At 38.3% G+C, this 144,179-nt stretch overlaps 8 protein-coding genes across 10 annotated transcripts; 5 read left to right on the forward strand and 3 right to left on the reverse strand.

Moving 5' to 3' along the window:
• Window positions 1-654: 654 nt before the first annotated feature.
• Window positions 655-12,686, forward strand: LOC121946877 (dysbindin-like). Its single transcript, XM_042491684.1, has 4 exons — window positions 655-1,050; window positions 9,890-10,039; window positions 10,118-10,267; window positions 11,756-12,686. Exons 1-4 carry the CDS (start codon window positions 1,008-1,010, stop codon window positions 11,779-11,781), a joined length of 369 nt encoding a protein of 122 aa, XP_042347618.1. The 5' UTR covers window positions 655-1,007; the 3' UTR covers window positions 11,782-12,686.
• Window positions 12,687-20,926: 8,240 nt separating this feature from the next.
• cdh26.1 (cadherin 26, tandem duplicate 1) lies at window positions 20,927-33,605 on the forward strand. Its single transcript, XM_042491685.1, has 19 exons — window positions 20,927-21,000; window positions 23,403-23,462; window positions 23,559-23,651; window positions 23,763-23,918; window positions 24,013-24,160; window positions 24,972-25,138; window positions 25,240-25,368; window positions 25,459-25,644; window positions 25,779-26,053; window positions 26,856-27,001; window positions 27,142-27,372; window positions 27,476-27,697; window positions 28,426-28,550; window positions 29,373-29,447; window positions 30,204-30,269; window positions 30,515-30,589; window positions 31,499-31,537; window positions 31,710-31,781; window positions 33,387-33,605. Exons 1-19 carry the CDS (start codon window positions 20,959-20,961, stop codon window positions 33,603-33,605), a joined length of 2,526 nt encoding a protein of 841 aa, XP_042347619.1. The 5' UTR covers window positions 20,927-20,958.
• Window positions 33,606-36,940: 3,335 nt separating this feature from the next.
• Window positions 36,941-43,838, forward strand: LOC121946464 (cadherin-like protein 26). Its single transcript, XM_042491027.1, has 16 exons — window positions 36,941-36,976; window positions 37,958-38,191; window positions 38,293-38,439; window positions 38,577-38,721; window positions 38,820-38,989; window positions 39,099-39,230; window positions 39,318-39,500; window positions 41,100-41,416; window positions 41,529-41,671; window positions 41,758-41,982; window positions 42,084-42,302; window positions 42,530-42,648; window positions 42,740-42,832; window positions 42,942-43,004; window positions 43,365-43,445; window positions 43,572-43,838. The coding sequence occupies exons 1-16, from the start codon at window positions 36,941-36,943 to the stop codon at window positions 43,836-43,838; spliced, it is 2,574 nt and encodes an 857-aa protein (XP_042346961.1).
• A 5,956-nt stretch (window positions 43,839-49,794) lies between these two features.
• On the forward strand, window positions 49,795-62,891 carry LOC121946869 (cadherin-like protein 26). The gene is made up of 20 exons (XM_042491672.1): window positions 49,795-49,972; window positions 51,485-51,648; window positions 54,153-54,320; window positions 55,444-55,563; window positions 55,667-55,813; window positions 56,036-56,180; window positions 56,280-56,449; window positions 56,569-56,700; window positions 56,799-56,981; window positions 57,348-57,658; window positions 57,766-57,908; window positions 58,000-58,224; window positions 58,345-58,572; window positions 58,692-58,810; window positions 58,974-59,057; window positions 59,142-59,225; window positions 59,809-59,865; window positions 60,064-60,123; window positions 60,225-60,305; window positions 60,960-62,891. Exons 3-20 carry the CDS (start codon window positions 54,285-54,287, stop codon window positions 61,185-61,187), a joined length of 2,553 nt encoding a protein of 850 aa, XP_042347606.1. The 5' UTR covers window positions 49,795-49,972; window positions 51,485-51,648; window positions 54,153-54,284; the 3' UTR covers window positions 61,188-62,891.
• A 3,705-nt stretch (window positions 62,892-66,596) lies between these two features.
• On the reverse strand, window positions 66,597-70,863 carry mtg2 (mitochondrial ribosome-associated GTPase 2). Its single transcript, XM_042491677.1, has 6 exons — window positions 70,366-70,863; window positions 68,993-69,140; window positions 68,765-68,880; window positions 68,443-68,661; window positions 68,215-68,353; window positions 66,597-67,121 (listed from the first exon to the last, which is right to left on the reverse strand). The coding sequence occupies exons 1-6, from the start codon at window positions 70,621-70,623 to the stop codon at window positions 66,727-66,729; spliced, it is 1,275 nt and encodes a 424-aa protein (XP_042347611.1). The 5' UTR covers window positions 70,624-70,863; the 3' UTR covers window positions 66,597-66,726.
• A 2,784-nt stretch (window positions 70,864-73,647) lies between these two features.
• LOC121946874 (calcium-responsive transactivator-like) lies at window positions 73,648-83,424 on the reverse strand. Of its 2 annotated transcripts, XM_042491679.1 has the most exons (11): window positions 83,301-83,424; window positions 82,429-82,505; window positions 82,255-82,339; window positions 81,186-81,318; window positions 80,511-80,765; window positions 79,287-79,451; window positions 76,085-76,186; window positions 75,465-75,557; window positions 75,213-75,332; window positions 75,002-75,129; window positions 73,648-74,221 (listed from the first exon to the last, which is right to left on the reverse strand). In XM_042491679.1, the coding sequence occupies exons 1-11, from the start codon at window positions 83,367-83,369 to the stop codon at window positions 74,195-74,197; spliced, it is 1,254 nt and encodes a 417-aa protein (XP_042347613.1). In that variant the 5' UTR covers window positions 83,370-83,424; the 3' UTR covers window positions 73,648-74,194. The 2 variants fall into 2 exon arrangements, with proteins under 2 accessions (XP_042347613.1, XP_042347614.1); XM_042491680.1 differs by lacking the exon at window positions 76,085-76,186.
• A 1,919-nt stretch (window positions 83,425-85,343) lies between these two features.
• On the reverse strand, window positions 85,344-88,775 carry LOC121946875 (protein LSM14 homolog B-like). The gene is made up of 8 exons (XM_042491681.1): window positions 87,760-88,775; window positions 87,453-87,616; window positions 87,238-87,367; window positions 86,920-87,114; window positions 86,660-86,746; window positions 86,397-86,558; window positions 85,909-86,038; window positions 85,344-85,815 (listed from the first exon to the last, which is right to left on the reverse strand). Exons 1-8 carry the CDS (start codon window positions 87,878-87,880, stop codon window positions 85,659-85,661), a joined length of 1,146 nt encoding a protein of 381 aa, XP_042347615.1. The 5' UTR covers window positions 87,881-88,775; the 3' UTR covers window positions 85,344-85,658.
• Window positions 88,776-89,685: 910 nt separating this feature from the next.
• LOC121946867 (transcription initiation factor TFIID subunit 4-like) lies at window positions 89,686-106,980 on the forward strand. 2 transcript variants are annotated; one of them, XM_042491669.1, is made up of 16 exons: window positions 89,686-89,953; window positions 90,117-90,875; window positions 92,902-93,056; window positions 94,835-94,954; window positions 96,927-97,067; window positions 97,231-97,353; window positions 97,534-97,623; window positions 99,291-99,518; window positions 99,640-99,775; window positions 100,086-100,197; window positions 102,943-103,112; window positions 103,202-103,332; window positions 103,438-103,563; window positions 103,808-103,864; window positions 105,106-105,225; window positions 105,343-106,980. In XM_042491669.1, the coding sequence occupies exons 1-16, from the start codon at window positions 89,686-89,688 to the stop codon at window positions 105,508-105,510; spliced, it is 2,904 nt and encodes a 967-aa protein (XP_042347603.1). In that variant the 3' UTR covers window positions 105,511-106,980. The 2 variants fall into 2 exon arrangements, with proteins under 2 accessions (XP_042347603.1, XP_042347604.1); XM_042491670.1 differs by having other exon boundaries at window positions 89,833-89,953; window positions 100,089-100,197.
• Window positions 106,981-144,179: the final 37,199 nt, after the last annotated feature.

Consider the following 144,179-nt stretch of genomic DNA (forward strand, 5'->3'; position numbering starts at 1 on the left):
GCAAATTAGTGTGATTTTTTTTTTCCTTTTCAAAAACATGACAGTGAGCATCTTGGTAGGAAACGTTTCACACATTTCAAGACAAGTAGATTTAGAATCTGCCGAGAAAAGTATTAATGGAGCATTACGTAAATCGTGCAGTTGAACACCTAATTAGAAAATGGTAGAATTAAAAAGGAAAGTTAAACACATAATTGAATAAATACATAAAACAAACGTCGACAATCAATCAACAAAATATGAGATGATGTAACACATCATTACATAACATTACATAGATTTTCTTGCATGTAACCTTGAGTCAAATATTAGTTTTTTCATGCTGAGAGAGACCAAGGTGATTATTAATATGCAGTGCCTCTTCTATTATCACAGTTCACTTATAAAGCTTTCATACTACAACAAAGTGAATAATAAATAAAAAAATTGTTAAGCATAGCACTGCTGGCTGAGACGGGAGGGGGTTAATCCTGGTATATTCCTCAGTATTATGTAAAAAGCCTGTACACTTCCTGATCCTGTTGACCCCCTTGTTGTCACCAGTTGGTACAGGCCACAATGCCGTAGCCCACTATCACTCTCCCCTCCGTCCCTAAGCTGCACAGCTCCCTACAACCCTACTGAGCCTGTCTGACAGAGAGAGCAAGACCGCGCGTGTGTGTGAGACGCAGAGAGGCAGCCGAGATGAGGGTGTGAAGCAGTGAGAGGGAAAACCTCGAAAGAAGGCGATCAGAAAGGGGGGCGGGGGAGACGGGGGAGACAGCGAACACAGTAAAAAGGCAGAGCAGAGTAGAAGAAGAAAGAGAAGAGAAGGGGGGAGGGAGATAAGTGTAACTGTGAATCTTTGACAGTCTTGGTGCCAAAGTGAAGAGATGCAATGACTAGATGACCAGCCACTACACACACCAGCATCCTGTCCTGGAGGCTTGACAGGAGGGGGGAAGAGAAAAATCCACACACACTCAAAGGCAAAACGCTCTCTTCAACAGTCCCACATCCACTGGATCATGTCGTCGACGGGGTCAACCAACCACAACAAGCGCCTGGCATGTAAGTAACTAACAGAGGATAAGTAAACAGAAATGGAGCTGAAGACTTGCACTACTGTACAGTAATATTCCAACTTACAGAGATTTTACCCTGCTTTACTGTTGTATTTAACACTTTGTACGCTCTTTTTTTAGTCTTTGTTATACTTGTTATACTTTGTTATATTTGTTATACAGTGCAATCCCTTAGGACATGTTTGCATATCCTGGTAAAGGAAAGCTTTATTATAAAATTGTTCAAAAGGACTAATTCCCCGCAATGGGTTTAGCTCTACATCTACTAACAACACAGTTTACGATAAATATTTACTTTGGCATTAATTAGTTCTTTAATATGAAAAGAGGTCAGTATTAGCCATACTTTATGTTAAACACAGTGTGTATATCGGTCTGTATAGCTGTTACATAATTTTCTCATAATTTGGTATTTTACTGATAACCATGCCTTGTTAGCTCATTATATTATTACTGATGCTCAGTTTATCTTTTTACATCTTGGTCCAGCATTGAACTAAGCTTTATAAGCAGAATCTAACTGTTCAAAGTACTATTAAAAGCCTTCTCTTTTTAACTAAATTAGCCTGACAGCCTTGTTGGTGGTGCACTGTTGATGCCGATGGGGTGTAATCACAGTGAAGCGTAACAACTACTTCTTAGAGTCCCACTAAGCTACAGGAAGCAGGTCTTTATATAGAAACAGGGAAGACAGGCTAACTGCTACCTGCTTGCCAGAGAGATCTTGCTCTCTAACCGAACCTCACATGAGCGGTTTCCTCTCAGTGTCAAGAGAATGATCTGGTATTTTCCCTTTCTACTTTCTGTGTCAGTGTTTGTTAATGTGTGCAGACTCATGGCAGAGCTCTGTGGAGACTACTGAAAGCCCCTGTTATGACTGGCCTAAATCGAGAGCACGGCTGGAGGTCATCCTTGCATTTAGCCCCGAGTGAAGTGCCTTAATGGCTTTGGGAATGGGAATGGGAGGTCGGCCTGGGAATACACAATCTGATCAGACACTTACGGAGCAGGTGGTCAGACAAGGTTCAAGACATAATCACAGCACTGGGATCTGAGGAACCTGAAGACGAGAGTGAAGTATTGATGGAGACTTGGTTTAGATGATGCCTTCATGTAGAGTATTTGGTGGTGGAGCTTCTTTAAACCAATTGCCAGAACGAATGTTGGCATTGTGCATTTCTGCAAACCAGATATATAACATGCCTTTGTGTTCTGACAAAGCTGTAGTTAACTTTCGTTATGTTTAAGCATAAAAACCACTTGGTTATGGTGAGGGAAAATATAAGTTTTTGGTTTAAAATACCTGGTTTTGTCCATTCATTAAGATGTGGAAGTAGAGCACTTTAAAAACATTGATATGATATGTATAAAATGTACAAATGTAACATGGTTTGCAGAAATGTACAAACATTTACTTCTAGCCTGGGCTGGCTTCATGCAGTATGATGTAGTGCCACGATGATGACTGTTGCGGTGGAGGAGGTGGTATCATAAATGAGCAGTCTGGATACACTTTCTACTACATGGCAGTGTGTTTATGGATACGTGTGTGAGGGCGGCGAGGGGAGTGGGGATGCATGGCGGGGGAGGTTGCTGTTGTGGTGCAGTGATCTCACTCATAAATGATTTATGCTTGATGGACTGCTGTGGCCACGAGGCCAGCAGAGGAGAACGGCTGGGTAAATAATAGCAGTAATACCTAAAGATGATGTGGCTGTATATTGCTGAGAGCCGGAGACACCATTGTCGGCCCCCGGGGGGAATCAGGAGCTGCAGGAGAAGAGGGGTGGAGTTTGAGATGGATTGGCTGTCAAATGTAACTGGCCATGCAGTGCAACTGCTTTACTACTGTAGCTCTCGTACACACAAACACCCAGTCTGCCTGTTCACTGAAAACAGAAAGATGATCATGGGATTTCTTTCAAGTTGCCACAGGGGGACTGAATGCTTCACCATGTGACTCTATGGTTCAATAGCAGCATTTGTTCACTTCTCCCTGTGCAGTTCCCAGGACTCTTAATGTATGACTGCACCATTAGAATGACACAGAGTGGCTAATGACGCATGCCTTCAGAGCTCAATGTTTTCATCAAAGAAAAGATGCCGATAAGGTTGCGAGAAACAAATGCACATTGCACACTGGGGCAAAATAAAACAACCTGAGAGGCCGATGTGTGATTTGTTATATTTGAAAGGGGAATATAAAGATTAGCAGTGTGATTATTGGGAGCAGAGCAGTGAGAGTGGCAAAAGGATCAGACCGTGGAAGAATAATCAGACGGATGAAAAAAATCATGTGCTTCAGCTCAACTGTCACCTCTGGCCCTGGGCCACCCACACCCACACCCCACCCCCTCTGAAACACTACACACACCTCTGCATCTTGTCGTAGATTCCTAGACATAAAGAACTGGTGATTTAAACGACAGCTATGCAAGAGTGAAAACATCTGAAGGAGAAAAAGAATCTGGATGGTTGAGAAAGAGGATAAAGAAACAAGAAAAAGGGCCTTTCTTGCTGTTCTAAAGCTAGAGAAATTCTTTCTATTCAGTGTGTGTTTGCCTCGACACACAACAAAATGCATGCTGCCGCTGCACCCTTGTTTTCATCAGTATGAGACTTAGCTGAGGCAAGCAGACCCACTAAAGCTCTTTGCCTCAAATCACTGACACTACAGCTACTTTATACCGGGAATAATGCACAGTAGGCTCAGATTGCATAACACAGCTTTCTACTTTCTTTCACTAACTTCTTTCTTCCTTCCTTCCTTTCCTACAGACTCAGCCAACTCAGACATCCTACATGCGTTCACACACAACCCAGGCTGGGTAATCATGCACTACAATGCAGTAGGAGTCCAGTGTTGTTGGGTGTGCAGTTGAAGGATTGTATCAACATTATGTAACAGTAAGCCCTAGGTAATTATGGTTCAGTGTGGGCTGAGATGAAGCAGGGATTTCTGGGTAGGGGGCATAGGTCCTGTGACAGATCACAAGTGTTATGGAATTTCAGAGGGTAGCGCTTATAATACTGTAAAGCTTAACTCGCTTAGTGGCCTAAAAGATTTGACTTTCTATATCAGGCCAGAGTGAAGGCTTGTTTCTAACATTATTTCCAAATAATGGCGTGAGATGGTGAAAGAGCTATAGAGTTCAGTATGAACTGTGTTACACTGCATCTCAGAAATTAGCATGTAAAACAGGTTAACATGGCTTTGCCTTTTCAGCCTCTTCTGCTCTCTCAGTGGCATCTGAAAAATGAGTCAGCTATTGGAATTTTTCTGAAATGTGCCGCTTGTATTTCCCAATTTCTTGGAAGTACTCAGCTAGCAGGGAGCATTCCCACAACATTGGCTAATGTTACCTATATGCTGCAATAATGCTTTAAAGAAAACATTTTAATCCAATGTTCAAAGAGCATTTTAAAGATGTTTATCATTTCAAATAATGCTCCTTTCAAATAATGTTCACATTACGTTTTAACTGGAACTTTCTGAGGATGTTTTGGTGCTGTTGAAAGGTGACAGATCATAGAATGCTCTTTTATAAACAGTCCCACAATGTTGCATGAGAGCAAAGAAAGAACATTTTCAAAGCAACATTCAAAAAAATGCTATTGAGGACTGAGATTACAGAGCTTTTTAGATGGAAATGCAATGTAATGTGCTATATTAACAATTAAAAATATAATAAAAATTATGTTTATAGAGAATGTTGCCGAACTTAAAGAAGAGCGTTCTAGGAACGTAAAGAAAACCTCCTACTGAAAATGTTACTGAAACATTCAGTGGTTGCATTTTACCATTCTCAGAATGTTTTTAGAACCAAAATTTGCCAGCTGGGTAGACTTTATATTTAAGGAGTCAGTGAGTAACATGCATGCACACCATATGCTTCAGTCTGTCTGAGGCTGAAGGTACCCTAACATTAGCCTTTTGTACAATGAAATTGACAGTTTGCTAAACCCTGGTGTCTTTTTTGTAGGTTTTGCAACCAAAAAACAGCCCAATTGCCAAAATACAATGTTGGCATTATAATTTTCTGCAAACCAAGGAGGTTCCATTTGTATGTTTTATATGTATGATGGAGTTCAGATTACATGTACATATACTGAGTTACTTATTGTAGGGAGAAGGGGACGGTGGACGGCATGACACCTAGGCAAGAGGACTATAAAGCCAGAGATATCAGCAGGCCGCTACTAGAGACAAAATTAGTGTTTTTTATCCAGAGTTCAGACCAAATCCAACTTTGTTTATAAAAAAGCAGATGAGTTTAATGGGAGATTAGAACATGTTCAGCTGTATTTGTAGCGACCAAGCTGAGTTTTTTAACAACATTTTGGGGCAGTCCAGCCATGTTCAAAAGCACTTGTTTTTTAATGAGAGTTCATCACATGTCTGACGCTATGGTAAAACATCACAATCTCATTAGGGGAGGATGTGCAGGTTCAACACAGAAGCCTTCAGTTTTGTACTGCAGGCTCTGACTTTTGAGGAGTTATAGCCCCTGAACTGAGGCTGTACCTGTACTTCCTGGAGCCTGATATGAAGTAGTGAGAGTTACAACACTGCTACTGTGTCCTGGGGGCAGTCATCAACAGAATAAGTTTGAGATGTAAGACACTGCCGGGGTCACTTTCTGCACAGAGCAGTCATACTAAATTATTAATTCTGCAGGTTTCTTTTCAAATAATATTGTTTTTACTGTCCTTCAGTGGTTGTAGCAAAGCCATGGTGTGTTTTAGTGTAGTGTCAGCAGTCACAGATATACAAAAAATTTGGTAAATCAGTGTGGAAACAGAAAATGTGAAGCTTCCTCTCCTCTCCTTTTTTCCCCTCCTGATTTTTTTTATTTACTCTTTTATAAGCTTTGTCTGTTAATATCCTGAGGCCAACACTTCCCTAACAAAGCAACAGTCAGCCATCACAGCTGTGCTGTTTTCCTTGACCCACCTACAGTAAATCTTTTCCATGTGAACTGTATTGCATAGTCTAGATAAGGGTAGAGCAGCAGCTGAAAAACTGAATGGGTTGCGTCGTTTAACACCGTTTCATCAGAATTTGCGCTTGCACAAACTTGTCTTGAATTTACTGTAAGTCAGGGTTCATGCCCACTGTTATTCATTATGCAACGATTGCTCATTTCCTGACGATGGGTTCTTTTTTCCCTCTTGCTTGCCTGTGAGAGACTTGAACTTCTATATGATTGAAAGTGGCAAAAATACTTGATGAGCCAAGCAGCTACAAATGGATCACTGGTGGTTAATAACCCCTGTCAAAAGCAAGGGATTCCCCCTTGGAGGCTATGAACACCATCTGGGTCCTATGCAGAGCAACGGTAGTAATATAACCTTATCCAATTTGCATGGAGACCTCCTACATGTCTTCCACAGCAGGGTGCTGGAAAACTCGGGTTATTTGAATGAGTCAGCCTTTTACATACATGTTTTTTTTCTCCCACGCTGGGGCAGACAGATGGAGACATACAGCTGAGCTTGTGCGTGGGATGGGCATGTCCACTGGCAACTTCAGTAGCAAAATTTGATTTCGAAAGGAGACAAAGACACAGAGAGATAGAGAAATGGAGTCAGAGAGAAAGAGTGTCCCATAAAGCCAGGAGGCACAGTTGAGGTTTACGTAAGCTGTGTAGTTTCATCATCGTCATCCTCATCATCAGAGACCTCATCATTGCTGTAACAGCCTGTAGTAACTGGTTTGTCTCATGCGGCCCACTGCCTCCACACAGTAACTGCTTAATGATCATAGACACTGGCAGGTGGGTGCTGTGGCATGGTAGGGGGTTTTGGCAGGTTGGCATGTTGAGGCCAAGTGTCTCCCTAAAAAAAATATGTCTCTTGAATATGATGACATACACTGATCAGAAATGCCATGCAAGAAAATGGTCACCCATTCACTGTTGTGCTGTCTTGCTGGACTGATGGGACACGGCCAGGGCAGTGGAGACAGTGTCATGTATAACACCTGCCAACGTAATAACAGTCCGCAAACATAAGAAACCACAAACATAATACAGATATGTAGTTTTTAATGTAATTATCCCAAAGCATAATAATAATAATAACAAAAATAATCTTTTTGAACAAGACTGAATTGGTTGCTTGTCTCAAAAATTTTAATGCAAAGTGGGATTGCAATAAGTTGTCATTTTAGATATTAGATACAGAAAAATCCTCCAATATAGCTCAGGTCTGACAAATACCAGTACCCACCCACATTAAGATACATCTCAGCATGTTCCATTTAATCAACTTTCTCCAGTTAGATATACATCACGTTATTTACATTCATGTCTGGACACTTGTTTATATTTAACAACAGTGTACGCTTTATTTATTTGACTGTGTTCCCAGTTAGTTCACCAGCTGAGCTTAAAGCCTGCAGAGTGGTCTCTTGCCTCCAATGACAGAATAAAAGGCTGTTACTAGTGCATGGTAGTGGACACACGCCCCTCCAGGGCCGCGGCAGAGTGACTGACAGATTGAAAGTTGTAAATCTTCAGAGAGGATGCTGTCTGAAGAGTGTGGCTGGGTTACATGCTTGTTTTCAAACAGGACAAAGGTAACACTCAAAAGATCTGTAGACAAAATACATTGGATGTTGTCACTGTGCATGCTGGCTCCATCTGCTGCCATCATGTAAACATGTTAGTCATGGAAGCTTGATACGCATGTTAAACAGTGGGTGACAAAATAAGCATAAACCGAATGCATGCAAACACGAGCATGAATGCATAAGCGCACACTCATACAGTTATGTGAACATGCACGCACTGTGTTCATAAACACACACACACATATACACACAAACGAAACACTGGTGACATGAGTCAAAGTGTCAGCTCATGGAGCCCAGTGGGAGAAGGCACAGTGTGTACGGAGGAGGATGCAGCACGGTTACACAACCACAGCTGGTCAGCATGGCAGAGGTCAATGCTAGAGGTAGACCTAAGGACAGATGCTCTCTTGTTTTTTATAACATGTCTGTAGCATCATGCATTAAAATAAAATGTGCCAGTAATGTCACATGCTGCAAGCAAGGGGATGTTCAGAGACTTGCAACGGATGACTCTTACTTTTCTGTTCCCTTTCTGCCTGTCTGCAACCACCAAGGAAAGATTATCTACCTGCCTCTCACTCAAATAGTATTTGAGTAAGAGACATGCTGATAGCACACACATTACAAACTAATGCCAGCACCCTGAAGGCCAATCAGAAGCCACTCTTTCAGAACACCCATTGCTTTGGCACACTGTGAACCAGAGATACTAAAAGTTGTAGTTAGATGCATCTCCACATACATGCATGCATGTGTTGCAGAAACGATAACTTCAATATAGTTTCAGTTGATATTTATGCAGATAACAGGCAGCTAATGTAATGCCATCAGTACAATTCCTCATATGCTGAACTAATTTTCAGACTGCGTGCATGTTTGATCATGACCACTAGAGGTCAGACTAATTTTATGAGAGAAATAACAAATTTTGAGATGAACAGTATAAAAAAACTTCTTGTATATAAACTCAACAAAAGCGCTTATCTGATTGTACAAATAAATCTGTCAACTCCTTTTCTTTCTGATGATCGATGAGGTTTGGCAAAAATAAAGTAAAAGCCAGTAGCTTATGATGTGAGATGGCTTGTTAGACATGCCATAAATCTACATTAGCATCACAAGATTCTTGAGATACTGTACCTGTGGTTGAGAAACCAAACCCACTGGCAGTTCTGGTTACAGCTTTCCTGGCACATTCTGTGAAATGTCACTAGTTAAAGTCATAGATTTTCTTTTTCAAGCCTTTTTATGCACCATATGGCTTTATTGATACTGGACAGTAGAGAGATTACAGATAGACAGGGAATAACATGCAACGCAGGGCTGTAATCACCTATTTAACATGAAGGAGGACAGGAGGGGATGCAGCCAGGGGAACCATTTTAAACGTACACCTTCTGTGACAAAACCATGTAAAATAATGGACATGGCTACTGTCATGTCACTCATTTGTTTGTGGTCTCCTGTTTTGAGACCTCGAGTTTGGCATTTCGGCAGTGACCATCTTTTTTTTTTTCTTTTCTCTTTTTTTTAAGCCATAAGACAATAGATTTTGAGGAGAGGGTGGAGGATAGAGGTGTGGATCTGACTCAGTCTGTGGTCATGCCACACAGCACGCCAAACAAACAACCTCACTCAAAGCAGCCCTGCCCTCTATGCACAATGATAAGCCCTTAAAAATCTAAACCGGCAAGTTTTATAACCTCATGTAGTAGGCAACTACTATTACATTTGTGGGAAATTTATGAACTTGAGGAATTATTACATTAAAAGCTGCAAATTTGCTTTCATGATATACTATACTATGACTTTTTAATGATTTTTTATGGCATACCATGACAACATTGACATATTTTATAACATGTTAATGATATATTATAGTTTGACTTTTTTGTGACATTTTGATGATTTTTTTTATGACTTTCTTTGGATATACTGACACCTCAAAAAAACTATTACAAATGACACCACATAGCCTATGTACCATTCATATTATATTCTATTTTTCCACTTTTTAACACACTGGAAAGTAAGGAAATAAAGACAGTAAAGTATTTGACATTGATAGCTTCTGCTGATTACTTTGTTAATGATTATTCTGGACAGCGTCTAATATGTCTTTTGTAACATAGCACTTGTATTTGCCTTCTTTGCCAATATTGAATTTTGAGACAATAATGCATAAAAAGACAAATGAAATTAATGTTTTTTATGTGATTTTTTTTGTCTGTCTGGTATGGGTGCTCAGCTGAGACAGACATATCTCAACGGATGTTGGACAATGATTCTGCGCAGCACCTGAAGTTAAAAGAGAGACAGCGCTTTTTTGAAGAGGTCTACCACCATGACGTGGACAACTACTTGCCTTCTGCTCACCTGCAGGTCGACTGCAGGAAACGTAAGTGTTGAGATTCAAATTCTATATCACTTTGATATAAACAGTGTTTATTTATGCTGTATCTGCCTGTATGTGCAGCCCCCATGGGAAGTATCTCCTCTATGGAGGTGAACGTGGACGTCCTGGAGCAGATGGACCTGATGGACATCTCTGACCAGGAGGCCCTCGATGTGTTCCTCAACTCAGGCTCAGGAGCAGAAGAGGGCGCACTGGCATCTCCGCTACCAGGTGCACAGATGGCCTCTGAAAATCAACCAAATCACTCTTTACTTTCCTAAAGTTAACAATGTAATCAACTTTTAAAGGTAGATTTTACAAAAGCAGGAAACTTACATGTCAAAAAATAACCACAACCAAGAATTTCAAAATTTCTGACTAATTTTCACTTCATAGATGAAAAATGTTTTGTCTTTGGAACCAAACAAGGTTGTACATATTATTACTGGAACAGTTTGTTTCTATTTTATTTAAAATTTTGTGCTTTATTGTAACAGTAGGTATGATTAATTTGGAATTTTATGTGTACGTAAGCGTAAACTTTTTTTAAGTGGCTTTTATGGGGAAAAACTTCCTCATTTAAAAATGATGATAAAGAAAAGGTTCTTTAGAGACCAGCCTCTTTAATATTTAGAACATGCATATTTGTGAATTTTCATAGAAATACATACAGGGCAGCACAGCAAAATCTACTTGAAAAAATAATAAAATAAGACACACAAACTAAATTAAAAAAGTATAAAGTAACAGTCATTGGTTGTCTGGAAATATTTAAATACTAATACTACATTTATATCCTACTTTATTATTTAGTTGTGTCATTTGTCATAGAAATGTTCCATTTTGCCAAGTGCTTTTTAAATGTATTACCTTTGTTGCTTTAAAGGTGTGTCAGCTTTTCCACAACAAAAATGTCTTGGAAAATTTCCAGCCATTGTTTTGGAGAGCTTACATGAAGCCACTCTCTGGTAACGGCTTTCTTACTTGCTGCAAGTAAAACTTTAGTAAAGTTGATGTCTTTCTCTGATCACAGCACCTTAAATGTTTCTAAGATACACCACAAGTAAGATACAGTATTTGGGATTTCATCTCCCAAAATATTTGTCATAAATACATTAACAGTTTCCTAAATATAGCCTACTTTTTTTTTTTTTTTTACAATTGTACCACAAGCTGCCTCACATGTATGCTAAAACAGTTTATGGGAGCATGTTCATGCATCGTTTTATTACCGTCTAATTTGATTTCACCATATGTCAGGAGGGTGTTAAGTTTCTGTGATGTGCAGTTGTGGTTTTGACCATTCAGCACCAACATTTTTTTTTAACTGAAAACAGTTGTTTGTTTTTTTCCATCACAGGTAGATGAGTCATTTGTAGTTTTCAAAACTCTAAATTATTAATTAATTAATTAATTAATTAATTAATTAATTAATTATTATTAATACCTAAGAGTCAGCAGCAAAACAACATTGCAAACTTTAATGAGGGGAGCCTGCACCTTCTCAGCAGTCTCTACAATTAATTTCAGCTTTAATTGTCTTTCCATGCAGTGATTATTTTATTATTACCAATGAATGTAGTTAGGGTGAGCCACCCCTATGAATTTCACAGGAATATTATCTGAGAACCATCTGGTGATGAAGGTGTGGTGCACGGCGCTGAAAGCACTGACAGATCAGACACAGGCATGTTCTAACCAAACAGCGTCTGTTCACAGAGGGTGAGGAAGAGGAAAGAGGATGAGGAGGATGAAGAGGCTGAGGTTGTCTACAGGGACCGCGCACCTTTGAAACGGCAAGACGAAGTTCAGCGCGTCTCAAAGTCTCGCATGTCATCTACATCATCGGGTTCCAGTGAAACCAGCGGGGGTGGAGCTGACACACCCGTGATCCAGTCAGATGATGAAGAGGTCCACGCCGACACTCTGCTGCTGACCTCTGTTCCCCACACCAGGGATGAAGAGACAGAGGAGGAAGACGAGGAGGAAAGATGCCTTGCAAGTAAATCGCCATAAAGACTGAATTTCAATCTCTGTAGAGAAACACTGACAGTATAAAAATAGAGTCTGAGATATGTCTTTTCTCTCGACATTTGCAACCCCCCCCCCCCAGCATGGTTGACCTAGCTATGATTTTCTGCGTCTTTTGAATGTTTCCCTGAGATCATTGGATTTTTCTTGACAACTTAAAATCTATTTTTCCTCGTAAGTAACACTCTTATTTAATCCTCTGTTGAAACTCTTAGCAGTGGTGTCTGAAGTGTCTTTACATTTATATGCAAATAATATGATTCAATCCAGTTCTTATGGCACCAACACCTTGGGCCAGATGCATAAAAAGTACACACAAAAACCATGCGTACACCTTTTCACACGCATAAAGGGGTATTTATAAAGGAACAATGTGTAATAAAAATTGTTCAAAACAGGCATACAGACACTTTTAGCTGAGATAGCTGTGGGTGATATGATAAGGCTGAAATTAAATATTAGTGAGACAGATAGCATTGTTTAAGGTTGTTAGACACTTTGCTGATTGTGCCATTATTTTGCAGGCTGCAGGTCGTTCTGTAAAATGTCAATTGAAGGTGCATTTGTGAAATTAATTTTAAATTATACGAGTGACAAATTTAATCACTATTTAATTGCTTTTTTCTCCCATTTTGTAAACATTTTATTTTATCCTGTGAAGCACTTTATACAGTCTTTTTCAACATGAACACTAAATCATTGATTTTCCTACAGTTTTTAATAATAATGACTAAGATTTTGCAATGATGATGGTTTGCCAGAACATTAGTGGTTTGGTTGCTAAAATTTGCTACAATGACACTGTTGGAGAACTTTGCCCATGTTTCGGTAACATTGCACTTGATGTACCGTATCCTTATCGTCAGATCTAACAAGTGGTGGAGTGAGCACAAGTATTGATATGCAAACGGTTGTTCAGGAGTGTTTCAGCATCCTTTTTTTGGCTCACTGTGGGTGTGGCAATGAGGCCAATGGACATGCACCCACCACCACAATAATCGAGATTTATACAGCTGAATCAGGCCTATTCACTGTGTAATAAATCTGCTGCAAAAATGCATAGGCAATTTCTTCCTATGTGCATATATACAGTTGTAGTCGTGAATGTACTCTGTGTTTTATGCATCTGGCTCCTAAACTTAGATTACAGTAGATAGCATTCCCTGTCATTGGAGTTACCAGACCTCAGAGTGAGAATTAAAATGTTAAGGCTTCAGACTGACAGCTCTGTGACTGCATGGATTAAGGTGTGATGTGACTAGACTGAGTTCAAAGAAGAAATGATGCAGTTTAAACATAAACCTTTCACATCATCATGAATCTATTGCCATGTGCATGCGCAAACTATGGAACTGTGTTTGTAAATGCATGCCATTTTGTTCTTGTTAGTGACTACCTTATGTGTTTTCAATTATGTACCAACAGAGCGTTGCGTTACTGAAACTATGCAGGTGATGCCTCCTCCACAATTGGGAGTTTGAACTTGTGGTGGGAGAATGATTCAGTTCACAAAGAGTCGTTTGTATCTGCACTGTGTGTGTGTGTGTGTGTGTGTGTGTGTGTGTGTGTGTGTGTGTGTGTGTGTGTGTGCGCGCGCAAAGGTGTATGTGTGAAGGTGTAGGTGGTAATTAAGACAATTAAACAGGTATTCCTCTGGTTGAACCGAAAGCTACTTTCAAAACAACCTTTTTACAGTGTTAATCATGACGTGTCTCTCTCCCCCATTTGAAGATCTTGCTATAAACTCAATAAAAATTGAGGTTGAAACTGCTGAAATTACTGTATGTTTGCCTGTATTGGGTTTTTCTCCACCTTCTTCAGCAGAAATCTAAAGGGATGGCTCTAATCTTTTGAGGGAAACATGCAAGTGGCCAGAGAAAACACAGTGGTATTTATGCAGTCGTCATGACGTAGATGATTGGGATCAATTCTAACATATCAGGAATTAAGGTTCTTCTGAGAAGTAAGGAATGTGTTTGTGTTACTAAATTTGCTGGCACTGGTACATCTCAGGTATTTATGGTCAACTTACAGGCACTAAGACTTCACTATAAATGGGTAGCTCTTTACTTGAGGTAGACATAGAGTCTCAAACTAACTGTGGAGGATGCATAATCCTAAAATACATACTAACTCTGGTCTACTGCTGCCTAAATCAGTAAGTTTGGTTGTATTATTGAGTGACTTTGGTGAATCCCAGCTAACCCTTTTAAAAACCAAAGGCACACAGTAACACAAACAAACTAACTGATATAAGCACTAGTAGACCAGCAGCTGCGTCCAATGTCTGGCTTTAAAGAGAGATACAGTGGCTTCAGTTGCAAATCCGAAATAGCTGTCTGATGGAAAGGTAGCAGAGAAAATATTTTAAACAATAGGTCTCTATACTGTGTACTGAAGGCTAGCTCATCATGTTTTTGCTTGCTGTAGTCTTTCCTTCTGTTCATACTGTACAATAAGAGGGAATACCAGATGACAATTGCTTTTAAAGAAAGCCATGAAAAGACTTTAAAACTTTGAAATCACTTTAGGAAGGCATCACTTCAGAGCCAGTGTGAACAGGAGGGATGATTACAGCAAGCCAAACCTGTTTCTATATTTTTACGTGATCCATAACCTTTAAAAGTTTTCACCCTGAAAAGGTGACAGGTAAACTCTGTATCACAAATATCAAGAGAGGTACATCAATGCCCAACATTGTGCTCACTGGTATGATAGTGTGCAAGAGAGATTAGAATTTTCCCACAAGGTAAATCTTGTGTAATTTTCACGGCAATTTAAAGCACTCACTTATACTGTCATACATCTATTGTTTTTCTCCCCTCTATGCATTAAGCTTTCTGGTTTTTCTAGTTTTACAAGTTTACCTGTAGTTTACACTCACTTGTCCCAACTCCACTTTCTTTGATGGTATTGCATTCTTTGGCTTGTTCATGTGCCCTCTATTATGGCAAAGCTAGTGTTGAGCTGTTTGTCTGTACTGTCAAGCTACAAGACGCTGCACTGCATCCCACTTGGTTTGCTTTTGATGTTCACTCTGACACAGTGTTTGTCTTTATTTCCTTCTTGGCAAAGAGCTTGCACATAGTCTCTTTGCAGACCAGTGAGTGATGATCTTATACTTAACATGCCTCTGTGTGCTGGGCAGGACTAAACTCAACAGAAATGTTCTATAAGCCACCTTTATCCATTGGCCTTCAACTCCGGAGAGCACTGTGTCTCATAAATGCCTCCTACTGCAACAACATCTGACAACACAGAGATATGTACTGTAATTTATCAACATGAAATCTACTTAGCTCTTCATGTGGCATGCCTACAGGCAGTCAAAAACACAATAGGCTTTGGTGACTGTTGATATGTTATGTGCCTCAGGCCAAATTATTTTTTTACAAAATATATTAAGACAGGCAAGACAAGCCAAATCGACATCAAAGAACTAGACTGTTGAAAGTAGTGCAACTAGAAAGTTGCACCAGAACACACCACAACACAACCACACACAACACACACTACAGCCAATTAGCATATTTTTGCATCTGCATGAGAGGAAATAACCCTCCATACAAGCAGATGGCAGATTATATTCATCATTCAAAAAGGGAAGCTGGAAGATAGACAGGACACTTATGATGCTAGCTGGACAGTTAGCAAATAAACAACACAACCAAATACATATCAGGATCCTCTCATGCACTGTTTGTACATTTTCCAACAAGTAGTTATACACCAAAATTCATGCAAATCCCAGGTAATAATGAGCCTTAAATTTATGCATAACCCATGTATTTACAAAGGCTGCAGTCACATGACAAATGTGCTGATTGGGAGTAAAGAAGGAAGCAGTCCTGAGCAGGAAGTAGATTGAGGAGATGGTTAGGTCAAAAAACATAGGACTTTTCCTAGAAGACGTGTTCAGAACCATGTAAACACACTACCTTTACTTGCCTATACTCACCTTCCTTAAGTTTACATAAATTACGTAACTTTACGTTAAGAGTGTAACATCAATCATGCCACACTAAATCACAGGATATTATACAAAGTGTTCTGTGCAGTTGGTAGGCTATCATATGAACTGTTATGTGATGATACACTGAAAATATATACCATGTGCTAGCGAACAATAACACAAACAATTTACATTTCTGATCTCTTTGTTCCTTATTCTACTTCTTGACCACTCTGATCCTCGAACCTTGGCCTTTTCTTCATCCCCCGCTCCAATTGCAAAACAAATGGTGATCGTGAATTTGCTGTTTTAGCCTCTACCTTCTGGAACAATCTTTCCCAGCCCATCAGATTTGCTGGATCCTTGGACTGTTTAAAGCATCTACTAAAAACCCAACTAACTTCATGTGTTATGTTTTTATTTGTTTGTTTTGGTCCTGTGTGTCCCTCAACGTAATGTGTTCTTTGTTGTAATTTATTGGAACTTGATTAATTAGTTAGTTCAATGGCTAAAAAATCATTTTACCAAATGTAACCCCTGGGTAAATCCCTGGAGTGTAAATGTTTAATTTAAGCAGATATGTCAATATCAATAAAATTGCTATTGCAAAAATAATGTGTGCTTCCCTTTATGAGTAATCTGGTTTGTTTTGGTTTTGAGCGTTCATCCCGACTTCCGTATATAATACATCCATGCCGTGCTCGTGTAGATTTTTATTTGCCTCTGATTGGTCCATACAGACTGACATCACGTTTCGGAAATTGTGATTGGTTAATCATCATTAATAGGCGGGGCAAAGATGGAAAACATGTCGGAGTAGGACAGACGAGATTCAACTGCCTTACCCTTGTGTATTTCTCGTTTTATGTATCAACTAGCGTTCAAAAGCGAGTCAGTTTACTACCTTGTGGTAGTTAAACTTCTTCATAAGAAGTTTGTCATTCAGCTAGAAGTTTACTTGCCGCAAAGTGCGTCTGCGAGCAACTGTTATCTTTGTAGGAAATTCTGCTGCTAGCATAGCTGTTAGCACCTTGCTAACGACCTGGTCGCGCTGGATGGATGGATAATGACCCGCCAGGTCACCAGTGACCGGGAAAACACGGGTGCACCTCTGGCTTGGAGGGAAATCTGCTGCTGTACTTCAACATGGTAACTGGGACGGTTAGTGGACTCACACATTGCCTGCGGAGTTTGGAGACTCTTGAACTGTGAGCGTCCCACTGACGCTTGGCCCCGGTAAGTGAAGGCGACATACAGGCGGCTTTGTTTACGCAAACTTCAGTCCACAGCTGCAGTCAGGCTGCAAGTGGGGTTCTTTATTTTGGTTATTGCCGGTGTTGTGTCAAAAGGTAATCGTCTGCCAGAAACTGATTGCCGTCCGCGGGAGTGCACGCAGACTGTCAAAGCTTTAAATACTCATAACTTTATGGCTGCTGTAAGAGCATAGGTATGTCTTTGGGAAACTTTAATGTTTCTTGAGACCCAATTTTCACGTGTTTTGCAAATTATAGTTTGATCAGGCATGACATTTTTGCAAATATAGACAATATTGCTGTTACTGTTGTTTGTGTGTGTTTAATATGTCTAAAATCTTGTTTACATTTGAAAAGTAGTCTATTATACTTTATGGATTGGCAATGTAAAAACTGCATTATGTTACCTGCTCTGTGGCCGAGATTATAACCACTCCAGTTCTTTTTACCCCCTTTTACCCTGTTAGATAACGCTTCCACCTTGCAATAATACCACTTACAATTTATTGTGGTATATGTGTGTGTGTGTGTGTGTGTGTGTGTGTGTGTGTGTGTGTGTGGTTTGCAGAAAGTTAGGATGCCAACAATTTCTCCTGGCGAATAGGCTGAGAGTCAACAATAGTTAATAGGTGACATTGAGGACATAATCTGCTCGATTAAAAAAACTCTGTTATGACTTAAATCCTTAAAACAGCAAAGAAACTCCACAAGCTTGAGTAAATAAAAAACAATAATGCTATAAGCACCAATATAACTGGTTTCCACCCCTTCATTTGTGTCACCAGACCAAACCCTGCCCTTGATTACTCTTTTCCCACAATCCTTTTTGTAGACAATGAAGTCTTAAGTCAAAAAAATATCATGAAGAATGGACAGACCTGGACTGTTTCAGGCAGCAGTATCAGTTTCAGATTGTGCAGTGTGCCCGAAAGTGTGTTTGGTCTGTATTAATTAAACACAAATGTAATTTATCTGAAACTAAGGGTGCATCACAAACAGACTGTCTTTATTCTAGCAGTAAATATATCACCTTAACAGACCATAAAAATTTTTGTCTCCGGGCTTAACAACCCCAGTCGTTAGTGCCATTTAATTGCATGACAAAACAAAAGAATCACGAGGTGACTTGAGGTTAAATTCAATACGGAGCAGCTCTACCCGCTTATTTTTCTGCCAAGAGTTTTACTACTTCTCACAAAAGTTGCCAAAACAAATTAATTTAATTATTTTATTATATTTTCCCACTGTTGGTGTCATTTCACACTGACTAGCAGAGATTATTTTTAGAACTAGAGCATCTTTTTCTGCTGAATTCAAATTAAAATATAAGTTAGGGATTTTTAGTTTTTAAGATCATAATATAGTCATTTATTTATGAATGCCTTTATATAAATATAAGGAGGTGGGCTGTAATGAGAATAAGAGTAACTTCAAGTGTACCTGTTGAAGTATGCTGTGTTTCTGAAAAGAAGAATGAGTCACACCGATCTATGAGGGTTGTGCATCTGCTCCTATGCTCACATGAATTTCCCCCGGGGAATACTGTTTCTCAGTGTAGACTGACTACAAGATGCCTCAGGTGGAAACAGAAACCCGATTCTGTCCATGAGTCCTACTTGTCTGCTGCCTAACAGCACACGACACACTGTGACTCTTTGTGGTTACGGGAAATAAAGGACCAAGGAAGACATGGTGCTTTCTGCATGGCACATTTGAACTTGGTGATATGAAACACAGTTCTGAAATTAATTTATAGCATTTCTATTAAAAATTAATCTTCCTTTGAGGTTTTGGAGACAGCAAAATAACCAGGCCCTCAATCACATGCTGCATGTCCAAGTCTTTACTCAGACATCACACCATTCTTAGCGAAAAGCTTCTATAGCATGCTCAAAATAAAATCTAGAAACAACAAAAATACCCTCTCACTATCATATGGAATATGCTGGATATCTTTGTAGTTTTATCAGCCTGAAAAAAGACAAGAAAGCAAAAAAAAAAGCTCGGAAGAAGTAAAGAAAAAGTTCTTTTGTCAGATCATAACTTTGCTTAAAACTGCCTTTAGATCTGATGAACTTTAACAGCATTTATTGTGGCCAATTAACTTTTAAGCATTTAGCTCATATTTTACTTTAATTTCTTCTTATTAAAAACATGTTTTATTAGACATGCAGCACATAAAAATGCAGTGAGCACACAATGACATGATTCTGTTTTGCAATGGAAAATATGGAGTTAATTAAAGACTTTTAAATATGTAGTCTGTTTAGAAAATGTTGAGAAAATAATTCACTAATAGTGAGTAAAAGTCAATGAAATTTATAGAAAATAAATCCTTGACACTGAAACAAGTCATACGTATCTAAATTATGTGGAGACATAAGCATTTTTGTTTTGCTCTTTTGTATTTATTTTATTATTTAATTTATAATGCACAATGTGGTCTGAGTTTTTCCTTCTTTACTCTATTGAATTAATCCATCACTAACCACTTTCATTTTTCAGCTAAGGTTCAGGATTTTCAATTAGATCAAGCTGTTGAAATATTACAGATAGTCTAAACTAACTGCAGGTGGACTATCCAAATGAAGTTTTATATATATAAAAAAAGACATTATATTAACAAGAGGAACAAAAAACTATGTAAGAATATAGTATAGTATAGTATAGTATAGTATAGTAGTCTGCTATACTATACTATAGTATTGTATTGTATTGTATTGTATTGTGCGTTCACTAAAGTTCAGCGTATAGTGTAGTTTATTGTAGTATAGTATAACAACATATATCAGTCCAACAGAGAGACAGTGTAAAGGGATAGTAGTGTGTACCACTGGAAATTGTGTGTGTGAGTGTTGGTGATTTTTCAGTAGTAAACACTTGACTAGTACCTCCTGCAGCTTTGTGCTATGATCTCTGCCAGTCGCATGCTCGCATTGAAAGATTAAGACATTACTTAAAGGGAGTGGCTCCAAACTCTGTCAAGAAATGTTGCCTTTGGCAAACTGGACACAGTCATGTCTTAATTACCTCTTATGTTGTTTAATCCTTTGACAAGTATTGTGTCATTTTGACAGCACAATAGAAAATCACACACAACTCTAAAGGGGAATGGCATCTATATGCAGTGTGTGAGTGAAGTATGCATAAGGACAGAATGTACTGCAATTTATGACTGACAGCTGGTCACTGACTATGAGTTTGATGTATACTGTACTGGGTTCAAAATGTTCTCTCAGTCATTTTATTTAAAACTTAAAGGACCAATGAAAATGAGCAACATTTGCATGTGATGTAGACCACACATGAATAAAACATGGTAACATGAGCTACAGAGCTGGAGGGGTGTACACCTGAGCCCAGCGCGGACAGAAAGCCCAATAAAAGTCTGCACTGTTGTAACAACTTCAACACTCCCGCACAAAATACATTTGGATAAAGAAAAGAATACATGGGTTATTATATACAGAGCACAGCATCTGCTGTTCTTGTTCTACATACATTTGTAAGTTCAAGCACGGCAATTAACATATCGCATTGCATATATCTGCGTGCATGAACAAACAGCTCTTTGTCAACTGTAAAGTCAGCCAACCTGCTGCCTGCAGGCATTGTGGGCTGTCTTCAGTGCGCTTTTATTCAGGCTGACTTTGACTCTTTTGGAGCACTCCCAAAGTGAATATAACATGGAGTGGACCAAGATGGGGACCTTTTTCCTACTTTTATTGGTAGGCATGAAATTCTATAATTATCTTCATTTATTATAAGGCTGTTTAACAAACTAAAGATGTGGTTAACAGTGAGAAACATAGTAAATGTTTGTTTACTCTGAGCAGAAAATGATTGTTTTAAGAGTTATGTTGCTTGTGATGAATGTCTTTATGTATATATATATCTTTATCTTATAGCTGCAGCTTTTCTATCGATGAATAAGTCTGCAGGTGAATGCAGATGAAGTCAATGAGCAAAACCAGTTTTCAGCATTATATAATGTAAACACAGGTTGTGGGTGCAGTAACATTAGTTCTCCCTGTTATTAAGCGAGGTGCAGCATAGATCTCAAACTCTGTGGTGTTATGATTTACTTTCCACAGTGGTCCCACCTTTTCAGTTATGCTGTAACTGGAGAGCATCTTTATTTTCCTAAAAAAATGTCCTTAAGAACATGACCAGTAGTTTAGTTAGTTACACTGGGATATAGCAGCACTTTTAACGCATTTATTTTCTCCTTGTGCCAAGTTTATTTTATTTAAGAAGAAGGGACAATACACATTCAGTGTTTCCTCTAGGATTTTTTTCAGCAGCGGGGGCAGGCTCTCCGGGGAGCCGTGGCGGCGTAAACAAATGACGCTTTTTAAAGGCTGAATGTAAAAATAAAAAATAATAACAAAAATTCAACAATAAAATAATAAAAACAATAAATAATAATTTCTTGATGGGGCTGTAATCAGTGGCAAAGTTTGCACCCGGGCTCAGAACAATGGATTTTTCTTGGTTTTTTGTAGAACAGCTCTAAGGCTCTGTTGTACGGAAATACCACCAAGAGGCCCGTTAATGCTCAGCAGCATACATGCTGCAAGGTGATCCCCCTGCAGCCTGTTTCTCAAGTCAGTCTTCACCTACAAATAGAAACAATAATTTTTATTTATTTTTTTCAACCCATTTAGGGTCCCAGCCTGATAGCCTGTGTTTCCCTTTATGTTTTTCTCCTCTCCTCTCATCTCTCTCTCCTGCACCATCACTTTGCTCTCCTGCTCCTTCACTCGGCACTCCCCCTCCTGTACTCTGCTCTCCTTCACTTTGTTCCACTGCTCCTCCCTGTCTGTTACTTGTCTTATAGATTACATAAAACATTAACGTTAGATAATTTACACTCACGTCACATTTGATTACAAATGTGAACATAATTTTTTACCTAACCATCATAATTTGAGTCAGTAAAAAGGCTAATGATACCTGACTAGCGCCATCCTCATCAGGTGTCTTTCTCTTCTTTGAAAAATATTTGAACAAGCTCATCTGAAAATGCAGTCAGCAGTTACATCATGGCGTGTATATCGCTTAATGCTATTAATTAGTTTACTCACGTTAGCGACACTGAGTTGAGTTGGCACCGGGCCCATTTAACTTAAGCTAGTAACCTTAGCTGGCCATTAATATTTTGCAAATGTTTATTTAACTAATAAAATCTATTATAAGTTTTCTTAAGCTAATAAGTCTACCTTTTCTCCGGTAAGTTGCACACTATTTTCAAGCCGACACTCCTCTGACTCTCCGACCTGATGCCTGGATGCGAGTAGCTAATTAACGTCGGCACCAGTTAGTTCTGTTGGGGGGTGGGAGGGGGCGGTGGTATCTACCCCAAAGAGTAGATACGGAGCAAGACAGTTGACATCTGCCTCAGCACTCGCGACACCCAATGCAGTGCAGGACTGTGCTGTTGATGCGGCGGTGGTGTATTTGCAATTTAAAAAAAAAAAAAAAACGACATTTGAAGGAGCGGCGGGTAGGATTTAGGAGTGGCGGGCCGCCACGGGCCGCCACTGACATTATTTGACATAGTTACGTAAGTCAGTCAAGTCAATGTGCTAGATTTAGCCATACAGACTAATATTAACCTGCAGTTCCTGAAATATACCATGACCTTTAGGTGTGCAGGTGCCACACGATGTTATTTTACACCTATTCAAATGCTTGGTCGCAGATCAAAGTCAGAAGGGGAAAGTTTTGTTTTATGATGACTATACGTCTGACTTGCTGACATTCTTAGGTTTTTGAACAGTTCAAATATGTCAAAAGCAAACTGCTTTTAGTCTAAATTACAGGCAATGAGATGTTTGCTGGAATTTTTTTCCAGCTCCCTTGGACACAGGATCAGTTTGTGTAGACAATTGATAAATGGACAAATCAGTGTTTGTTATCTCAGGAGTAAAATACAGTGAGGGAGAAGGAGACAGGCAGACAGACAGTGAGACCACAGTAATTAGTTTAACACTAAAATAGCAGTGAATAATTAATGACATGAGGCATATGTGAGATTAGATTAATCTCACATATTAATCTCAGTTAAATCCATTTCAAAGTTCTGTTGTGTGACTAACAAATTACATAATCCCTGTTGATGTTGCAGCTTGCATTGACAGCCCTGGCAGAGTGTCATCGGGGCTACTACAGCAGGCGTGACAAGCGGGTAACTGCTTCGTGTTTGGAAACTCCTGTCAAAATGTTTTGCCTCTAGAAGAACTTTTGACAACTGTGTGTTTAATCAACATTCTGGTCTCAACAGGAGGCTTTGGTGCGCTCCAAAAGAAGGTGGGTTTTGTCGACGATTGAAATACAGGAGGAAGACACAGGGCCATTTCCAAAACAAATTTCGCAGGTGAAGACATCATTTTGTCAGTGAGATTACCAATCAGTGTGGCCGCCTGATATCCCGGCCGGGCCAAACATGCAAACAATAACTGCTCGATGGTTTGTATCGTGACACTAGATGTTCAATGACCAGACTCACCATGAGGGGGAAAAGTACCGCATAAGTGGAATGGGTGTGACTGAGCCACCGCTGGGAGTGTTCGAGATCAATGAGAATAACGGAGTCGTCTATGCTCTTAGACCTGTCGACAGAGAGCAACATAATCTCTTCAACGTGAGCTCATACTGGATCCCTCTGATAATAAATACATTTTTTTGTGGATTTTTAACCATTAAAAAATTATTTTACCTTGTTTCTCTACCCACAGATCAAGTTTGATATCTTGAGCAAACAGTCGGGCAAAGTAATAGACAAGGAACTGGCTTTTATTGTAGAAGTACTGGACATCAATGACAATGCGCCGCAGTTTGAGGTCACTCAAATGGAAGCCGATGTGATGGAAAATATGCAAGACGGTGAGTTTACAGTCACAGGAATGACTCATAGAGTATGAATGTTTTCAGCCTGCAGTCGCCAAGTATCAAATACCAAATGAAGAAGCAGTGAGTTCTGAAAGGTTTTTCTGAAAGTCTGACAGGTAAAACAGAGACATGCTTAAGTAATCTGGGAAAACAGATGACAGATTGTTGTGCAATTATCGATCAAAACTGTGCATTTAGTGCTCTTAAAAAAATGGGGAAAAACAGGATACTCAAGAAAGAAAATTTGTCAGAGGCAAGATTAAGGGAGTTAAGAATAGCTAATTCCAGGAGGGAGTATTCAGATCCCTTATTTGAGACAAAGTACTAATACTACACTATGAAAACACTTACTAACCGCTAACCCCAGCATATTTACATTTTCGTTTTATACTGATGTTCATTCATATGCTATGTCCCTTTTAAATAAACTTTAAATAAATAAAATAAAAAGTCCTGCATTGAAAATGCTACTTAAGTAAGTATAATCAGGGACATGTACTTAAAGTACTAAATTTTAAAGTATTGATTGGAGACAAAAGCAAACAAAACATCCAAAAAACTTAATATTTTTATAAATAAATTAGAAAATAACCAAATGTGTATTAAAAAATCGCTGAGAATTAATTCCGTCAATCATCCATTTGATTAACTAACCGTTGTAATGCAACAAAATAGGAAAAATGCCAGTGGGGGTGAATACTGTTGCAGGCAGTGTAGGTTGTGTCTTTCATCTTTTGTTTATCTCTTACCCATTTACTTCCTACTTTTCTATAATACTTTCAATCTTTCTTCCTTCTTAAATCAGACTTGCCAGTGCACCTGCTGGTCAAGGACATTGATCAGTGGGACACACCCAACGCTGAAGTCACCATCAGCGTGCTTTCACAGAATCCCAAAACTCCAACGATTACATTGAAGCAGATCAACAACAGAATAGCCAAACTCACTGTTGACGGATGTTTTGACTATGATGTAAGAATCAGTGACTTATTGTACCTACATCACCTGCATGCACATGTCATACACATATTGACTGGTTGATACAATATCTGACTTATAACTTTATGTTTCAGAAAATAAAGAAGTATGAAGTCGTTGTTGGAGCAAGTGATCATGGAACGCCGTCCCTCTCCTCCACTGCCGTAGTTACTCTCAATATTGTTGACTCAAACAGTCATCAGCCAACGTTCAAGGCTAAGGAGGCACATAACTTTTGTCACTATCGTTGCTAATGAACTTGCTTTTTAGAGTGATGTGACAATGTTAAAGATGAAACTGTTCTGCCTGTCCAGTACCACGGTGAGGTGATGGAAGCAACCACCAAGAGCGATGTTTTGAGGATTGCAGTAGATGACAAAGACACTCCTAACACTCCTGGCTGGCGTGCTAAATACTACTTCATTAAAGGGAATGAGGGAGAAAACTACAAAATTGAAACTGACCCTAAAACCAATGAGGGTATTCTGAGTGTCATCAAGGTAATTCTGTTTTTCTCACACAAATAAAATCTATTTATTCAATCATTTTGAGTCAAGCTAAAAGTCCGACTAAATTTTTCATCATGAACAACAGCTGCACCATTACTGAGCCTAAACTTGTGTGTTACTTCCAGGGCAAAGATTATGAGAAGACAACTAATACTACTCTGCAGATTGGAGTGAAGAATGAGGAGGACATTTTTTATTGCAAAAATAAAGCAGCTGGGGGCACGGACCAACCTCCACCTGAACATACAGTCAACATCATAATGAAAGTGATTGACATCAATGACCCCCCACAGTTTGACATAGACAAATCTGACGTGTACCAGCAAGAAGAGGAGGCACCCGGAAAGTTGCTTTTCACTCCCAAGGTGACAGATGTCGACTCTGTTGTATCCAAAATCAGGTTGGTTTCTACATACTGATTTTTCAGGTAATAGTCAATATCAGCATTTGAGAGTTTGAAACAGTCTTTTAACAATATATTATCTGTGTTTTTAAAATAAATGCATCCCATAATTAGAGCTGTCCCCTGAAGGTTGAATATTTTAATAATCTGTTGCAGACCCCACAGTCGACTGAGATTCTCTAAGTCAATCGACGTCATCAAAAATTTAATCGGATGAGTAATATAACAATTGATCCCCGGTGCGGTTGTCATGAATGTTGAAATTCACTTAAGAGACCAAAAAAGTAATTTACACCAGGCTATAAACCTCTCTGCTTCTGCTGTAAAGTAAGGCATTTTACGATGCGGGTTGTATCGTGGGAGGTGAAGGTACAGAGAGCTAGCGGGGGTTTAATCACTTTTGGAGCCACCCCCAAGTGGTCAGTAAAGGACTGCAGTGTTTGGCACTTCCCCACTTTGCTTCATTTTTAAGCCCTAGAGTTTGCCACTTGTTCTAAACATATCTGTGGCTTTTCCATACTGTCAGTTTAGTATTGGCCAGTAGATATCTATATCCCAATATTGATACATCTGCACATACCTAACTGCCGACACACTGGCTTGGCCTTCATTGCCAATATAACATCAAACCCCTTATTGGAAATTACTCGAGAAATAACCTGACATACTATATACAATAAAACTTGCAGTTACATAGTATCTCTACCATTTTGATTGTACCTCACAACAAATCCACACATTTGTTTTCCAGAAGCTGCAATTCACTGCATTCACTCAATATGTTTTCCCTTGTGATCAGGTATGTGCTGCTCAAGGATCCAGCTGACTGGGTGAAGGTTGATGAGAAAACGGGCAAAGTCACAACAACTAAGAAGATGGACAGAGAGTCACCCTTTGTTGATGAAAGTAACATTTACACAGTCATCGTCGGAGCCATAGATGATGGTATGAAGGAGACACTATATAGGCCTACTCTAATAAAACACAAGCTTGATAATGTGCTCCAAGTAAATATCTACCTTAATGTAGTCTAGAATATGACAGTGTTGGGTATTTTTGTTTTTTGTTTTTGCCTTGGCACCAAGGTGAGCCTCCAGCCACAGGAACAGCCACTGTTCTGATCCACCTCAGAGATATCAATGACAACATGCCTAGGCTGGTTAACAAAAGCATCATTTTATGTGGAAACAAGGGTAACAAGGTCATGGTGCCTGCAACAGATGCAGATGCCCGTCCTTACAGCGGGCCCTTCGCCTTCTCCCTGGGAAGTGATGACAAAACACTGTCAGAGCGATGGAAACTAGAACCTGCCTTTGGTTAGTATATATTGGCTTATGTAAACCGTCCATATAAAAACAAAAAAACAAAATTGTTGAAATCTAAAAGCCACTACACACCTCTGCTTCCATCCTTCACCAGGTGAGGAATGTGGGCTTGTTAGTCGGAAGACACTTGCGTACGGTAACTATTCAGTTCCACTGGAGATTCAGGATCAACAGGGCGTGAGTGGACATGGTGCTGTGGAAGTGATGGTGTGTGACTGTCAAAATGGAGATGTTTGCCGCAACAAAGAGCCTGCCACTGCCAGGCTTGGACAAGCGGCCATAGGGCTGTTCTTTCTAGGACTTCTGCTATTTTTGTGTGAGTATAATCAGTGGCATTATAAACAAAACCATTGCGTTCATGTACAATAAGCCTGCAGTGACCCTTTTTGGTAGTAAGCAAGTTACAAAATTAACAAATAAAACTGGTCAAGATTGTTAGCTGACACTAATTCAGATCAGTCATTTTACTCATCAAGAGGTGAGGATTTATTTAAAAAACAATCAAATAGCTTTATGTTCCATCACAAGATTTTTTTTGTGACAGTTGCTTGATTTCCTTCAGATCAAAAAAAAATTATGTTGCATGATATTGTCTCTAATGGTTGAACAAAATTTGTGGATTGGAGTTGTGCAAGCAGTAGATCTCATAAATTAACTAATAATATGTTTCTGCTTTTTAGAGAGCACTTTTTAAAACATGTTGGAAACTGCTTGTGCTGGTCTTGATCCTGTATTGATATATACCTACACTCCTGCGATGACATATTGAGCATAATGAGGAAAAAATAGCAAATTAAGTAACCTAGCAGTTTGTTAAAATGTTGATACTGAAATTATCAGCAAAATGTTCATTTTGTGTAATGTTAATGCAATTTATTACTATACAAATTGTATTTCTCTGAGACAGGGTTGTTAACTGTCCACACCCAGCTTTGCCTTACAGGTTAAATTAGGCCTCCATTGCCTGTTGCAATTAAGTGCCAGTTTGAGAACAGACTGTACATGCCGCGCTTTTAATGGTGTTATTCTGATGTGTGTCTGCAGTGCTGCTACTCGTCTTCCTGTGTCAGTGTGGAAAAAAGGACTTCAAACATATTCCCATATTGCAGGATGAAGGCAACCAGACCCTCATCAAGTACAACCAAGAAGGAGGGGGCTCAGAGTGCAAGGTGTGTTTGGAGTGTTTGCAAGGTGTAGATAAGAGGTAAAGGCCAAAATATGCGGAGCATGGACGTGGTGTGGCATTTCCATTTTTATTGATTGAACCTGCTATACTGACTACACAAGCAGCATTTTCCTCAGTGGGCACCTTTTGATTCAAAGGTATTTTTACACAGCTGGTCTATTTTTATTTATATCTACACAAAGCCCTCCAACCGGTAAAAACAATAGAATGTATATAAAGATGGATTATACGACAGCTCCCACAAAGTGAAGCTTGTACATCTTGATTGCCCCCCTGATGGATGGCTGCAGTACAGGCTAGAGTTCTCAATTTCATAACAAGCCTGCGGGGTTTGGGGTGAAAACATGTGCTTACTGGACAGGTGAAATTAAAAGTTATTTTAAAAAATAAAATAAAGTAAATATGAAAACTTGAGCACTCTCCCCTTAATTTGCATTTGTTTCTCATTTATTTAAAATGTAAATCCAACATATAATATCAGCATATGTTATAGATATTGATTGAAATTAAGAGATGACTTAAGTTTTCTTAAGTTGAAAGTTTTCTCCAAAAACAGCTGCATTATCACTTGGCAAAACTCACACTGGGAAGCTGGCACACAATCAAACGTTACAAAGGGGGTGGAGTCTGTGTAGCAAGTAAAGGAAACCGGCTCCCCCCGGCACCTACACAATGTGATGCGTCCGTGCCTAAAGTATGTCAGCCAAAAACCAGTGACAGTATAATGTATTACTCTGCCGATCACACCCTTTTTGGGTATGCAGTGGTCCTACTCATTTATTCTTTTTTCTCTCCTCTCTGCCAGATGGAGCCCACTCTGCTCCTGACACCTACAAACGGTGTGAATGTGACAGATGGCATAAAAACGGGCACCATGAAGGTACTCCTCCTCTCTCCCCTCAGCCTCTCATTCCTCTTTTCTTGGATGACTTTTTTTACAGACCGCCATATGTGTATTAGTGTGGGCGAAATGTCATGGCATGTCAAAAGTTTAGAGTCTAAAAGGCCTTAGAACAGAAGCCAAAGAGGTTACATAAAGAAAACAGTCACAGTTTTAGAAAATGTGGCATCTAGCTCTTCTGAAAAGTGGATCACAGTTATAATCTAGTAACTCTCCTTCTCTGTAACTGGGGCGTTGACAGAAGGAAAGGCATGTGATGCAAGTCTGTCATTAAAATGTATGTTGTAAATATAGTAAAAATTACAGGGTTTGTGCAGCATTGTGCAACAAGTATTTACAGGTTGGCCTTTAAAAGTAGCATGACAGAATACAAAGAAACATCTAGGATTTCCTGAAAGACCTGCAAAGAGGGACTATTTGAGCTATTCTGGACATATCACATTAGCTGCATTTAAATTGTGAGGCACTACACCAGCTTCTGGGTGTAAGATAAATATCGGTGGTACACCAGCAGACTTATAAATATAAGGACAGTTATTCAGAAGTATTGTATAGAATTGATGCACCTGGAAGTTGTATTTTCTAAGGGTTTAGTTTCCCTTTTCAAACATTTGTTATAATGCTTTTTTCATATGCTACAAACAAAAATAGAAAGCCATTTCCTTTCCTCTGCTTGTAAGGTTACTTCTTTAATTTGCTGTGCTCAGTTCAATCATTATTATTATAATTAACTAGATGTCTCAGACGGCTCCGGCGATGGCCCAGTATATGGAAGCGTACGACAGCTCAGGGTTGACCATGGTGAGTAACAGCTCTTTAAATAGCCTCCTTTGTGTGTTTGTAATTTTACAAGATAAATAATTACAGTGATTTAGAGTTAATTTCTACAGCAGCAGGATTTGTTGAAATGATGATTTACAAACAATAAATTACAGTGTTCAGTGGTGTGTGCAGATGTGGCTTAAAAACCTGTAGCTGGTAATAGGCAAGACCTGTGTCTGTCCTCTTCTTGACCCTGATTAACCTTTACTGTGTGTCCACTGCAGATGAACTCCATGACCTCAATGGGAATGCAGCGTCAAAGAGACACTTTGAGGAGTCAGGGCGGAGGGCAAGCCATGGTGAGTAACTGCGGTCGTGATTAAAATACCCGACCTTTTGGGTGTGTGTTTCCTGTCATGGCTCTGATAGATATGTTTTGTGTGTTGTCTGCACAGTCTCCATAAATCCACAAGGTGGGGCTACAACCTGTAGTGGCGCATGAGCAGTGGCTTTTTTTTACAGCCTGTGTTTCAGAGACACACATAGTATTAGCAATTCTGTTTATTTCTATCTCATGTGTTTGTATATGTCCTTAACACCAATACAGAAAGACAGATACAAAACTATGTTTTGGAACATCTTTACAAATTTCTTCTTTATAATATTCCAGATTTAATAATTGTCAATTTATATGTATTTTTAATAAATAAAATATTATTTTCTTGTACATAAAAAATGCAGCAGAAATTTAAACTGTAGTTTTAAATATAACAGACACGTTCTGTTGAATTTTATTGTGCTATACTGAGAAGTATATCACAATAAAATTCATCATCAAAAATCATATTTTCTGTCTAACATGTAGTGCTATTTATCAATCTAGATTGTTTTGTCTGTCTTCTCTTCAATATAATCGAACTAGATGGCATTCGACTTTACCAAAGTACCAAAAAAAAAATTTTAAAAAATGAGTAGATGCGTGCTTTCTTCTGCACAGTAATATGGTTGGTAGATGTTGTTTGGTAAAAAAGGTAACAGTTCCTATTTTATTCCTATTCTCCCTCTGTTTTTATGATTTGGGGGTGAACTATGCATTTAAGTCTGCCTTTACTTATATAAATCCATTGAATCTTAATCTTACTTTAAAAAAAACAACTTTCAAGAATGCTTTTTTCTGAGTGCTGTCTGGTTCCAGTTTCAGAAAATACACAAAAATATTGAGGTCAAGTGAGGTTAAAGACTGAGTCTGTTTATTTTATTAATTTCAGTACTCTGCATGGACAACAAGCAGATCCAACACCTACCAGGTAAGCATGCCATTCACTGAATTGGCGTGTTTTAAAAAGCAGTAAAAATATAAACCTCTTTCACAGCACTGTATGCATTTTTTTATGCTTATACAGTATGTTAATTAAGCAGTCCACACATGTGCATTATGTTTTAGCTGTAAGAGCTCACAACTGTTCTCTCTGTGAACAGGGAAACTCGTCACAATGCGGCCGCTCCTACAGCCTACGATCGAGTCATAACATCTCAGATCACATCAACAGGGTGAGTGAGTTTGTCAAATATCAACATGGGCAAGTTTCCTAAGACACTGAACCCCAAATAACATCACGATGGACAGACCAGCATGTTGCATTTGTTTGTGTGAATAAGAGGCAAATCAAAAAGTGTTTGGGGTTAAGCGTAGTCATTTGTGTTGTAATGAATAGGATCAAATTTACTTTGAGTAATGCTCGTGTGCATGTCATGGGTAAAACTGTAAGGTTGGTTTTTTTTTAAGTAATAATGAATGAAGTATTTTAAGGGCAACTCGGTTTATTTATCCTTTTATTACTTTTTTATATTATTATGTAGATTTATAGTAATATATATATATATCCTTTGAGTTGGATCATTTGTAACAATATTTATATATAATATGGTAAACTTTATTTATAGAGCACTTTTCTTACCAGGGATGCAGCTCAAAGGGCTAAAAGAAGTGTAACAGAAAAAACATGAATAAACCATCATAAGACATGTGGTGAGAAACAGATATAAGATATAAAAGTCAAAGTAAAAAGTACAGAGACTGTTAAAACTGTGCAAATAGCAGAATTTGAATAAATAATAAATACAAGAGTTACGTTAACTAAAAGTCAGACTAAATAAATAGGTTTTCAGTTGGAAGTGTTCCATAGTTTTGGAGCACAAAAGCTGCACTGCTTGTTTTGTTGCACGTATGATTGTGTGTATTTAAAAACCCAGCAGTAGAGGATCTAAGGCCTCATGAAAGATTAGAAAACGAGAGAGTCTGCAGTGTGGGCCGGTTTGGTTAAAGTACATATATTCTAGTAGAAAATGTATATTTTCCCAAGCCCCTCTAAAAACCTTTCACAACGTGACCTGACGCAGTTTTCTGTATAATGTCACTGCTACATATCAACCCATAAAAACCCATGTACTGCTGTGGAGGCCTCATTACTTTGGTTAAAAAAATTAACACAGTTACACAAATAAACAAAACAAAATCAAGGCAGCAATCTCCACGTGCTGTTTGACAAAATTACAGTTCCTGTCAGTGGAGTCTGGTAGCTTTTAAAAGGGCAATATAAGAGCTTCACTTTCAGTTGGAAAGAGCTTTCTGATGGCAAGGTAAAGTGATGAAATAATTTCAATATAGCACAACTAATATTGATTTTTTAAAAACTTGATCCTTTTTTAGGTGGCTAAAATACATTTTGCTGCTGCCCTGATCCACAGCCACCAGACTCCTTTGACGAAAACAGCAATACCCCCAAAGAAGACATTGCATAGTGTCATAGCACTCAAAGGGTGGATCCGTCTGCATTATTTTCTGTCATTCAAATAGTAACTCAGCTGTTAGCAAGAATCAGTGACGTAGGTCACCCCCCCCCCCCCCCCCCACACACACACACGCACGCACACACATGACTGGGGAGGTGAGGGAGGTGAGGGCGCATCAACACTGTCACTGCTTCTTACTAACAGCTGAGTTGCTATTTGAATAACACAGAAAAGAATGCAGACGGATCCACCCTTTGAGTGCTATGACACTATGCATCCTAAATGTCTTCTTTAAGTATTTTAATATGATAGGTTTTTGACAAAGTGACCCAGAAATCTTTTTATGACTCCCCAATCCCACAGAGACTGCACGTGATTGAAGCAAACCATGTAGACCACCCAGTGTACGTGCCCTACGAGTATGGCTACGAGGGACAGGGCAGCAAATGTCAGTCACTTGATAAGTTGTCACTCAGCAACCTGGGAGATGATATGATGTTCCTGAATGACCTGGGGCCAAAGTTCAAGACTTTGGGAACCATCTGTCATCAGACAGTTAAGGAAAAAAACATACAGCTTTGAAAAACACAGCTGGACTTTTTGTATAAGGCAAGTTGCTCTTTGCTTCAAGTATGAGATTGTGATTATGGAATGATCTTTATGGATCTTTGAAGAAAAGATACTTGTGCATTTTGTACTTAAACATCTCACACATTTAAAACACAATCTTGTATACCGGTGGCAATCCACGAAACAAGGATTATGTTTCTAGAAGCTGAACTTTGTTTGCTTAGAGGTTGAATTAATGCACTGCACAAAAGGTCATGCACTGGTGATTTAGTAATGCTTTGTTTTGACAGTGACTGGGTGTGTTCGCTTGTTGTTTTTTTTACTTTGTTACTTAATGAGTGATTGCTTTCCTGTCTTAGTTCTATTAGCATCACATGCTTTTTAACTGTGGAGGTTTTGTGTGGGCAGTATTACTTTTTTACGTTTTAAACTGTGAGTTATCTGTGGGGACTGGAATATTTCAAAAGTATATAAAAAGTTTTCTATCTGCCGATTACACTCAGAAGAGAACCCTTTTGTAGATGATTTCCAATAAGGGACAGCAGAGATCTGACTGGTTTATATTAGTGTTGTTCAGCATTAGACAGTGCTACTGCCACTGAACCACTGTAAATGTTTGTCCTGTATTTAATGATCTGGTAATACTTTGGAGTGGAACTGTGTGTTGCAACAATATTCATTACTTGCTTTGTTTTATTGTGTGCATTTCTGCATGTGCTGTCTTAAAAGTACAGTGTGTAGAATATAGGGGGTATATTGGCAGAAATTATGTAATAAGTATGTATTTTTGTGTATAATTACTTGAAAATAAGAATCAATGTATTTTTGGTATCATAGAATAAGTTTTTAATGTCCAAATAGGGAGCAGGTCTTTGTCTATGGAGTTTACCATGTTGCACTGTCATGTTTCTATAGTAGTTCAGAGCGGACAAACCCAAGTATGGGCTCTACAGGCCATTCATGTTTTTGTGTCAGCCACCAAAATTATCGGCCCCTCTGAGATGAGCACTGATAAACACTGATTTTCAAGCATGAAACTACGTTATTCTGTGTTTCTCCCTGTTAAAATAATCAGGTTTGTTTGTTTGAGACAAGACTCTGCAGATCATTTGGTCATAATAAAATTCTACCTTAAAACATACTGTAAAAGTGTAAGACCATGTATGACAAACTTTGCACTTGCACACTAGGTAAAGAGGTTGTCATCTCCCACACAGGGTGATATTCAATTACAGTTCTTATCTCTGTTTTTTTTTTTTGAGAAGTGAGCTCATCAAGGCTGCTGGTAAATGTTTTCAGGTCAGCCTGTGCTTCAGGAAGATATCCCACAGTGTGTTGAATGATGCAGGCTTGACGTGGAAATGATACATGCTCCTGTTTAGAGCTCCTCCTAAGCAAAGTGATTAATGTGCTGTATCATACTCTCACTTTTTGCTGGGGTAGAAATAAAAGGAAGCTCAGTTGTATCAAAATGTGAATTATTTTCACACTCCAAACACAGTAAATGTTTGCTGGCTCAGGTGCCAGATCTTATCTCAGAGTATTTATGTCCACACATTAAAGAAGTATCTCACATTAGGCTGTGCCAATTCCACTGTCCTCAGGCAGTCAAATCTGCTATCTTAATTTATAACATATCTCTTAAGACATGATACCAACAAACTGAACTGCAGTTTGATACACATGTTCTGCTGTGAAATGCTTACATGGTATGTTGTAATGCCAATTAAGTAAATGGAGCTCATAGAATGAAGGCCAGTGTACGTTTGTCTTTAACATGAATGGCCCTGTCTTTGTTGTCACTCATCATATTTTCAGTGCTATCACCACGAGCACACACAGCACATTATCCGTTTTAAAATGCAGCAGATACACAATGAATGAGATTATGCCGATGGACTGGAAATAAGAAATATATGTAAGCACCAAAGCACATAATTAGCACCAATGAACACCAAAAAAACCCCAAAAGAGCATGAAATACTTGAAAATAAAAAACAGAATAAAATGTTATCAAATTCCCCGTCACAGAAACAAATTAGAGCTTCTCTCTGTCTTATAAAGAAAGTGATGTGCCAAACTGCATTAAAATGCATGCAATAATGTATATTTTTAACAGATAAAGCCGATTTGGTCTCCTGGTCTCTTCTACTACTACATACAGCAAACCAAATGCAGTAAAAAAAAAAGGACAGCTAGAATACCTTCCTACATGTAACACATAATGGATGTATGAAAAAGAAAAAAAACAATCCCCTCATTAAAACTTGCTAACTGTGTTAAAACTGCCCAGAAGTGATTTCTGTGTGACTAATCTTTATTTGCATTTTAAGAGGAAGTAAAAAGTGAAAATGAACATTCATCAGGTGTTGCAATTCAGCCAGTTCGGCTTATTCCAGAAAACTGATGATTAGTGAAGTTTACTGGTTAAAATGAGGTTTCGGTAGATCTTAGAGCATGACAGCAATGGTTCTTGACGTAACACGATTAATTACGATATTTTCCATGGAATACAGACTCGCTATCTTTCTCACACTCTCTCCCTCACTCTCTCTCTCACACACACACACACACACACACACACACACACACACACAATGTAGTCAACATGGTGGTGTAACTTTAAAACATTGAGGCTCATCACAAACTCTGACATAGCTTGGAGATTTGTTGGAAAAAAAATCTACAGGCAGTATACATGACATTAAACTATAGTTACGTCGTATCTCTAATTCTAGTCTATTTTCCATTTTTTTCCTCATTCCCTGGTTGAACTTACAGTGTATACAGCTGCTCGCCATTGTCCATCATATCTTAAACCTAAAGCAAATACAAATGCTTTCATGTGTTTTTAATGTGTTTTTGCTTTACATTTGTGCTTTTATTCATGCTTGCTTATACATGAATCAGGAGTTCACTACTAATGTACCACTATAACTACTAATATGGTTTTGTTTGTGTTTGCATAATTTTGAATCACGTTGTAATTTTGTTAGGGAAGGAGCTATTTAAGTAAAAATAATGATCATTATTACATTCTGGAACTAACAGTAAAATGAGAAACTATTACTGTGACAAAAAAATGTTACAAATCAAATATATATTAATGCATGTTTACACACATACATACATAGAAAGAGAATTTGTACACACCCATAGTGGCTCTGAAGTTTTTTAACACAATCTTTATGTGACATCATTTATTACGACACTTGCCCTCCCACTCAGCTATACTTAAGCCAGAACCTGCATTGGGATTCAGTTGAACTTCTATTCAGTTGCATCCAAGGCATACTGTTATCAGCTAATGGACCAACTTCTATAGTAACTCAAGATCTGGATATACAATGGAGATAGTACACCTCCGTCTTCTCCTGATTCTGGTAAGAATTTATTAATATTATATTGGTAGTAGATTTGACCAGTATTTAAGCATTTTCTTCTTACTTTATGCTTACTTCTGCCTTAGATTTCAACATAATTCATTGTTTTACATATTTTTTTCTTCCAGCTGATTCTAAAAATGAAACAGACAGATTGTATCTGTAAACAATATCAAGCCATTTTCACTTCCAACTTGTCAAATACTGCTGCTTTGTCAGTAGGCGTTTTACACTGATGCACAGTCACCATTTGCAGCGATATGAGATGCACAGTCTGGCATCTACCATAGTATGAAGAGAAAGAAATTCCATGTAAGGCAGGCAGGAGTGGAGATGGGTCAAACAAACTGTGGACTGTTTGTGTCCTGTGTGAAACCAAAAGTCAATGGAGTCATTTTAACAACAACATAGTGTGCTAGTATGTGTGGCACACTACACAAGTAACACATCTTACATGATGTGTACCACGTGATGTTACATTATGTAAGTGACAATCATACTTATTTTAAGCCAAGTCATGATGTTTTTGTTTAAACCTAACAATAGACTTTTGTTGCCTAAACTTAAGGAATTAAACCTAAAAACTATGTGTGTTATGTACATTTTAAGTTCATTTTGAATAAGACTATATGCATGTAACAAGAAGAAACAGTGCATTCACTGTGAAAACTGAAGTGTATTCTGAAAAGACACTATGTGTGTAATGAGCATAAATTGAAAGGCTGTCCATGGACAAGTCAAAACTGATACAGAAAGAGTTGGGATGAGAACATGTTGCTATTATGGATAACGTATAGCTCTGGTCCCTTTAACCTGCATAGTAGTGTTCTTAAAGAGGTGGGAGTGACTTTTTTTAACATGTTCACAGTTTTTATTAGAAATGTTTTAGTCTTTGTAACCAGTAGTTATCAAAAAATACAAAAACATTGCAAATGTAGGCTACTTATCCAATGAAAGTAATGTAACGTAATTTTTCTGCAGTGTGTGGGAGTCCACAGGTCATCTTCAGATGTTGTGGTGCAGCAGGGGTCATCTTCAGATATTTTGGTACAGCAAACGTCATCTTCAGAAACTGTCAAACAGCACAGTTCATCTTCGGAATCTGTGAAGCAGCAGAGTTCATCTAAAGATATTGTGGTGCAGCAAAACACAAATGGTGTTACCTTCAATATTGATGAAGGCTATAAAGGAACATTCCCATACATACTGGGCACAGTGAGTACCTACCAGGAATCACAATGCATGGAAATTAATGTACATATGATGATGCAAGATCATCACAATATTCTCTTCTGTTGTGTTTTGACTCCCTACAGATCGACATTAGAAAGAAATTTCCCTTTTTCAAAATCAGTGGTCAAGGTATTAATTTAGAGCCAAAAGACATCTTATCAATCAACCAATCCACAGGGGAGGTTTCTGTTCACGGCCCAGTCGACTATGAGCAATACAGAGTTTTAAAGGTTTGAAGGAATTTAATAAAACTGCATTATTAAAGCTTGTTTGTTTGTGTGTGTGTGTGTGTGTGAGAGAGAACGCTTAGAGTGTAAAGCACAGTGGAGGGTTTTATTATTTCCTAATTGTTACTTTTGTATTACAGGTAACGTATCAAGCATGTGAAAAAGAAACGTATGAAGTCGACACGCAGCTGGACGTTCAGATAATGATCATCGACGCAAATGACAACCCTCCAAAGTTTGACAAAATCTTCTACGAGATCAGCATTGCAGAGTCAACAGTGCAAGGTAACTCTCTCAAAATTAATCTCGTTATCTTTACTGCTACTATTATTAAATGTTATTATAAAATAAAACACAAAACTCCTCTCCTCTGATACTGACAGGAACTACACTGGTTACCTTTACGGCACATGATGATGATGTCACGGAGAACAATAAATTATTTGATTTTAAAATAGTCTCAGTCATTCCTCAAACATCCGAGATGGAGTTCTACTTAACTCAGGTTTCTCAAACTGGAACCATTTCATTTAAAGGCTGCCTGGACTATGAGGTAAGAGAACCCATTGCTTGATTGCATTTTATTTATTTTTTAAAATAATTAAAATATGTTGGATATTATAATATTTTTTGGAAAGTGACTGTTCTTTTTCACCAATCAGAAAGCAGAGAAATACACCATTATAGTGGAGGCCAAAGACCGTGGAGAAAAAACGCAGCTCTCCAGCACCGCCACTGTCGTAATCAACATAAAAAATGGAAATAACCACCTTCCGCAAATCACTGGACAAACCGTGAGCAATGACTTTAAATAACCACGAGGTATACAATGACTATAATAATGTCTTTTCATAATACGTTTAATTTATTTCTTATACCAGGGTCCAGGGAGGGTGAAAGAAAGGATGGAAAATGTTCTTGTTTCACGTCTGCAAGTTACGGACAATGACAGAAAATTTACAGCAGCCTGGAGAGCAAAATATCAAATCCAAGGCGACCTGAACAACAACTTCAGAATCACTACTGATAATAAGACAAATGAGGGACTACTCTATGTGAAAAAGGTACTTTGTTTGTGTTCATACATGTATTGATTAGTTCCTCCACGGCTGTTTTTGTGACTGTTTTGACTGCGAAAAAAATTGTAGTGCTGGGGGGTCGTCCCCATGAACTGCTCTTCTCCTGCTCTCCCTGTCTGGTTAGCACAAACTAATACAGCTGCAGACTATTATATCTTATCTTCTTTGTTTGTATGTGTCCCTTTTTTATCACTCTGTGTCCCTTCTTTAAATTCTGATGTTTTTGTGGGTCCGCAGCAGCACAGACGGAAGTCCTCTGAAGTTCTTCCTTTTTGTAGCAGCTGATTGAGAAGTTTGAGCTGTGCTGTCGATCTGGTCAAACTTGCTCAGATCGATGAATGTGATGTGCAGCAGCTGCAAAGAGCTAACTTTTAGTCCCAGCGTAAAAAATGGATAAGTTTTACTTTAACTGCGCCTGGCGTTCTAATGCCCATAGTATGCTCTGCACTCTAGCAGTACTCCTAATTAACAGTCCAGCTCCAAACATATAGAATCAATACATGGCAACAGATATTTTAACAGTGGCAGCTTGCCATGAATAAATACATTTTTTGAGAAACCCTGTCGTATGATGAGAAAGGGGCAAAGAGAGGGTGAGTGAATCAAGACCCTGTGCACAGCTCTACAATAAAACATGTTTTTTTCCATTTGGTATAATCCTGTTAAGCTATCGTTCAATAATTATTTGGGAAAAATCCATGAAACATTGACACCACCACAAGCTCTTTAAAACCTTCTGGTATCTACAAAATACCTTCAGAGAAAAAAACAGCCAATACAACAAGCACTATGGTACAGCACATTCGATCATTACTATGGATTCCAGGTGCTTTGCCTACAGATTGCCATCTACCAGTGTATGATGGACTCTGGCTGATGAAGAGTCCTGTGATGTTTGATGTGATGTTAAATCAGATTTTAATACTTTAATTCTTAATACGTAGAATTGTTCAGATACGGGTATCGTAAGTGTCTAAAATACTGGACTTGGTATTGGCAAGTATGCATGTCCATACACCAGTTGAAACAGTGTAACTAATTTATAATCTTTAGGGTAGTTTAAACACCTGGATAAAAGGTCAGTTTTCCCAGAATTCCATGTGCCTTTGGCTCTCTCTAACAATAGCCTACACAGAAAGTTGTGCTCTGCGGACACTGGTAGCTACTGTTTTAGAGTGACAAAGAATTGACTTCCATGACATTAAGTTTCATTTGCACTACTGTTCCACACGGTTACAATACTGTTTAAAAAATGTAAATGTCTTTTAATTTATTATATTATTGCTGAAGTTTGTTTTTTATCCCATTGTATTATTTCATGACTGACTAACAATCATTCTCTGTATGTAATTGTTACAAAGGCTTTGACCTGAGCCATGCCATACAACAATAACAATTATCTCATATCCATACAGGGTTAGAAGTATACCATTAGACTTTTTTTTTAACACAGTTGCATTGAATTGGTACTTGGTTTTGTTCGATATACAAGTTCAGATATCAGAATCTGTATCAAGAAGGAAAAAAAACGGCATCAGAACATCTCCACTTCAAACTAACATTTAATCTTTATTTCTTTTACAGCGTCTGGATTATATAGACGGTCCAAAGAGGAACTTGACTATCAGTGTGGAGAATGAGATGCCATTTCACTCGTGCAGGGTGGTGCGTCGCAGCACCACCGGGCTTTGGGAAGTAATCACTGTTATTGAAGAGACTCAGACAGAGGTAAAACGTCGAACCACCCTCCAAGTGATAGTGATTGTGGAGGATGTAAATGAGCGTCCATACTTTGAAAAACCTTACAAACAAATTAAGGTGGTGGAGAATGTGAAGGTGGGCCAGTATCTGTGGACATTTACAGCTAAGGATCCTGACATCACCAGTGGCACCATAATTGTGTAAGTCAATAAGACACTCGCTACACATCACAGAACAACAATATTCTTCATTAGTATGTCGATGGAGAACTTGAAAATGTGTAACACCACGCACATACTATGTGTGTTTCAGATACAGAAAAGGAGACGAGCCAGCTGGTTGGGTTACAGTGGACTCTAAGACTGGAATAATAACCACAACGAAGATCATAGACCGAGAGTCATCCTTTGTGCAAAATAATATCTATACGCTCACAATATATGCTATTGACAATGGTATGACCTACATGAGTATTTATACGCTGTTATTAATCATAATTTCCTTATCACACAACTTAATATGCACGTGTTTTGGTCACCAGGTCGACCACCAATGACAGGCACGGCAACCCTGACCATCTATATTACTGATGAGAATGACAATGCTCCATCCCTGCTCGTAACAAAAATCTACATGTGCGAACTTGATAGACCATCTCTGGCCAACATCACAGCTGTGGACCCAGACGAAGACCCTAACAGTGGACCTTTCACCTTCATGCTCCAGGGAAATCAGAAGGGCAAGTGGAGGCTTGAGTCTACGCATGGTGAGCTTTAGTTCTTTCATCTCCTTCAAACAGAACCAAGACTGTGTGCAAATAATATCACCACTATAAAAAATCACAGTATGTCACAATGAATCTTACAGGGTACTCGGTTTACCTGGTGAAAGAGAGCACAGTTCATTCTGGACATTATGATCTGCTGTTGGAAGTGTCCGACCGTCAGGGCAAGAGTGCTGTACGCACCCTGTCTGTAACGGTGTGTGACTGTGTAGACCCAGCAAAGCCATACTGTCCTGAAGCTACGAGTGTAGTTGGAGGAGGAGCACTTGGGGTCATATTTTTCAGCATTCTACTGCTTGCAGGTAGGATGCATGTCCAAAAACCTTTGAATTGTGGATACTTTTTAGGTGATATGTTCCAAAGAAAACAAACAACAACTTTCAGTTGAACACTCTGCTCCATTAAGGATGTAAAATAACAGAGTTTTACATTTTGGTCATTAGCCTCTCCTCTGATAAAAGATAAATGGCCTCATTTAGGACAGAAAACTGAATGATTTGATTTGTGTCTTTGTGTCTTTGTGTCTCAGGTCTACTACTTATGGCTTTTCTGATGTCATGCAAAAAAGGGACCAGGCCTATACAGATCCCAGATTCAGGACAAAATCTGATGACATCTAACATTGAAAGACAGGGAACTGACTGCAAAGTAAATAACTTTTATTCTAAAATTACATGTTCTTGAATATTAGGTGATTGATCTCATCTGACTCTTAAGATTGTATTCAAACTTTCAACAGGTGGCTTTCGAGCTACTAGACAAAGGAAGCATTCAAAATGAGAAACAAATCCAAAAAATATCTCAAGTTCCACAGGTTGGGCAAGCAGACCAAGTAAGTGCTGAAAATGTGCATTAACTTATTAACAATCTTATAAAACACACTTTTCTCTGTCATTCCATGCATCATAAAAAATACAGACTAATCTCTTTTTTTTTCCCAGGTTGAAGAGCATGTTATAACCCACTCTGAAATCCTTAAACAGCAAAAAGACTGTTTAGATCTGGTACAGTAATTATATCCTAGATTTTTTTTCATTGTCAACAAATCCCACGAAAAGACCAAAACCAGCAATGAACTGATCCTACTGATATGATACTGCTATGACTTATCTACCAACTTTCTCAGTTGGTCACAACGGCTCATGATTTGGTTGCACTCTTTTTTTTTTTTTTTTAAATCGTTTCAGTTAATATCCATTAGCAAAAAATAAAAATGCAATCTACTCTACTATGAACCCTTTTCCTGTGAAATTTTATATTATTTATTTATTTTTTAATATCCATAGAAATTAACTGTGACATTTTATGTCGTTATTTAAACAACTGAAATCACAAAAATATCTAATCTGCTTCTGATTTCCCAGACTTGGGGTGGACACAGTAAATTTTCTGAAGATCAAGTGACTGGTGTAAGACGCACAATGCTGCTTGAACAACTAAATGAGGTAATGATAATTTTGATATCAATTTTGATAACAATTTGATAAATCCTCCACAGTGAGGGCAATTTTGTATACGTATTTTCTCAAAATTAATTCTCCTCTTCTTTTTCCTTCCGCTGTATGCTGTAGAAGCTGTACACACTTGAGGCACCAGAAGAGGAGCTGGGTGATTATGCTCCTCATGTGTATGCTGAGGAGGGAGACTCAGAGACCAACTATCAGCTTGATGCCATCTCCATCCATGAAACTCCCTTTGACCCAGACTTGGACCTGGATTGGAAGTTCAGTACTCTGGCTTCAATCTGCATGCCAAGTGAAAGCACTGCCTACAGTACAATAAGACATGAGAAAGCGACTCTAATCCAAAATGTACACGCCGTCGTTATTAAAGAGTAATCCCCAAAACCACCACTTTTCAGTCATCAAAAGCAATCTTTATAACTATTTAATAGTGTTGTAGACTGATTCAGGTCCAATGCTTGACATTTGAGTGCAAAGTATTAAAATGCTTGACTAGTTTTGATGTGCAGGGGAAATATTTACTCTTTCCTCTCTAATGCAAGCACTGATTGTGGTGGACAGGGAATTAGCTAAAACTGATACTGATTTTTTGCAACATTCAGACCATCAACTTTAAAGCAGCCTTTCACAAGCTGCTTTAAAAATGAAGTAAACTGGTTTGATTTCTTTAGAAACATGGGGAAAAAAGTTTCAAGAAATTATTGAAAGGTGACCAGAAATTGCCTAAAAATTACTTTAAAAGGGGGGTGGAGGGTTATTAGAAAATTATCAAAAACTGATGAAAAATGTCATGAAAACCATATTTATAATTATTACAATTATATACTGTACATACATTTTTAACACTTTTTTGGGTGTCATTTTCTTTGTTTTTGTTTTTGTTTGCTATCTCTTGTAAATATGTACCTATCTGGCAAATTTTTAATTTTTAGGGCCATGTCTTGTTAAGTTGCTTATTACCTTCATTTTTGTTGTTGTTGTTGTTGTTTTGTTTTTTAAAGGAAATCAAAAAATTCCTCAGGTTTCAAAGACTTGAAGCATAGCAACAAAACACTATTTGCAGTGCAAAGATCCAGATTTGTTTTCCTCATATAGCTAAGGCATCACCTGCTTAACCCTCCCTCTGACTGGCTAGCTTTCGTTGGACTGGTTTGGTTTAGGAGCGAAATCAGTGTCTTAGGGTACGCTAATCAGAGGCTGAGTAAGGCAGAGCAGGGCAGGCCATGCTATTGCAATTTTTTGGGGAAAAAAAACAACTCATCTCTAATTTTGCCCCCGGGTTAACAATATTAGCCCTGTTAGCATTGTTACCATTGTTGGCACTGTTTATTGAGTTAGCACTGTTAGCTGCTAGCCGCTAGCTCCATGTTGGAAACCACGTGTAGACAATCCTGCCCCAGATTCTGAATCATAGATACACTCTGCATGTCACACATGCTCCTTTAAAGTCTCGAGAGAATAAACTGTGTTTGTCAAACTCGCAGGAAAAATGGCTCTAACAACTGGAATTCTTGAACTAAATAGGAAATACAGTGAGCATCTCTGTTGTAAAACTGAAGACAAACTGAATGTAAGGTTAGGACAGTGTCCTAAGGATGACTAGAGACTCTAATCTCTAGAGGTAACTCATGCTCACACAGAAATAGATGAATATCAAAGTTAATTGAAATTGGATTAATTTTATCTGTAATAGTTACATAAAAATAAAAAAGAAAGAAAGATGACTGCCTCTCACATTTATCTTCAGCTACATTTAGTGCGTTCAGCCTTTGAATGTATGCCTTTTTCTAATTAATTTATTCAGTTCTTTGCTTGTCAGATTATTAATGTGATCACTGTGCCCAAATTGTAAAATTAATGCAGTTACAAAGCAAACAAATCACAAGGCTTCAATATATATTGTCTTGTTTGCAATTATGCTTTTGCACATGTTCAGGCACTGAAATCAACACTTTTGTACAGTTTTAGACATGAAAAGTAACTCAGAGTCACTACAAATTGAACAAATGACAGTGATTGTTTTTTTTAAAATATTTATCAGGCCCTAATTACTCATAGTAGCTAAGAGAAATTAAAAATGCATACCAAACAAAATCTCAGGTCTTAGGAAAACGTATTTTGCATTAAGTCTTTCATGCACTGTTTTAGCTTTTGCTATAGTTACATAGTACAGTACAAGCCTGTCATATATTCACTGTGAGTCTTAGTCAGGCTTTTAACAATATTTTTAGTGGAGAGAATCCAAACCACATCTTCTGTGTGAAAGTCCAAAATATGCAAGTGGGTCGATGTATAAAGCACTCCAAGGAGGCATGATAATTACCGATGGCAACATAAATACAAATCAACAACTGAAAGCCTGCCAGGCTGGGTTTCTGTTTGTTGACTGTAGATGTGTTGTGACTTTGTGTGTCCTGTGGGTGTGCACACGTATGTGGTCAGATCTCAGATGTGATATCTGAAACAATTTAGTGTTGTGCAAAAATTAACTAAAAATGCATTTATACACACACAGCCATGTACTGTCAACATTTCAAAATATACACCCCCGTAAACATATGTCTACCTTTATGTCCGATGCCATTAATTACTCAAACATTAGGCCTAACTTTTTCAAAGTATAACTCAAACTACTTCAGCCTGTTTCCTGTCAAATACTGACTCTTTGTGGTACTACAATCATAATGACACAAGCTGTATCTGTGATCCATGTACCATTTAACTAAATAGTTTTGAGTTTTAATAAGGTAAATGCAGATATATTTTTAAATGGGACTGACATTTGCCTTATTGATTAACAAACCAGGAACTGTTGCATGGAGAGTGGATATGTTTTACATGCTTTGCTCATTGCTATATTTTTTTGTGTGATTTCTTGAGACTCAGATGTATTGTGTCTCTGGAGAAATCATCAAAATGTTGATTAAATAACTCAATGCACTCTTTACACCAGACAAGATAGTGTGTGATTTTTTACAGACAGGACACAATTTTTATTACACACACATAAAGACAGTGATTGCATTGAAACATGACTAATAGACATTTCCAAGTTTGTAACAGATGAGGCCAGAAGCTGTGGGGTGTGTGCATTCAAAGATCCCTAAGCTCCACCTGGTTAACCCACTGACACACAAAGGTGGCGTAAACCCTTTGCTCCATAAATAGTTGCTGCACCAGTAACACACTGGAGGCTGCGGTGGAGGTGGGAAGACCAACATATATTAATTTAACATAGCTTTAAGAGCTCTTAATACTTCTCTCTGAAAACAGGGGGGCTCATTAAAATACAGCTGCTCTTATAGCCTACTACATCTCAGATTGCATCAAACATCCACATGTTGAAGTGTCCTCCCACTGATCCCCAAATTGCTTCCAATGGTCAGACAAGCACATTGCATCTGTTTGTGTGAATGAGGGCAAACTGAAGAGCACTTTGGATAAAAGGTTTATATAAAATGTAGCCATTTACCAAACCGACAGGCCACCATTGTGCTGTAATGAAGGGAGTCACATTGTAATGCTCCTATACATAACATGGACGAACCTATAAAGTTGTTTGCATTTGCTTTAAGCAATGGCAAAGGTAGTTAAGAAGCAGCTTAATTATTGTTCACTTTGCAATGTGGGAGAAGATATGATTTTCTAGAGTGACCCGGGGCCAAAGTTCAAGACCTTGGGAGCCATCTGTCACCAGACAGTTAAGAGGAAAAAAATAAATAGCTTTAAAAAGCACAGCTGGACTGCAATTTTTATATCTTTGCTCTAAGTTTGTGAATGTAATTGTGGATTAATTTTTGAAGAAAAGATAAACAACACTGGTCGAATTTTATACACTTTAAGCCTGACATTGTATATTGGTGTTCATCCACAGAACAAGGATTATAATTATAGAGGCTGTACTTTGCTTGCTCAAAGATGGAGTTAATGCACTGCAAAAATCGTCATGCCCTGTTGATTTTCCAGTGTTTCACTCAGACAGTGACTGGGTGTGGTTGGCTTGTTTCTTTTACTTAACTCCTTCATGAGTGATTGCTGTCATGTCTCTGTGCTTACCTCTTGAGGTTTTGTCTGGGTTGTATTATTTTCTGTGTTTTAAACTATAAGTTTATCTGTGGAAACAGGAATATTTCAAAAGTATAATAGATGTTTTATTTCTGCCAATTATCCTCACATGAGTACCATTTTGTTGAAGATCCCTGATATGGACCAGCAGAAATCTGATTAGTTTAATCAGTATTGCTCAACAGTAGTTAGACAGTGGTATTGTCACTGCAGCACTGTAAATGTTTGTAGTCTATTGTTAATGATCTGCTCATATAGTGATGTGGAATTAACACTGTGAGTTGCAACAGTCTTCATTCTTTGTTTTGTTTTCATGTGTGCATTTTTTTTTTTTGCATCTGCTGTCTTAAATGTATTCTTTCCAAAACAGTGATGGAAAGAAGTTTTGATGTGTCCACTAAAAGATATGCATTTGTATGAAATATCTTTACTTTGAGAGGGAGAAAAACAAGCACCTATTTATCGCAACAATCGTAATAAAATTATACTAATCAAAACACTGTTACAGTCTTAAGACCGTGTATGCTGTCATACACTGTTAACTGTTAATAGTTTTTTTGCACAATTTTTTGCAACTTGCACCCTGGGTAAAAAGGTTGTTACTGAGGGAGTGGTGGCAGCAGAAATGTTAGGGAGCTTGTGAGAAGGGTGTAGAGTTGAGGCAAGTTCACTGTTTTCTCACTGTGCATATGATTCAAGTGGTAATCCTACCTAACATAGTGTAGTGTACTTGAGTCAATATCTTAACACAGTGTTTTAAAGGAATGACAGCAACTGCTAACAGTGTTGGTATTGTATAAAAATCATGCCCACATGATGGTTGTTCATGATCGACTCCCTGTGTACTGCCAAAAAACAATTGCATGTCTTAGTGATGTCATAAATTTATTTTGGGTTTTGTGATCCCTCAATAAGCTGCTGCTGAAAGTTACCTTGTATGCCTTGCAGAACTTCTTCCTCAGCTTTTTTATTAAGGCATGTACTAAGTAGAGATGCCGGTTGTAGTTAAGGTGTGGCACTATGAATCTAATAACCTCATTTGATCTGCACGCATGACCCAGATTGGGGTGAATATACAGCATGAATTTTTTTTCCAGCAAGGCAGAAAAAAACACAAAAACATGAAATGTTAACACACTTAAAGCACAATGAGACAATTAAAGGCTTTGAAAACACTGGTACTTCAGGCTTCAGCAGCAAATAGGAAATATATAACAACAAAACATATACAGACTGATGAGCAGCAATGGACACAAGGGAGCATCAAAGAAATTTAAAGTAACTCACTGTTTAAGAAATCATACCACAGATGGACTGACAACAAAGTACAGACTTAACTGAGCATTTATGTAGGACAAAAATCCAGTGGGAATTGGAAATGGCAACCTGCAATAATTAGGTGTACAAAAAAAAATCAGCAAAACAATTTACCTGTCTCCTCTCTGTGTCAGATACTTATGCATTGAGGCGCCCATTAACAACACACCAGGCGGCATCATTTTTTGATGGTCCGGATAATTGCTGTGGTATGAAGAGCAACAAAGGCTGCAGGGAGGGTCCCCAAACAAACTCCTGACTTTCACCCAGGAGACTGATGTTTGTGTCCTGTGTGAAACCAAAAGTCAGTTGAGTTATTATGATAATTTTTAAACATATTTTCATGTCAGTCAGATTATTTTAATAACAATGTAGAGTGCTAGCATGTGTAGCATACCACACCAGCAATGTGTGATATAAAATTACATTTGGTAGTAACAATACCTACAAAGCCAAACCATGGAGTTTCTTCTAAACCTAACCATATGTTGTTGCCTAAAACTAAGAACGAAAACTTTTTTAACTGCGTTCTAAGTTTATTTTGAAAAGAGACAGTATGCATTTAGAAAGTGGAAACTGTACCTTTCCTGTATAAACAGACATTTATTTTAAAAAAGACACAATATATGTTACTAGCATTCTTAGAGTGTCACTGTAGCACACAGATAAATAAATATAGCCTTAATACTTAAATCATATGTATTATAATATGTGATTAAATATTTAAAATATAATGGTTAAAAAAGTGAGTGGTTTGACAGTGTTTTAAAATAAACTGAATCTAAAATGTTTGTGCATTGTTGATTTTGATGCGCAACCAATTGTTATCGGGTATCGTTCTCGTTGCCCAATGAGACTGTTTATCCCGCCCAACATGTATCAGGTTAGATTACGTTGGCGAGGTCAAAGGGCAGAAAATCAGTTTTGGTTGAGGCTTGGTCATTGAACTGGTAACAAGCGCAGCTTAAAACAGTAGAAATCTCCGTTACAGTTAATGTTGTGTCTCCATGCGTCAGCCTTTATGTTAACGATATAAACCACAGTGCCGACTAAAAAAAGAGAGCGTGCCGCCTGTTACAGCTGGTTCACGACACCTGACGCCTTTTCCATCGATAATCTGCCCACAGGTGAGTTGAAACAGCCGCTAGCCGTGATGCTAATTTACGCCATTTCCATGTGCTAAAAACATTAGCATCAAATGTCCGCTAGCTTCGGTGCTAAATTGGGGCCATGTAAAATCCCAGTCGATTATGTTTAAACTGTTAGCGATGGGAAAGCATGACATTTAATAGTTTTAAAACATTACTGTCAATAAGACACTATGTTGTGTTATGTTGTTGTGGTACAGGGTTCCTGTAGATGCTTAAAAAGTTAAAAGGCTTACATTCATTAATCTAAAATTAAATCATTATTTGGTATTAAAATGTCTTATGTCAGTCTTTCGGAAGTCTTAAAAATGCTTAGCGAATGAGAGTAGGATGTTATGATCCATTTTTTTCTTATACTAGATTGTAAAATCTCAAAATAACTGGTAATATCTAATATCTTTTAAATGACTTACCTAATTTATCGTCAAGCACAGCAGGACCGAAAAACCTACAACACTCATACATTTACAGCATCCAGTCATGAAAGATGACAATGGATATTTTTATAACATAATATCAATGTTTTCCACCTATTAAATTTTACAAAGTTTTAAAACTCGCAATAACTTTTTTACTTGAACAAAACAAAACAAACAAAACAACATAATCATGTTATTTTTGGGCCAAATCGTCCCTAACTCTTTTTCAGTTTTTGGTTATTGTAAAATTGCTCTTAAATTTAATTCTGTGTGGCATTAATACATTTTCAAAAAGTCTTAAAACTAATTTGCCTTAAGCTCTACAAACCCTAGCTGCTGGTTAGGATGTGCTTTGTTTGCTGCCTATAGAGAGTTTATGAATCTTGTAAAAGGTGTATTGAATTTTCAAAATGTATGTTGTTGTGTTTTATATTATACACTTAAATTGCACTTGAGTATTTACTAAAAGTGTAGCTCTCTAAGCTAGTTATTTTGTTTGGATATGAGTGAAATTGTGATTTTTGAAACTGAGTTGAACTACAAATTAGAGATGCACAATATTGTATGTTTTGCTGATATTCATTGTGTTGATATATAACCACTTATTTACCCGATAACTGATAAAAAATATCGATGTATCCACTTTTTTCCTTTCCCAGTTTTAATGATCATCAGTTCTCTTCTGTAGTGGAATTCACATCATATTATATGTGATGGTCCACCAGCAGATGGAGATATAAAATACAATTCTTTTTAGTGCATGTAAAATATTTTCTTTTTGCAAAATAAGAAAAATACTTAAACTCAGAGTTGATATTTTGTACATGTTCACTTTGTTAAATAAAACAAAAAAGTCTGTGATACTGGCAGAAATCAGAATGATTCCAATATCCATTGTAAAACTAATATCTGCTGATACCTATTATGTGCTGATATTATCGTGCATCCCAAATGTTGTACAGCAGAAGAATTGGAGCACTGAGTTAATATCATTCACTGTATTTTCTAGCTCGTAGAATTAGCATGTATGTAACAATCTGACATCATTTATAGGTCAGGATTTGTTGTTTAGCCCCTCTGAGATGAGCCAGGAAATGTTGGAGCCATTGGACGAGATTCCAGAGAATTGGAGAAGATTTCTGAGATAACCATTTTCCAGTACTGGATGGCGACCCCAGCCCACGAGACTCCAGAACCTGCTACCTCAGTGAGGAGACTGAACTAAACTGAATCGTGGTAGGATTGAACTGTACATACACATACAGCTCAGAGGAAAGGGAACATACAATACACACATACTTTTAATTTTACCTGTTAATCACTTTTTGAAGCGTTTAATATATGCAAACAATATCTTTATTCGAGTCTTGTGTTTCTGATTTCTATTGTGACTTGACTCCCATCATTTCTAGAGTTTTCTGAGTCTGGTTTAAAATGAGACAATTCTGTCCCCCCATTCTGCAACCGTACCTTGTATGACAACAGCGAGACGGAATAATGTTGCAAAATTCGCACCTTTAATAGGGAATATAAAATGGGCTTCAGTTTGACGTGGAAGGTTTTAGTATTTGGCGACTTGGGATTGAGAAAATGATGAAAAAATTAGTGCACTGGTCGAAAGCCAGCTTGATAAGAAATACAGGTTTTGAATCTCCCACACAGGGTGTTCCTGACTTACAGATTTTATCTTTTTTTCTTGAGAAGTGATTTCAGCAAGGCGGCGGATCAGTAGTTTCGGACCTGCCTCTGCTTGATTGGAAAATGTCAAACAGTGTTTAGTATGATGCCAGCTGGAACATATAAATGATGCAAAATCCTGCTTAGAGCTCTTTCTAAATGAAGTAATTTAAGTGCCACACTATGCTGTCTTTGTTTTCCTGCGGTACATAAAAGATGCAATCAAGATACGCTTCATTCTCACACTCCAGAGTACATGTTTGCTGACCCAGTTGCCAGATGTAGTCTCAGAAGATTTATGTCCACATGTTAAAGAAATTATCTCACATTAGACTGTGCCAAATCCACTGTCCTCAGGCAGTCCAACGCACTTATCTAACTGGCAAATGTGTCACTTTAATTTGTAAATTCACCTCTTAAGATACAACACCAACATTTAAAAAAACAGTTTCATCAATATTATCTGCTGTGAAATGCTTCAGAGGTATGTCGTAATGGAACATAGTGAGGTGAAGCGCCTGCTATGCGCCTGCACACCAGGAAATGTCAGATACTTCATTGTGTAGTCAGTCACTTTGTTGTCAGTTAGCATATTTCCAGTGCTACCACCATGAGCACACACAACACATAATTCCTTTTAAAAGGAAGGAGATACACAATGAATTAGATTATGCTGATGTACTGGAAATAAGAAATGGATGTAAGCACCAAAACACATTATTAGCACCAATGAACACCAAAAGACACAAGGGAGCATCAAATACCTCAAAGCCGACAGTGAAATAGGTTCAGGGAATCTTTATATAAATGCAACTAAGGGAGAATAAGGGCCTTATTAATATATTTCCTTACACAAAAACACATTAGTAACTCAGAGGGTCTCATCTACTACTACAGGCAGTAAGTAGACTGCAGTAAAAGGACAGCTAGTATAGTTTCCTAAATTTAACAAACAATGGATACAAAAAAAAATAAGAAAACATGGTATGCTCTCTAAAACTAATTGTCAGTTGTATTAAAATAACTGCCCCAAATAAGTTTATGTTTGACTGACCTATGTTCTTTGTTGTCTCTCGAGCTAGTTTTCCTTATTCCAGTGAACTGATGAATAAGAGGAGAGTCTAGTTATATTCCTCAGTAAATCTGATTAGTCAATAGTTCCTGGAGCAAAACAAGCACACAGGTAACAATTAAGATAATCCATCTCTCTCCTTCTCTTTCTCTTTCTCTCTCTCGCTCTCACACAACACACACACACACACACACACACACACACACACAAAAACAAACAAACTATGGTCTACTAACAAAGTGGATTTTTATGGAGACCCTGAAGTGCTGAGCATCACATAAATTCACACATAATGAAACTATCCTGCAATGATGGAATAATCCAAAAATATCTTTACATTCAATTCCAAGTCACTATAAAATCTTACAAAATTGTCCCACTTCTTTTTTTATATTTTATAATATAAATATTCATAGAAACATTTATAATGTTTAACTAATATCAGAAAGACTTTGTGATGGAGCATCCACACATACCGCTGCTGCGTCTCTGGCTGTGGGCAGAGTGAGCACACACACCACACATCCCGTGTTTGCCAAGCATTTAAAAACACCTAACAATGATCTCTTTCCCCCTTACCTGTTTCGGTGGCACGGCTCGAGGGTTGCTTCATCTGTTTACGTAGTTTAGTTGAATTTTTTGCTGTATGCTTTTGTGCATTTTTATTGCATTTCAAAGCATTTTGACCCTGCTGTTTTACTCATGATTGCTTTTACATGTATCATTAGTTGATTTTTTGGGGGATGTAAATAAAGTTAATGATCTTTATTTCCTTCTGCAATATTCAGTAAAATGAAAAACTGTATTTCTGTCTGTGTTACAGACCAAATATATATACAGTAAATGCGTATTCATACACGCGCACACACACACACACACACGCACACACACACACACACACACTCACACACTCACAGTGTTTTTATACCCACCCACCTGCTCTTAAATTTCTTCACTTTATCTTAATGTGAAATCATTTATCATTTTACAGGCCCTCCCACTTGCAGGTACACTGTAGCCAGAACGTGCATCGGCATGCAGTTGAACTGCCATTCAGGTGTTTACAAGGCATACTGTATCAACTAAGGGACCAACTTCTAACAACACACAATCCGGATTTGCCATGGAGGCAGCACACCTCAGTCTTGTCCTGTTGCTGGTAAGAATTTATTTTTTGAAGCAGTATTTTAGTGTTTTCTTGACTTTTCTTGATACTAACTTTTACCTTAGATTCCAACGTGATTTTTTTTTGCTTCAGGTACTATATATTCAACCAACTCATGTAAACTTTTTTAATAGTCAAAAATAAAGATACTCCTTTTCTACTGTTACAGAGATGCTATTTTGAGGTGATGTATTGTTGGACAGAGCACCCAAAGTCAGTCTCTGCTTCTTGAACAGGCAGCTGAGCTGAGGGAGATAGCTGCTGCAAATGTGTGGCTAATGCTACAGTACTAGTAAAAAGAAAGGGAAAAAAAAGTAAAATGTCTCTGTTCCTTTTTGGGAGTATTGCCATAATGAACTTGATCTCGACTGACTTCTTCCAAATAAAAAGAAAAATGTATTAGTCACAGAATTATATTCAGCACATCATCCCCAACTCATTAACCCCATTTAAATCTATTATTGAAAGTCACTTTTATTGTTTTACTTTTTCTTAACTGATAGTATTTGCTGTTACTTGTCATACTATTTTAGTCAGTTTCATTACCTTGTGCATGTTTTTTAATTGTTTTTGTCTGAGCAGGCTAATTACGTATTAAAGACATGGCATTATAAGCTAGACAATGACTTACATGCTACAATTATTTCTGTCACCAGCAGCTCAGTTCGTATGTTTTGTTTTGTTTTACACATCATATACCGTATACCCCGGCAAAATGTCAGGAAGGTATGAAGAAGTAGACCTGCACAGTAGTGCTCTAGAGGAGTTGTTATGCACACAAACAACGTGTTCAGAGTTTAATTATAAAATTTTAAAAAAAGGTCTTTGTACATAAGTCATAGTCAACAAATACAAAAACAGTCCAGATGTGCAGAAGCATAATACATACGCTTCAGAAAAGAAATATTTGCCCTGTTACTCTGAATTAACAAGAGTTTTGTTTCAAAATTCTGAGAAAAGTTTTCAGGAAAAAAAATGTTTTGGGGAATTAAAAAGATTATTTCAGAACTTTGAGGAAGAAGTTTTCAGGAAAACAAGCAGATTTTTTTTGACCCCAAATGAATATATTATGCTTCCATAGAAATGTACTGATGTAATTAATGTAATGTTTCTGCAGTGTTTGGGAGTCCACAGCTCATCTTCAGAAATTTTGAAGCGGCAAAAAAGAAACTGGATCATTGAGTCCTTCACAATTGATGAAGGCTATGAAGGAACTTTTCCATATTTACTGGGAAAAGTGAGTATCTACAAAAAGTCACAACGCATGAGAATGAATGCACATATGACAAGATGCAAGATCATCACAAAGTCCTGTGCTGTTGTGTTTCAACTCCCTACAGGTCAACATTGAGAACAATTTGACCTTTTTCAGAATCAGTGGTCAGGGTGTTGAGAAGGACCCCAAAAACGTTTTTTCAATCAATGAAAACACAGGGGAGATCTTTGTTCACAGAGCCGTCGACTATGAGAAATACACAGTTATAAAGGTTTGAAGGAATTTACTAAAGCAGTTTTATTACAGCGATTCCTAGATGTGGAAAGTTTGTGTGTGTGTGTGTGTGTGTGTGTGTGTGTGTGTGTGTGTGTGTGTGTGTGTGTTTTTGTGTGTTTGTTTGTTTGTTTGTTTGTGTGTGTGTCAATGAGTGTGCTTGGATGGGAGGCACATTAGAGTGTTTCATTATTTCACAATTCTTGCCTCTGCATTACAGCTTGATTTTGAGGCACTTGACAAAGAAAAACATGTAATAAGCACGCGGCTGGGAGTTGAGATATTGATTTTGGATGTAAATGACAACCCTCCAATTTTTGACCAAAACATCTACAAGGTCAAAATATTAGAGTCAACATTGCAAGGTAACTCACTCATAATTAATCTCATGTCCTTTTTACAGCTACTATTATGAAATGATGTTATAAATAAAACACACACCTCCTCTCTTCTGATTCTGACAGGCACTGTAGTGACTACAGTTCGGGCGCATGATGAAGACAGCATGGAGGACAATAGATTATTTGATTTAAAAATAGTCTCAGTCATTCCTAAATCATCTGAGCTGGAGTTCTACTTAAAGCAGAACAGTGAAAGAGGAACCATTCATTTTAGAGGGTGTCTGGACCATGAGGTGAGAGAACTCTTTTCTTGATTGCATAATTCTCAAATCAGTGATCCCAGAAACTTTGAAAATAGAAACATGTTTAGTCATCATTTTTTGGAAAGTGACTGTTCTTTTTAACCAATCAGAAAATAGAGAAATACACCATTGTAGTGGAGGCCAAAGACCATGGGAAAGAAAAACAGCTCTCGAGCTCCGCCATTGTTGTAATCGACATAGAAGATGGAAATAACCACCTTCCTAATTTCATCGGACATACTGTGAGCAATTCTTTCAGTTACCATGAGGAATGCAACGACTGTGATTAAAGTGTCTTTTCATAATAAAAGTTTTTGTTTGTTTGTTTTTTTTATACCAGGGTTCAGGGAGAGTGAAAGAAGGACTGGAAAATGTTCTTGTTTCACGGCTGCAAGTTTTAGATGATGACAGCAAATTTACAGCGGCCTGGAGAGCAAAATATCAAATCCAAGGCGACTCAAACAACAACTTCAGAATTGATACTGATCCTAAGACAAACGAGGGACTACTGTATGTGAAAAAGGTATTTTATCTGTGATAAAAATATAGATCCTTTCAAGGTACAGTGCAATGATTTGGTAAAAATCCATGAAACACTAACACCACATTTTTGGAAAAAAACTAAAATTACCTTTTCACGGGTGTATGCCTCCGTGAACCACTCAAGTTGCAAAGAAGTAAACCTAAAAAAGGAAGTTCTTTACCCACATTCAAAGTTTATTTTGAAAAGGGCTCATATTCGTTTGATGAGCAGAAACTGCATTTCCCATGAAAACAGGTTTATTTTGAAAATACACAATTCATGTAATGAGTATAAATTGACACAGTGTTTCTGGGCGTCCAGAACTGACACAGGAGGGGTACCTAGCAAGTTGTATTTCTTTTACAGGCTCTGGACTTTGAAGACACTCCTATGAAGAACTTGACTATAAGTGTGAAGAATGAGCTCCCCCTTTACTTGTGCAAAGTGGTGAGTCGCAGCACCACTGGTCTTTGGCAAGTAAAGACCGTTAGTGAGAAGACTATGACAGAAAGTCTGTCCACCCGTGAAGTGAAAGTGATTGTGGAAGATGTCAATGAGCCTCCAATCTTCGACATAATTCACAAACAAGTTATGGTGATTGAGAATTCCGAGGTGGGCCGGTATCTGTGGACATTTAAAGCTAAAGACCCTGACGTCGCCAGTGGCAACACAGTTCTGTAAGTCATAAACACGCTACCTACATGTCCAACTGAAAGAAAAACATTATTCTTTATTAGTATGTCAATAGAGAACTCAGAAACACCAAACATTATGTGTATTTCAGATACAAAAAAGGACACGATCCAGCTGGCTGGGTTAAAGTGGTCTACAAGACTGGAGAAGTAAGCACAACGAAGATCATAGACCGAGAGTCGTCTTTTGTGAAAGACAGCATCTATAAAGTCACAATATATGCAATTGACAATGGTATGACCAACAGGAGTTTTTACATAGCCATTAATCAGAATTTTTTTAATCACATACCTGAATATGAACATAATTTGTTTTTGGTTGCCAGGTCACCCTCCAATGACAGGCACTGCAACCCTGACCATCTGTATTACTGATGAGAATGACAACCCTCCACAGCTGACTAAAAACACAATTGACATGTGTCAGTCTGATGGACCATCTCTGGCCAACATCACAGCTGTGGACCCAGACGGAGACCTCAACAGTGGACCTTTCACCTTCATGCTCCAGGGAAATCAGAAGGGCAAGTGGAGGCTTGAGTCTACGCATGGTGAGCTTTAGTTCTTTCATCTCCTTCAAACAGAACCAAGATCGCGTGCAAATATTCTCACCGCTGTTAAAACAAACTTATGAGTCTAGATTTTACAGTATGTCACAATAAATTTTACAGGGTACTCGGTCAACCTGGTAAAAGAGAGCACAGTTCATTCTGGAATTCATGAACTGGTGCTGGAAGTGTCTGACCGTCAGGGCAAGAGTGCTGTACACAACCTGTCAGTCACTGTGTGTAACTGCGCAGACCCAGCGAAGCCAGACTGTAGCATTCGCATACCTTCTGGCCCCACATTTGGAGGTGCGGCAATTGGGATCATTTTTTTGGGCATACTACTGCTTGCAGGTAGGATGCATGTCCAAAATACATTGATTTGTGAATTAATTTGCCCCTCTCCTGTGGTAAAAGACAGCCTTATTTAGGATGTTAAACTGTATGATTTGATTTGTGTCTTTGTGTCCAAGGTGTGCTACTTTTGGCTTTTCTCATGTCCTGTAAGAATGAGACTATACAGATCCCAGATGACCTTGCTTCAGAACATCTTATGATCAGTAACATTGAGAAACCTGGAACTGACTGCAAAGTAAATACTTTTGCTGCAAAATACTTGATTATTACTGTTGACGGATACAAATACACACACACACACACACACACACACACACACACACTGGCTTCTGAAAATAATTACTAAATAGACAATGTTAACTATAAAGTAAAGTCATGTTTCATTCATCTTTCAACAGGTGACTTTTGACCCACCAAACAAAGGATACACTCAGAAAGAGAAAAACACCCAAACAATATCTGAACTTGGCTGGATGAAGGAAGCAAGTGTTGAAAAAATATTTGTCTTTTTGATTTTTTATACTAAAATGATCATGATTTACTTACGTAATTGCTTTTTTTTGCAGACATCTCCGGCAGTGTCCATCTTCCAAACACATCGTGGCATATCCCAATCTGAAATAAATCAGCGAATGGAATATTTGAATTTGGTACAAAAATATTCTTATTATTACTGTTGTTATTATTATTATTATTAGTTGTTGTTATTATTTAAACAAAAATGGCAACATATTCTATATTAAAACATAACTCTTGTGATATCCTAGTTTGTTTTTAGTCAACAAATCTCACAAAAAGACCACTACCAGCAATGAATTGTTCCCACCAACAAGCACTCTCCATATAGCCAAAGCCTGACATGGCTTTTTTGTCTGTGCCAAAGAACTTAATTTTTATGATAAAAAAATTAAAATGCCACAGGGTGACATGACATTGTAGTTTACTCTGAGTCAGTCCCTCATAAAAATAAATACTAAAAAATAGCACACTGGAAACTGAAAATAGTTGTCAGTATATAATATTTACTTTTCAGTAATGCCGGTTTGCTAGAAACATTTCAACAATTTTCAACGTTGTTTTTATTTACGTTTTCAGCGGAAACATATGAGCTTGGGTCTGAAAGTAACAGCTTAACACACTCTTTGTTGTGGTCTTTTCATGAGATTTGTTGACAGCTACAACAATATTTCTAGTTAAGTGTTTTTATGACTTGAGATGCTTTTTTTTCTCTAGGTGACAAATGACTCAACAAGGCGACAAAACTTTTTGCGTGGGAACTCTATGTATCGGGTACTAAAATTATTATTATTATTATTATTATAAGTAGTAGTAGCAGCAGCAGTAGTATTGAATATGAGTAATGTGACCAAGTTTTAAGTTGAGGATGTCAATAATAATAGTCAGCCATTTTCCAGATAATGAAAATCTGCCATATTTCAAAAGTTCTCCGACTGTGCAGTTTTAACCACTGAAAGCTTCATTTTCCAGTCTCTGGGTGCAACATCAGCCATGAGAGAAAGACATCAGCTGAGAAACTCTATGCGTGGGGTATTGCATTCTACATTTCTATGAAACATCTTCTTGTGAAAATTTTTTAACATGTATTGAATTTAACTAAGAAACTGATTAACTGTCCTCTGATTTTCCAGAGTTGGGCTGATCGCAGAAGATACACCACAAATCAAGAGGATGCTTTGCAACGTTCAGTTCTGCTTAGTACACTAAATAAGGTAATGACAACAATTTAATAAATCCTCCGCAGCTAGGTTAATTCACTGCCAGCAAATGTTCAAAGAGTTTTCTGTGATCAAGATGGGGGTTTTAATTTAAGGGGAAAATTTTATTTTGAAATTTACAGGGTGCGGACAACTGAAAAGTTTTTGTATTTAAATCTGTGTTGTAAAATTATGGATTAGTTTAAAGATTAAGCTGAAGCGATGTTCAAACGTGAACCATTTGAAAAAGACGTACAAGGATATATTTTTCATTAAAAAAATACATGGGCAAAAAAAGGGGTTTGACAGGCACCAGGTGTTTACAGGGATTATTGTATAATTATTTTATATTATTTCCTTTTTCTATGTCTTCCTCTTTTTCTGCAAACAATGTAAATATGTTGACAAATCATTACATGTAGTTATTTATAGTTTATATAGTTTAACAAAATTTTATTTATTTTAAAATGGAAGCAGGTCGATTATTCTTTAAAAACTGATGGAGAAGGGGTTGGATTTAATAAGTGTGCATTTCTTCCCACTCTTTTCCGGACATGTCTGTATGTTTGTGTATGTTTGCATGTTCATTCTTTACTTTTTTTTTTACATGTTTGAAATAAATTTCAATCCAATTCCGTTTTGCTCTTTTTCCTCCCCTGTATGTTGTAGACACTGTACAGCCTCCAGGCACCAGGAGAGGAGCTGGCTGATTATGATCCTCGTGTGTATGTTGAGGAGGGAGACATAAAGACCAACTATAAGCTTGATGCCATCTCCATCCCTGAAACTCCCTTTGACCCAGACCTGGACCTGAACCTGGGTTACAGATTTCATACTCTGGCCTCGATCTGCATGCCAAGTGAGAGACGTGAGACAACGACTCTGATTCAAAATTGAACACTCTTTCGTTATTAATCCTAAATCCTAAATGTAACCTGGATACAGTACAGGATGATTCACAGCACAGTCTTTTTGGCGGCTCACATCAAGTAATGCTACATTCAGCCACAATCGAAGGACGTGTCTCTTTTCTAGATTTTCTATTAATGCTGGCAGGGAGAAAAAAAGAATGACAGTGTCTGAGAAAATATGACACTGAAGAAGAAAAAGTATTGCATTAATTTTGGGATTGGTCAGTGTTACTCTCATTTTGGTCAAATATGTCTTATTTGTGTTTCTATTGTATACAGCAGGACTACCTTTCTTGACTATTTTTGGATGTTCAGAGGACGTTTTTAAATTTTCTTCTCTCATGCAATCAATGTTGATGGTGGACAGGGGATTTTAAAGGAGTTGTATGTGATATTCAGAGCATGAATATAGCAGAAAAACCCTATTTGCTGGGTAAATATAGATTGTAGTAATGCTGTCCCGAGCAGAGAGGGAAGTCTTGCTTCCTTTTTGAGAGTTGTGATCCAAGCTTCTTTGTGGTTGTTGTGCATAGGCACGCCAGCCGTACAGGTATTAGGACAGCGTTGTCATGAATGCGTAGCACCTATTCTCCAGTTTGCTTTTTTTTTTTCAGACCAAGTAGGGATTTCCATCCACGCACAGAAATTTATAGAAACTGTTTTTTGGGTTCATGTGAGTTCATGCATACCCCTACGGACCTCGATTTTGGCACATTTCTGCTAGCAGTAAAAATTGTGTCCTCAGACCACCAGATATTAGTCTGACAGACATTAATCAAACAATCCTTCTTCCCTGGTTGGCGTTTTGTAACGTTCCATGCATCCGTGATATTATTATGGTTGTGAAGGCATAATCCCTTAAGAAGAACAAGTTTCTCACATCCGTTCGTGGACAAGTGATTATCAGATCAGAAATCTGATGTTTGAAACAGTCGAACTGTGTAGCTGCTGTATATAATAGAATATAGAAATCAATCAGCAGGGTGGGTGTCAAACATGAGGAGGCAGAGTCAACTGATTGGAGGTCAGAAATATTTGTCGCTGCAGGGATTATGTATTTTTCTGAAACAGGACTTTGGAGAAATAGGTGTTTATTTTTAGGGTAGCATTCTCTGTCTGGATTGGTTTTTGTTGTGTGGTATGGACAAGGGTGGCGGAAACTTGTTTGTTTTGTTTTGTTTTGTTTTTTTTAACAAAAATGGCCCTGGTGTGTGTAGTGGTTAAATATAAATATAATTATTAACAACCAGAAATTAGGATCGGTATTAGAAAAACCTTGAGCATCTCTGTTGCAATACCTGAAGACAAACTGAATGCATAGATTTTCATTCATGGCTTTTTGATGATCGTTGTGCAGGGTTTCCCACACATTAATTTATTTGTGGTGACCTGCCCAAATCAAAACATCTACCACCACGTATAGATTTGATATTTTTAAAGTTGGACTGTTTATTACAGAGAGCAGCAGCACATCAGGCGCAGAAAAAGTGAAATTAATCCGTTTACTGCGCTGGGTCTAAAAAGCTTGAATGAGTGCTATGTTCATTTACTATTACAGGCCAAAGAGCGATATTCTCTACAGGTCATAAAAAGTTAAGAAAGTTCACAGATAGCTGAATATGAATGTTGAACTGTAACTGCACTGATATTATCTGTAATTAAAAACAAGCACATAGAGTAAGAGAGAAAATTTTCTGCCTATGACATTTGTTTTCAGATGAATTTAGTTTGTTTAGTGTTTGAGTTCATGCCTTCTTCAGTTCATTGCTTCGATTCTTTGTAACTGCGTTGCTGCTATGATTAACATAACCACTATGTTGACACTGTAATGCATGACATAAAAACACTGAAACAAGATGAGGCAAGCATAGTTCAGCTGTACTAATACACAGACCTTTGTTAGCAGCTGAAACATTTCACTCTGCATGACCTTTCTACTAATGCCACTTGACAGGTTTTTAGGCACAGTGCCGTTTCTACAGAAAGGTGATTCAAATCAAGTAAACTGTCCTGGTGCTGGGTACTCCTTGATTCCATTTACAGGAGAAGTCAAGTGGGATATGGAGAATAGATTTAACTGCTTTAGATTTATACAAAAGATAAACTTTCTGTTCCATAACATCAGAACTTTTGTTATGCAGCATATGACAAACATTAGCACAATAAAAAAATATATGGCACAGAGCCACGGTTATGAAGCTGGGTGTGTGGGGGGCTTGGTCAGGGTACATGGAGATAAGATCGTGAGACAGCATTTACAGTAAGAACTGGGTAATGTGCGGTCAAGTCTATCAAAAATGTTTGTTTCTGTCACTACATGTTACGTTGAATAATAAAAAACTGGTTGGCTTCACTAATGGCAGGGAAATAGGTGTTCCACATTTCATGGGGATATGTTCAGGTGTGTTTTAGAAAAAGTTTTTAAATGCACTGTTTTAACCTTTGTTATCGTTACATATTACAGTAAAAGTTTGTCACATGTTTACTTTGAGTCCTTTAGTCAGGCCTTTCTCACCATTTTTATATGGGTGTGTGTATAAATAAAGAGCTTCCAAGAAAGTGTGGCAATTGTTGATGTTACCTGTTGAGCTGAAATTTCAAGAGAATTTCAGTCAACCATAATAGCGTGCTTGCCAAGCCGGTTTTTGTTTGTGAGCTGTGGGTATGATTATTTGTGTGTCCTGTGGGTGTGTAGCCTGTATCCATGATGCACCCACCATTTAACCAAGTTTAAGTTATAATAGGGTAAGTTTTAAGGTTTTAGTGAGGCATATACAGATATAATTTGAAGATTGTATGATGTTGTATGGATAGTGGATACGTTTTTCACTTTACCTGCCCATAAAATTTTTGTATGATTTCTTGAACCTAAACATAATTGCACTTGTTCTCTGGGGAAATAGTCAAAACACTGATTTAAAAACTATCTGCATTCTTTGCACAAGTTAAAATTGTGTTTTTTACTTTCTGTTGCTGTTCCACCTCGAAGCGTTCCTGAGCATAGTCCCAACATCTCTTTACCACATCTCAACAACATGGCCATGTAGAAAAAAAAGAGAACACATGCATGAAATAGCATATGAAAGGAAACGGCAGTCAATTTTTATCACGCCCACATGCACATTGATAGTATTAGTACCATGCATGTAACAGATTAGATTGCAGGTTGTGCTAACAGTGGGGTAAGGGTATTCAAAGTTACGCAGTATAAAAATAATCCCTTTGCTCCATGAGGAGCTGCTGCACCAGAATCACCCTGGAGGCTGAGGTTGAATTGGAAAAAAAAACAACATATATTAAACAGACTAAAGTGAGAACGCATCTATTTGTGAGGTTGAAGCCATTATTATAACCATCACATTGTGCTCCTCTCTCTGTTCTGCAGTCCTAATTTACAGACACAGCTAGAGGTGTCCTACCTGGAATATATCTCACCTTTGGGACTCTGTGGGAGGGAGCATATTTTCGAGCCTCGGTCTCAAGCACCGTGTCCCTCCTGGGAACTCCCATCCGCAGAGACGCATGCAGAAAAACATCAGCCTCTCTTCTGGTCAACACATTTATGTGAAACATGCACTGCTTATCACTGACAGAGAGACATGAGTGTTTGTGAGAAAAATCAAACATAAGAGCTCAGATCAAGTTGAAATAGTTTAAAGAGGTGTCAGCCAATGTATTTATAATCAGGAGCTTTTCAGTAATCCTTTATGACTTGTTTTGTGTATTGATTTTCGTACATCATGTTGTTTTGAGGTATTTTCCTGTTGAGTTGTGTGTATTTTTACGGCTGTTGCAAACTAGCTTAGGCTTTAAAATGTTGTTGCATATGGCACTGATCCGTGCTACAGACACACAGCCAGAAGGAGGGAAGTAATGAAAGGAAAAAAGCAAAGTAAGAACTAATGAACCAACTATGAGAACAGTAATGAGTATGGTCACACTGACCTGCAGTCTGTTTGTTTATGCAGGTTTCCAGTGAAGAGCAGTCAGGGAACCCGTCCGTCCAAGTGAGCAGCAATCCCAGGTCAGTTATCACATTTCTTTGAGAATTAAAAGCATGCCACTGTCAGCAACACATACATCATCATAAGGAGGCAATTAAATGTGCATTGATTAAGACTTCATTAGTATGAGCCACACTACCAAAGACAAGCTACACAAAATTATAATGATGTCAGAACAGCTTTCCCAAGTACAAATGATATCCTGTGGGTATAACTGCAAGTTTTATGTGTAAAGATAGCAGTCATGTGTGGACCACTGACAGAAAACATGTGACACAGCTGCTTCCAAATCCCAGAGGAGGAACCTGACATAGGCCATCCTTTAAAAGAATAAGAAATTACAACAGTTGTCAAGGCTAATTGTTCTCCGATGGCTCTATTCACTAACCTACCCATACTATTGTCTTAAAAGGTGACCACTTCCTTTGTTTCAGCTCCGCCATCCACTCAAATATCTAAATATATGATGTACAATCTCTTCTTCCAGTTCATAAAAAAATATTTTAAACAGAAATCTCTTAATTCTCTTTCTTACTCAGTCATTTATCTCAGTGTATGATTACTGCTTAGTGCAGCATCAAAATATATATTATCTTCTGCCCTGTGTGGTTGTTTTTTGAACAAATTCAGGTTTTATTAAAGAACTGTATAAATACAGTACACGAGTAGCATTTTCACAATTTAACAAATGTCAATTTAAGGCCTGCTGACAAATCAAATACACACCTGAGTCATTGTGTGTGTGTGTGTGTCGGCTGGGAATCAAGTTAAGGGCAGCAAGCGCCCACCAATGTCATTATTTTGACTATGAAGCTTTATTTACAAAAAAGGTTCAATTAAAAATGTAATTCAGGGTATTTAAAATTATGTGACATATGCCCTCTGCTGGTTCACTTAGGGACCATGCTTATTCTAATTACCAAGCAGCTGTAGTCCTAACACAAATCACATTTATCAAAATATTTTAGAACATCAAGCAAATCTTAGTTACTGTACTAATGTATAGAAACATATTGAAAAAATGTAGTTTTACTATTGTTGTTTTACTCATCTGCTTCGTCAGTGTCCTACAGCAATGTTTTGTAGTGAGAAAACTATCTAAATTTAAGAATTGTGTAAATGACGGGGCGTTTTCCCAGTCAAACCCCACACAATTTTTATGTCTTTTTCTCAAAATCATCCTCACGCATACAAATGTCCTTCTGCAGGCCGAATTTTTATTTTTTATTATCAGGTTGACCCCAGGCCGGCATTTGTTAATCCCAACATTTAAAAGTGTACTGTCTTTTATTTACGTTATACGTCAACTTTGTTGTGTTGCAAAAGCTGTTACAATCTATATTCAATCTATGGTTTTTTTAATAAATCCCCCAAATATTTCAGTATATTAACCAATATGCTGCAAGAAAAACACAGATATTGAATTTTGTTTTGTTTTATTCATGAAGCAATCTAAATACATTAATAATCTTCCAGTATAAATATATAAAATGTCAGTAGAGCAAGAAGAAATGATTTTTACTACCACCTAACGTGTTTATGTTCCCCACCAGCTTCTCCTTGGAGGTAGCCGTCATACAGCTCTCGGAGGTGGAGGATGAGCTCCTCTGTGTTCTGTCCTGTGAGAGCTGACACGGGAATGACCCGCTGGGTGACGTGGCTCTTTAGCGTCCCTAGCTTCTCCCGGGCCTCAGGTAGGTCCATTTTATTGGCTATGATGGCCTGAGGTCGCTGGGACAGACCAGGTTCATACTGGTCCAGTTCATAACGCAGGTGCTGGAGCTGCGTCCAGGGCTCCGGAGCAGACAGGTCCAGAACATAGAGGAGGAAACGACAACGCTCTATGTGACGCAGAAAAGAGATGCCGAGGCCTCGGTTGAGATGAGCTCCTCGAATGATGCCTGGGATGTCAGCAACTACACAGCAGAGGTAAAATTTGAAAGCGTATTTATTGCATTGAAAAAAAGCTGCAATTATGTAGATCAAGAACCAATTTAAACTGAATTATAATGTGGTAAAATGAATAATACTGTCACAACACACGTTTTATTTATTTATTTTTTTGCATGGCTGTCAGGCTACGTAGGTTGCCCAGAGATAGAGCCTGTGTGAGTCTGAAAGGGGGCGGAAGTAATTAAGAGAGACGATTCAGACCTGGTGTGAAACCCTAAAGAAGAGGAGATGTTTCTGTGTGCCACTAAGGAGGAACACTGGAGTTTCCTCTTATCCCCATGAAGTATTGTTTTCTGTTACTGTCCACATGTTTGTCTACAAATGAACTGTCAACAGAGTGCTGAAGCGAAGCAACATCGGATCGAGGAAAGCGAGGTGACGGAGTGACAGCTGATGGCTGACGGCCGGGAAAGCGATGCAACAGGTAGGCCCACATCCCTCACCTCTAGCCTGGCAGCTGAACGCTCATTCATCAGTAATATATGTACAGGCAGCCAAGCCCAGGAAGCCCAAGGCCAGTGTCTATAAAGAGTTAAGCTGTGTTCCCCTCAAAAGCTTTCAGTTTAGTACCTTTAGAAGCAGAAGTAACACCTGCAAACAGGTTCCTGGACTGGGTTTATTATCCAGGAAAGAGCAGGGGTTTTGCGTTTTAGCAGACAGGAACAATGCTCTCCAATTGAGGATTAAAACATGTGCAGTTCACATAATCCTGTTGCAACTAATGTACACTTTTTAAATGTTCTAATATCCACTTATCTGTTAAAAGTGTATGTAATCAAAGAGAGACAATAAAAACAGATGGAGTGGTCAAAGTGATTGAAATTCAAGGTGCGTTGATGGATTCATGTTCTCAGCTCATGCACTGAGTAACATTACAAGTAAACGTTCCACTTTAAAAGTTGCTGGCAGTCATCCCAGAACCATAATTAAATACCAGTGAATTAAATACCAACCCTCAGGTAGAAACTCCCGTTATAGTATCACGTGACAGGGGTTGTGTGTGCCGCGACAATACTAACTCTATGATATAATAATCGTTTGCTTAAAATAACTTACCTGCAACTTGCTCATGATCCCTGTAATTTACAATTCCTACATGTGGGTTGAGTGTTGTAAAAGGGTAAGCAGCCACAGCAGGCTTCGCATTGGAGATGGCTCTCAACAATGATGATTTCCCGGCATTAGGAAACCCCACCTGATGGGAAAAAAAAAAAGTCATTACATTTGTGGTGCTGAAAAGCAATATGCCAATTTTATTTTCAAACACATGGAGGTTTTTCTCACCAGTCCAGCATGGGCCATAGTGCGGAGCTCTAGCTGAAGGACCCTCTCCTGACCCATAATCCCAGGGGTTGTTGTCATCGGGGCACGGTTCTCATTGGACAGAAAAAATCGATTTCCCTTCCCACCGGCCCCTCCAAATACAGCTAGATATTCCTGGCCATGCTCAGAAAGGTCCACTACTGTCTCCCCTTGCTCCTTCACCACAGTGCCTAAGGGTACCTTTAGAAATGGAAAAACATAAAATGCAAGGTTAGGCAGTAGGTTAATGTTCTAAACATCCATAGACTACGAGCAGCCATTAGGATCAAATGCACTGACTCACAGTGATATAGGTTGTGATGCCATTCCTGCCGTAACAGTTCTTGCTGCTCCCTGATTGCCCGTCTTCTCCCTTGTAAACCGGAAGTACTTGTGCTAACGATTTGACAAACTTGTCAGCTGAAAGCACATAAATAAGGAATTAATGATGGAGGCAAATTTTAACATGGCGTTAAAAGACAGGGTGGGAAAAAATGTATTACATATACGGCAAATTGGACACCCAACTTACCCTTAATAACGATGCTTCCTCCATCACCTCCGTTCCCTCCATCTGGTCCACCCCACTCTTTTCGCGGCTCGCTGTGAAAGCTGCAGGCCCCTTTGCCACCTGATCCGGCCGACAGCTTCACACGGCGATGGTCTACAAAGTGACGGGTCTATGAGCCAAATCGAGAAATACTTAGACAACTGGCTGAGCCACACTGCAAGTCATCAACACAACACTATGATGGATCACATGAACATATTTTACTGTTGCCTCTAGTTTTTAAAAAAACATTTGATTTATTAATACATATTGATTCTGAGTATGTTGACTTCATTTTCTGAAGTATCAATACATCAGAACCAGTCATTTTGCTGCTCTCTGCTACAAACCAAGATGTTATATTCATCATTCGTTAAAAATATTGGCAATTTTTCCCTTTGGTATGGTAAAATGGTATTGAAATAGTTCTTGTATCAAAGTTAGAAATACCAGTTTCATGACTGCACTACTTTTTAATGCTTTATGAAGGGATGCACTGCCAAAAATTGACCACAGGTAAATCAGCTCTAGATTTATTTGACACTAGTACTTTGTTATTAGAAATTAATATAATGATATAACAATATATTAGAAATATCGTACACCCCGGGAGACGTTTTTGGACATCCTTTCATGGAGATGTGATATAACTTTTGCTTTAGTTAAATGGTGGTAAATATGTCAGCCAATGAAACATGTTTGGAGATATTAAGATATTGCATGTTAGATATGTTCCAATGATTTGGATATTGTTGATTTAAAAAATTGCAAAAATAGTTGTAAAAAGTACAAGAAATATATATATATATATATATATATATATATATATATATATATATATATATATATATATATGACAAATAAAAAAGGAAAAAGAAAAACATTATTTTTAAATATATGATGAAGATAAATAATGGAATGGTTTTGTTCATTTTCCTAAACTTCTTTAAAATTTATATTCAAAATCTAATCTAAGTTGAAATCAGTCGAAAATTTCTTACAAAGTTGCTCATTGTCTTTTTCAATTTTTTTTTATAAAACAGAAATAGAACCAGTTTACTCAGGGTTCAAAATACAAGAAATAAAACACGAAAAATAGAAAAAAAACAGAGGGGAAAAAAAAAAAAAAAAAAACAAACAAAGGAATTACCTTTCCACTACATTTTAAAAAAAATAAATTATTTTCTACTAATTCCTTGAAATTGGCTGAACATTTCTTAAAAAGTTGCTTAAAAAATCAAACCAATTTGCTCAGGGTCCAAATGTTAAATACTTGTGAAAGGAAGCAGCTCAGGAAAAGTGATGTAGATCCAGGTTTTAAAGGATTAAAAACATATATCAGCTCAAACACATACTAGTTTCTTCTCAGACAGCTCTCTCTTCTTCAGGTTTCCTCCCCGGACTTTGGCGCACAGAGAGCCGGAGGTGCTGACGGCTCTGCCGGCTCTGAGGCCGCCGGTGACTCTCCGTCTCCACGCTGCTGACACTGAAGAACCGCTGTGAGTAAACAAGCTCATGTCGTACCTTTTAACCTCCCGTGCCAACATGTATCCTAAAAGTATGTCCGGAGAAAGCCACCGAGGGCTTTTAACTCTCGACAACGTCGCCAACATCGCGAAGTTGTTATTATTGTAAAGTAGCTAACGACGGTTTCGCAATGTCACCCCGACCGTTTCCCTCTGTACACATCACTGACAGCGAGCTAAAGTCTTTATTTTCCTGGAAAATTACTGACAAGCTCATAAAGTTACATAATGAATTAATAAAGGACACTTTTTTTTAAATAATCGTTTAGGCATGTCCTATAACCCGTTAACTACTATAGCATGCCTACAGAGCAAAAGCATGCCTGGCAGCTACGGAACCTGCAAAGGGACAGTTTGTTATGCGATTGTTAAATACGGTATATCTTCGTTGTGTTTTGATCCTCTACTGCCACCTTCTGTACTGGAGTCTATATTAATTTAACTCTTAAACCCTTTGAAAACCTGAGAATTTGCAAACAACAAACAAATAAATGACCTGAACCCTAAAGAAGCACTAAAAAGTTTTTTTGTTTTTTGAATCTATAACATAATTTTAAATACATAATTATAAAAAGTCTAAATACTAGTTTCAGAATTTTTCCCCCTTATTAAAAAATGTTTTACATTTTGTAATATTTTTCTCTTTTTGGTCTTACTTCTTTTTCAGGTCCTTTTTCTTGTCACCTTTTATTCATTTCTTGCATTTCTTGCCAAGTTGCACATTGCTTTTTTTTGCCCATGTTTTTAAAAATAAATCAAACCAATGTGCTCTGTTTCCAAAGGTATAATTGCTTGTGAAATGTATCAGAGCACAACACAAAAAAAGTGATGATGATCCAGGTTTCAAAAGGTTAATGACCATCTGAACCATTTGCAAAAGCAATATATTATTGTTTATATCCGTTTATTTTTTTTATATAACAAACAGTAACAAAAGACAGCAGAAAAGATCAGGCAATGCAGTCTTACAATAGATAAGTAGATGAGATAACATTCATATTTGGATTATGCACAGCAAACTTGACTTTCACTCTCCCTCTTTTTCACATATAGGCCTACACACACACACACTTACACACACACACACACACACACACACACACATAAAAGACGTACCACTCACATCTGTGATGACACACTACATATAGAACTAGAAAGACTTGTCACACATGTTCAGTTCACAGTAAAATGAGACACTGATACAAAGTCAATGTAGTATAGAGAAGCTTGTGATTGTCACTGTTGAGTGGTACATCGTTATTTAGCTGTTTGACAGCCAGGTATCTCCCAACCCTGCAACTACTGTGTTATTTTACCACTCTGAGATAAACTGAGCTACTGTAGAATTTACTGCAAAGCTGGACCCCCACAGTCATACTAGTAATCTTCATTACTGCTACAACTGTAAGAAACAGCAATTAAGGAAATGACCAGAGGTGTTGTCTCACTTATTTTAGATAAATCAATAAATGAATAAACAATATAATATATGCCCATTTTATAATCAAACAAAGACTGACAGATAAAACAATATTTTTCATCTAATACAAAAAATATTCAAAGTTTTCACTGAAAAAGAATACTGAGCTTTATGTTTGTGGTGAAAGACTTCACATTATCTGTCCATAAATCACATAAGTAAGCTAGAGAAAATACATTTCCTAAACATGACATGTCAGTTGAAACCAGCAACATAACATTTAATAACATTAGACAAACGAGCCCTAGTCTTCCATCACTGAATGTCAACAAACTACAAATAAAGAGTGTAAGCTCATCCTAAGAACCAATCTCAACATGACTGACAGAGTGTATTGCACTTATTGAATTGGAGGTGCAGGACACGTTACTGTTCTGTTCCTGTGTAACTTTGGCTTTTTTGCAGATCGTTCATTAAAAACAGTCTGAATTAGACTACAGTACAAAAAATCAGACAATACATACACTGTCACTGCAAAATAAAGTGCGGATGAGGTGGCAATTTCTTTTTATGTAAAAATCACTACTGATTGGCATCAAAGTAGTATGACTCCTCTTACCTTTGCACAGTAATAAAATGCAGGTGCAGAGCAACGCTACTTAAAGGATAACCTCTGCGTTTTTCAACCTGGGCCCGATGTATTTATGACTAAATGACTGACATGAATAACAGTTTTTGAAACTGATTTAGAATTAATTGAACGCTGTCACTATTTCTTCATTAAAAGTGATTATTTTTGCCACAGATAGGCTCAGAATGCTATTGTAAGTGGCTGAAGTGTTTCTTTACCTTTCACCTGATTCAGTTTGTAATTGTCTTGTCAAGTGCTGGTCTTGTTTTGAAATCTCAAGAGTTGTGACTTGTTGCAGGAAGACAATGTGAGTGAGAGTTGGAAAGACTAGTAATCGCAGTAGTTGCCTGTTGTCCTTCTCCCTCTCTCTCGGGCGACCATTGAATTCAAAGGCCTCTTCCACATTGTCAAAATAAGCAAAATAATCATCCATGCCACTGAAAAGTTTTTAGATAAAACTATACTGTGTTTGAACTACTCTCCAACTCACACTCACATTTCCACGTTTATCCTCCTGCAATAAGTAACATCTCGTGATTTCGTGAAGAGACCCTTCAGCCACATATAATAACAATCTGAACCTGTCTGTGCCAAAAAAAACACTTTCAGTTGAGGTACAGCGATGGTGTTCAATTGCCCCATATGTTTACATTGCAGCCCATTGTGCAGCGCCTTCCCTCTCACTCACTACTGGATGAATTTCATAAACTGTTACTGTTACTCTCACATAGACACAAACACACGGGAAAATACGGCCCAGGGTGAAAAATGCCACGATTATCCTTTAAAATATGGTGTGAAAAATACTACCCCGATGTATGATTATCATGGACAATGATACACACGTTTAAGTCTGGATCAGTCAGCTATCTATTGTGTCTATAACCTCAGTAAGACATACAGTATGCAGAGTGAAAACACATCATGTTTGAACAAACAGCAACACGTCACAGTTTGACTAACACAGACAAACTCCCACGATCGAGTCACGTTAAAGGACCAATGCTTTCAACTTCATAAACTTAATTCCCCTCATCGTGAGATAGATATAACAGCGGCTCAGCTAGGAATTACAGCAAGAGCTGGACCTAGTCTATAAGATAAATATCAAGGAACATTTCCTCCAAGACTAATTTGCTTTTTATAACCTCAGTCTCATAAACACTGGCATTTCTCTGTGCACAAAAGCATTAAAAAAGAAGCTTGTAAAATAAAATAAACATTAAAAGCAGGGGATGGGGTAAAGATAAGTGAAAGGCAATGACAGGAAATAAAAGAGAAGGATACAGGCAATTTGCTGAGGCTCGTTTAATGACTTTACTGCTCCCCCGTTTAATCCGTATGAAAGGTTTACATTAACTTCCTTGATTCTACAAGCGACCTGACTTTTCATACGGTGGCCCACACCTTCAGCTACCAGCTACAACCCTGCAAGCGAGTAAAAACGATGACTATATTTGACTATATTATGTATTCTTAGCTAAAATGGTTAATGAGAGGATAAAAATTCTGATGCAGCCAGATCTCCTAAACCACAGTTGAGCCAGCACGTTGCTGTTGATCGGTTCCTTTTTCATTTTCTTCCAGCAGGAAAATAATGTGGCATCTTATTGCTGATAATTTCCATACTGACCCTGAAATGCAACATAATGTTATTGACACCAAAAGACTGACTTTCATTTCATACCCCGAGTTTCCTTTTTCTTTTCCTCTCTTTAACTAATGAGACAAATACACAGTAAAAAACATATTTTTTAAAGTAACCCACTATTTCACACACCAGCTTTCCTTATGTTTTATACTTATTTGTGTAAGAGTTGGATTTGAATGATCAGGAACCGAAAATAACATTTGAGATTATGTTTTATCACAGTTAAAGAGTTTGGGTGCTAGGGAAGTCTAAATATGACACTGTGTATTTATGTGGGCGTCAAGCTACTGGCGTAAATTTGGCAATAGTTTTGTGTCTTAAAAGAGCAGTATGTACAATGTAGTGGCATCAATCAGTGAGGATTGCAGATTGCAACCAGCTGAACCTTCAATCATGTGTCAAGTCTGAATTCCCAATTTTTATTTTTCATTGGGAACTGTATTATTACCAGACGTCTCTACCTCCTTGTTACAAACAGACCAGGTGATTAAAACTGGTAAAAACACTGAGCAAAGTAGTTTCAAATTACATAACACTATTATTACTCTGCTAACTTAATGTGATAGCATGATAAAGCAATTTTTAAAAATAGCGCATGTTTTTCCAATGCTTTTCTGCTAACTACGGTGGCCCAGGTGAAAATGCAAATGGCCCTATTGATAGCCAGAGTTTGGTTTATGTGCTCTGGGCTGCTGATGGTTATAATTCGGTTAAGAAAAGTCACTTTCAAACAATCCTAGAAATCAGAGAGAGAATGATGTACCTGTTCGTAGGCGTAGGGCCTCTGCGTCTGCCCTCCAGGACCGCCTTGGGAGGAGCGGTAGGAGCCGTACTGTTGGCTTTGACCCTGCTGATACTGAGAATACTGAGAGGATCCACCCTGGCCTGGACCTATAGCAGAGGGGTTGCATTCAAGTCATTTGTTCATTGTGTTTGTGTGAATGCACTCAATAGGTTGTATGTTTTGTTCTAACCGTATCCTTGTGGCTGTCCGCTGTAGCCTTGTTGAGAGGAGTACTGCTGCTGGCTGAAGGGCTGCTGCTGCCCAGAGCCCTGCTGATACTGGGCCTGCTGCTGGCTGTACTGAGAGTTACCTGGAGGCATATAAAGAGGTACGCATGAGCTATTATAAGATGTGGTATTATACTTTTTGTTGGACTGAGGTTGTGAAGGTGCAGGAGAATATGTCAATAGCACATTTTTATTACAAGAAGAAAAACTGTTACCTCCTTCATAGTAATGCTGTGATGATTCATCGAAGGACCTGTCGTAGCCTTGCTCACCATATGAAGACTGTTGATATGAGTACTCCCCGTGACCTGCAGAAAACACAGTTCAACACATGCAAAAACTCCTCTGCAAAGGCAAAAACCCATTTACATACAGAAGAGAAATTATTATTCGCCGTTTGAAGCCAAAACATTCATAATACATGTGCGACGACAAAATTACAAGTGCAGACAACATTTCCAAGGCTTCTTGCTTTAATATTATGCACAAAGCACAAAGAAACACCCTGGAGGAAGTTTGCGCTCTCTCCTCAACACACTGCTGTGGCACTCTCTGAAATCTGAAATTTCGGCACACCAAAGGGGACAGTATGGACACAGACACACTGGGAGGAAACAGAATTGAGACCAATGTCAGTCTTTTGCTTTTTTTTCTCCAATCCTTGTCTTCTCCCACAGTAAGGGAAAGAGACGATGACTGGGGGGACGAGCTGAAGCACTGCAGTAAATCTGGCTCAGGCCTGTAGGGTAGTGCTAAAAGGAAATGGCATGACCTATAAAGTGGCTTTGTGTGTTTGAGAGCTGTGTGTATGAAGTTTATGGATGTGCACGATTACCATCAGGGTAATATTGCCGGTTTATGGGCTCGCTGGAGCTCTGAGTGTGTCCATACTGCTCTCCGTAGAACTCGTCTTGTCCCATGTACTGCTGTGCAGATCCTGCAAGACAGGCGACACCACGATGTGTTAAACAGTTGGTTGGACCAATTGGAGTTGGAGTCTAAAGGGGCTGTGGGCACTTGGGTAATTTAAGGAGCCTCAAGGTATGCATGTGTGGGCATATGTGTATTAAAGGGACAGTTCACCTCAAAATCAAAAATAAATATTTGACCTCTTCCTGTAGTGCTGTTTATCAAGTGTTGGAAATATGTAGAGATGTGTCTTGTCTTCAGTGTAATGAACCTGGATGGCACTCAAAGCACCAAAATAACACATTTGGAAAAACTCAACAGAAATGTCTCTTTCCACAAATGATAGCCTGGTTACTTAAGATAATCCGCAGGCTGTGTTTAGGCAGTTTCATATAGAAACTATTTTCTTTCTACCAAACTAAACATGCTAATTGTATCACTGCACAAAAACAAATGCGTCGACTCACCGACTGTGCCGACAACAGTACAAGATGTCAACATTAATGGCGTACTCCACAGCTGAGCTGTAACATTTAGCTCAGTGCTGCTGGGTAAGCTAGTGATAGATGTAAGCTTCCTTCTGTGCAGTGATAGGGTTAGTAATTCGGCAGAAGGAAAATAGTTCCTTCATGAAATTGCTCACAACAAGGTCTGTGGATTATCTTGAGTAACTAGGTCGTGATTTCTGGAAAGAGACACTACTGTTGAGTTTTTTTATATTCACTTTATTGGGCGCTTTAAGCACCACAAGCTGAGTGCCATCTAGTTCAATTATTTTGTAGAAAAGGCAGACATCTCTACAGCTGGTATCTCCAACCCTCTCCAACACAAAAATTAAAGATTATAACAGACATTATGGGCAGCTTTATTGGAAGTTGTCATTTTGGTATGAAGCTATTATGAATTATTATGAATAGTTAATTAATATGACCATTATAATTTTCTTTATAACTTACTGTGGAATTTCACTGATGATTTTCTGTGGGTTGAAATAATACTGCAAAGGAAGCTATTCCAGGCGAACCCAAATTTTGGAAACACTAACTAAAGTGGAGCAATTACAATGAATAATTCCAAGACAAATGACATGAGATCTAATTTTAGAGGAGAAAATGAGGCTTACAGAAAGCCAATTATCAGGGAGAATCTGATCGCTGCTTGGCGATGGTGTGCAGAAACTCCAGATTCCACTCCTTCCCTTTCCCTTTCAATTTTATCTCTCAAACTTAAAAAAAAAAACAGAACAGAACAGAACAAAAATTCTCAAGAAGATGAGTCAAAGAGCCATGTATGGTCTAATCTCCTTTACAAACCACAACTGGCCCAAAAGTTTCCAAGAGATGAGCTGTAGCATGAAAAATGTCATCTTAACTTCTGCAAAAATAGCAAAACAATTTCACAGTGACATATCTGATTATCCAAAATGACCAAGGAGCACCAGTTGATGGAGGAGCCTTAGCAACAGCCCCACAACCAATCAGGGAGTGGCTGGTGAGCGAGCAGCTTAACTATGGACATGACAATTTCATAACATAGTTATATCTCAAAATACTTCTCCCAGTCATGCAAGGATAATAGTGCACTAGGGTGAATGAGGACATACAACCATGGCCTGTTGCCCTGGAAACAGTATCCCATCCGTTTTATATGTCTGAGTTAGTACGTGCCTAGTCCACCACCTTCAAAAGACATAACAGGACAGCGTGGAGCTATTATTAGGCAGATGCTGACACAGCATAAGTAAAGTGATTTACAGAGACAGGAACCTAATGTGACACGAGTGATACATCTCCAGTCTGCTTCTTAAAGTAGCAGGAAGGCAACTGAGATAGATTCATTTACAGTCTTTCAATATCACATCGTCAAAGGCAAAAACTAATACCCTGTACGCACTAATACATCAGCAACAAACTTAGTATTTACATCAGTCTGGATACTGTGAGACTGGTGTCCAGAGCCACATTTAATAGAAACCTAGTGACCATTTTAGTCCAGTTCCAAACTGTAGTCACACGTCCATCCATGTACATTAGCACACAAACACAACACAAGCAAACCAGTTGAACCCATTGCTACATAAGACTAGCATGCATCCCAATTGCAAGAATTTATGTTGGCATTGTATGTTTATGCAAACCGTGGATATGTAATGTTTGTATGTTTTTGTAATACCTTGAAACTTTATGTTTCTACACTGCTGTGGTTGACAAGGTTATGTTTACGCACGAAAACCTCTTGGTTATCATAAGAAAAGGTCATGTTTTGACTTAAAATACCCAGTCGCCACTGGAAATGCAGCAAATGTATTGTTTAAAAACCAAGTTTGGTGGCACAATTCCCTCTGCAAACACTCTCTGTATTACTCCAAAAACACCCAGGTTTGATAGCACAATGGCCAGTGGAATTGCTGCAATTTATTGCTAAAAAAACACCCAAGTTTGGTGGCACAATCACCTCGAGAAACAACATGACATAGTGCAAAAAAAACATGTTAAATGCTACAATGCATCGCTCAAAAAGAATCCTGGTTTAGTGGCATTATAGTCACTTGAAACAGCAGTCATGTATCGCTAAAAACATCCAAATTTGGTGGTGCAATACCCCTGGAAACAGCACACTGTATTGCCAAAAAAAAAACCACCTAGGTGAAATGCTACGATGCGTTGCCAAAAAAATACCCAGGTCTGGTGACACAAATGCTTATGGAAACACTAAAATGTATCGTAAAAAACGTTTGATAGCAATTTTTCCCCTGCAAACAGTGCAATGTATTGCTAAAAACACACTGGTTAGATGCTAGTGTGTCCCTAAAAAACCTCCAGGTTTGGTGACACAAATGCCACTGGAAATGCCTCAATGCTTCACCAACGAAAAACTGGTTTTGTTGTTTGTTGATTTCAAATAGTAGTCTGCTGCTTGGCAGGCTTCTGGCCTAGGTGTCTTGTGATCCCTTCCATGTACAGATGGCAAACTCAGCTCATGTACTACATCACTTCAGAAACATTGATATGATATGGATGAAACGTACAAATGGAACATATCCATGTTTTGCAGAGCTATTCAATGCCAACATGTTTTTCTGGCGACTGGGCTGAGAATGAAGACTTAGTAGTAGTCTTACCACCTACCTTGTTGTGAAGAGCGGTAGGATCCCATGGGCCTCTGAGACATCATACTGTTTCCTTGACTGCCCTGACCCATCATGCCCATGGCCTGCTGTCCCTGATAGTGTTGGCCCCCAGCCTGGGCTGAAGAGTAGTGTGGAGTAGCAGACTGTTGGTGCATCATGGAGACTGGGAAGGAAGTGTGATTATCGGGGGAGAGAACTCATACATTAATATACACAGACACTCATACCAGAATGAGCATCCAACAGCATACACAGCATTCTCAGAGCTAAGATTGGCGGAAATGTGCATAATTAAACTGATGAATAAACAAATATAAACAAGGTCCATGGCAATCAGGGCACGGGGAAAAGCCAAAAAGGGGTTGGTAGCAGTCAGGGGGTCTCTTTAAGAAAAACTCCTTGAAGAGATGCTTTCAAGATGCTGCTCTACAGTGTAAATGCAAGCCAGTGAAGTCAGTGCATAAACAAAGATATCCACACAGACATCCAGGGAGAGGAGGGCTGCATCTCAGGGTCAGGAGCCAGAGGTTAGGAGAGGTAAAGCCTGGAGCTAAGGGAAGAAGGGAGGAGGCAGGAAACCTCTTTGATGAACTGAATGTGTTTGGTTATTTTGATGGTTATACTGCAGCTATGCATGTAAGCAAATGCTTTAAGCAAGATCAAGATGGCGTTTGTCATGAATACATTCAGAGGTATTTTAGAAATCATCCAGTGGTTTTCCATAGGGTTTCTACATCACTCTGAACTCTTAACAGGCATTTCTATTATTATTCCCTTCTTTTAATTTCCAAATCATGCATCATACCTTAACAAAATAAATGTAAATCTTGCATCTTAAAGGGACAGTTTACCCCCAAATCAACATGTTTTTTTTTTTCTCTTACCTGTAGTGCTATTTATTTGGTGTGAGTAGCAGAGTGTTGGAGATTACTCAAGATAATCCACAGACCTTGTGAGCAGTGTCATGTGGGAACTATTTTCTTTCTACTGAACCACAACCACCAACCGAAATATGTATCTACTCATGGACGTGAGGCTCATGCTCATGCTCAGTTAAAAAAAAACATTTTTTTTATTTTGGCGTGAACAGTCCCTTTAAGAGTATAGTTTAGGATAATTGAAGTTCAAAATTTCAGTGTGTTCAAATGATAAGACTGAAATTATCCCTTCCTACATAAAAAATATACCATATTCTGAATAGGCCCATCTATACCTGGCTCACCTTGGTTGGACTGCATGTTGAGGTTGCTGCGGGAGGAGGAGGAGGAAGAGGAGGATGAGGATGTGGAGGAAGTAGAAGAGGAAGAGCCATAGCCTGGCCCAGGGCCCTGGATCATGCTGCCCTGGGAAGAGGGAGCAGCGTGGCTGTAGCCGGAGGCCGAGCTGCTGTAGCTGCTGGCCGGCAGGCTGAGGGATGCGGAGGGAATAGCCGACTGCACCTGACCAGACTGCTGCTGCATGGGGGCATGGCTGGGGCCTGACGACATACACGCACAGTCAGAGCAGCCAGCACATGATCCTATGTGGTGCCATATCATGTTAATCATGGGCCCACATTCAGTTCATCTTTACAGGACGCTTGCATGGTTGTTCAAGGATTTAGTGAGGAGTGTTAATGATGTGCATGAAACGAAAAGAAGGAAAAATTTGCAAGAGCTGCAAACAAATCTGACATCATCTGAACATAAGACAAGAGACATCGTGACAGACAAGACGTGGTTTCGTTTCTGCAGACAAACATGCAGCAAAGTCAGGATCAGACGAGCACTCAGGACAAGGGTACAGACAACAGGATGGAGCTGGATGTGTGCACACAAAATCTGGGTTTGTGTGGAAAATAAATTGTATGTGGGGTCAGAGTTTATCCATAAAAAGCACGTTTGTGCTTAAACATCACCGTTGCTCATTTGGCTCTGCATCATTGATGTGGGTGGCAGTCCTGGTGCCATGTTGTCATTGAGGTTGCTTGGCGTGTGTCCCCCAGTCTGGCCCATCCCTCCAGGACCCATTGACATGTTGCTAGTCGGAGGCTAGAAAGTAAAAACACTGACTAATTAATACAGTCATTGACAGACTATTTGTCCTATTTGCTGTCCTCTATGTCCTCATGCCTCTATTTTATATTGTCTCCTCGATGGTGATAGCTTTGTTTCTTTTATAGATGTATCTGTGGACAAATTACATGATGAGTAAATGTTTAGTCAACCCAAATACTTTGTTGTGAAAATGGAGAGATGGTGAGGGATGATGAGACCAAAATGAATCTGATGGAGATGGGAAATCCAGTGATGGAAGAAGTATTCATATTCATAAAAAGGAAAAAATGCTAATACCAAACTGTGAAAATACTTAGAAAATACTAGCTGAGTAAAAGTCCCGCATTGAAAATGGCACTTAAGTTACAGTAAGATAGATCTTTTAAAATAACCATCCTCAAACTCAAAATTATTAGAAAAAAATAGAAGGAACACCCAAAACGCCCTCAAATTATTTTACAAAATAGAACTCCATCCAGAAAACTCACAATTTTAAACTCAAGATTATAAATAAAACACTCAAAGTTATTTAAAAAAATAGAGACAGACTTAAAATGTTTACCAAATAGTTGGCAATCAATTTCGATGAACTGACTGAGTGATTAATCAACTAATTGTTGCAGATGTACTTGGATAAACTGCTTGGTCATTTCATTGATGATGAGACATCATACTTAAATCTTCTTTTAATTTTTATGCAAAAATCTTAATTTGTGAAGTAACTAGTAACTAAAGCTGTCAGATAAATGTAGTGGATTAAAAAGGTACAACATTTATCTCTGAAAGGTAGTGAGTAAAAAAAAAGTAGCATTAAAAGAAAAATACTCAAATGTATACTTAAGTAGAGTACTTGAGTAAATGTACTTTGTTACATTCCACCACTGGGGAAATCTACTGTTACTTGTTCTTGAAACCTCATCAAGGACTCACAGCAGGTAGTAGTGACTGCATGTTCTGATTTGAATCTGCTATTGTGGCCAAGTAAACAAGATTTCTGTGCAGGATCTGCTGATACCTGTCAACAGAGGAAAAAAACATTTTTACTTAAATAAGACATTTACGAGGAATAGTAATTTATTAAGAATATATACAAACAACACTTACTGTGTGCATTCAGCTGTCTTGCCTTTGCTTTGGTAATCCATTATACATTGTATTAAATGATGATTTTCATCCAGCATCTTTGGGAGACAAAAGCTTCAGATCACAATACCTCAAGTCACAGTGCATGGCAAATTAAACTCTAAAATATGTCCTATTATGACATTGCAGTGATGTTGTCCTGGATTCGCAGAACTTCAAGCAGCCTATGAACATTTTTTTCTGGGTCAGTTTTTTCTTTTTTCTGTTTCTCATAATAGAGTCAAAGAAGCAGCAGCTTCTCGCAGTCTTTATTTAGGACATCGTTTTAAAGATGGGTTATGCATTTTATCAGAAACAGCCGTATAGAGGGTTCATTCAAGGATAAAAGCAGCAGCAGACTGAGGAGCATAGGGCTCAGGACTGTCCTGTGTTCCTCAGTTTCCCTCCATGCCTTTCTTAGTAGATGCTTGAGTGTGTTTTTGCAACAAAGCATTTGTCAAAATTAACCATTTAAACCTAATGGAGCTGTTTGACAATTACCTATAAAGACGCTTCGGGTGTTGCTTTAAAAATCTTGTAAACAAATCACAAAATCTAAAGCTCTTATCTATTCCACTACAATAAAAATATTCATCATTCATCCGGAAAAAGCAGCCAGACTATCAGCATCACACGGAGACAGCTCTAGCCAGTGTTGAGCCCATAAAGCGCTCGCCTTCATCACCGTCGTGGCTTTGTTTGGTTCGCACCTTCTAACATTACAATAGCCTACCAGTTGCCATTTCTTCTGATATTCACCACCAGCTACTTTCTCCGCACTGGCGGCGGACCGCACACTCCCATCCAGACTAGAATATTTCACCCAAAACGCCGCGATGCATCAAGATCTTTACCTTTTGAATGGTTTGCTGTGTCACCTCCCCTTTACTCCTGGGGCGCGCCGATGAAAATGCCACCGACATTTTGTCATATGTGAAATAAAAGCGCTTCTTTTATTCTAATATTTATTATCACGAGCGTAGCCCTCTATTTGGTTACATAGTTTGTCCATTGCCAGGTAATGGGGGGATTGGCGGTAACATCTTTCTGTCAGGAGGGAATGATCATAAGAAAACACTGGAATTATCTAACTGTAATGAAACATAATATTAATCTGAAAGTTATTTATGACGCGCATAGAAATAATGCCACAGATAATAGGCTGTTAGGCGATAGGAAAAAATATCTCTCCCTCAGTTTTTGGTATAACCCGGACAGTGAGTAGCCTACCACTTTCCCTCACTGAAGACGGGGGATCCTTTGATTCATGAAAGCCAATCAGTCCACATTGTGCGCGCCGCTCGGTGCGCAAAAGTCCAGCAGAGCAATTGAGAAGAGTATTCGCCATAGTTGCTTTTAGCACCCTCAGAAAAATGTGAATATCACATACAAGTTACAATATCCCCTTACATCTGACGAATCTTTTCCTCTCCACGTTACTGTAAATCAAAGACACATCTATGATTTGCAGTGCTGGACCCAGCAAAAAACAAACTATCGTTTCCGACACACTGCCATATACAAAACAGAGTTGAAAAAATCAAACACTGCATAACAACAATCCTAAATGTGTCCCAAAAATTGCTTTCAGTGAATGGTTATTTCATTCTCAAAGATGCAGGTTGCATTTACAAATGAGCCATTAGGGATACCTTTACATTGTAGTCCTTTTGCAGCTTTTGATATTTATTACTAACAGGAACAACGACTGATGAGAAATTGACAGAAATAGTTAACTTGCTCTAAAATTGCACATTTTTTACTGTCCCCTGGATGTCTTTTTCCTTTTTATTTTCTCCCACTCTTGAATTTGATATAGGTAGTGTGAACAGCATATTCAGTTTGAATTTTGTAAATGTGGTCTTTTTTAAAATGTTGCATTTTCTGATTATGACATATGGGATATGCCAATATAATTTGGGCTTTAATAGCATTATTTGGTAATGTATAATACCCATTTGGAAAATGCATATCAATTAGGGTTTTTACCACAGTTTGCAACACATGACATCTCATCTGTTTAAAGTGCTATGCTGTATGTTGTACACAAACTGAACAGGGGCTGGTGTAGAAATGCATTCCCAAAAAAGGCCAACATTGCTGGTTGGAAAAACAAACACACCTACTTTTAAATTGTATGAAAGACTTTGATATGAAAAAGTTTTTGAAAATGCACAAAATATTGCAAAGCGACCATTTCAAGAAGTTGGCTGAAGGAACGAAAGATGGAGGCTGTGTTCGCAGAATTGAATAAGTCTGACACCAGTGAAAATCTTGAGAAAATTTTGATGCAGAGAAGCAAAAAGACATGCGGCTCCACCGTTCTGTCGTTTGACACGATAAATGGCATGTTAAGGCACTTTAATTGGACTATGCACAACTGCATGTAAAAACAGGAATATTAGTGTAATGTCTATTTTCATTAGTAATGTAAACCACTTACTAGCTATGTTGTTTTTGGAATAAGGGCACAAAAGTAATACTTTGTGCATGTAAACATAGTTACAGATACTGTCTCAGAATGAAGATAATCTTAACGGTATATTAGGATGGTCAGACCCATGGTTTTAATGTTTAAAGCTCACATGTCAATATGACAATATAATGTGATGTAACCTCAGATAGTATGACACAAGTGCACCAGCAATTTCCAGTTTATTTACATTTGTCTCACTTGTTGCTTTAACATGACAAAACGCAATGCACAAAATTTAGCCTTTAAATACATTTAACTTTAGTTCATGATAATATTCATAGTTCACAACATTTGTGAATTAAATAAATGTACTCCCAAAGGCAAAGCCAGATACTTTTTTTAAACATGAAATCAGTACACGTTGGGAGTGAAATTCTTCCAAGTAACAGAAAACAAAACAGAAACTTAAACACTCACTTCCCATTTAATTGAAAGAAAAAAAATCTCTTCAGTCAAACATTCTGAGGGGGGAAAAAAACTATTGTCACACACAGTGGACCATTTAGTGTGCCCCGCATCCATATTCAAAATGGGGCAGAATGACAAAAAAAGGGCAAAAATAAAACTACAATCCTAGTAATATAAGGGGCAGATTAACTGCCTCCAAGTGAGGAAGGAAATGAGGAAAGAAAAAGATCCTTTACAGTGACAGGACTTTTTGTTGATCATTGTAACACCTCAGGCGAACAATCAAAGGATGGGGTTGCTTTGCTGCCTTGGTATCAAACTCTGACCTTTACAGCTGTCCATCTCTGGCTCTGTAAACAGATACAGTCTGAGCAGCGCCCCGCCCTCTTCGTCCACCTCTAAAGCCCTGGCTCCTCCGGAACCGTCCAGGGACCCCAAAAGTCTCCAAATTGCGCTTGCGCTCCTCAGCCCATGTCAGTCTGAAACTGTTGGTTGACACAAAAAGAAACAAGCCTGCAGCCTCACACACAGGAGAAACTAGAGTTTGAATTTTGAAGATGAAAAGTTGACTAGTTTACCTGAACTTATTATCAGACGAGATGTTGTCAAAGAAAGACTTTGCCTTGTCGTAGAAGCATTTTGGGCCAAAATGATCGTCCTCTGAAGTCGAGTCTTCTTTTTCTTTCTCTTCTATCTCATGATTTCCATCTGCAGACAGATTTGTGAAGTGCAAATAAACTGGAAGACTATGGAGGATTGGGCTAGGTGAAGGTTTTTCTGAATTCAAGTTTCTGCTTAAAATGTCAACAAATCTTAGCACATGTGCATGGAAAATAATACAGAAGATATATATATATATATGATCATGTCACTGGCCAAATAATTCATGGTACCAGAATCAGTCTTTCATGCTACTGCAGAGACAAAAGGTGACAACACAGCATATTAATAACTGTATGTCACAGTATGAAGTGTCAAACTGAGTGGCTCTTTAAAAACACATTAGTCAAAAAGGCAGATGAAAATGAAGTGGTGCATTTGTGATCACTTAAGCTAATGAACTAACCTTTTATATTCATCCTGTCCTGCACCTCCTTCTCCAGCTCTTCCTTATTGAACTGTGCATTCGAAGAATCAAAATCAAAGTCTGTGTCAAACTTAAGAATGGCAGACGGCACATTTGCCACCATCAGCTGACCTCTGCTGCGGTTCCTGCGCCTCCGAGCTCCTGGGATTCATTTGAGAAAAAGCATTGAGTGTTCAAAGGACTTTTTGTAATTTGTATGCAGAACGTTCAGATTTTTAAAAACTGGAACGTTTCACGATTACCTTGTCTTCTTCTGGGTGGCGGCATGTTTTCATAATTCTGCTGCCGAGTTTCCTGCTGAGTATTGGGCACACCTGGGCCTGACTTCACTGAAATTTTACACACATTACATACATTTACACTTTCTTGCAATTAGATGGACATTCCCTGAACACACCCAGAGTTTTAAAATGCTTAAAAAACTGTTAAACAATCCAAGTAGGTCAATTGATGAGGATTATATTTTATTTCACCTTGCGTGACTGCAATTCTGTATGCTTACTCGTAGCTCCAGTGCCCCTTCTGGTTTGGGAACTCTCTCCTCTGGGCCTCTGGGGCCTCCTTCTCTCCCACAGCTGCTCCCGCTCCTGGGGTGCAGTCAAGCCTCCCGTCTGCCTCGATCTGTCCACATGGAGGGTTTGAACAGCCTTTTCCACCATGGGGCCCCTTCTAATGTGCAAGCCTGGGAGTATAGGCCCTGCATGAAGAACACAACCAAATGCTCTGGTATGCAAATAACCTACTTAAAAGTATTCAGCTCCACTAAGGGTGTTGTATTATGGTCAGTTTACTGGCAATAAATTTGCATTCATTGACTTACCAAGGCCAAGAGCTGCAGCATACTGGTGATTAAGTAGAGAACTGGCAGCAAGCTGGTTGTAGGCGGGCATCCTTAGGGGGCTAAACGGTCCAAGAGCCGAGTAGACGCCTGGAGAGCCCACACTGGATGACTGAGTAAAAAATGTTAAGACAATTTAACACCAATTATCTGGTTCTTTTTGTTTGTCAGGTGTGAGCCATGCATTTCTTGTATACCTGTACTATCGCAGGATCCGGGGGAAGGCCGTGGTGAGATCTTGGTGGTTCACACAGTGTGATATCCTTGATATCACTTCCACGGAAAGTGATGTACTCATAGATATCATCTTTGGGTGGTGTCGGTCTGTCAGTGGGCCGTCCCTCCGTTCCAAAACACTTGACTAGTTAAGAGAAAATGTTTGATAAGGCTAACAGAGTCACAGTCATGTTTAAATTGTGCTACTATATGTCAATATCTGCATAAAAAACTCATGCAGACAGGCTCATGCTGACCGGCTGTCAAGCACAGGCCCACACCACTCACCTTTAGCCAGCACAACAGTGGAGTTCACTTTATCAATTGTATACAAAATCCCCTCATAACGATTTTGAGCCTTTGAAATTAACCCAATTTTACAGCCAATGTACGGCTTTGCTGAACTCATGGCTGGAGAATATTCAGGTAAATATCTTAACCTATAAATCTCATCAGGAACTCAGGTGCCAGCATTAAAACCATGTTGCGACCAGAAACAATTTATAGGCGACCGCAGGTGACTTGAAACCACGCCCACTGATTGAGCCTCATGCTGCATTCACGTGCTCCACGGATAGTCCCAGTTCCCCAGGTGGAAAGTTGTCTTCAGTGTGTTCATAAGCTTTAAGATGACATCTGGAAACAACATAGAGACTGGAGAGGATGATTTATTTTCATTGCTCAGTGCATTGATAAACACTTTGATAACAGGTTAAAGCTGTATAATGAAAGGTAACTTTGTCACAGACTTGTTGCTGCTAAAGTGCATCCCCTAAAACTGATTAGGCCTTCTAAAATATTGCTTTAAGTAACAACAAATACATTTTTAAATAATCTAATTGTCACTTTATGTGGACAACAGCTAATGGCTACAACCTAATACAGTATTACAAATTACATAAGGGCAAAAAATTGACATGCAAAATGTAAATTAATAAAAAGTTTCTATTGCCATCAAGCTTTGGTTGGCAATGTTTTTGCATTGGTCTAAATGACGTCAACTCTGCAACTTGTGCAGCCCAACAAAAATGTATCTGATTCATTAAAAACAGAGACAGCATATGTATATATACATATACATACATACATACACACATATATATAGTTTATTTTGAACCTTTTAATTTTATATGGAAAATTCTACATTCAATGGTCTAAAACGGTGCCACACATATAACAACAGAAAATAGAAATCACACACTTTGAAACATTATGTGGATTGAATTATTGTAAAGCAATGAAAACGATACAAGTTTGCAAAGTCTAAAGTATTTTTCTGTAATGTCTTTATTGCTTGTTGAATGATTCCCCTGTGTGGCTTATAGCCTAAAGTTATTGTCTTTTTTTGTCTTCTTCTCAAATAAAATAATAACAAAATAATAATAATAATAAATCATCTTTGTTTAAATATTATTATACGAACTGAAATGATATGATAAAACAATTCTCTGACATTCCAAGTTATTGTTCTGACTTGAGGGAGCGTTTAATTGAATTTTACCGATTATTCCAACATTACATGAACGCAGGGTTAAATTTACGTGGCTATGAGACATTTAGTCAGTCCCGGTGCTGAACGTTTAATTTATGACACATCATGCGTGGTATTTAGCATCACTGACGATTATGATTATTTGTAAAATTTAATTAGAAAGTGTGTGATGTGGTTTGTTATTCTGACAATTATTTTTGATAACTTTTGAAGTTTTTAAATAAGTTTTTATTTACTATTATTTATTATTTTGCCACTATGCACTGCTGTGCCGACAAGAAACCAAACTGCTGCAACACAACTAGTTAAAAATCGTCGATCTGCACTCTTAAGAGTTTGACAACCACATAGCCTCACACGCTCTCTGTCTGTCAGCGCCGAGCCAGCTGCTGCGGGTCTCCTGGAAAAAAATAGCAACAACGCAGCCATTTTGGGTCGTCTACGGTAAACTCGAATGGATACAAAATGCTTCTACACTGTGCATAAATCTGCAAAAACATGTTGTACAACAGAGAAACTCTCTCAGAGAGTCTCCTCGGTGGGATAGAGATCCTGCAAGGGTAGCTCTGCAAGTGGTATTGTTGTTTTCCCGAGGAGCTGTCAGACGGAGCAGACTCTCCACACTGCAGTTTGCGACCATTTGTTCCAACCTTTATTTTCTCCGCACAGCCAATCACAGCGCCCGGCGAGGCCGCGTCACTCAGGGTGCATCCAATCGGCGCATGCGTCTCACGAGCGAGCGTAGCTGGGCAAAGATGGCGGCGGGCTCCGATTTGCTGGATGATGTTTTCTTCAACACAGAGGTGGACGAAAAAGTAGTTAGTGATATAGTCGGATCTCTGGAGTCTGAACTAACAGGAGCAGGGCAAGTCAACATATCCACCGGAGTCCCGTCTGCAGCAAATCACACCGGCAACTCAGCTGTAGGTAGTAACTCCAATGTTCAGAGCAGCAAAATGGGACTTTCACAACAAGAGCTTGCTAAAGCAGGTAAGATAGCTGCCCACTCCGGTTAGCTAACATTAGCTAATTTTGGTCACGTTGTTCAACTGATTTGAGCTTACTTGGCTTCACTTGTGTGTTTTGCAAAACTAATGCGAAACGGAGAGTTGTTCGACACCCCCCTTGTTTTCATGTGTTTCCGCTGCTGTAGGGACAGGAGGTGTCATTAACAGTACGGGGTCCCACGGTTCAGGCATGGATGGAGCAGCCGGGACCACATCGAGCATGACAGCCGCTCAGAGTCAGCCCAAGTCGGGGACAGCTAGCGGAGTCGTTACGGTAGTATCAGATGCGGCATCTGGTGTTAAAAAACCCGGGACTACTGTTGTTCAAACTTTGAATGGAAGTACCGTGGTGATGAACTGTCATATCACCGGAGGCGGCAGCAACTCACAGCCCGCTGTCACGCTTGTCAACAACGGACCTGTCTCTGTGAGCAAAGGAAGCGCAACAGTTTTATCTGCAGCACCGAGTACTATTATACGAACTTCTTCAACGACAGCGAGTGCTGTAATCTCGTCTCAGCCCTCTGTGAAAAGTGTACCCACAGTCACGCTTGTGAGGCCACCTATGCAAACTCCCACCAACACCTCGCAGAGCAACCCCACAACAGTTTTAACATCACCAGCCGTCAGTGTCACCAGCACGGCTGGCTCGCTTGTCAACAAGTTGGACTCCACCAAAACTGTCTTGCAGACTGGTGTCGTGGCTTCAACTGTTGTGACAGGGACAACAACGGCGACCATCAGGAGCCCCACTGTTTTGCAAAACTTGAGGACTTCAGTGCCGTCAACAATCGCTGCCACTCCTCCTGCAGGAATACGAGCTATTGCTCCACAGGTGTTGGCCCCTCGACTCACTCAGCCTCAACCAAACGCCCCAAATATCCAAAACATCCAACTCCCTCCAGGTAACTTTATGTAAATTTAACAAATTTAAAGCATCCGGTAGTTGTATCTGACAAGTTAGATGTGAAACAATGTGTCAAGCTGCTTGTAAGAAACTGGCTTCTATCAAACACAACCGCACCTTTGTTAGTACTTGTAGACATGTCTTTGCTGCTTTATCTGAGACATACTGTTGTACGCAGAGAGGACACAATGGATTGTCACATACAACAGATTAGAGGTGGACAAGGTCCTAACTGCAGACCAGATTAAAAGGCTTGAGGGCAGTCGGCCAAGTTATTCCTGCAATAGTATATCAAACTAAAATTCTGTTGCAATCTTATAATATACTTTATCTTGTCAGAAACCATAGCAAGCTGTTCTCAAATCAACAGCTATTTACTGTGTGTGTGTGTGTGTGTGTGTGTGTATTTTAAACAGTCTGCAAAGATTATTAGTCTCTGACATCAGATATTACTTCAAAGTTTTGCAGCATGAGATTCTGATTTTACCCTCAGCAGCTATTAATGAGATAGTTTCAGATTTTCTTTTGCAAAAGAAAGTATGCATTGTTTTAAAATGTCAGTCTAAATGCATGGAAATATGGGTGCTCTGGATGGGAGTTCCTGTGTTTGAGTTATTCCAGTGGGAGAGTGAGTGGTCAGACCTAAATAAGCTACCATAAAACAGGATACTTAAAGGGACAGTTTACCTCCAAATAAAAATGCATATTTTTCCTCTTATTTGCAGTGTTATTTATCAGTCTAGATTGTTTTGGTGTGAGTTGCAGAGTGTTGGAGATATTAACTGTACAGATGTCTGCCTTTTCTTGATTATAATGGAGCTAGACAGCTCTCAACTTGTGATGCTTAAAGCACCCAAAAAAACACATTTGGAAAAACTCTTCAGCAATGTCTCTTTCCAGAAACTGAGACCTGGTTACTCAAGATAATCCATAGACCTGATTGTGTGCAACTCCATGCAGTAGCTCTTTTCTTTATACTGAAGTGCACCAACCAACTGTATCACTGTGTCGAAGGAAGTGTGCATCTACTGCTAGCTTACCCAGCACCACTGACCTAGCTAATGTTATAGCTTGTCAGTCGAGACGGACGCCATTACTGTTTACATCTTGTGCTGTAACATACATGAGGCCTTCGTCCATGAGTAGGTGCACGTGTCCTTTTGCACAGTGACTCGGTTGGCTGGTGTAGTTTGGTAGAAAGAAAATATTTCCTACATGAAACTGCTCCTTACAAGGTCTGTGGGTTGTCTTGAGTAACTGGGCTTGAGTTTAAAAAAAATATATATATTATATACAGTATATATCATCTGTAACTATATGACACATGTCCAGTGCCATATAGTTCCATTATATTCAAGAGAAGGCAGACGTCTCCACAGAGGATATTTCCAACAGTTGGCAACTCATACCAAAACAATCTAGACTGATAAATAGCACTACAGGTACAAGGAGAATTATGTATTTTTTTTTATTTTGGGGGTGAACTGTCCCTTTAAACAACAAAACTTCATTCACACCATTCTATAACATGTATCTACCTATAGCTCAGCACAAGGAGTTTTTACTTTGCGTAATTCTCCTGCACTGATTCTCTGTAACTTGTATTAAAGTGCTAGCAGCCAGTGTATTACTATGTGATGAAGCCCAGTGACTTATCACCCAGCCAGTTACCTGTTCAATGGGGAAGCTATATCAAGAGACTCAAGTGTGTAGTAACACACTGGCCTACAATATAGGAAAAATATTTTACTTGCTTGCAACACCTCATGTATTACATTTTTGATTTTTTAAAATATATGGCACCATGTTTGTGGCTCATTTTGGTCTGACTGGTTGCTTACTGCTTATAAATCTTTGAACATAGACCTCCCAGCTCAGGTAATATCCATGCGTCAATAGCTTACGGATAAATAATTCATACCCCCTCATGTCAGAAACTAAATGATAACATATAGTAATTGATGAGACCAGGATCAGACTGGGACAGAAAAGCCTTGACATTTGACATCATTTTCCTGCTGCAGGCATGGTCTTGGTTCGCAGTGAGAGTGGGCAGCTGCTGGTGATTCACCAGCAGACCTTGGCTCAGATGCAGGCTCAGTCGCAGTCTCAAAGCGCCATGACTCCACGACCTGCAGCCCCCACCAGCACTCCACCTGTCCAGATCACCTCTCTACAGGTACTCTGACTGCTGTGCACATAGGCACAGTCACACACAGAAAATATGACTCATTGATGTTAGACAGTGATCTGATATATTGGATCAGTATATATTTGGATATTTAACAGATCAGGTGTCAGCCAGATGGGACTGATGCACTTTAAATACTCTGTCTTTGTCAGTGTTGTTATATTTATACTGTAACAGCGCAGTTCTGCATACCCTTTTTGAACCGTGTAATTAACACAAGCTTTACAAGGATGCTTGGTGTGAACATCTTTACTTATAATTATGAAGTGAGGTGTAGTTACAGTCTTTAATTACATTGCACACAGAAAGATGATCCCAATCATTTTCACATGGTGGGATATACAGATTTGAAACTGCAAAGAGAACTTGCATTGGATCAACTATTATCCTCTGAGACTGCTCAATATAGGTATCAGAAGATTGTCGTTTGGTGAGAAAAACTGGGCTCGGTGCATCCATAATACTATACTGAGCATCGTTTGATCATCCCGTCAGAGTGACGGTGTACACATTTTTAAAAGTTACTCTGCAAAGGTTCCAGTGTCAAGATGGCCAAAATACACGGGGCACAGACATGGCAAGTCCCACACTGCATGACACACTTAGGATAAAATGTAGAACATGCAAACCAGGCAGTCCTTGAAATTGATGTAAAAGGTCCACATTACCATAAAAACACCCACAGACTACAAATGAAGATTCATTCATCTCTGTTGTTGACATACTGTATATATGTGTGTCTGTATAAGTGTACTATCAGAAGCGTTTGGATGAAATTATCAAAAAGCAGTGCAGAGGTGAATTTAATGTGTGGGAATCTTTCTTTCTATGAGCAAAAAATACAAGCATTAACCAGTGAAATTAAACATAAGCTTTTTTATTCAACACTCCTTTTTTACACATGCAATTTAGTGATATCTCCATAGATGTGGTCTTGACCATTCTTGAAAAAAATAGACAGTTTAGTTGGAGACAGAGACAAGACTGACTCAATTACATCTGAGTACAGATGTAATTGAGTCAGAGATGAGACCTTGAAAAGCTAGTTTGGATGCTAGTCTTGAGACTAAGACTGACCTCAAGTACTACAATACTGATATGCACACAGGGAAGCTGGCACACAACCACACGTGACAAAGACAGAGTCTGTGTAGCAGGTAAAAAATGGTGCTCTGCCCCCACTATGTGGTGAACCATGTCTGTGCCCCATGTATTTCAGCTGTTAGGCCCATTTTGGTATATGGGAAATGTAAACTAATATTTTTTTTCGAGTTATAGAGAGAAAACTCTAGCCCAGGGTTTTTCTTTTTACAGCAAAAGCACAGTCTATCTTGATACATTTTATAATGCATTTAATTACAGTCGCATTAGCGGTTCACTCTTCCTGCTTGGTAAATGACCCATTAAAATAATTTTCAGAGTGGACTGATTTAATTTAGCTTTGTATCCAACTTTAAAATGATTAAAGAAAATGAAAGAAAGTGGAAAATTGTTAGTGAGTATAAAGATTTTTCCTCTTTCTTTTTCCTTCCAAAGGGATTATAACGACATATATATATTTCTTTTAGCCACATCATTTTACTATATGTGTACATATATGTATATGTATATATATATAGTAAAATGATGTGGCTAAAAGAAATTTATTAGGCATGTTAATTGGAGAAAGGAAATTTAATAGTACATCATTATTTGTTCCATTATTGTCACCTCTACATAGTATCAGATGCTCAACACCTCCTTTCATATCCCCTGCTGCTCTACAGGCTCCAGGCGCGTCACTGCTGGCTCGCCCCGTTACCCCCACCACTATCATTAAACAAGGTTCTACAGTCCAGACCACTGTGACGGCCACCACCACTCTGCAGAGGCCTCCTGTGCTGCAGGTAACTCCACCACACATCCCATCTGGGTATTTAATTCTCTGTGTACGGTATAAAGTTATCAAATCATCAAATGGCATTAAAAGTTACACACTTCCAATAAACCAAATCTAGTTTGTGCTGCCACTGAACCGTCTGTTAGAATGGGACAATCAATTTAAAGCAAAGCATTTGCTCTGTTTGAGAGCAATCCATTTGGTTTAAATTTAGCCACCGACATTGAAGATGATTCACAGAGTAAAACTTCCTTACCACCTGCTTTGAATGCAGGTAGATAAAGTTCTACCTGCTGCTCAGAATTTTGAACTGCAATTGCTATAACCAGTGCACAGCTAACTGCACCGCCTGTGACTCAGAGAGACCGATGACATCAACGTTGTAATTGCACCTCTACTCTCCCCTGCCCACATTACTCCAGATATTAAGTGCGGTCTTCATGACCTCATTAAAATCCAACCAGAAGCGATTCCTCATTTCCTTAAGTCAATTCTTTGCTAGAGTAGCTTTTCTTTTCGTTTTTAATGTTCCCTGTGCCCACTAACCTCACAAAATAAGCCCACAAATTTTGCTTCAGTCATTGTGGTCTGGCTCTGCTAAAAAGGCCTTTGCTTTGGATTGCCAACAATATGCACAGAAAGAAATGTGATTATCCAGGACACAAACTAAATCAGTCAGAAGTTTGAATCCAGTCAATGTGTTTGAAGAAGGTTATTTTTAATTTTTATATTCCACTTCTCATGGACTGTGTTTGTTCTATCATTGTCTACCTTCTGGGAACAGCTCTGCAGCTCTCATCCTGGAGAAGATAGAAATAATTTCCCAGAATGTTAAAGTTGATAAAAGGCTTTAACTCTTTTTTTCACTCTACGGACAAAGTAATATTGATTTCCTGCTCTGAAATGCTTGATAAAAAACGGGACCAGAAACAGTATGTGCAATGAAAGCGTCAGTTGTATTTACATTTATTCTAATTTCTGCATCTTCTCTGTGCGGCCGGTTTATAACTTTCTTTACTCACTTACTTCAAAAACTATTCTGGAATTCTGTTAAAGGTATACTATGCAGGAATTTGCGGTTACTGTTTGTAAACACAACATTCAAACTTTTTTCCTCCCTTCAGAGCTTGTATGTAAGCTGCAAGCTACTTTACTGCTGTAGTGCCTTTTTATAGGCTGATACTTTTGCAAGTTAACAAAGCTAATCCCAAGCACCTACCTGTCCAATAGAAAACAGACGAATTCAGCACCGCTCTTCATCTTCTCCTTCAGTGCTTGCCAGTGAAAGAGGAAGTCAGCCCCAGATTCACTCTCGTTTTGGAACGCGCTATGTTCACTTGGCGTTTCACCTGGCTATATTTGTGTTTTATGCTGCATTGTGTCCATGTTTTTTTTTCTTCTTTTGGATGTTTGCTACCTGATTTCTACCTTTATGTAAAACTCCAACTTCTCCTGCGTGCTGTTATTTATTGTGGTCTACACACCACTGCACAAATGTTGCAGCCCCTAAATGTCCTAACCACAAAAAAATAAGAAGAAAATTCAGACAGGGCAGAGTCTCTGCAGATAAATACGCCTCATCTTTTGTCTTTAAATTGTTTTTTCGGAAAATCTTGCACAGTGTATCTTTTAAGATTAATACATTTTACTGAAGCTCATTGAAAAGTTTTCATTGTCTATTTTGTACATCATGTTTTAAAAAAATGTATTTGAATTTAGGTTTGGAAAAAGAGAATTGTTAAACCTCACTAGAGTTCATGTTGTATGTGTAGTATATGAGTATCAGTGAGTGTGCTGGGTTAGCAAACATACAATATCTAGCAAAATTCTTTCCAGGAAAAACAAAGCTTGGGGAAAAAAGATGTCTTAGTAAAGTTGAACATACTGTGCCCCGGGACCAGACATGTCCGAACTGTTGTTCTGACCTTGTCATTTTCCTGAGTCTTATCTCATGACTGCATATCCACTGACTTATATAGAACACCATCATGCTGGGAGGAACTGCCACCAGCCCGGGACAGCCGCTGGGAACGCCGACCACCGTGCAGCCTGGATCTGCAGCCACAGCAGTTACACAGAGGGTAACTGGGACCCCTGTCACTCCAACAGCTATCACAGCTGTAAGAGAGAAGTACTAACCTTGAATGCTTTTGTTTTTGTAATCCTTCAAAGCTAAATGTACAGATACGTATTAATTTTTAGGGTATTTTTGTGTCCTTCACATTTCTGCTGTATTTTGGATATGAATATTGAAAAAAAACATTTTTGTGTATGTGCTTGCAGGAGACACTGGAGAATGTAAAAAAGTGTAGAAACTTTTTGTCCACATTAATAAAGCTGGCATCCAGTGGAAAACAGTCATCTGAGACAACGGCCAACGTCAAGGAGCTGGTCAAGAACTTGCTGGTACATTTCTTTCCTCTTCCTCTTTTTCTCTCTTTTGCCATCGTCTCCATCTCTCTCACACACAACAGGTCTGTGTGAAAACCTGATCTCTTGGTCTTCATCTTCATACCTTTCCTGTCATTCTTTTGATCTGTTTTCTTAATGTATGTGTTTCTATCCTCTGTGTTTACTCTACAACAGGAAGCGAAGATAGAGCCTGAAGATTTCACCAGTCGGTTATACCGGGAGCTCAACTCCTCACCGCAGCCGTACCTTGTGCCTTTCTTGAAGGTGAGATCAGTGTCACACTGGCAGCTGTGCAGATGTAACATTTAAAGGAATACTTCACCTCCCAAACGACCATTTGTATGTCAGTTACTCACCCCATGTTACACTAAATTCCTGAAGAAAACTTTTTTTTCTCGCATGCCTCCGGAGAACGAAGAATCCAAAAACTGAGAAAATTAGTGATGAATTGAAGTAAAAGAGTAATATGTTTACAAATGCAAAACTATATCAAACATCTGCTTACAAACTCTCACAAAACTCTTGTAGTCCAAGTCTCATTTATGCAGTCGTATGATCGGTACTCAAACAGACACCGCCTTTGTGTTAGTAAAGTGAACGAAAAGTGAAACAATGTTGCTCTCTTCAAAGCCAGACTCCATTGAGAAAAACAGTAATTTTACCTCTCGGAACACAGGAGCTGCTGGATCATGAGGCTTGAATTATACTACAAAAGTTGTGTGTGAGTTTGTGAACTGATGTAGTGATATGGTTTTGCTGTTGTTAAACATGGCCCCCTTTACAGCTATTCATCAAGAATTTTCTCCATTTTTGGATTCGTCCTTCACTGGAGGCATGCTAGAAAAATGTTTTCCTCACAAATTCAACATAACTCAGGGTGAGTAATTAATATGCAAATGTCATACAGGAGGCAAAGTATTCCTTTAATGCTGCATGTTGGACGCTGTGTAAACTCAAACCTTGTTTGATATGTACCTGCTAAATGATGTGGAGAATTCAGTTTGTTGTGCTTCAGTGCCTCATGCAAACTTGAAATGCTTTTAGACCAACTTAGTTATGTGGTTTCACCACTCTGCTCCTAACCAGGGTTTACACTGCTCAGCATTAATACATGTCTTTTCAGTACAGCTTACCACAAGGTTACTATAAATCAATATAGATTTGCAATAATCCTGTTGCAGGACATACGTACACATAATCTACTCCCTTTAGTGTCAAAGATAAAGTACTTGAACATTGTTACAGTTGCAGGTTGTTGCCTTTACTTTTCATAAAATGACCAAATAATTAAATCCTGTAACATGATGCTAATTCTCCTCTTGTGCAAACACTGTTGCAATAACTTTTAATGAAGTCAACGACTTCTAATCAACGACTCTGTTCTGTAAACACATTTACACACAAACTGGTACAATTGTGTGGTTTGGTTGTGCTGTTTATTGAACTGAGGTTTCAGAAACAGGTTTTGTTCAAACAGTTACGACCTTGAAATTAACCTGTCACAGCAGTGTGGTACGAATGGGATGAACAATGGGTTTATTATCCTGCATCAAACACAAGGTTTGTGTGTTAAAATTGTATAACCGCAGCATGCTCTGAAATCCTTCTGAAGTGGTAGTAGGCATGCAAAGTTCTCAAGGGGAGACAAAAAGGAGTCTTTTTTCTAACTGCACTGCATGGTTTGTCTGAGCATTGTGTACAGCATAATGACACGGCTTCCTGCTACTCCTCTTTACAAATTGCAAAATAAATGTACAAACATGAATTCTGTAGTGTACACCAAAATGAGTGTATGTGCACACAGTTGGTCAAATGCTGAGGAATTCTTTCTCTCACCGTCACATAAGTCTCTTAGGACCCTATTTATCCAAAGTGGAAATTAGTCAGTTAATCAAACCGCACAAATTTTGCTGTCCTCTGTCTACCTGCAGAGAAGTCTCCCAGCACTGCGTCAGATGACCCCAGACTCAGAGGCCTTCATCCAGCAGAGCCTGCTGCCTCAGCCCAGCACTCAGACTGCTGCAGCAGCCTCCACAGCCCTCACAGCTGTGGTGCTGAGACCTCCTCTCTCCACGGCTACCACGACACCCACCAGCACTGCCGCGTCCAAAACCACAGTTATCAGCCTCACTCAGACCCCGCACAGTAAACCTGGACTGGTAATTTATCATAATGTGTCTGAATTCAGTCTCTGGCATGCACACAAAATTGGAGACCTTGTTTTTACTTCTATTCTGTCTGTGCTTTTATGTCTCATTCTTTGTCCATGAATGTGCGCAGATAGTGCCACAGCAACAGGGGACGATGGTGAGGCCACAGGTGACGCTGGCTCAGTCTCCCATGGTAACACTCAGAGGACAATCTCATAGCCGCATCATTGTGGGTCAACCACAGGTGGTCAGACAGCTACAGACAGGTGAGTGATCAGCAGCCACGTGCATGTTTTTTATCTTGTCTTTATTTTTAGTTATTTTGTCTGTATTTAATCTCCCATCCATTTACTTTGCACAGTGTGAAAGTGCTGCTACCTTGTGGATACTATCTGTAACTGCAAGATACTAAGATGCCAAATGTTATACTTAAAAAAAAACAAAAACAAACTTAAATTAGCTTCACATCATATTGCATGTTTCAGTTGTTAAACTGACATTTTTAACTGTAACTGCATTTCTATCCTGCTCAGTCAGTCATTTGCCTCTGTCTCTGTGTGCGTTTATTAACTCCAGCAGTGAGGCCAACGTTGGCTCCAGGGGTCAAAGGAGTACAGGTTGTCAGTCAGGCCTCTCTCACTTCTGCTCAGAAGAACAAGCTGAAGGAAGCGGCCGGGGGGACCTTCAGGTCTGTGACACATTCAGATACATATCTTTAGCATTTCTTAAAAACTGGCCTCTAAATAGTTTTAGAGGTCACAAATGAATTGAATGTTTTGTATTCTGACTGGCCTTGGAGAATATACAATTTTCTGTATTTTTGTTACATTTGATGTGAGAACTATATTTGCAGTTACTATTAAAGATATGCAAGCGTACTTTCAAACACATGAAAAAACATATATTTGAAAGTTCTTTGAATTTATTTCCTTATGTGATGGTAAACTAAATATCTTGGGTTTAAAGCCATAGGTTGGACAAAATAATTTTCTAAATTCTTGAAGACCAAACTATTAATTGATCAATTAAGAAAATATCAGTTACATTAATCTATGATAAAATTGCCTTTATTTATTTCACTGATATCAGAGTGGTTGAGATGATACCTGGGTAGACACACATATGCACGCCTCTTTTCCAGTGCGATGCAATGATGCACCACCTGCTAATTTTAGCAGAAAAAGGGAATTATTACTCTCACTGGCACAACACACTGTATACAGGATATTATGTTATCCTGCATAGAAAACACAGACTGTTTTTGGTGATTTGGTCACAGTGTTATTTAATGATAAATTGATTAATACAGACACATTTGCTAATTTATGCAGTAATTATCTTAATTAATGACTTCATAAGCATAACTGGTTGTTATTGGTAATATATCATGGTAATTACACCTTTTCTGTCATTGTTGACAAAACCTGAACATTAATCTGTATTTATAAAAAGAGTAGATCTTAAATGTGACCTATAGGGGCAGTTTGGCTGACAGACGGCATTTAGTGATAATAAATGCAGGTATAAATAGGATTTATTATACAGGCCTATCCTATCGGAGAGCATTAGATTGTATGGTGTAAATTATAAACTGGTTTAAATCTGTGAACATAAAATGATTGATAATTAAAATAAGGATAATAGTTATTTGATGATATACAAGCATGTATGACTGTTGATGCAGTTGTTTCAGGTTGTCTCGCAATGAAAGAGAACCAAGATTTTTTTTTCAATGAGAACACCTGTATTGTGTGTTTGGATATATTTTTGGGGAAATAAGTAGGGCACTTCAGCAGCACGGGGATTTTAACTCCCAAAACTGGCAGAGTAACCACACTATCTGTCTAAAAGATAGTTCCTGTAATGGCATATGTTTGTGTTTGCAGAAAATGAGACAGTCTGAAATTGGTGCAATCTTTATTAATATCTAAATATCCCTGGGAAAGAATTTTGGGAGGTCACAACAGTGTCTGCCACAGTGTCATTTTGAAACTGACCACTAGTGGGCTCCAATGATAGAAATATTGAGATGCAACACACAGTTGGCCCTGGAAATAGTATATATCTGTGTTATGCTTTGATATATGAACTGCACTAATGGTTTGATAAGTGCTGTTGTTTTGTCAGACTCAGTATTTAGGTTGGAGGATGAATTGTTTTAGTATTCTCATTTTTCTAGCTGTTTTTTTTTTCAAGGATAGGAGACTACTGCAGCTAAATGAAACTCTTGAGTTTGTTTCAGGAATGCACTGATTGTGAAGTTCTGGGCCAATAATGATACCTTAAATTAACAATTTGGCCGATACTGATTTCAATGTATTATTTTGTTTTGTTACCAGGGAAAGTTTTAGTACCAGGGAAACAAAAAAATGTCATTGTGAAACAACTGTTTTAAAATAATTCAGACATTCATTAACCCCTCCTTTAAATGAGGACAAATTCAATCATGCAAATCTAAAAAGCAACCTTCTTTCACGTGAAAAACATTTCTTAAACTGCTTCAAAAGCCTTTTTACTTTAAATAATATATCACATTTCCCTCTCTTACCTCTATTTTAAATTGCTGTGAAAACATCAACACATTTCTCCTTCAGACAGCTGTGTTAATTCTGGTTTCTCAGCAAAAGCTGCATTTTACATTTTACATTTTACATTTTACATAACGCTGAGCACATCATGAGAATGTTATGATTTACCTTCGCCATATGCTTACTTTTACTGAATAGAGCTGCAATGCACCATAATGTAACTGCAACTTTCATCAGCTGTTAGTTTCGGCTGTCAGTTGCTAACAGCTAACATTAACTAGCTCCTTTCCTGACGATTTTGATACAGATTTGTTGGTCACAATGTAGCATGGGTAGGATTATATAAGTTAATACTTCTTCCAACTCCCTTTCGCACATGTAAATTGATGCAATTTGTGGATGGAATTCATTATGTTTTTTTTCTTTCTCTTTTGTTATTGATATGTTTTTAACCCTGGTTTAGTTGTGTTTTACCTTTGAAATTAAGACATCAATCAATTAAGTATCAGGGAATCAATAGGGTGCGCCCAGTTAAGCGTTAATAGTGAGTTTACTGCATCCATTCATTCGAAGGTGTCCCAGGAAGACCTCAGTTCATCCCCAACACATTTTCTATTGTTTCAGTCTTTCTATTGTATTTCTTTTGTTCCCCTCTGCTTTTTAGCTTGTGCAAAATTGCTGTGACACAACAGACAAACAGCAGCCACTGCCACGGGTGAATGTTATCTTATTTGCTGTTGGCTGATGGCAGTAAACAAGGCAAATATTGGGCAAATAAATCGGTGCATCCCTTGCTCATTTTGTGTAAATATACACAGACAAAAAAGAAATCTCAGTTTTTCACATAAAAAGGTGTAAATTGTGTCGGTGCGTATGTCTGAATCATCACTTTTTGTTTCATCCAGGGATGATGATGATATCAATGATGTGGCGTCCATGGCGGGAGTCAACTTGTCTGAGGAGAGTGCTCGTATCTTAGCAACCAACTCAGAGCTCGTTGGCACGGTGACTCGCTCCTGTAAAGACGAAACCTTCCTCTCCACCTCCTTACTCACCCGCAGAGCTCTGGAGATCGGTGAGACACATGACAGAAAATGTACATCGCGTTGCCTCAGTTGACACGCTCGCTCTAAATCTTAATCAACACTCCTCCTGTTCTGACAGGTAAGAAGTTTGGTGTCAGCGAGCTTGGCACAGATGTGATCAACTACATATCCCACGCTACACAGCAGCGTCTACAAAACTTGCTGGAGAAAGTGTCACAAGTGGCACAGCAGAAAAACATAACCTTTAAGGTGAGTATTAATTAAAGTAATTTGAGAGCTGGTAAAACCCTTTGCCTTTTACTGTTGTACAATTTTTAACCTTCCTTGAGACGTCTTTCTTCATACATACTTCAGGAGGATGAGCGATGTGAGCAGGCCAGCGATGTGCGAACCCAGCTTAAATTCTTTGAGCAGCTGGATCAGATGGAGAAGCAGAGAAAGGAGGAGCAGGAGAGAGAGATTCTCTTAAAGGCTGCCAAGGTAACAATAAATAAACAAGGTCACACAGTGTCATTGACAGGACAAATCTTACACACACTCATAATTGCATAGACAATTGGAGTGAGTGATCTCAGGTCAGTGTCATTAGTATACTTTTCCTCTCCTGCTAACTCACTGGAGGACAGATCTGCTAACAATGAGCGAGTGAATGAATAAAACAATTGATTGAATAAATTGAACATATCCATGTTGAAATATTAAAATGTCCTCTACCTCAATGCAGTCTCGGTCACGGCAAGAGGACCCTGAGCAGCTCCGACTGAAACAGAAGGCCAAAGAGGTAAGTAGATGCCCGATAAGGTGGCCTGCCACGCTAATTACCTCATTGACTTGTAGAGGTCAGCAAAATGATGGAGGTCATGTCCATATATATTATGTGTTATTGCTCTTGTGTTTACATGCATATTTGTTTACATAAAAATGTCACCAACATGACAAGCCTAGAAGATGCCAGAATAAACAACAGGGTTTTCACGATCGTTATAGGACTTGGATGCACCTGCTAAGTGTTTTTTCACAGCGCCTAACAGCTGAAATTAGTGGGGCACAGATGTGGTGCATTACGTAGGCAGGACGGAGCAGGGTTGTTGTTTTTTTATCTGCCACATAGACTGTCTTGGTAGAGTGTGGTTGCTGCCAGCTTCACTGCGTGTGTATTGAGTTTTGCCAAGTGATAATGCAGTTGGTTATGCAGGATTTGGAAGCATATGTTGTATTAACTAATACTTAATTAATAACCTGGAATGTGTTAACTCCAGGATGCATCGATTTGATTGATTTATTTTCATATAAAATGTAAAACAACCACAAGGTTGCTCTGCTGTGTCACATTGCCTCTGGTATGATGAGGTATTCATTTTAATCAGATTATACTTGTTTTTTCATAGAGTTCTGTAGTTTTTATCTATTGGAGGGCCGCAGAGATGCACTTAGAAAATATAGTGAAAAAAATATAGTGTGTGTCTCCTTTTTTTAACATTGTGTCCGCTTTCTAAATTTTAATGTTTATGCGGGTCCATGAATGCAGTGCTGGCAGACCTCTTCAGGTTTTCTTTTTTTCCTTTGTGGAGTCACATGGCGGATTACTGATCTGTCGATCAGCTTAGAGTAGATGTAGTCAGATCAGTGGATGAGAGGAGGGGCTGCTGAAGAGACAGTGAATGCAATCTTTTAGACACAGTGCAATTAATGATTATGTTAATGTGCCCAGAGTACGCGCTGCGCTCCGAGAATGTGGAGCAGTGCATAACAAAATTGTCCGATAGCGCTTGTAATGAATGGTCCAGCTCCAAAAATACAAAATCCATTGTGTTGGCAGATGTTTTGATCATGGTGGACTGCCACAAATAAAAATAATGTGTGGGAAGCCCCGTGTTCTAGTTATTTTTTAGGACAATATATTGTCCACCAAAAGTACTAATCATGACAGGCCTAATGATAAGTAACTGTATGATTTGTCTTTGAGAAGCCTTTCTGATGAGTTTGTCTTTGACACTCATTTGGTCATTGTTTGTAATCCAGATGCAGCAGCAGGAGCTGGCTCAGATCAGACAGAGAGAGGCCAACCTAACGGCGCTGGCAGCAATCGGCCCAAGAAAAAAACGGAAAATGGACTCTCCTGTTCGGGGCGCCAGCGCAGAGGTGAGAAATATGGAGCCACATGGCATAAATGGGTTGTGCTTATTTTTCAATTATTTCAACTCTACAAAGAAAAGGTCAATAGTGTCATTCGTGTGTTTGCTCCGTTTTACGCCCCAGGGCTCAGGGTCGGGCCCCTCTCAGCCCGGAGGCCCCAGTGGAGCAGGCTCCAGACAGTTTATGCGACAGCGCATCACCCGAGTCAACCTTAGGGACCTGCTCTTCTGCCTGGAGAATGAAAGAGGGACCAGTCACTCACACCTGCTCTATAAAGGCTTCCTCAAATAGCACCCGCATTAAAATGACTAGTCTCGCTCAGTGGCATTAAGGAAACAGAGTTGACTGTCAGCTCAGACCCTCTCTGCCGGTACTTCCTTTGATCACCCACTGCTGAATGATGAGACGTCTGTCTGTGGGAAGAGAATTATCTGGAACACTGGAGAGACGCCTTCTTTTAAAAGCCTCCTCAAGCACAAGTCTTTTGTATTTTCAGAGGAGCAAAATATTTGAACTCGGCCCTGATTTCAGTGCTCCTCTCCGCTCGGTTTGCTCTTCAGAGACCAGTTGCACCCAACCACACTTCACTCATGCACTGCCTCATGCTGCACACAAGGAAAAAAACGTCTTAAACTGAACCTAGCACTTCAAATCCGAAGACCTTGTCAGTGTCATTTGCACTGACATCTGTGTTGTAGCAGCAAATCTCTGTGAAGTGGTTCCATTTTAGATGAATGTGCAGCATGCGGGTGTAAAAGCCTGCTTTTACAAAACTGCAGTAATTTTCTCGACCATGCTAACATAAACACTCTGTTTATTTAATTTCCCAACAGAGATTTTAATTTATCAAACATTTATACTATATTTTAGCTCAGTTTTAATGCCTGTGGATTGTTTTAAAGAGACTAATCTTGAACTAGCCTTGTCATCTGCTGAGTTGCCTTCTTAACAGATTAAGCCATATGGATTAGAATATGTTGATGAGCTTCAGTAACTTCATCAGTTCTCTCCGGATTTGTGGGATGATTGCTTTGTTGTTTTGTTGTGCGCTTTCTTTGTCTTTGCTTGGTTGGAAAAACAAAAATGATTGTTTATATGTCATGTGTCGTGCATGACGTTATCACAGGTGATGATATTTTGAACTCTCACCACCAAAAGCATTTTTACCTTGAGACTTTTGTACAGTGGTTGAAAGCAAAATTCCACCTTTTATTCAGATCGTAGCACATTTACTACAAAGACAACATACTTAACATAACTATCGATCATTTCTTAAGCAAACAATACTCGAGGTAAGATTTTTTCTTACCTCAAAAGCAATCAGTAGTTTTCAATAATTTCTTTAAACTCAACTGAACTTTCTATCACAGTGAACATCCTCTTCAAGGTAGCAGTTTGTTGCACATATTTCAAAAGTCTATAGGTTTTCTTGTGTGTTTAAGAGGACCTATTATGCTTTTCCTTTTTTTCATCGTATAGATAATGTCACAGTGTCGCAGGTTTTCATATTAAATGTGGCCAAAGTTTGAAATAATAAGGTAAACATATGTAAAAGTTACGTATGTGAGCAAAAATCTCAGGTCTCTGACCGTTTGAATACTCTGTTTCCATTGATTTTTCTGCTTTCGAGACAAGCTGACGTCAGGTGTTGATGAATTTCTTTATATGATAATCTGCTTCAGGCACACTACTGCAAGTGTTTACATTACGTAGCCTACACTGCTACATGTAGCTACATGCTAACGTCAGGGAAACATGTAGTCTTGGTTGCTGATGTTGCTTATTTGTTTGAAAGGAGGAGCTGCTGCAGAGGCGAGTGAAAGCAAACTTTTATACCCAGGGCAATGTGCGATTAACCTTCATTTTCATCGTGGCCTTGCGTTCTTCAGCTCTGTCTGTGCCCAGAGTATGCTCTAAGCTCTGAGAGTATGGTACAATGCATAACTGAGCGGTATATACATTACAGCAGCACTTCTAATGAACGGTCCAAAAAAATCTATTTGTGGCGATAGATATTGTTATAATAGCCGGTCACCACAAATACTTGAACGTGAAACCCTGTGATTTCTGATCATATTCAAAAGTTTTTGGTTTAAAAGCTTTTGCGATTTTACAGGGTAGAAAATGCCACAATACTCTGTTAAGCCCGGTATACACTGTGCGATTTTGTACTGTCCCAGACAAAAGATGACCAACGTGAAAGAAATGTGGCGATATCTTTGTTAGTGGCTCTAAAACATTGGTCCTACATCACACAGTAACAGAGGTTCAAGGATGGCTGTCACAGTCTTATGATCAAAGACAGCATGAGATAAAATTCTGACAGTATCAGAAATTTGGGATGAGAATCTCACTATGTGACAGCCCCACATCTACTAACCAACCAATAGGAATGCAGCTTGATTTGACGCACTGATCAGCGCAACAGAGATAAATGTTAGTAATTAGAGCTCTTGTTTTTTTCCTCTCTTCTTTTCTTTGTAAAATGTCGTATCTGTTCAGCTGTAATTTTTATTTATTTATTTTTTTTTGCCAGCAATGCTGGAAGCTATCTTCATGAAATGAAACATGCACTATTGTGCATCTTGTCGCAAAGGTGTCATATAATCCCATGAGGGATGGGCCACTAGGTGGCATGACACTAAAATAAAAGCATTAATTCATTCATTCAGTCCTTGCAAAATTGGCATACCAAGTTGGCTTCTTTTCCCCAGCCATGACGGCATACACATTCTCCTCCTCCTCTTCTTCAAAATATTTTGGGACACACAAATGCCACTATACCGAGGGCTCGATTTGTTTGTTTTCCTTTTTCTCTTACCACCGCAGCAGCATAGATGGATGACGCATGCTGATTGTTCTTTTGTATTGATGTCGATGGACATAGATCATAGCTTGTGATTCAGTAGGAGATGTCATTGCACAGTCTGCATACATCAAACTTGATGTCGTACACAAGTTTGTTAAGATTCATGTCCCTGAGTGTAGCTTGCACTGAACTTCTGAGACTGCAGAAATCTCAGAGTCTGCAGGAGGCTTTACAGTCATTCCCTGGGTGCAGTGAAGTTGCAGAGCATTGATGTATAAAGAGAATGGTGCAGAGATGCTGAAAGTGCAGATAGGGATGACCAGTTAATGTTTACCAATTAGAGCAGACTGAACTAAAGTTGGATTTCTGACTCGAAAAGTCGGAAGAACTTCACCAACCCTAACCTCAAAATCCACAATGACTGCTCCGTGCATCAACTGTCGTGAACTCTATAGTAATATACTGTCCTTAGCACTCCAGTCTCATTTGTGTCTCATTAAAACAGTCGTACAGGCAGTACTGTCCAACTTATATCTCTGGACATGTTGCTACGGTGATTGTATGTGCAAAATGCAGCGTGATGTGTTGTTATCCTCTTGCATTGCTAATGTTGGCTAACCATGCCAGCACTGGTTTTGCCAATTATGTTGTGGTTGTCTGAATTGTGGTACAGGATCACGGTCAACTCAGGTGTCATTCCCAGCTCAGACTTCTGAGGCAAATAGAAGGCAGCATCAAAGAGACAGGCGCTAAAACAGAGCACCTCAGGTGAATACAGGTGCTTCAGACAGTATGAGGAAAATAAGGTGTATTTTTAACATTAAAGCATGTCAGGATGTTTCACTAGAAACTCAAACAAGCATGAACCTAAAAATGAGCATAATAGGTCCAATTAGATGTACGGGTTGGAAGCTCAATATCCCTGTTTTTAAAGATCCAAAAATAGTGAAACATTTACATAATGAAAATAATAATGTGGTTTTGGCTCTGTGTTTCCTAATGTTACCAACAAGCTTTCAAGCAATTTTCCTTCCTTGTGCCAAAGAGCTACAGACTTTACCTTCGACTAAAATATCTTGGGACGGGATGTTCACTGTGATGTATCTCAAGCACATTTTAATCTTTGCTTTTTGTACTATAAAAAAGATAATGGACATGCACGCCTAATGGATCAAAAGTAGTATGCTATAATTTGGAAATGAAGTGGTTGTTAGTTATGTAAAGTATCCAGGCTCAGTAGTTCATGGGCTATAATGTGTATTTCAAAACATTTAGTTTGAAAGGAATCCCGCTAATGTTTTTAATGACAGTCATTTAAGCGAATCATACATTTTCCTGTAAGTCATATGTCCACATTTTTATATTTATGAATGATGGAGGTCATGTTGGTAAACATGGGCATGTAATGCAGACTGAGGACTGCACTTTGACAGATCACTTTTCTAAAACTAGTCGATCAGATGAACATACCCACTTTGTAACTTTTTATATTTTTAGTGCACATACTAATTTTGATCTTTATACCTTTGTCATTTTATGAAAGAATGTTTATCGGCAAATTTTATTACTGTATATATTTAAGTTTGCTATTTGTAGATTAATCAGTTGACGACTTCAAATCGGGCAGATCTGTCTTACTTTTCATACACAGTAGATGTGACAAATAAGACATATATGATACTTTCTTGCCAATATCTTGTAAATTTTGCACAGCCACTTGTTTATATGTAAATAACTGAATTTAAAAAAAAGTTTTTAATTGCTATTTTATAATGGATTGAAAGAGTATGATCTCTATTAAAACAAAAAAACAACAACAAATATTTTGATTGTCTATATTATTGTGGGAATTCTGGTCTGTCAGCTGTTTACAGAGTAATTCACATTGAAACTTAAAATACTGAGTGCAATGAAGTGATTGTTGCCCTGCATTTACTGTGAGCTGTCAGCAGTAACAGTGAACACAAACTGTTCAAAAAGCAGTAGAAATAAGTTAGAAAGAGAAGTTCATGGTTCCCACAGTCATGAAATTTCTGAAAAGGTAATGAAATTAGAAAAACTTTTCCAGACTTGGAAAGGGTTTGGAATTCACAGAATATTTGGGAAAAATTGTTTTGGCTTTTGTTTGTAATATCTTCATAAAGATGCCAAAATACTGTGTAAAAATATTCTATATTTTAAAATATATATTTTAAAATCTGGAAAACTGCCAAAAGGGATAGGTCATACATACATTTTATGTATGTGTGTGTATATATATATATACATACATACATAAAATGTAATGTAATGTAAATATATATATATATATATATATATATATATACACACACACACACACACAAATAACATGTACGTATGCATAACCTGTCCCTTTTTGGCAGTTTTCCAGATAGGAGAATAATATTTTGTAGTTTGTGCTGTATAATTATAACTTTTTCAAACAATTAAATTTGACAAAATACATCTGAGAGGATGATTCTGTTTGTCCCTGCCTAGTTGAAACACAGATATTTGTAACTGTGTGTTAAATAGGCTTAAAATCCAAATTGTTGTGGTTGAATGTTTTTTTTTCTTCCTTGAATATTCCCCCCTGAATTGTTCTGTTAGAACTGGAGGAATTAGAGCACAAAAGCATTTGCAAATACTGAAAGATTATGAATATGTGCATGGATAAATTTATATTTAGATCTTAGAAAGAAACATCACATGAATATTGATAATAGCTGATAATTCCAAATGTTCCATTCTTCACTTTCTCAAGCACTCTGATTAAAATGATATTTTCCATCCATCCATCCATTCATTTTTACTGCTCATCGAGGGTCGGGTTGCGGGGGCAGCAACCTAAGCAGCGAAGCCCAGACTTCCCTCTCCCCGGCCACTTCGTCCAGCTCTTCCCGAGGGATCCGGAGGCGTTTCTAGGCCAGCTGGGAGACATAGTCTCTCCAGCGTGTCCTGGTCCCATGCACCGTCAAGGATTCTGCCAAGGGTCCAGAGCTGGTCCACAGCTCCATGACCAGGACGAAAACCGCATTGCCCCTCCTGGATCCAAGGTTCAACTATCCGGCGAACCCTCCACTCCAGTACCCCTGAATAGACCTTACCAGGGAGGCTGAGGAGTGTGATCCCCTATAGTTGGAACACACCCTTTGGTCCCCCTTCTTAAAAAGAGGGACCACTACCCTGGTCTGCCAGTCCAGAGGCGCTGCCCCCAATGTCCCACGCAATGTTGCAGAGTTGTGTCAGCCATGACAGCCCCACAACATCCAAGGCCTTAAGGTACTCTGGACGGATCTCATCCAGCCCCGGGGCCCTGCCACTGAGGAGCTTTTTGACCACCTCGGCAACCTCAGCCCTAGAGATGGGAGAGCCCACTCCCGAGTCCCCAGGCCCTGCTTCCTCACCTGGAAGGTGTGTCGGTGGGATTGAGGAGGTCTTCGAGTATGTTTTCCACCAATTGACAACATCCGTCGAGGTCAGCAGCTCACCGTCCCCACTATACACAGTGTTGACATGCTGAGACGCCCGATGGTGGCCCAGAACCTCTTCGAAGCTGTCCAGAAGTTATTCTCCATGGCCTCATTGAACTCCTCCCACGTCCGGGTTTTCACCTCCGTTACTGCTGTAGCTGCACTCCGCTTGGCCTGCCGGTACCTGTCTGCTGCCTCCGGAATCCCACAGGCCAAGAAGGCCCGATAGGACTCCTTTTTCAGCTTGACGGCATCCCTCACCGCCGGTGTCTACCAACGGGTTTGGGTGTTGCCGCCAAGACAGGCACCGATCACCTTACAGCCCACAGCACCAATCGGCCGCCTCAACAACAGAGGCACGGTACCATCAGAGGGAAATCACCACAAGTCCGACGACAAGACTACAAAGTCGATCATCTAACTGCGGTCTAGGGTGTCCTAATGCCAAGTGCACATATGGACACCCCTATGCCTGAACATTGTTTTCGTTATGGAAAATCTGTGGCGAGCACCGAAGTCCGATAACAAAACACCACTGGGGTTCAGACCGGGGGGGGCATTCCTCCCGATCACACACCTCCAGGTCTCACTATCGCTGCCAACGTGAGCGTTGAAGTCCCCCAGCAGAACAAGGGCATCCCCAGAGGGAGCACTCTCCAGCACCTCCTCTAAGGATTCAAAAAAGGGTGGATACTCTGAGCTCCTGTTTGGACCATAGGCACAAACAACGTCCCCCCTACCTGAATTCGGAGGAAGGCTACCCTCTCGGCTACCGGGGTAAACTCCAACGTACAGGCATTGAGCAGGGGGGCAATCAATAAGTATTGCCACCCCTGCCCGGCACCTCTCACCAATGGCAACTCTAGAGTGGAAGAGAGTCCTAACCCCTCTCGAGAAGACTGGTTCCGGAGCCCATGCTATGTGTCGAGGATCAGACCGCCAAAGGCCAGCTCACATCGCACCCGACCCCTTTGGCCCCTCCTATGGGTAATTATATTTTCCATTTCTATAATTATCATCTCTAACAGTACTTAATTGCATGCTGTAAAAAAAGAAATCTTTATCACATGAAATCCATAAGAATTATATGTATTATAATTATATATAAAGATTTAAATGTCCTCCCACAAAAAAAGTGATGAAATGCCATCTTTAGTAGCTGTACAAATTGCCTATAATATTATATATATATAATATATATAATATATATATGTGTGTGTGTATATATGTGTGTGTGTGTGTGTGTGTGTGTGTGTATATATTATATATATATATATATATATATATATATATATATATATATATATATGTATATAATATATATATATATATATATATTCTTGAAACTTATTCAGATACATTTAATGGGGAGAATGATGAGGGCAAGTTTTAAAAATCAAATAATTAGAAGCTCATTACTGCTGGATAAGGCAACTACAGATTCATTTCCTTCTAACCTTGAAACATGATCAAAGGATATTTTGTCCAAAATAAATAAGATTTTAATCAGTGACTAAGACTATCTTCCTTTTACGCCCAGTAGTAGCAAGATGATAATGGCAATCTTTGCCTGATTAGGGTCAAGATTTGTGACATCAGAGTACAAAATTGGTCGATTAGTATGATTTAATTGAAATTTAATGGATCATTCGGATACAAAATCTGTATTTTGGATGCAGGTACAGTGCTTGTGGTCTCATTGTGATGATGTAACTTTAAGAGCTTCAGGGAAAGTCTGAAATTCACACTGACCTTGGTTACGGACTCACTGTGGGTGAAAACTAGCTATTTTTCTTCCTTTCATATTTTCCTCTATTTTGATTTTACATAAAGTGCCGTAAGGTTAACAGCAAATAAGAGCAAAATCTTGTCGACTCTATATTACATTTATATGTCACATTATGAGCTAAAAAAACATTTCATCATCCCTCATACAGTAAGTGCACTTTCATCACTGTTAATTCATTCTGTGCCTCTTGACTTTACACCAAGATGAAAAACGGGGCCTATATCATTGGCTGCTTTGTCTTATCATGTTCACAAAAATGTCTTAGCCTATTCCAGGCAATAAAAATGTATTTATGAGTTCTGGGATTGAGTGGATGAAGCTGTTCATGGTACAATAGTTACAGAATTTCACCGTCATTATTCACTTGCTGGTGTGACATTTTATGGATATGGGATATTTTAAAGTGATCTACTGCGCAGTGTGAAGGGAAGGTCTTTTTCGTTGCTTGGCTGTGGGGTTACTTCAATGCAAAGATACAGTGCAGCATACAGGGGCTCAGAATAAAGCTCCTTATGAAACAATGTGGACATGCTTTTATATTACTTTTATTATTGTAACAAAGAAGTGTATTTAAGGGATACACTATAGTTGATAACACACTTTTCTTCTGCAATGTCTCCTGACAGACTGGTGGAGAGAAAAATGGTGTTGATTTAAAGATTTCTGTTCTGGAAATTTATGCATCAAAAGTATATTTACTTAGATAATAATAAAGTAGATTTACTAGATAATGCTTTATTTGTATTTGTAAACATACAATTTCACAAAACTTGTTATACAAAAAATTATTTTGTTAAAGGCCATTTTCTCAAAATAACGTTTTTCTTACACTCTATGCCAGACGTTTTCAGTTGCCATTACATACACCAAATTTTACAATTGGTTCCTTTAGATATTGTGGAAATTATTTTGCAAAGGGGCTTGTTCATATATAATTCATAACTGAATTTCTACAGCATTGTATTTCTAAAGTTTTTTTCATTTTATCTTACTTTTTATGTTAGTTGACATTTATTTTCTGATTTATGGAGTGATGAAACGATATATTTAAAATTCCCTCTGTCAAAACCTTAACCTAATGTGTCAGCAAAATGAAGCAAGAATTTTGAACGTGGCTTTAACCAATTTCAGATTTCTGTTATTGAAATGTCTACATATTAGTGCATATTTAATCAGATAATGACACGTTTGAATATTTAAACACAACATTTTAAAAAAGGATACAAAAATAAGTGTCTTTTTATAAGTAAATTAGGGGAAGTTTCATGGAGATATGTTGTCGGTTCAAAGTTTTACCATATTCGCCCTAAAAATCGGTCAGTTTAGTTTTACTCAAGTGCCCTCTCTTACAAAGTAAAAATAAAAGTCACATGACAAAAATTACGGATTATCCGATGATACTTAGACCAAATTCTTGATGGCAAAAAAAAGTTAATTTATCACTCCACCCAGGAATCACGTGACCAACACGTGCGCACTGACTGACACGCTGACAAATGTTTAGCTTCCGTGAGGCTCGTGAGGGCTCTCTGCTGTTTATAAGAATAAACATTACTTTTTTTAAAAAAAAATATATCATTAGTGCATTGATAATAATATTCCTTGAGGAAGACAGAGCTGAAAAGCTGAAACTGAAGCAGACTAAGGAGATCTTTTGTTGCACCAGACCCCCAGCTCGCGCATCAGACCGGTGAGTAATAACACACTCTGTCATGGTTGTGCAAAAACTGTGCAGCTTTGTTTTTTGTTTTCTTTGATATGCGTTTGTTTATGGCTGCACCCATCGTGGTGCTTCTATATATCTCAGTGTGTCCTCTGCTTTGGTGATGCTTTATTGTGCTGTTGAGTCAGTGTGTCATGTGACATAATTTATGTCGCTTAAAAAATGCTTGTTGCAGGCTCAGTGCTCCTATTGTTGGTCATTGTTGTTTGAGTTTTTGAGTTTCCTCTGTGGTTAGTTGTTGTGAGGCTACATTGAGGGGGGTGATTGTATCATTGCTAGTCCATTGTCTGCACTGGTTGCAAAATGCAGTCTATAAAACAGCACATTGATTTGGACATTATGGCTCTGGTATGTTTGTGTAAGTCTGCACCTCGAGATGTTTGTGCAGTTTGTTTTCTAGCATGAATGTGTCTTCTGATTAAACATTAGTATAATTTTTTTCTTTACTCTGTATTCTTTTGAAGAATATAAGGCTGTGACATTTACATATGGTACATTTAACATATGTATTTTGTGCCTGTATCTAAGTGCATTTGTTCATTTTACTTGTCCTTGTGTAAAATGTCTTTGAAATAATAATACTTGTACTCAAGTCAAATATGCTACTACCCTTTTCCTCCAGCAGTGGTGGAAAGTAAATAAGTAAATTAATTCAGGTAATATACATAAGTAGGCTATAGAGTTTTTAGGAACTTACACCTTACTTGAATATTTACATTTTATGCTACTTTATACTTCTACTCCAGTACCTTTTCACTCCACTACATTTATTTGATGCCTTTAGTTATTTTGCAGATTCACAAATCAAATCAAAAAATATATTGGGATGTCATATTATTTTAAGACTTTATTGATCCCTTGGAGCAATTTTCAAGCTAAAAATTAGCCCAACCTTTACCAGCAGCAGCATTAATGTACTTATTAATGCATCAACAATTCTAAACCATTCCATGTAGAGAGTACTTTTACTCATTGTACTTTAAATTTTTAAATGCAGCACAAAAGAATATAATGAAACTGAAAAATCTTTATTGTCCACTCACATGGAAATTTTGCTTTGGCTTCACACAATAATGGAAAGTAACTAAGTACAAAACATTTTGATGGTAAATATTACATTTTTTTTACTTCACAAAGTTAGTTTGACTGCTTCAGTTAATACTTAAATTTGTAAATTTATGTTGTTAATGCAAATCATAAATCCACTTATAACTTATGAGTGGTTAAGGCATACCCAGCAGTATGTAAATTAATTAAAATTAGCTTCACCTTATCAGTTGCAATTAATTCATCAATATATGAATCCAATTATATATATATATATATATATATATATATATAACCATTAGTGTTTTAAAATTCATGTTAGCATCTAGCATCTACTTAAGGGCATGAGTACTTCTTCCACCACTGGCTTCACAGACAAACACTTTAACTTTTTCTGCCATAGGTTAAGGTTTAAGTGCCAAAATATTAACTATTAATACATGCCTTAAGTAGATGCTAGATGCTAAAATGAATTTTAAAACACTAATGGTTAATACATAACTTAGACGTACAAAACAGCGGCAATCACTAAAACCTGATAAAAGCTTTCTTTAGTAAGATTACAGCAGATGGAATAAAATATCTCTTCGAGATGTTTCACACTGCTGTGGTTCCCCTATATTATCTTCCTTACTTGTAACAGAGTATTTCTATGCTTTGGTATTGGTAGTTTAACTTCAGTAATATTTCAGAGTGCTTCTTCCACCCCTGAACAGCTGTCCAAGTTGTTTTTGTTAATGGCCTTTCAAGGAGATGTCAGAATCTCATTGTTTTGTTCTGTTCACAGTCTGAAAGAATTGCCTGTGATTCATCACTACAACAGGCAGGTCTCTGGTCAGTGAAGAAAGCAGGTTTTAGTGTTTGTATCAGAGCAGCAGTGCAGAGCGGCTCCACAGGAGTGCACTGTCGCACCACCTTAAAACCAAACATAGTCATGTCTGAATGAACATGTGTTGTCTGTCATGTGGCTTGTATGACCTGGGTCTATATATTGCATATATTCTTATCACCATGTTAGAAAATAACAGAGTTATATTAATTAAAACGGTACTTTATTTTGAAATACATAATGATGTTACTTTGTTGCCAAGGAAACAAGCTGCTATATGGTTTTATGTTTTGCATTTGCTTTAGGATATTTTTTCGGAGGATCTTACACACAAAACACACACACACACAAACACCCACACATACACAGATGGACATATCCGTTAAGGATCACACACCAAAGCACTTCCTCGTATTCCTCCAGATTTGCTGGATTTGAGGCTTAGAAAGTTGTTTGTTCTGTTCCCTCTGCAGACAAGGTATCTCATTCCTGTAGTTGCCCAAACCGTTGTCTTCGTTGTCTTGATATCCAGGCATAGGCAGACTTCTAAGTCTTCTCCAGTATGAGTTGTCAGGCTATATTTGCTTATGTTACTCTGGGACACCAAACTCAATTCCACTGTCTTGTTTGATTTTGCATAATAAGAGGCTGCTGGCTGCTCACAGGATAATGTCTTTGAGTGACAGCTATGAAGATGAGTGAATAAATTTCCCACATTTTGATGTATTCTAGAAGTGCAGTATACACCCGCCAAAATGTGGTAAAAGGAAACTTCATTGAGCCCTGATACCACTTGCATAGTCTTGCGTGTGGTTTAAATAAAGCACTCTGGTGATTAGGAATTAGTTTTATATGTTTTTTGAGAAGCATGCACTTTGAAACATAGATTATTGTCTGTGACAATGAATAAAGTGAAAATTGTTAGTCAAGTAAAAAAATAGTTTGTCAAGTAAAAAATGTTTGCTATTAGTTCAACACTGACAGCCCAAGTTAAAATATACATATTTATGTCAGGGCTTACAGGAATAAATGATGATGCAAAGGGCAGCACAGCCGAAAGTGAAACTCTTGGGCCATTGATTATTATTAATGTCAATGAAATTAAACTTGGTTTCAATAATTCTTCTTAACATCAACTATTTGAAATTAAATATAAAGCAATAAATGATAAAAATAACAAAATCTGTTCTGATTGACTTCATCAGTAATATACATCAGATTTGATTGACAGTGGTATCCAGGCAACATCCAGGCTAAACAGTAATTTGTGTTTAGTACCTGACATAACCTTTTCCCATCCCATCACGACCACTTCAAGCCATAAGAACAGACAAAAGGGACATTTCACCCCATAATAAAAAAACCCATAATTTTTCTAGTACCAGTTGGGCTATTTATCAATCTAGATTGTTCTGTGTTTTTTTATGGTGGGAGTTGTAGTGTTAAAGATATCAGCCGTAAAAATGTCTGCCCTCTCTTAAATATGATGGAACAAGATGGCACTTGACTTGTGGTGCACCAAAACAATCTAGATTGATAAATAACAATACAGCTAAGAGGAAAATATGTATTTTTGATTCTAAGGTGAAATGTCCCTATAAGAGTCTACAGCCATGCTGGTGGCTCTGTGAGGCTGCACTGGCCCCCCAGGAATGCAACTCAGCATTGCTTTTCATTGAATATACTTCGAACATTGCCTGAATAGGAGTAGGAAGAAGCAAAATGCTTGTCTACTCCTACCCCTGTTCTATTCTAACCTATTTTATCAGAAACAAACTCTCTGCCCAAGAGTCCATCTCCAAACCCAAACCACTTACTTTCAGTTGCCACTTGCGATAATGCAGCAATATTGCAGCAGTATTGCAGCGTAAGAAACCTCTGCAGCCTAAAAACCATTTGCCATTTTTAAATCACAACGTCCCAAAAGCATACACTGCTTTATTGTCTGTGTTACTCTAAATGGGACCATAAATATCAAAATTAACATCATGCTTTATTGAATGCTTGAAACTATCACATAAGGAGTGTTGTGCAAGCAAATGAAAATTACTTCTTGCAAAAGTAATTTAATTACTTACCAATCACTGCACTGCATATAGAATAAATAGTGGTGAATTTAACTTTTGCGATTTCAATATCTACTTCAGTTCTCTAATTAATACACACAATGCTGTATTATTTTAGTTTTGCTGTGGCACAGTGTGGGAGAAGACAACTGTCAAATTTTATCTTTGATTGTACCTATTGTCACTTATGAAAAGTACTAGAACAATAAACACAATAGATATATTTTGATATGCCTTTTTGCTGTCACCTTGACAGGCCTTCAAATCAAACATCACAGGTTAGTTTTTAATACTTTTTTGAAAAGAAAAATGACAGACACTTGACAGTAATTTCTTAGCATGATGGGCCTAATGAAATAAAAGTTATAAAAGTTATTTAAAAAAACATATACACACTGAGGTTTATCCTTTGTAAGCCATCAGAAATTCAAATTCTGCACATAGACTACAACTCACCACTACAGTCCTATATTTGGTCCTTGATCCAGAAAAAGGAAAAATAATGTCCATATTTCCAGGATAGTAAGCTCAATTTACTGAACTGTTGACCACTGTGTGCACTGACAGTCTGATGCTGATTAAGTGATTCACGTCATTTAATGTGGCCTTGTAAGTTCGAGTGATGTGTGGGTCGACCAGGTTTGTGCTTGTGCTAGATTAGCTTACTTGAAAAATATCACAGGTTCAAAGGGGTCAAAAAGTGACAAAGCATCATTCCAAGTAAGCTCTTAATAACTTACAGAAACACTGTGCAATAGTCCACCCTCCACCTTCTCTTTGTTTCTCCCTGTCTCTCTCTCAAAAACACACAAGACAGAGTTAGAGCTGCTGACCTATGGCTTTGATCATAACCGGGAAAAAAAATCTGGGGAAAAAAGGCTGTCTTCTTTGACCATGACAAAAGCAGATGTAGCAAGTCAATTGTAGTAATTGTAATGCATTTATTAATTTGAAAAAGTAATTTGTTACATTCGTAGTTATTGCCAGGAGTAGTGGAATTACAGTAATGCGTCACAACCATTATAATGGACCCAGTCACAGTGAAATCACCCATTAGTTAGTGGATTGCCATGTTGAAGCCTTGTATTCATCATTTTTGGTATTGCCATCTTGGCTTTTTGGAGCCAGAAGTGACCAGATTTTGACTGAAGTGACAACTAGCAGACAGCCAGTTGCTCAGGTGGCTCGTCCCTACATGGTATATGTAACTTTAAGCCATAAAAATTGTTTGAGGTACTGACTTGCGTTTGGAGTCAGCCTCAAGTGGCCATTCAAAAAACTACAGTTTTTGGCACAATAGCATTGATTTCATTTTTCAAGAAAAGTCTGGGCATCCACAAAGTCACTAACATCCTCTGGGGACCATGACTACCATTGCAGAAATTAATGCCACATAATTGATGAGATATTTCAGATTGGACCAAAGTGGTGCACAGACTGACAAACCCAATATTAGACCAACATCCTTACAGCCAGCTGATTACCATTATGTATTCATTTGAAAGAACCAGTGTTTTTCATGTTCCCACCCAGCACTTATTTCAGTGAATAAATACCAACAACACAGACCAGTTATTGGTGTGTATCAGCAAGGCTTTTGTCATCAGGCTGTATCATCATCATCAACAGTTTAATGGCGATAATGTTTTCATTACTTTCCTTGCTGTGCTATGCGGAGCAGTGTTTTTACTAAACATTATCCAAAATAATACAACAAAGACAAGTCCTCCATTAAATGTGGTTTACCACTGTTAAAAGTGCTAGTTGTCAACTTAGCTGTAATGACCAGGACAGATGAGTAAATGTCCACAGCAGCAACAATCCAGAGTTAAAAAAAATGCATACCTGTTTAGCAGAAACTAAACGTGAGTTTAATTGTTTTTTTTATGTCCAGTACCAGTGCTTGTTTTCCTTTTCTGTGTCAGAGGATTTCAGGAGGCATACCTGAGGTTTTGGCCTTACATCTGTCAGCCGATTTGTATTTTGACCTCTTCTCCCATCTTTCAGTAAGATGGTGCTAGTTGAGCCCTGACTGCAGGTGTTGATAGTGCTCCAGCTGTAAGAGAGAAATGTTTTTTTTGTCAACTAAAACATTAGGTTTTAAACAAAAAAAATTCCAGAAGTAATCTCAATGTAAATGTGTCGATCAGAAATGTAGCTATATACACTATTTTGTTTACATGTTTAGAATATACAAATATGACTGACTAGTTTGCAAACAGAATACAGATATATAGCACACAGTAAACTTGGTTTACTTAAGTTTTCTGATTTTACAGTGTAGTTAAACTTTTGACCAGGTGAGGATACAGTAGCAGGCTTCCTAAGCTATAATACTGTAACGTTTCTTTCTGTTTCTGGTTTGATACAGCAGCATCCAACTGGGCCCCAAATTGCGAAATGTCCTCTCAGATGCACCTTTGACATTTTGAAACCGAGCGCCGTGAGCTGGAAAGACTTTTGAAGATTAGGAGCGTGACTGATACTGTAATCAAAATCAGAAAGTTTACAGTAGAAACATTTAAGTTGCATGACAGTTTAACTGAAGCCAGCTCATCAGAGTTAAAAACTATTCTTAATTAAATGCAAAACTTTTAATGATAAATGACAGTCTTTTCCCTAATACTTCATGTTTTCTGGTCTAATCTTAGTGTTTGTGGTGGGAAACACTGTTCCTCTCAGTATTGCTAACATTATAAATCAATAAAAGGACGGAGACAGGATGTTTTCTATCAGGAGTTGTCACAATGGGGCTTAACTTGCAAAGGATCTTAAGAAGATGCATGGATATAAAATGTAATCAAAATCAATGAGTTCTAGTTCATTTGTAGCCTTGCAGCTAATAAGTTTTGTACATTGATGTACTAAATTTGACTGAATGCATAGTAAAGACAGAGCAGCAATAGCTCAGTACAACAGGAAAATGTACTGCTTATGCATACTAAAAAACTGTCTGACAAAAAGAACAAAGTCTGAGAATATCTAAAATTGAATTTGGACGTTGAAGCATAGAAAATGAACAGATAGATGTCAAGATTATATATTATCTCACTGAATCAGAAATGCCAGTTTGATTTCCAAGTTAATAAATCAGTCGGAAAAAAAAAGTCTGTCTTGACATTTCGTAGCTGTGAGATCTGAAAGGTTTGGTTTAGGATTATAATGAGAGACATTCAAGCTTTTAAATACTTGCACAGTTTGCTACTTTCCACCCGGCAGCTGTGTGTGCGTGTGTGTGTGTGTGTGGAGGAGAACACAATGTGCTTGTAGGAAGCAAATTTATTTTTAAGTTTTCCTGCAATCTCACAGTGATCTTGGAAAATAGAGAAGATAAAGGTGTAATAAAAGACCATAATTATCAGCTCCAATTAGGCTGCAGCTAACAATTATTTTCATTATGTCCTCGCAAAAGTCTGGATGGTGGCATTGTGTTTTTGGATTGTCCATCCTTCTGTCCGTCCGTCTTCCCATCTTTCAGTCTTTCAGTCAATCACATTAAGGTAAATTTAATATCACAAGAAGGCCTGGAAGAATTTCCTCAAATTGGGCACATCCGTCCACTTGGACACAAGAGTGACCTAATAAGAGTTTGGTGGTTGAAGATTAAAGGTCAAAGTCAAGCGACCTCACAAAACATGTTTTTGGCCATAATTAAAACATTTCATGGGCTAAAATTTTACACAAATGTGAAAATGATGAGGTGATGACATTTTACAACCAAATGGTCAGTGATGGTCAACTTAACAGTGACATCATAATGTTCTACAAAAATGCTTTTCTGGCCATTACTCAACGCCATAACAGAAGGTATACATGTCGTCAGATACTGAATTGGTGACATCTTGGGTGTCCACCTTGAAACTGCTGGTTGTAGAGATCTTCTGTGGTCCTGGGTTGAAGATGTATGTGGGGCATCTATCTATGTTTCACCAAAAAAACACACTTCTTGGCTGCTATCAGCTTTTTCCTGCTCTAAACTATAGATACTGTATATCAACCTTTAAAAATCCACTTTTGGTTGACCTCTACTTCAGCCTTGACTAGCCTGGACAGATAGCTTTGAAAAACCCAAGCACAATGTAACAGACTTCTGTTGTGCTTGTTTTTTTTTTTACTCTTTTTATGAGTGTTGCTTGTTTTATAGTGTTCGTTTGTGTATTGACTGCGAAAGCAAAGTTCCTCTATTGAAGACAGTAAAGAATGAATCTGACATACGTGTAAAGTGCAACTTGACTGGTTGGCTGAGGCATATAGCTGCGAGGTGGTTGTTGTAGTTATTGACTAATCTGCCCATTATTTGCTTGATTAATTGTTTTGTCAATACAATATTGAAAAATGCCCTGTGTAACATCCTGGAACCCAAGTGGGATGTCATGGTATATTTTATCCAACTGACAGTTCAAAAATCATAAGTTATTCAGTTTGATATTATGTATGTCAAAGAGAAAAAGCATGAAATCATCAAATGTTTGGCTTTTTTGCCTTAACAATTACAAATAGTTGCCAGTTAATTTTCTGTTGATCAACTAATGGTTGATGCTCTAGCTCTAGTTAATGGTATATTTACAATGTTTAAAGCGCTAAATTATCTGCGACACATTTCAACAAATCAAAAGCACTGTCCTATAATTTTCTTTTCACAAAAATAACGGTTTGGGACTTTTTTGGGGGGGGTGCATGCTAGGATGGAAACAGCTGGTTATTTCCACAGATGATTGACTGGTTGGAGAGGTTTTACTGGCTTGTAATTGCTGGAGTGGCAATTGCACAGTGACTTGGCAGCCATGTAGGAGGCTGGTTCCCAAATCACATTTTTCTCTAAAAGGTCAGGGTAAGCCTATGCTGTAGAGGAAACTTCATGGCATTAAATCAATCCAGAGCGAGACAACCTCTCATCGCTAACAATAACATTACAATTCTGAGTGATCACCATCATCCCATAATGCATTTTTCTTGTGTATTGGATGACATTACTCCACTCAGTGAGGCAGGCACGGTTATCCAGTGGTTTCTTGAACATGTCACATGATGCTGCACAGGCCTGGTCACAGTGCATCATCTGTAAGGAATACCACTGTCATTAAAGAGTCCATTGATGACTCAAAGTATTCTGCTGGCAGTAATTAGCACTGACTTTGTCCTCTGTGAAACAATTGTGCCACAAGAAACACCCAGTATCATCACAGAATGTTCCTGTTGGTGTTTTTCTGTATTTCCACCATGCTTTATACGTTGGATATGGATTTTCATTACTCAGCTCATTCTGAAAGCGAAGGGACAGGAGAGACGAGGTCCCTCTGGGGCGAGAAACAACCTCCGCCTGCATCCTCTGCGCATAATTGAACAAATTAGCTATGAACAGCTGTTACCTGTTAAAATGACCCGCTTTCATTTTATCGCCATGGACAAGAGGTCTGATAGCATCTGCATGCTACAGCTGTCAGCCATTCTGATTAGCTCGCCGATTCCGGCTTTCAATATATCATGACAAACATAATTACCTCAACATCTCTTTTTATGGATTCTACAAATCGCCGGGCGCACAGAGCATGCCAAGTGTCCATCAATTACAGCCGCAGTCTGCTGGTAGCCGCTTGGCCGCTTGGACTTTGTCAGACCACTTTCTTTTAAGAGAAAGAAGGTCTTTAATGTTACTCTAAGTGAAAGCCTAATGCTGTTTCACTTTTAATAATTAGGATGTGATCACTGTAGAAGTACATGGACCTCAAGCCTTGACCTCGCAGTCTTTCTGCAAGGTTTCATTGTTGGTCCAGCCTCTTGCAACCGTGTGAAGTGGAGAGAGAACACTTGCTGCCACATTTCCCTTAGACTAATCAAGCAGAGTGAGTTCAAGAATGAGGACTTAGGCAATAATGGCCATTTATAAAGTTTTGGCATTCATACGGTAAAAGTTAAGTGGCTGTAAAAGAATTATTGTACAGGTTAATTGCCTTAAAGTGACTATACAGAACTGACCTGGAGAGGGATTTTTAAAGACAAGTGCACTGCGAGGTTGGAAATTTCGGTGTTATCTGAAAGAATAAGAAAAAAAGGAAAGAAAAGAAAGCTTTAAATACTCTCATTAAGGTTGTAGGTCAACTTTAAGTTTTTTTGAAATAAAGTGTTACTTTTTAAAGCATAACACAATAGCCGTCTGAAGAAAATTACACTTTATGCTGCAGTAATTACTATTTTTATGTTTTCAGTGGATCAAATTAATTCTCGCCTTCATTTGCATCATTTCCAGCCACAGCAGGCAGCTTTCAGTGAAAAAGCGTTAGAGTTCCAGTGTGTAGGACAGGGATAGGCAAGTTAAGTTTTTTTCTAAACGATTAGATGGCGGGCCAGAACATAATCAAAGGCTAATTTAAGAAATTGATTGATTAAAAAAAGAAAAAAAAATGAAAAAGCAAGTGAAATTTTCAACAGACCGCCTTATAGGACACGAAAATAACCCAAGAAATAACAGAGGACATGGATAGACCCATTATGAAATTAAATCAGAAATTTCATATACAGAATTGAGTCATGAAATGCTCTTAATGAGCTTGGTTTTATTTCCCCTTTTGATAATGTGATTAATAAGCATGGCCTATCATTTTAATTTTGAAAATGGCTGTTTTTTTTCTTTTTTTTTTTACACACAAACCAAAACGACTGATCATGTAGCAGAGCCTAACTTTTTCTAATAATTATTTAATATAGTTTAACTCCAGAATTATTTCTTGGTATTGGTGACTCCACTCCTCACATACAGTGTAGCAATTTTTAAAAATTGTTTGTGTGCAGAAGGTACAATATTAGTTTGTGTGCAGAGTGAAATTAGCTAAACATTAAACCTGTAAATGTCACTCTCCAAAAGTCTAAAAAGGAAAGTTGACAGCCAAAATGGGACATTAATCGAAGAATGGAGAGACAAGTATGCGTCATCCTACCTGGATTCATGAATGGAAAGCCGGTGTGTCTTATCTGAACTGACGCTGTCGCTACATGTAAAGAATATAATATGATAACATCTGACATGTTGCACGCCCATGTTTCTACAGTAGCCCAGAACGAACAAACCAAACACTGGCTCTAAATAGGGATTCTCACATTTTCGCTTTGGACACTGTAGCTAGGAAATAGCTGAACAGTGTTGAATTTTTTTTTTACGATTTTAAAAACCTATTATATTATTATTTAATCTGAAACTGATTCAGCGTTTTCTGTCATCTGGTCCTTTTGTTTGTGAGAGGAAAAGACCTCTGTGGATAATTCAGCTCCCGATAAAACCTCCTGAATAATAAATACTGACTCTGTCCTAATCGGGAGTTCATGCTTGGCACAGGAAAAGTTTCAGCTGGTTGCAGTCTGCATTAAAGTAGTGATATAATTTTCAGAACTTACCAGACTGTTCTAGCTGTTTGATTATTTGCCTTTACCCACTTAGTCACTATATCTACATTAGCTGTGAAAACTTCAATAGTCAACCCTACAATATTGTTGCAATATTGATATTGCAGTATTTGGCAAAAAATAACGTAATATCTGATTTTCTCCATATCGACCAGCCCTACTGCCAATATTAATAGTTTTGATGGGCAATATTCTCAGGCAAGTATTTTGTCTTTTTTTTTAACCTTACTTATTTGTCATCCTTCCACTTTGTAAAAGCTCTTGTTCTCCTGGTGATTGTTTTATAGTTGTAAAGCAATACAGACATGAAATATATAGTCAGTTTCTCCCTGGAGTGGAGTCTCAAGAGGCAATAACTGATTTGTACTTTGAAACTTAATTACTGCTGCATTGTGTAGCTTGTAACTGTATCTAATGCTTATATCATTATGTTTCCTCTGGAGCTGGGAAAACTTTGCAATAAATTAGAAACATATTTTTTAAAACAAGAACAAACACTGCAGTCAGGTCAACTTCACCCGTTGCAAAAATGCACATAATTCAGTGAGCCAAATGATGTCTCATTTTACAGGCATCATCCTCCTCCTTGATTATGCGGTTACACAGTGCACCAATAGACAGCTGACCTTTTACAGTCATAAACACAGTGGGTAGAACATGGGTTTGATCTGTACATCTTTAGCACTCAGAGCGAAAGAGAGCGAGAGAGAGGGGGGTGAAGTAAAGAGGATCAGTTAACTACAGATTGTCTCGTTTGTGCAGAATAGAGATTTGGAAAAGATATCTTTTGGACAAAACAGCGTTAAAACTCCAAACTTGGAAACTTCCAGTCCTGGAGGCTGCAGTGATTACACAAACCATCATGAAATTTAGTTAAAAGAGCTCAGTAGTAACATAAAACAAGCCAAAGGAAGATAGAGACTCAATTAGTTAAGTCCCCCATACGGGAGAGTGTAAACTCTTGAGACTTTATCTTGTGTGAAAATTAAGAAAATGGAAGATTTGGAACCGAGTGAGAGTACAAAGGGGATTTGAATGTAAGACATTTCACACCCAGCAAACAATAAGATTTTTTTCTTGTCGGGGGTTTTCTCAGCCTGCCTGTACTTTTCCAATTCCCAATACTGTATTTTAAGATTAATATTTTAGATTTTAGTCATGAAGGCAAAGCATTTATTGTTGCACTAAAATCTCATAAATCAAACATGTCAGTCCACCTTTTGGCAAGCATTTAATGAGAAATAAATTGTCCAGATGCAGATTGCTGATTTCTGATGAAAATATTTCATAGCTAAGATTGATTTAACAAAAGAAAAAAAAGAGCTGTTCATGCTTGTAAATATAGTTGAACGCACTGATGCAACAATCTGCAGGACAAGAGTCCGGTATCTGTTTTCTACACAAAAACACGCACACAGCAGAGAGGATGTCAAAGTAACAGCTAATGCAGTCGCTCCATCAGGGCCGAATCTTGAAGCTCTGTGTAGGTAAGTACTGACAGATGGTCGGATCGTGTTGACAGTGCGTGTGTATGTGAGTGATAGATAGCTACTCTGTGAATAGCTGTGGAGCATAATATGATTTGGATGTAAGAATGGAATCTAAATCTGATTTCAGGCAGTACTATGGGCCCAGAGCTTCACTCCTTTATCTCTGTCCCTCGCCAGCCATAATGTGGTCAGCTGCAGCTGTTCTCTCCGGGGTGTGGTCTCGCTGACCCGCGGGGGAAACATTATCGCTTCCAATCTCAGCTTTTAGACGTCTTTATGCCTCTTTGAAATGACTCTCATCATATCATAACACTCATCCTACCTGCCGCTGCGTTTTCTCTCGAAAGCTCTGTATGAATCGAATATCCTCTGTTGATGTGACCGGTGGAAAGGCCAGTGTTAACTTTCAGGATTGTTTCCCTGCATGGTTTTGTGGTTCTCTTGACTGTTTGAACCCATTCTCGTTTCTCTTGAGAGCCCACCACCCCCCTACAGTGCAGTTACTCTCCGAAAGGATTAGATGAGGAGTTCACTGAAGGGGCATCAGGCAATCTGCATACAATAGCCCACCGCGGCTGTGAATAAATCAACGTTGATGTAAGACAATAAAGCCAATGCGGTATGGCTATTTGTTTATTCTTATTACACAGAGCGGCACACTTTGGATCATTCAGAGAATAAATGCATTACTCGGAGAGGACTCGAAACACAGACTGCCACTGCCAGCTCTATTTCACTCTATGTGTGTGCTATGTCTGGGTCCAGAGGCGGTCCGGCAGTCCACTAAAGCAGCCATTAGATAGATATCCAATCAGACTTGGGCCATTCCCTCCTTCCCGCATCCCCTCCTCTGTCCCTCACATCCTGCGGCCATCATAGAGGAAATGAAACTCGCTGATGGAGAATATGAGGAAATGGTATGGATAGACAGATGACCTGTCTGACTGTGTCAACAGAGCTTCCTCAGGGAAGATAGAAATATACACTGTGACCATACTAGGCATTGGATGAAAATTTCATATCATGATTGTCTTGGCCAGAATTATTGGGATTCACAATTATATCTCGATAAAAATTGAAATATGCTTAAAATGTGAAATGGCACCAATGACGGCACCAATGACTCTACCTTACACTTTTTTAAGAAACAAAGATATCTATTGCATTACAGAAAGGACACACATCTATTTTTAGTGAACATGAAAAGCAATCTAACAATCTAAAAAAGTCGGGCGTTTCAACAATATAAAATGGCATGATATATTTTGATATGAAATAAGCCAGTACTTGCTTAAGATCGTCTGCATTTTTTTAAGATCAGTATGTATGCAGCCTGTTTTTGCAGAGTGTTTTTTAATTGTTGGTGTGATCACGTCACGTCACGTCTTTATAGGAACGAGTACGCTTTTTCCAGATCTGTGGTTAGTTTTGCTAAACTGTCATAGTTGCTGTAAACTGGGTGCACAAACTGATGAAGAGACATGCCAGGATTGTGTGTTAACAGAATTGCTCTGAGAATGAAAAGTCATAGAGGAGAATATTGTGCTTTTGTGCTATTACGTATCCTCATCCCTGGGGAGAGTAAAGAATGGCAACTATCAGAAGAAACATGTCTTTGCAAAGAGCATTTTGTCAAACGCAAGCTGAAGTTAACACTGACTATTTTAGTTTTGTATTCCTTTCCCACCAATTTTTTTTATTTAACAGGGGTAAACCTGCTAGATATGAGCTCAGCTGTATTTGCACTGCCACTAAACACCGCTGGAGAGCGAGTTGGCTTTGTGTGTGTGTGGCAGGTGGTAATTAGTGACGGCGCGTCATTGCATCTCGCCGGTTAAAGAGCTGAAATTACCACGTTCTCCCCGGTGTTGTGTTCCCATCAATGCTGATTGGAGCCGGAGGCAATAAAAACTGGTGTCTACTGCAGATCATTTGACCCGGGTTGATCCTACGCATTCTCATTGCATTAGAAAGCCAAATGTGAGCGGGTTCTAGTGCAGTGTAAGAGTTAACATTATGCTAGTGAACGTGAACTAATTAGCACTCGCTGTTTCTTTGTCAAGAGTTTCTGGATGGCCGCCAGTCCTCGCCATCTGATGTTCAAACATGTTTAATTTTAGAACCACACAGTGTATAAAAACACTTAAGATGTAATTTCCAACTATATTGGGGATGCCCATTAATTTGGTGAGACTTTTGAGATCACCAGAATTCAAGAAAAAACATTTAGGTCAAGATCATTACATCTTAAGTGTTTTAATACACTGTAAGGTATATATATAAAACATGTTTTGGACATTCTTTTGCGAATACATTAATTTTAGTTTGGACACTGGATTGGACAAATGTAGTATTATGAAAGTTTACTTCCATTATCATGCTTTTCTCAAAAAGTGCACAATTTTCACAAATTTAGGAGCTTATCCACTGTACTATATGTAAAAAAGTAATGAATAGTCAAATATACCAATAGCCACATTCTGTTTGACTGACAATCTTGAGCTGACACAGCCTTTATTTTTTGCTTGAAACTTGGCACTCTCATAGTAAGTGTTGTCTTGCTGAGCCAACCCACAGAATAGTAAAAGAAAGTGGGAACTTGATACTTGGAAGATACCAAAAACACTTTCTATGTGCATGTGAGCATACGAGTACTGTTTTAAAAAAATACATCAGTATTTCAATTCAATGTATATTTCTGCTACATGTATTTGGCAGCTATAGTCACAAGTTCCTTCTCAGGGTAAGATTTTCTTAGATTTCTTGAACTTATGTAACATTTTGAATGCAGTAAAATTACTTTTGACTAATTTGTACGCTTTGGTGCTGCTACTTTCACTCAGCAAAAGTATTTACTGTTTCCACCATTGCAGATATTATTACAAAATTTTTCCCTGTATAGAAAAGTGTATTAGACTTTAGAGCATCTTGCTGTATAAATATTTGTCTAGTATTGAGATGAAAAAATGATTTTCTTGCAATCTTACAGTGAGATGAGATATTTTTGACAGAGTGAAAGTTGTTTTCTTGGATAGGGAAGCAGCACAAATTCATTCACTATGCATTTTGTTTTTAGATTTATTTTTTTGCCTTTTTTTCTTCAAGCAGGCAGGGTAGCTTTAACCAGACATCATGTCATCATGAGGTTTAGAGCCACTACTTTAATATATGTGGTTAATGTAAGTATCACCCATGTGTTTTACAAGGATAAATTAAGGCATTCATTTGCTCAGTTAATGATGTCATTAGCATAATGTGTTGTGTTTAATATATCATTGTGACTATGGTGGAACATTGTATTGTTCAAACTCAACTTATAACTCATCTTAAAATTTTGTTTTGATTTCTGGATGCAGAGTTTTTACTCAAAGCATTTCTGATTTCTTACAAATCTCTGAAGCATAATCTCAGATGTAGTGTAATAAGGGTCATCCACAAGGACAGGGACACTTGTTAGACAGAGAAGAGAGAAAAGGTAAAGGCAGTGTTGGTAAAATAGACGAGTCAGAGCAGTTTGAGGGGATTTACTTTGGCAGTGCACACTCTCTTAGATTCATTGTCAGATGTTGCAATGTTGCAGGGCAAATTGGATTTCTTTCTACACTTTGTTGCATTTATCAAGTCAAAACATTTCTGAGAATACAAAGTACTACTCATTCACTTCTTAGTACGGAATTAGTTTTTCCAATATTTTTGTGCCTATTTGTTAAACAAGAACACATGAATGAATTCAGATTACTTTCGGCTGCATAGTTTTTCAAAAATGCGGTCTTTCTACTAAAATGGAAAGAATAATTGGTGTTTTTAGAGTTCGGTTAATGCTGACCCATTCATTCTGCAGACACATAATGAGCTTTTACAAAATGCAGTTACTGGTGATGTCAGGGATATTAGCGTCATGGGATGTTCTGGTCAAGTGCACAGAGGGAGAAAATACAGCACTTAATCTCCCCCACACTCGCATTAAGTGACGACATTACCTTTTCTGGCAAAAGTCATGGTGCTATTTGTGCCTGTTTATGTGTTAGTTTTGTATGGGTCTGGCTTGAGCACTTAAGCCAAAATAAAACCCAACCAGACGGCGATTTCATCTGCAATGATGCTTTGTGTCCTTAATGATAGAGATCCAGATTTCTTGTCTGTGTTGCATAAAGTGCAAAAACAAAAAAGCTGTTCATCTGTCATTTAAGTTTTTGTCAGTTAAAGAATATATTGTTTTGACTTATTGGGAAGTGCTAGATACAAAACAAACATTTTTTCTTTTTCAGACATTTGACTGAAGTTCGTGAACAGAAATAATACATATGAGTGCTGGGTTTTGACTTTCACGTGTTTAATGGTTTCTGTTCTGTGGCACCATGGGTGCTGGAACATATTTTTGCTAAAGGATACTGCACAGTATAAATATGGGCATAAGCTGAAAATTACAGCTGAAATGACAAAAAAAATCCTCAGACATATTTATATAGGTGATTTCATTAGTTGTTTGTCAAAAGAAAGTAGTCTGCCTTGCCTCACAAAGTCAATTCAAGTCAAGTCAATTTTATTTATAAAGCCCATTATCACAAAACACGGTTTGCCTCAGAGGGCTTTAAAGCATACGACATCCCTCCCTTAGACTCCTTAAACTCCTGAAAAGAACCCACATAACAGTGGACAAAAAAAGAAAGAAACCTCAGGAAGAGTGGCAGAGGATGATGAGGAATCCCTCTTCCAGGACGGACAGACGTGCAATAGATGTTGTAAATAACAGTTGAATTACAATTATGACAAACTGGAAAGAGAGAGAGAGAAAGAGAGAGGTAGAGATGCACAGCAATAATGGAAAGAGACACGTCATATTACAATAACGATAGGTGTAAAATTACTAAATGCACTCTATGATAATATTGTGGGTATTGATAAGAGTCCCATGCATATATTGATAGTGGAGGCGTGGCTTATAATAATGGCAGTAGAAGGTTGCATCAGGACCCACAGCACTGGCGTAGCTTCAGACAGGACCACAGCAATGGCAAAACCAAGACCACGATCAGGGCAAGCCGGGGGTACAGTATCAGTGCACCCAGACCATGAGCGCGACCAAAGACACAGCTATCACCACGATCAGGCACAGCCAAGACTGCAGCCAGGATCCGGGAAAACTAGGAAACAAGGGGGCAGGAATGCACCGGAGAGGCAACAGAGTTAGCGTAATGCAGTAAGCAGACATGAGCATTTTCAGATGGAGGGAGCAAGAGAATGAAAAAGGAGCTCAGTCTATCATAGAAGGTCCCCCGGCAGATTGACCTATGTCAGCCTAAGTAGGGGCTGGTCCAGGCAACCTGAGCCAGCCCTAATTATAAGCTTTATCAAAGAGGAAGGTCTTAAGTCTACCCTTAAAAGTGGGAACGGTGTCTGCCTCCCTGACCATAACTGTAAGATGGTTCTATAAAAGAGGAGCATGGTGGCTGAAGGCTCTGGCTTCCATCCTACTTTTGGAGACTTCAGGGAACCACAAGTAAGCCTGCGTTTGCAGAGCGCAGTGATCTTGAGGATATATAAGAAAGTGTGAGCTGCGACAGATAGGTTGGAGCCTGATCATTTAGAGCTTTGTAAGTAAGGAGGAGGATTTTAAATTCAAGGGTGAGAAAGACTAAGAAAAAGGCTTTCAAATGAACTATAATTTAGCTTAGCTTTAGGATGAATTGCAAGTGAGAAATCAAAAATAGCCGCTCCCCCTCCTCGGCCAGTGTCTCAAGCAACGTGACTATTTATATGACCAGGAGGAGAAACAATTCTCTCTGGACTTCATGTGCCAAAATGTCTAATATTTCATTCTGAATGGTGTTGGACAGTTATCTTTTTGCTGAAGCCACTCACGTCCCCTGGGAAAATTATATGTCTGCTCAACCAACAGCAAGAAAGCAAGTATTTAAGTATATCTCCCAATAAGTCTAATTATTTAATCTAATGTCACAATTGACTGAAAGAAATCTTGACAGTTAACCTCTTTTCCAGATAGCATGCAGGGAAAGTGTTGACCTGCAAAACTTTGCTAATAAAGCTGGTAAAATAAGCACAGATCGATTTCGGTTGTAAACCACCCACATGTATAAATACACAGGGTCAAAATACAGAACGGGACAATTCTGATAATCATGTGACGGTTACCTGATTTAATTCATCTTGACTTATCCTGTCAACCCCTGAGTCTGGCTGCTGTGAGGGCAGGAGCAGGTTTCCCTTTACCCTCAGTTTTCTTGTAGTTTGAGGAGAGAGATTGTGAGTTCATGTGTGAGCAGTGTGTAACAGCAGGGCTTATTCTGGCGGCGTGTGCATTGACGTGTTCTGACAGGTCAATCAATGAGGAGGAGATGCAGTCCGCTGTTGGTTCATTGACCTGCTGTGTTAAAAGAGAACAAGTGAGGGTCATCTCATCCTGCTCCTCATGCTGCCTTGACTGCCTTCACTGATTGCTAACTGAGTTTCTCTTCTATAGTACTTTTAGGTTTCTTTCTTTATTTTATTTTTCTTAGTGGCTATTGCTACATTGACTTTTCAAAGAGGATTGAAATGTCAGTAAATAAGTTGTGGTGTTGACAAGCAGTATGTGATAATTCACTTCAAGGTGTAGTACCTGCAGCATACAGTATTATTAATGGATCATAGTGGTGGTTTTAGCCCATAAACTACAAAGCATGACTGTCAAATTGAGCAATTTGTGCCACCTAAAAATGGCTGAAAATGACTTATAATAGCTTGTAGAGGTGCGTTATAGTGTACAAAGTGGAAATCAAGACTGAAAAAGGCTAAAAACCTCATATTTTAGCATGTCAAAAAAATGTCCAAAAAGGCAATAGTGTAGTGAAAAAAAGTCGAAAAAAGTCAAATTTTGACCCCTCCTAAAAATGGCTGAAAACAACATATAATAGCTTAAAGAGACGCATTATAGTATACAAAGTGGGAATAAAGACCAACAATGGCCAAAAACCTCATAATTTAGCATGTGAAAAAAATGGCTGACAAGGCAATAGTACGTCTAAAAAAGTCAAATTTTCATCCCTCCTAAAAATGGTTCAAAACAACATATAATAGCTTGTAGAGACGTGTTGTAGTATACAAAGTGGTAATAAAGGCACCAAAAGGCCCAAAACCTCATAATTTAGCATGTCAAAAAAATGGCCAAAAAAGGCAGTAGTATAGTATGTCGAAAAAGTCAAATTTTGACCGCTGTTAAAAAAGGCTACAAATGACATGTAATAGCTTGTAGAGATGCGTTGTAGTATACAAAGTGGGAATAAAAGTCAAAAAAGGCCAAAAACCTCACAATTTAGCATGTCAAAAAAATGGGCGAGAAAGGCAATAGTATAGTATATCGAAAAAATGTCAAATTTTGACCACTCCTAAAAATGGCTTAAAACACTATACAATAGCTTGTAGAGACGCGTTATAGTATTCAACGTGGGAATAACAGCAAAAAAAGGCCAAAAAACTCATAATTTTGCATGTTAAAAAAACGCCCAAAAAGGCACAACTATAGTACGTTCAAAAAAGTCAAATTTTGACCCCTCCGTAAAAATGCAATCCCATGTGTGTTAGAAGCAAAAATCAATTAGGGTCTCTTGTCTACACTTTTTGGACCTGCTCTCAACTTAGCAATTTCTGGGAAGATGTATTCAAAACTCTTTCAGAGGTGTTTCTGACTCCTCTCCAACAGTCTCCACTGATAGCAATATAAAATGCTTTTGAATCCTGATGGTAATTCTTCTTAAGTGGAAGGATCAGACACCACCCACACTCACTGGATCACAGATGTAATGCAGCTTTTGCAACTTGAGAAAGTTAGATCCACTCTGAGAGGATCTACTGACTGATTCAATATGACCTAGCGGCCAATCACCTCGCATTTTGAGAACTGTAAACTCGATGTGACACAATAACCAGGTATGGACTGGAGTGTTGTTGGATTGTGCAACAAATTTAATGTTTATATTTCACATTACTTCTCTAGCTCCTTTTATTTCATTTCATTAATGTAATTTAATTCATTTTATTTAATTTTTTTGGTTTTGCTTGTTTGCTTTATTTTGTTTTATTTATGTCCTTATTTAGTTTTATTTTAAAAGGGGAAGTGAGTGGAATGGGGGTATTTCATCTGTTGTGTTGTTTAGCAAGTTTAGAAGATATGTTCACTGTTACATCATTTGTGCACATTGGACTACTGAACGAAATATGTGTTTCTTTTGTCTTTAGATAAAAAAAAACCTTTAGAAATATGTCGTCAAAAAAATGGCAGAAATGCCATAAATAATAATAATAATAATACATTTTATTTATAAAGCTCTTTCAAGGAACTCAAAGACACTGTACATAAGTCAAAAAGCAACATGAACATAATTACACATAAATACACAGCAAATAGACTGAACAATCACACATTAAAAGCCTGTTTGACAAGGTGAGTTTTTAGGATTTTAAATTTGGATGTGTTCTTGCAGTCTTAAATACGTGTTGGGAGTGAGTTCCTAGGTGAGGGGCAGCAATGAAGGAGGCTCTGTCCCCCAAGGTTCGGTGCTGGGTTCTGCGCAGTGGAGAGGAGAGGTTTGTATTGGACGAGTGGAGGCCTCAGGAGGAGGGTGATGGCGAAAGAGATCAGTCACGACATATATGACATGTATTACAACTTGTAGAGAAGAATCATAAGTATACTATGCCGAAAAAAGTCAAATTTTGACCCCTCCTAAAAATGGCTGAAAATGACTTTTAATAGCTTGTAGAGAAGCGTTATAGTATACAAAGTGTAAATGAAGACTGAAAAAGGCCAAAAACCTCATATTTTAGCATGTCAAAAAAATGGCCGAAAAGGCAATAGTATAGTATGTCGACAAACGTCAAATTTTGACCCCTCCTAAAAATGGCTGAAAATGACTTATAATAGCTTGTAGAGATGCGTTATAGTACACAAAGTGGAAATGAAGACTGAAAAAGGCCAAAAACCTCATATTTTAGCATGTCAAAAAAAATGGCCGAAAAGGCAATAGTATAGTATGTCGAAAAAAGTCAAATTTTGACCCCTCCTAAAAATGGCTGAAAATGACTTATAATAGCTTGTAGAGATGCGTTATAGTAAACAAAGTGGAAATGAAAGACTGAAAAAGGCAAAAAACCTCATATTTTAGCATGTCAAAAAAATGGCCGAAAAGGCAATAGTATAGTATGTCGAAAAAAGTCAAATTTTGACCCCTCCTAAAAATGGCTGAAAATGACTTATAATAGCTTGTAGAGATGCGTTATAGTAAACAAAGTGGAAATGAAGACTTAAAAACACTAAAAAACCTCATATTTTAGCATGTCAAAAAAATGGCCGAAAAGGCAATAGTATAGTATGTCGAAAAAAGTCAATTTTGACCCCTCCTAAAAATGGCTGAAAACAACTGAATAGCTAATAGCTTGTAGAGATGCGTTATAGTAAACAAAGTGGAAATGAAGACTTAAAAACACTAAAAACCTCATATTTTAGCATGTCAAAAAAATGGCCGAAAAGGCAATAGTATAGTATGTCAAAAAAAGTCAAATTTTGACCCCTCCTAAAAATGGCTGAAAATGACTTATAATAGCTTGTAGAGATGCGTTATAGTAAACAAAGTGGAAATGAAGACTTAAAAACACTTAAAACCTCATATTTTAGCATGTCAAAAAAAATGGCCGAAAAGGCAATAGTATAGTATGTCGAAAAAAGTCAAATTTTGACCCCTCCTAAAAATGGCTGAAAATGACTTATAATAGCTTGTAGAGATGCGTTATAGTAAACAAAGTGGAAATGAAGACTTAAAAGGCACTTAAACCTCATATTTTAGCATGTCAAAAAAAATGGCCGAAAAGGCAATAGTATAGTATGTCGAAAAAAAATTTCAAATTTTGACCCCTCCTAAAAATGGCTAAAAATGACTTATAATAGCTATGTAGAGATGCGTGTTGTAGTACACAAAGTGGAAATCAAGACTGAAAAACACTAAAAACCTCATATTTTAGCATGTCAAAAAAAAAAAAGGCCGAAAAGGCAATAGTATAGTATGTCGAAAAAAGTCAAATTTTGAACCCTCCTAAAAATGGCTAAAAACAACATATAATAGCCATTATAGACGTGTTGTAGTACACAAAGTGGAAATCAAGACTGAAAAAGGCACTAAAAACATCATATTTTAGCATGTCAAAAAAAATGGCCGAAAAGGCAATAGTATAGTATGTCGAAAAAAGTCAAATTTTGACCCCTCCTAAAAATGGCTGAAAATGACTTATAATAGCTTGTAGAGATGCGTTATAGTATACAAAAGTGGAAATGAAGACTGAAAAAGGCCAAAAAACCTCATATTTTAGCATGTCAAAAAAAATGGCCGAAAAAGGCAATAGTATAGTATGTCGAAAAAAGTCAAATTTTGACCCCTCCTAAAAATGGCTAAAAACAACATATAATAGCTATTATAGACGTGTTGTAGTAAACAAAGTGGAAATCAAGACTGAAAAACACTAAAAACATGATAGTTTAGCATGTCAAAAAAAATGGCCGAAAAGGCAATAGTATAGTATGTCGAAAAAAGTCAAATTTTGACCCTCCTAAAAATGGTTAAAAACAACTTATAATAGCTATTATAGACGTGTTGTAGTAAACAAAGTGGAAATCAAGACTGAAAAACACTAAAACCTCATATTTTAGCATGTCAAAAAAATGGCCGAAAAGGCAATAGTATAGTATGTCGAAAAAAGTCAAATTTTGACCCCTCCTAAAAATGGCTGAAAACGACTTATAATAGCTTGTAGAGACATGTCGTGGTAAAGAAAGTGGAAATAAAGGCCGAAAAAGGCCAAAAACCTCATATTTTAGCATGTCAGAAAAATGGCCGAAAAGGCAATAGTATAGTATGTCGAAAAAAGTCAAATTTTGACCCCTCCTGAAAACGACAAATAGCTTGTAGAAATGCATTATAGCACACATTGCTGGAAAAAAATGCTAGAAACGACATTTTCTAGCATGTCTGAAAAATTGCTTACCATCGTAGTATAGGATTTCAAAAAATGGTACATTTTGACATGCCATAAAAACAATAACATAATTACATAACACAGAAATACATTGAAAAATTTCACATTAAATGCCTGTTTTTAAAGATGACTTTTTAGGAATTATTTAAATGGAGATGTGTCGGTGCAGTCTTGAATATGTGTTTGGAGTGAGTTACAGAGTGACGGGGCAGCGATGGAGATGGCTTTGTCCCCCAAGGTTCGGTGCTTGGTACTGTGCAGTGGAGAGAAGAGGTTTGCGTTGAAGGAGCAGAGGCTGTAGGAAGGAGTTTGACGGTGAAGGAGGTCAGTTTTGAACAGTTTGTTGAAAAACGTCAAATTTTTACATGTCATAAAAATGGCTGAAAATGACATATCATAGCTTGTAGATAGACATCATAGCATACAATGTTGAAATAAAGACCAAAAAACATCATAATTTAGTATGTCGAAAAAAAATACTACATAGTATAGTATGCCAAAAAATGTCAAATTTTGACATGTCAAATAAATGCCTGAAAACTGGTTATTACAGCTCGTAGAGACGTGTCATAGTATACAAAGTAGGAAAAAAGGCCCAAAACCTCATAATTTAACATATCTACAAAATTGCAGAAAATGCCATAGTATAGTCTGTCAAAAAAGTGAAATTTTGACATGTGCAAAAAATGCCTGAAAAGAACATATTATAGCTTGTAGAGACACGTCATAGTATACAATGTCGAGATAAAGGTCAAAAACGTCATAATTAAGCATGTCGAATTGATGGCTGAAAACGCCATAGTATAGTATGTTGAAAAAACATCAAATTTTGACATGTCAAAAAAAATGGCTGAAAATGGCATATTATAGCTTGTAGAGACACGTCATAGTACACAATGTCAAAATAAACATGAACATAATTACATAACACACAAATACACAGCAAATACACTGAATAATCACACATTGAAAGCCTGTAAAAAAAAAAGGTGAGTTTCTATGAATGATTTAACGATGGATGTGTCGATGCAGTCTTCAGTATGTGATGGGAGCGAGTTCCAGAGTGAGGGGGCAGCGATGGAGAAGGCGCTGTCCCTCAAGGTTCGGTGCTCGGTTCTGCGTAGTGAAGAGAAGAGGTTTGTATTGGAGGAGCAGAGGCTGCAGGAAGAGTGTGATGGTGAAGAAGGTCAGTTTTGAACAGTTTGTCAAAAAAATTGCTGAAAACTTCATATTAATATTATTATTATGTTTATATCCCACCTCAGGCATGTGCAACGGAGGCGTTACAGCACCTGGCTGACCAGATAACAGACGAGGAGAAAAAAATCCAGACTCCCTGCTTACTATTCTTGGGGATTTTAACAGAGCACATCTCACACATGAACTGCCAAAATACTGACAGCATATTAAGTGTCCCACCAGGAACACAAACACACTGGACCATTGCTATACAGTTTTAAAGGACAGTTATCGCTCTGTGTCCCGTGGAGCTTTGAGTCTCTCTGATCACTGTCTGCTCCATCGCATCCCAACCTACAGGCAGAAACTAAAACAATCTAAACTTGTAGCGAGGACAGTGAGGAAATGGACAGACGAGTCAAAGTTGGAGTTACAGGCCTGCTTTGATTGTGCTGACTGTGTTTTTGAAGCTGCAGCCTCAGATCTCAACAAACTTAGTGACACTGTGACATCTTACATCACTTTTTGTGAGGACGTGTGTGCAGACTAAACATGTAACAATACAATTTTCATATCACTATAATCATGACCAAAATTATCGCAATAATCGTATGTAGTGATAATGTTGAAATGCGCAGGAAAATGTCCTGCTGTGACACAGTATATCCGTCTAGGGCTTTTATTGTGAATGGTAAGAATGCAAGACGTGCAGCTACTGCACTGACGCTATCAACGTGAGAGAGCTAAAAAGAGTTTGCCGTGTTGGTTCAAAGTACGGGGCCTCCATCTTAATATCTCATAACATTCGTCAGTATGCACGCAGCGTTAGCGCCCAGCACACCAGTAGCTGGTGATAGTTTAGTGATCAGCTGATCAGCTGTACAGTAAACAGTAGAACAAGTAGTGCTCGAGACGCCATCGCCTCACCACACAGATGTTTGTGAGCGACGCAGAGAGAGTGAAAGAGCAGCAGCACAGAGCCGTGTGCCCCTAAAAATGCACTGGAGACGCAGAGTTTAATACGTGACTATTTTGGCGATGGATGGGTGTTAATTTGGGACCCTGACAGTTTTTACCTTGATTTCAAAACACAGAGATCACACACAGTTAACACGATAATTAAAATTTGAATGATATTACTGATTGTTGGGGATTTCGCTGCGATTACCGTGATAACCGGTAACCATTACATCTCTAGTGCAGACCAAGACCTTCTGCACATTCAACAACAAACCCTCGTTCACATCAGAGCTAAGGAAGCTGCGTCAGGCCAAGTAGGAGCCTACAGAAGTGGGAACCGGCTCCTGTACAAACAGGCTAATGGGAAGCTAAACTAGGAAGCTCAAAACAGCTTTTCACTGCGTCAGTTTAGAGAGGCCTGCAGGACATCACCAGCTACAGGAGACCTTGCCCCCTACCTGTGGGACACCGCCGACTGGCAGACGACCTGCTTCCATCACTGTATGCACCTCCATCCCTGTCTGGTTTGGATCTGCCACCAAACAGGACCAGGACAGACTGTAAAGGACAACAAGGGCAAAGGACAATCAGGTCTGCAGAGTCCCGGATTGTTGGGATTGACCTTACCTCCATCCAGGACTGATACCGGTCCAGCATCAGGAAACGGGCAGGTAACATCGGTGCAGACCCCACACACCCCGGACGCAAACTGTTCAAACTCCTCCCGTCTGGTAGGCATTTCAGGTCACTGCACACAAAAACAACTCGACAGAAACAGTTTCTTCCTCCAGGCTGTCACTCTGATAACCTCTTAACGGTCAAAGAGTGTCAGAATAATCACTGTTGCACATTTTTAACTTGCTTTTACCATATGACCCTTTGCGCTGTTACCTCACTCTACTTGTAACTGCACTTTTACGCACACGGACTTATATGTATTAGCTAAAATTGCGTAATTAGGGCTTGTACATACGTAAATTTAAAAACTATACTAAAACTATATTTTTCTGTTTATATCTGTTTTTTATTTTTTTTCTTTTCTATTTTCCTTTTATATTCAATGTTTAATTTCCTGTACATTGAAAGCAAAGCTAACTGAAGTCAAATTCCTTCTTGTTTTTGTTAACCCTAACCCCTAACCCTCATATGACATATCAAAAAAACAGCTGAAAAACAAACATTATAGCATGTCGAGACGCGTCATGGTATAGTATGTAGAAGAAACATCCAAAAGCATCATAATATAGCAAGTTGAAAAAAAGTTGTCTTAAATTACCCAAAAATATCATGGTGTAGTATGTCGTCAAAAATGCTTCAAAAGTGCATAGTGTAGTATGTTGTCAAAAATGACACTAAATAGCCCAAAAACATTGTAGTATAGCATGTGGTCAAAAATAATGCAAAATAGCCCAAAAATGTTGTAGTATAATTTGTGGTCAAAAATGAGTCATAGTCAAGTAAAGTATGTTGTCAAATATAACCCCAAAAAGTCAAATTATATTATATTATTAATTATTATATTATATTATGTCGTAAAAAATGACACAAAATAGTACAAAAAAAGTATAGTATTTCGTCTAAAATGACTTGAAAATGTCATAGTATAGTTTGTCGCCAAAAACATCTTAGTATAGTATGTCGTCAAAAATGACCTTTAAAACATCATAGTATAGTATGTCAAAAAACTGCCAAAAACATCATGATATAGCATGTTGAAAAATCGACCAAAAACATCCTAGTATACTGTAGTATGTTAAAAAATGTCAAGATATAACAAAAAAAAAAGCTGAAAACCACATTATACAGCGTATTGAGACACATCATACTATAGCATGCTGAAAAAGAGGTTTAAAAAACTCATAATATAGCATGTCAAAAAAACAACAAAAAACGTCGTAGTTTAGCATGTTGAAAAATGTCAAAACAGGACATGTCAAAGAAAATAGCTGAAAACCATATATTATAGTAAGTTGAGACACGTCATAGTATAGTATGTCGAAAAAACATCCAAAAACATAACATAGAATTTTTTTAAAATGATGTCATAGTATAATATGTTGTCAAAAATGTATCAGAAATGCAGTAATATAGTATGTAATATAGTATGTCGTCAAAAAATGGCCCAAAACATCATGATATAGTGTGCCATCAAAATGACACAAAATGGCCCAAAACGTCATAGTTTAGTATATCATCAGCAATGACCCGAAAACATCAAAGTATAACATGTTGTCAAAAATGCCTCAAAAATGCATAGTATAGTACTGTATGTCATCAAAAATGACACAAAACCGTCATAGTAAAGTATGCCATCAAAAATGGCCTAAAATCATCATAGCATAGTATGTTCTGTGTGCTGATAGTGGTTTTACCTGTTTTGGGACCACTTCACCTGACTTATTGCCCAAAACGATATATCATTTAACTTTTGGTGCCTTAATTTGTTCTGATATATCACAATCAGTGTTTAAACTATATGAATCTACAGACAAATAATATTTTATGGCATAAATAAAATAAAATAAGGGTCATATGGAGCTGAAATGCAAAATTTAGTATCTGCAATGATGTCTGTCAATACTGTTGATTTACCAACTGAGCCAAACATTCAGATGCATTTCTGCCTGTAAGCAACATCCTATATAACTCAATAACAGCAGTGACATCTGTTGAAAACTTGACTGATAGATGAGTCAGGCTGATAATCAACTTAAGTTTTTTCAGGTTAAAATTCAGAATTGGCAGTGTCTGTCGAAACTCAACTGATACATGAGTAAGGCCAATATTCCTTGATTTCAACAGACGCATCTGCTCATACTTGTTTTACCTGTTTCTGGACCACTTCACCTGATTTATCAGCCAAAACAATATATCACTCAACTTTTCCTGCCTTAATTTATATAGCACCTTTCACAGACACCAGTCATTAAGTGCTTCACAATCACACAGAAAAAAAAATGTCCTAGCCCATTAAGAGCTTGGTGTGTGAGAGAAGGACGTTAAAATCGACTCTAATTTATACAGGAAGCCAGTGCAGAGCGACTCAAGCAAGCTGGAGTGATGTGCTCTCTCCTCTTGGTTCTGGTTAAAGCTGTTTGGAGGGATTTTTTCAGCCCAGTAAGTGGGTAATTCAAAAAACAAAGGCGGAAGTGTGTGGAGGTTTAAGTGGGTAAAT

The sequence above is a fragment of the Plectropomus leopardus genome, chromosome 8, assembly GCF_008729295.1.
Source record: "Plectropomus leopardus isolate mb chromosome 8, YSFRI_Pleo_2.0, whole genome shotgun sequence".
In the NCBI taxonomy this organism is placed as follows: Eukaryota; Metazoa; Chordata; class Actinopteri; order Perciformes; family Serranidae; genus Plectropomus; species Plectropomus leopardus.

Bases quoted from the DNA above. Each gene is read 5' to 3' on its own strand.
- LOC121946869 (XM_042491672.1), top strand. From the start codon at position 54,285: ATGGAGGCAGCACACCTCAGTCTTGTCCTGTTGCTG. The intron at 57,909-57,999 runs GTATGACCAACA...TTTGGTTGCCAG, and splicing joins AATATATGCAATTGACAATG to GTCACCCTCCAATGACAGGC. The intron at 58,573-58,691 runs GTAGGATGCATG...TTTGTGTCCAAG, and splicing joins GGGCATACTACTGCTTGCAG to GTGTGCTACTTTTGGCTTTT.
- cdh26.1 (XM_042491685.1), top strand. From the start codon at position 20,959: ATGGAGTGGACCAAGATGGGGACCTTTTTCCTACTTTTATTG. The intron at 27,698-28,425 runs GTGAGTATAATC...GTGTGTCTGCAG, and splicing joins AGGACTTCTGCTATTTTTGT to TGCTGCTACTCGTCTTCCTG. The intron at 30,270-30,514 runs GTGAGTAACAGC...TGTCCACTGCAG, and splicing joins ACAGCTCAGGGTTGACCATG to ATGAACTCCATGACCTCAAT.
- LOC121946867 (XM_042491669.1), top strand. From the start codon at position 89,686: ATGCGTCTCACGAGCGAGCGTAGCTGGGCAAAGATGGCGGCGGGCTCC. The intron at 90,876-92,901 runs GTAACTTTATGT...TTCCTGCTGCAG, and splicing joins AAACATCCAACTCCCTCCAG to GCATGGTCTTGGTTCGCAGT. The intron at 93,057-94,834 runs GTACTCTGACTG...GCTGCTCTACAG, and splicing joins TCCAGATCACCTCTCTACAG to GCTCCAGGCGCGTCACTGCT.
- LOC121946875 (XM_042491681.1), bottom strand. From the start codon at position 87,880: ATGAGTTCAGCAAAGCCGTACATTGGCTGTAAAATTGGGTTAATTTCA. The intron at 87,115-87,237 runs GTAAGTCAATGA...TTCTTCATGCAG, and splicing joins TGCTGCAGCTCTTGGCCTTG to GGCCTATACTCCCAGGCTTG. The intron at 86,559-86,659 runs GTAATCGTGAAA...AATGAATCCCAG, and splicing joins GCCACCCAGAAGAAGACAAG to GAGCTCGGAGGCGCAGGAAC.
- LOC121946877 (XM_042491684.1), top strand. From the start codon at position 1,008: ATGTCGTCGACGGGGTCAACCAACCACAACAAGCGCCTGGCAT. The intron at 10,040-10,117 runs GTAAGTGTTGAG...CTGTATGTGCAG, and splicing joins GCAGGTCGACTGCAGGAAAC to CCCCCATGGGAAGTATCTCC. The intron at 10,268-11,755 runs GTGCACAGATGG...GTCTGTTCACAG, and splicing joins ACTGGCATCTCCGCTACCAG to AGGGTGAGGAAGAGGAAAGA.
- LOC121946874 (XM_042491679.1), bottom strand. From the start codon at position 83,369: ATGTCGGTGGCATTTTCATCGGCGCGCCCCAGGAGTAAAGGGGAGGTG. The intron at 82,506-83,300 runs GTAAAGATCTTG...TGTCTCCCAAAG, and splicing joins CACAGCAAACCATTCAAAAG to ATGCTGGATGAAAATCATCA. The intron at 75,130-75,212 runs GTTAGAACAAAA...CCTCTGCTATAG, and splicing joins CGGACAGCCACAAGGATACG to GTCCAGGCCAGGGTGGATCC.
- mtg2 (XM_042491677.1), bottom strand. From the start codon at position 70,623: ATGTTGGCGACGTTGTCGAGAGTTAAAAGCCCTCGGTGGCTTTCTCCG. The intron at 69,141-70,365 runs GTATGTGTTTGA...TTTGGCTCATAG, and splicing joins AGCTGTCTGAGAAGAAACTA to ACCCGTCACTTTGTAGACCA. The intron at 67,122-68,214 runs GTAAGTTATTTT...TCTGCTGTGTAG, and splicing joins GGATCATGAGCAAGTTGCAG to TTGCTGACATCCCAGGCATC.
- LOC121946464 (XM_042491027.1), top strand. From the start codon at position 36,941: ATGGAGATAGTACACCTCCGTCTTCTCCTGATTCTG. The intron at 38,990-39,098 runs GTAAGAGAACCC...TTCACCAATCAG, and splicing joins AAGGCTGCCTGGACTATGAG to AAAGCAGAGAAATACACCAT. The intron at 42,833-42,941 runs GTAAGTGCTGAA...TTTTTTTCCCAG, and splicing joins AGGTTGGGCAAGCAGACCAA to GTTGAAGAGCATGTTATAAC.